At 36.7% G+C, this 144,179-nt stretch overlaps 1 protein-coding gene, 2 long non-coding RNA genes, 1 other non-coding gene and 1 pseudogene across 4 annotated transcripts; 3 read left to right on the forward strand and 2 right to left on the reverse strand.

Annotated features, from left to right (window-relative positions):
- The first annotated feature begins 34,957 nt into the window (after positions 1-34,957).
- Positions 34,958-35,373, forward strand: LOC133804641 (uncharacterized). The gene is made up of 3 exons (XR_009878555.1): positions 34,958-35,047; positions 35,128-35,229; positions 35,316-35,373. It is a non-coding gene; the product is annotated as an uncharacterized LOC133804641 (long non-coding RNA).
- A 1,821-nt stretch (positions 35,374-37,194) lies between these two features.
- Positions 37,195-38,060, forward strand: LOC133805851 (secreted RxLR effector protein 161-like). Its single transcript, XM_062244001.1, has 2 exons — positions 37,195-37,807; positions 38,005-38,060. Exons 1-2 carry the CDS (start codon positions 37,195-37,197, stop codon positions 38,058-38,060), a joined length of 669 nt encoding a protein of 222 aa, XP_062099985.1.
- Positions 38,061-39,710: 1,650 nt separating this feature from the next.
- On the reverse strand, positions 39,711-118,653 carry LOC133805852 (nuclear intron maturase 2, mitochondrial-like; annotated as a pseudogene).
- LOC133807828 (small nucleolar RNA R71) lies at positions 70,359-70,465 on the reverse strand. Its single transcript, XR_009879718.1, has one exon. It is a non-coding gene; the product is annotated as a small nucleolar RNA R71 (small nucleolar RNA).
- On the forward strand, positions 90,953-93,104 carry LOC133804850 (uncharacterized). The gene is made up of 3 exons (XR_009878661.1): positions 90,953-91,021; positions 92,385-92,487; positions 92,730-93,104. It is a non-coding gene; the product is annotated as an uncharacterized LOC133804850 (long non-coding RNA).
- Positions 118,654-144,179: the final 25,526 nt, after the last annotated feature.

The raw sequence follows: 144,179 nt of genomic DNA on the forward strand, positions 1-144,179 counted from the left end.
GTGGTACTTTCTTCATTTAAATCGACTTGCGTCGATTGTACATGAAGAGTGGGAATTTCATCATCAACACGCGTTGATGACGATGGAACATTGGTTGGAGTCAATTCTTTAACCATCTCCTCTAAAAACTACTTTGCTGCGAGGTTTAAAGTTCTCGACATAGTCATTTTCCAGAAAAGTAGCATTTGTAGAAGTAAACACTTTCTTTTCTGAATGACTGTAGAAAAGTCCACCCCGAGTACCTTTAGGATAGCCAACAAACATGCAAACTTCAGTTCGCGGTTCTAGCTTTCCCTCCTTTTTCCTCAGGACGTGAGCGGGACACCCCCAGATTCTATAATGGCGTAAACTAGGTTCACGACCATTCCAGCGTTCTAAAGGTGTTTTGGGGATTGATTTTGACGGCACGACATTGAGAATGTCATTTGCGGTTTCAATTGCATGTCCCCAGAACGAAGTTGGTAGAGTTGAGTAACTAAGCATGCATCTAACCATTTCCAATAATGTTCTGTTTCGGCGTTCTGCTACACCATTTTGTTGCGGAGTACCTGGGGCAGTAAGTTGTGATAAAATCCCAAGTTCAGTTAAATGATCTTGGAACTGCATATCCAAATATTCTCCACCCCTATCAGATCGCAAGATCTTTAACCTTTTACCTAATTGGTTCTGAGCCATTGCTAGGAATTCCTGAAACTTTGAAAATGTTTCTGATTTCCTATGCATTACGTAAAGACATGAGTATCTATAGTAATCATCAATGAAAGTGACGAAATACTCAAAACCACCCCTGGCTTGTATATTCAAAGGTCCACAAACATCTGAATGCACAAGACCAAGTGGTTCTTTGGCCCTATCACCCTTTGCAGAGAATGGACGCTTGGTCAGTTTGCCTTCTAGACAAGATTCACAGACAGGTAATTCACCTAAGGTGAGTTCCCTCAAAGGTCCGTCCTTTGTAAGTCTTTGAATCTTATCATAGCCAATGTGACCTAGTCTCAAGTGCCATAAAAACGTCATATTATTGCTATCGGTATTTTAACGTTTATTGGTCCTAGGTTTAGCTACTTTGAATAAATCATTGTTAAGAGCGAGGGGTTCGTTAGGTCGCAGAATATAAAGCCCGTTTTCCAAACATGCAATACACAATTGTGATCCATTGAAGGAAATAGATATATTAGAACTTGTGAAAGTCATAACAAATTGTTCTAATTGCAACATGGAAACTGAAATTAAATTTCTACTAAAATCCGGAATAAAAAATACATCTTTTAAAATTAAGTATTTATTTCCGAACTTCAGACAAGCTATTCCTCTAGCTTGGACCGCAACGAACGCTCCGTTCCCAACTCTAAGTTTTAAGTCACCTTCGTTCACTTCCTCCCACGATTCAAGAAGCTATAAAGAGTTGTAAACATGGTTGGTAGATCCAGAATCAATAATCCAAATGGATTTATCATTCTCTAAAACACATGTTTCCAAGATAAATGAACTATCATCATTACCTTTGTTTTTAGCTGCTAGAAACTTGGGGCAATCTCGTTTCCAATGCCCCTTCTCTTTGCAGTGAAAACATTTATCTTTACCTTTCTTGTTTTTCATGTTCTTCCCCTTAGGCGTCTGTGCACGTGGTTGTGCACTCGTCTTTGCAGCCTTTGCAGGCTTGGGGTTGTTTATTTGTCCACCTTTCCTCTTGTTTCCAGCTTTCGAAGACGAAGCTTGGTTAGCTTCAGCCTTAGCTAGATGAGCAGCAACATCAGTGGTCTTATTTTCACCTCCTTTACTAGGTCCACCCATGATAGGTTCAATAATCTGAAGCTCGTTCATGAGTTGCGTCAGACCATAGTTGAGTTGATCACGAACGTGCAGACACGGTGCCATCCGAGAATTCACGGTTCCATCACGTTCGTGTGGAGACGGTGTTATCCAAGCATTTACGATGCTATCAAGAACGTGCGGAGACGATGCTCGTTCTAGGGATTCCTCAATCATGACGAACTCGGAGTTGTCACCAATCAACTTTATGTTGATATTTTGCTTCCAATTATGGAAGTTTTCTCTGGTGAGTTTCTCCATCAAAAGTTGAGAAAGGATGGGAGTAGACACTACTTAACTTAAAACTACAAATTATCAATAAAGTAGAAATCAATCACATTTGCTCAATAAAACTTCTAATCACACAAATTTCAAGAAATAGCACAACATATACCAAAAATATGTAAGATATGAGAAAAAAAAATACCAAAAACAATCATATCTCTATTTCTTTAGGTTTTTAACTAATCTATGATATCCTTGTCCCGGTTGGCGAGAGTCAAAAATACCACTAGTTAAATAGAGCTGTAAACTCATTTAATAATGGACACCATTATTAACAACCTACTATTCGATCAAAATAAGAAAACAAAATTTCTTATTTTATGAGCTAGACCCACGGTTTCAATAATCATAGATTTAGTCCTAGTAGTCACCGTAGGGGTGAGTCTAGTAGAATTTGACCTATAATTATCTATCTTTCGAAATCTAACCTTGTCAAAATAACTAATGAACACCTTCCGAGGGGGACGAATCAAAGCGCCTCGAGGCCCCATTAAGCTATTGACTATGTTAAACCAACGGTGGAGATCGAATAAAATTCTTAAAATAAGCTCATTATAAAATTAAAAATAGTATTTTTATTATTTATTTTTAGAAAATTAATGACTATGGTTTTCAAAAAAAAATTAAACAGATTAAAATTTTTAAAACCAAAGTCCTATAATTTCTTATTAATTCTAAAGTGTCACATTGAAACAAATTCAATTAATTTAGAATTAATTTGTTGCTAATCAATATTTAGGTTTAACTAATATAATGAACCTATACAACTAAGTCCAACTCAGGTAAATGGGCCTTAACAATTGGGCTTGTATGGAGGAGGGCTGGGTCCAGTATGTCGTTCCCACTACAAAGGCCCCCTATCTTCCATACAAGGTCCAAAAGACAGGAATTTAAACCTTCGTTTTATTAATTGTTATTAATTGATTAGGCCCACTATAGTCATGCAAAGCAAATGGGCCTTCACAAGTGGAATCACCCACAAGAGAGGAATTTAAACTTTACATTTTCTAATGGGCCCAAATAAAACCTATCATTTTATGAATATTTTATTTGGCAAAATACCATATATCTAACAAACATATGGTCCACTATATGCATCTAAGCCCAATTGCAAAAATACCACATATAGTGCAAACAGACATGTTATAATTGGATGGGCCTAATCATGTTACTATATGAGCAATTCTATGAATTTATGCAAAAATACCACAATTTATTTCATTTGCAAAAATACCACAATTAATTATCTAGAATTTATCAAAAAAAAAATTCAAATTAATTAAATTTTTACAAAAATAAGTCAATTTAAATGAAATTTATCAACAATTAACAATAGTTAATTTAAATTTCATTTATCAACAATCAACTTGGTTTTAGGTTAATTTGAAAAAAAATATATATTAATTTAATTTAAATAGGATTTATCAACAATTAACCAAAGTTAATTTAAATCCCATTAAAAAAAAATATATATTAATTGGCTGAATAAAAAAAAAAAAATTCAAAATTTAACCAATTTTAAATTTTAAAATCAATATCTTAACTATTTTCCAAAATATCTTGTGTTGTTATAACTATTATCAATATTTTAACCATTTAAAAATAATAAAATACAAATAGTTATAACAAGCCTAAAATATCTTAAATAGTTAAACAAATTCAAATATCCATAAAAATATCTAACTAACAATATTAAATTTTAAATAATTTAAATATTAAAAACTATAGAATAAAAATATATTTATATTTTCAAATAAAGATTTAATAAAAATATCAAGAATTTAAATGAAAATATCTTAAATATCTGATATCATAATTCTAATATTTTAATATATTAAAAGATTTAAAATTAAGTTGTTAGTCTAATTTTAAATTTGAATTTGATTCTTTGTAGAAAATATTTAATTATTTAAATCTCAACTAACCAAAATATCTTATTTTAAAAAAAAATTAAATGATAAAACAAAAAAGATATTTTAGTTTTGATAATAAATAATGTATTTCCACAATTTTTAATTTTATTTATTTTTCAAAAAAAAAAAAAATTAAAAAATGATGAATAGTACCCGTGGCACTGTTCACGGGGTACTGTTCATCGATGGTGGCTGGTGTGCGCGCGCGCGGGCGTGCGCGCGGGTGGCGTGCAAAGGCGCGCGGAGGCACGCGGGCGTGCGCGCGCGCATGGGCAGCCAGGCCAAAAATTTTCCAAAAATTTTTTTAAGCAATTTTTCAAACCAAAACCATTTTCTAATTAATTTTTACCATGTTTTACACAAAATAAATCATATATAAAAATTAAGAGCATAGAAAACACAACAAAATAACCTAAAAATTGCTAAAATTCACATAAAATCAATATGTTCATAAAAACATGAAAAACCATCCAATTATTCAAACATATCATATAATCCAATTTTAAACATGTTCATGCATGAAAATAAAGATTACCAAAGGCTCTGAGGCTAGTTGTTGGAAATAACTTTTACAGGATCTTTATTTATTTTCATGTATATCTAATATTAAACAAATTAATACGAGATAGCCTAAAACATGTTTCTAAAATTGAATTCAAAGAGAAACAAAAATAGAATACTTACAGTATACGCATCGGAATTAAGAGTCCTTCCTTCAGTTTCTCTAACTCTTGTATCCTTTCTGTCGCAGAGTATTATCAAGAAACTGAACCGATCTTCTATTTTCTTCACGATCTTCCAATGTATCCTTAGAACCACCTAGACTAGTGTGGGCAATTCTCAACACATGAGATAGATATAGAGAGAAGAAGAGAAAATAAGAAAGTGGCTTAGAAAAGGACTTGTGTTTAGAGAGAATATAAAACTATCAGAAAATCTGACTTATCAAAAACCCTCCTTTTGACTTCTCTATAAGCACTCCTTTTATAGACTCAATTAGGCCATTTAATTTAATTAAAAAATCAATAAAATAACAGCCATTTTGAAGCCCTAGGTCGAAATTATCATGGGCTATAGGCCCGTGAAATTTCCCATTTGATTATAAGCCCATTGGACTTAAAATCAAGGCCTGTGTTATTTTCTATTGATTTAATTAATTAAATAATTATTTAAATCCTTTATCAAATTAATTATTTATAATTTGAACCTTGATTTAAATTTATTTATTAATTTAGATACCAATTTATCTTAATTAATAAATCTGCCATAATTTCTCTTTTCTTCTCAAAATTACACAACTCTGTGAAACTATCCAAAATTGACCTGGTCAACTTTGATAATTCTAATTGATGATTAAATCAATTAATTGAGACTATCTAGATGATTTTATCCAAGGTACAATGGGGACCATGAGCCTATGAAATCAAGCTCCAATAAGTTATCATAAATCTAACAAATAAATTTACTAACTTATTAATTCCTCGTGACTCCACTATAGACTTGGAATTGCACTCTTGAATTCATAGAACGCTCTATAACAAATATAAATACGCTATTAATTATCCATTGTTACAACCATAATTGTCACTCAATCCTCTATAGACGGTCGACAATGATATAGGACTAAAATACCGTTTTACCCCTCATTGTATTTTATCCTTAAAACACTTAGTTCCTTGTAAATGATATTTCAGTAAACTAATTTAATTACTGAAATGAGATCTCTATCATTTAACACCTTGAACCAAACTAAAAGGAAACCATCGTTTCACTTCTTCATCAGAAGCTATAAATGTTCATATCTATGATTAACACTCCCACTCAATTATACTACCGAGTTCCCAAGATGTAAGTATGGGCTAGTCCGTAGGGTAAGCTGGTAACGAACAAGTCAAAGAACTCAAATAATACAATCAGTTTGAATACTAACCACTCAGAATTGAGATTGAATTGACCTATGGTCAACTATATGATATGACTAGAATAGATAATAACGGTATGTTTACTTATCTTATCAACTGTCAATATCGGTCCTGTCCGATGTAACAAATACATCCGATCTTATCTACTTTGCTAATGTTCTGGAAAGAACATAACACTGTAATGTGTAAGTAGATCATATCGTAGATTGGCAAGTCAGTGTAAATCCGGTGCACTGACTAATCTTAGGACTAACTTATTTTTGAACATATAATCATATTTATATTCCACTGTGATTACGTCACTATAAATAAGATTAGCTATATGCTCGGGATTTAATAGAAGTTTATATTAAATAAATAATCATGAAAATAAAACATGTGAGCAAAGTGATTAACCAAGTCAAAAAATGATTTCTATTATTTTATTGATAATAAAATGAGATTACAAAGAATTTGGGTTTTAATTAGGGCATAAAACCCCAACAGGGGTCACCTCGGCCGTTGGAACCACTTGGGTTGCCTCGGCAGCTTGGGTAGCTTAGAGGCGCTCATTGAAAAGGAGCTTGTACTTCTCGGGCTCCCCGATGAAATCTAGGTTCATGTCCTGGTTGTGATACCAGGCCACATAGAAGGCGTCCTCGATGATAGACTCGGTCTCTTGTTTGAGCTTCTCCACCTAGCACATAGCAGACCTATTCATCTCCATGGCTTTGAGGGTCTTCCTCTCGGCTAGCTCAGCCCGACTGGTAGCCTCCTTAGCTTGCTTCTCGAGCTGAGAATTCTCCAAGGCCACTCGGGCGATCTCAACAGTAGCTTTCTTGGCCTCCTTCTGGGCTCGTTGCATGCCATCAACGACCGCCTACTTTTCCCTTTCGGCCTGCTGCAAATCCTCGGAGGTTTTCTGGAGGGTCTCCTCAAACTCCCGGGAGCGTTTTTGCCCAGCCTCAAGGGCAGTGCTAGCTCAAACAAGTTCTTCCTGAGAACCCTTGGTTTTCTCCTTGAGGGAGGCAATCTTGTCTTGGGACCTCCGGAGCTCATATGATTTCTCCATCATAATGTCTCCTAGGCGTTGGCAGGCTAAGGCAGACTGCAAAACAAAAAACATAATAAGACAAATGTGTTAGCTCAATAACATCTGGTTAAGTTGAACCCAAGCACGGGAGTGATTAGCTTACCTGGACAGAAGCGTATCGACACAAGGTCACGAGAGATGCCTCGTTACTATCGCCAAGTTGGGAGAAGCTTCGGGCAGTCAACTCACACATGGTGGAGCTGACCCCCTAAAGGAGTTCGACGGCGAGAGGGGCAACTATGTCTCCTATCTTAGCAGAGAACAAAGTCTCCAGCTCAGTCGGACCGATTGGAGGGACCAGGGGCCTCTCTCGGGGTGGCTAGAGTTGCCAGAGGGCCTTGGCTGTCTTGTGCAAGGCCTTGTTACCTTCTTCCAGCCCGGCTTTGAAGTGTTGAAGCATCCTCTTATACTGCTCCAACAAGTCTCCCTCGTACTTCTCAGAATACACAAGGAGACAGATTTAGGGTGGCATCGCCTTCAGCTCCGAGTCGTGGACCACCCCTTGATCTAGATCTGGTACCCCCTCCAGCCTTACCTCTTGTATCACCTCTGGCCTCGTCAGACCCGGGCGAGGAGGGGATCTCCACCATCGGGGGCAGGTCAATTGTAAGGGGCTCCACGAGGGGAGTGGAAACTCTCTGCCTCTTGGCCAAAGGAGAGGGACCAAGTTGCTCCCAAGGACGTGACGAACCCTCTCCTGCCGAAGAGCTAGAGGGCGCTCCCAACCTTACGGCAGACCGAGCAATGTCCGCCAATCCTATGTGAGTTGCAGGAACAAGGCAAATGGTTAGCATACATACTACACACGGATAATACGATAAAATAAGCTACTTGGAGGCTCACCGTGAGCTGAGCCTTGGTGCAAATAGTGAGGGTGTACTATCCTATTCCTTGCATCGCAGCTAATATTGGTGTCATATTGGCAAAACCAACTCGAGGTCAAGGATGTCACTCGGTCTAAGGGCATGAACCCACGGGAGGTAGGTTGCCTCCTAGGGTGGTGGAGGTAAACATCCACGAGATCTAAGTAGTCTTGGAATTCTTCCTTAGTCTAACACCGATGTGAGATTTGACCACAACGGAGGAGTGCTGGGGAAGCCCAGACATGCCCGAGACTTATCCTATCACCTACTCGGGAAACAGACATCAGGACAAGAGGTGAGTTACATGAGTCCAGGTGGGAAGCTTCCATCCCTACCTGAAGCTCTTCCTCAAGCTTCTGGTCTTCTTGGGCCTCTCGCGCCTCTTCTATGGCCCGAGCGTTCACCAGCCTTTCCTTCGCCAATCGCCTGTGAAGCGCTATTTTGGCCAGCCTTTCTATGTAGTTGATATGGCGAGATGCCAGCTCCCGAGACTTTTTGGATTGGTGGTATTTGGTCAGCTCCAGATTGCTTATTCTTTGTTTGACGCTATGAAGCCCTGACTTAATGAGATTTGACTCTGTTACCAGGACACTAAGGTCCAAGTCTCGGTCAGGGAGAGCCTTCATTGCCTAGAGATGATCCTCGAAGAGATGGACATATGGGGTTCGGCGGAAATGACCTATTCAAAAGGAAATTACTAAGTTTTGAATACATAAAGGCCCTAGTGAGGCAAAGAATAAGTGTGTTCAGAAAGATACTCACCTACTTTGGCGAAGTCAAGAATTAGGGTTGGGTTACTATAGGTCGGGAAGCCGTCTGTTAAGAAGAAGGCATCCTTGTAGTCCCGAGCATGATTCTCATTATGGTGGGGAGCCTTGTAGCTGAATGATGAAGCTGGGTTCTTCACTAGAGAGTAATATCCATCCTGCTTGAATCCATTCTTCCAAGGAGTGGTCTTGAAACTGTAGAAATACAGGATCTCTGCTGGTGAAGGTTCCGACCATTTCTGTTTCCAGAACAGAACATACATCCCCGCGAGCACTCTATAGCCGTTGGGGGAGAGCTGGAAGGGGGCTATCCCCACATAATTCAAGAAGTTAATGAAGTACTGCTTGAGGGGTAGGGTAGCCCCTGCCATTAGGTGGGCCTGGCTCCAGGCACTCAGGCCATAGACGATGTGGTGCGCCCGCTCGGACTCCTGGTAGAGGCGGATGAGGAATTTGCCCCAACTAAGTAGTACCTCATGATCACCTCTAAAGCGTCGGGATGTCAGAGCAGAGTGCAATAATCCTCCACCTCGAATGCCTCACCCTCGTAGTTTTGTGAAGGATGTGGAACGGGGGCTTCGTTTACCTCTTCCACGGTGAGCCCCAAATCTTCGAATGTTGCGGGCCTCACCGCCACCTGAAGGTCGGGACGGACGGCTTGTTCCCTGCTCTACGCTCGGGCCCTTGTCCTTGCGTTGCCTTCGGGAGAATCTCATGTGCGGGCCATTTTTTAGAGTTCCTGGTCGAAGAAATAGAATCCGTGTTCGTGTAGTTGGTGAATTTCCTCAGACATCTGAGACAAAAAACCAAACAGTTAGCATTCTGACCGAAGGAAAAATGGCCAAAACACAAATGACCCTAGGAATACTGCTCGGGGGGAAAATGAGAGTTTTGGAAATACGAGGCATCCCCGGCGCCTAACGATAGGCCAGAGGAGATGAACCTACCAGAATCTGGAAAATTCCCAGATTCTAGTCACAGGCCTAGAAATGTAAAGTTGATAGAAAAGACTCTTGAAGGTCTTTTCGAGGGAGCCTAATGTCAAAATATGCCTAAAACGACTCGTGAAAATGAAAAATAGACTCCAAAATTATACACTACTGCCATTCCTAAACATATATCGAAAAACACCAAACACACACCAAGGAAAGTGGATCGAAGATACTTAGTTGAGATAAAATGAAGGTAGGTGCTGAGGCGAGTCATAACCTTGAGGTACTGCTTGCCGTCTAACCAAAAATAAAAAGATTCACGCTAGTTGTACAGAACTCCAGGATGGGGTTGAAGACGAGAGAAGAGAGTGCACTAGGACGTTTCATGATTTTTTAATAGTTGTGGTAAGAGACTAAAGGTTTTTCTGGGTTTTTATACCCAGTAAAACGTATCAGAGAGGCAGCGCTCCCACAACCGTCGGATGAGTAGATTTACTAAAATAATCTGACGGTCAGGTTTCAAAAGGCGTGGATCGCAATGATTGTTTTCTTTGGGATAAGACACCTCGGGCTCAGAGTAGACGTTTGGGATATCGAGGTGACCCCTAATTAAATGCACAGACTGATGGGCCCAACAATGGGGCATGGACACGTGGTTCTGCTTTTCAGAATGACATCAGCGGAAGTCCAAACGTTTACTATCTAAGGACTCTTCAAAATCTCCCACAGTTTGAAGTCTCCACTGTTTGAGGACAAGTAGAGACTTGGGGGGCAAATGTTGTTCGTATTTTTTCACCACTGACACGTGGTAATCCTCAGTGGCTGACTGCAATGTGTGTGGACATCTTCGGGGCATGTTACTACCCGAGGCCTAAGAAAAGGTCCTCCTAGATTAGGTTTTGTCCAAAGAGGACAGTAGGTGCCTTGGTGAGTTACTCATCGATATTCAGTCTCGGAGATGGAAATTCTCCAGCTCGGACAGTTAAGGCAAGGAGTTTCGTATCTCGATCGCCTCCCAGGCTCGATGTTCTAGTTCTCGAACCTAGGAGGTGGAGCAACGTGTCAATGGGTGCGGGTTCTCAGAGTGAGAGGATTGTCTGACAACTTTTGTGGGCGATTCGTCAACAATGTGGTCGAGTGTACGACTCGACAATTCGCACACTCACTACGCCGTCTGACACAGAAGTACGTACAACATGCCCTAATAGTCCCAGGGGCATGTTCCCCGTAAAGTGGTTACCTTTCTGCAGTGGGCCCCATAAATCTCGCCTGGGCCGTGGTCTCTATTTAATGCAGCCCAATGCATTGAAGTGTCTTAATCCCTCAATCATGGAAAGAATGTGTATTAATTGTTTATGATTAACATTAATGACCCCAACCTCTACAAATAAAGCTGGGGGTCTCATTGCAAAAGGGTCGATTTTTTTTTAGAGAAAATTATTTTGTACTCAGAGCAATCTAAACGTTGCCTGAGAAGACACTATAAAAGCTTGCAATCATAAGCTTACAATCTCTCTAATACTAGAGACTCGTGGACTAGGGTTCTTTTATAACTTAAACCACGTAAAAATCTTTGTGTTCTTACAGTTATTTCTTTAACCTCTCTTATAAAAGTTGATAGCGAAAAATGCAGTCAACGGTAATTATTAATACAAAAAAAATACAAGACATGGAAGGATTGTTTAGGCATGGCTTTTTAAAAATAAAAGACATGTAAATAAAGTCCATGAGCAACATTTAGGCATGGCTTTTTAAATTTGAAGAGCTTAAAGCTGTTTTTAAGATTGTTTAGATAAACTTTTCAAAGTATTTTAGATGCTTAAAAATTCTTTTTAAGAAAGTAAATATTTATCTACCTCTCTAGGAAGTTTTTTCAAAAATAAAGAAACAAAAATTATTTGAGTTTTAATAAATGTATCCTATTTTATTTATTTTCCAATAATAGATTTTCTATTTTATTTTTATTACAATTAATAAAAAATAAATAAATATATTAAAACAATTATTATTTAAAAAGTCCTTTTAAATTATAATACACAAACAATAAATAAATAAATAAAATATTTTACATGTACTTCTCTTTTTCTACTATCTAAAAATAAAAGTAAAAATTATCTTAAACAAATTCTTATAAAATAAATTTTTTTTAGTGTTGTAATAGTTCAGAAAGATTTTTGCCACATACAAAAATTTAGAGTGAAAAAGTAAACACGTGTTTAGGAAGTAAATTTGTGTTTTGTCTTAAAAATATTGGCAATACAATTTAATTTATTGTATTTTATTTAAATACTTAACCAAACAACATTCTTGTATTTACCAAATAGTCCAAATTACCTATTATGTGTGCTTTAGCATGTGCAAAGCTACACACAGTCTACCTAGTTCCATGAGTAAGAGAAAGGCGAGCAAGGTAAACCAAGGGAGGAAGAACGACTTACTTTGTACTAAATAACCAGCCAGTATATCAAATTTCCAACGAAGTGCACATAAATATTTACAAAAGAACATGTTCAATACACTACTACCACAGGCAACTTTGCTCAACATGAGTAGTGCTCGAGCAAACAGCCAGTCATTAAAAGATTTGAAATCTAGCAAAATTAATTCTCTACTAATTCTAGGATATCTCAACAACCAGTAATCAACAACAAAGCTGATTCGTTAACTTTGTATAAGATTGAGAAACTAAAACTAGCATTTAGTTGTAATTGTAAGCTTTATAAGGAAAATATATCACTCTTTATAGGGTGAAGTCAGCTCATTTCTCTTATAAAAAAGGAGGCAGAAACATTGTAAAAAAAGAAAAAGACATGTTAACAAGCCAAAATACTATAAAAATTGTAAATCTTACTGATTAGTGAAAAATTCCAGTGGACATAGGCTCATTGTTTTGGGGTCGAATGCTATAATGTTCTTGAGTTTTTAACCTTTTGATACCTAAAAACAACAAAATTATTCTCCTTAAAATAAACCATTGACAATTTTTAGCATCAACATTTTGGAGTTTTGGTTAGAGCTTTTTTCAAGTTTTCTCGCAATCTTCAATCCGAAACTTTCCACTTGAAAAAAAAAAAACTAAACGTAGGTCTAGACAAGAAATTGGCCCTCAAGCTTGGCAGTACCTAATGTGAATATGGGAAACACATGGACACCTCGCCGACCTATGAAAGAATCTATCCTACTAGAAAACCATGAATTTTAGTGATTCTACATTGATACCACTTTACAGTATCGCGCAGGTGCAATGCACCCTAATAGAGGCACAAGAGAAACTTTTGCGGGTTAGGGCTTAACAGGTCGAGAATGTAGCTGCAATCGAGGAATCCTTGTAGCTGGCCCTTCGAGACCTAACAATGTGTGTGCAGTGTTCAACCCTGAGTGCTTGCATCTACGCGTCCTTGACCTCTTCATGTTGTAGCCTCAAAATGCGAATGGGTGAATGAGAGCATGTTCAACCAGTAAAGGTTTCATGTTGGACTAAAGAGGATTGTTGTTTAGTATTGGACAATTAGATGATAATATAATTGTAGTTGGTGGTGCGAGACATGTTTCTCAAGTTTGTGGACCAAATTATTTGTCCCTATAAATATTGAATAGGCTGTAAAATCAACTGACGATGAATGGGTTCTGAAAGACCACAAGGTATTTGGTAACTTGTTGCTCGGATTCAACAACATCCACTTGGACATTTAAGCGGTGGAACTCTTCAGTGTAATCATTGGAACAATAGCAACATTATAGGTATTAGTAGAAAATGATTTAATCAAAACTAGTAGGTAAAAAAACAGAGTGTAACTGTTGGAAAAACAATCAAAGTGCATGCACAACGAAATAGGCGTGGTGGGCCCATTGTGTACAACAATAAAAAACTTTCATCACTCATATAAATAATTTATATGATCAAGAAAACATCTAGACAGAAACATTAACATACAATATTATTAATCATGCAACATATATAAAAATATATAATATATTTATATATCATATAAGCATATAAACAAATATTCAAGAACATGAGTATTTACCTCTTGAAGTCTATCAAATTTCCTCGAGTCTTTTCGTATATATATTTCGATCTTCCTATCCAATACTTTGAGTACTCAAATCACGATTTTCCGGAGTGTTCTCTACATCTCAAGGTTTGTTGGCACATAGAGAACATGAGTTTGTAATTTAGGAAACACAAGTATTTCTCAACACATAAGAACTTGGATTATGGTTTGAGAAAATGTTAGAATAAAGAAGAAGATGATAATATTTTTGTCTGATAAAAATTCTAGAAACTATTCTATTGCATTGTATCTGATACTCTTTTCTTATTATTATATATCATATATATAGAGATTATTCTATTACCTTATTCTTAATAATAATAATAATAATAATATCTTAACGATGATAGGAATTGATTAAGCTAAATATCTAACTTACCAAATTTGAAAATATCTATTTTCAAATTATTAATTAATTAAATAAATAAAATAAAAACAACACTGATACAATATCAGTGCAGTAGTACACGCATGTCACAGTTCTTGGATTGTGCCATGCGTGAACTGCTATTCCCTTTTCAATGATATTTTTTTTTTCTTTTATTTATTTATGTTGACGCCGTTTTTCGTCAACTTAAAATGTAGAGCACGTAAACAGTAAAAACTATGACAAGAACAATACAATAAAACAATGAGAGTTTTTTACGTGGTTCAGCAGTTAACTCTGCCTATTCCACGAGTCTTTTTTATTAGAACTTAGGAAATTTCTAGAAATTCTTCAGGGAAGAATTCTCCAGAGATTCTCTCAAGATCACAAAATTTCGGTCCTTTACAAATGTACATGACCTCTCTATTTATAGAGGAGATCTCATAATACAATCACACACGTTTCGGGAAGTTATTCTGTTCATTAATAAATTTAATGACTTTAAAGTTTGTAACTCCTATATACAAGGAAATGTCCCCTGAAGACCAGGGGGCGTATAACCGACTAGTTAATATCCCTTTATTGTAGGGAAGTTACAACAATAAATATCTCTTGAATGCATGGACTGCGTCTCCTCAGGTGACCTATTAAGCCGTTCGAGATCAGCGATTAGCATCATGCCAGTCTAGGTCTCTGAGTAAATTACGAGTTGTATTACTTTCCCCAAGACCAACTCGGAGTGGGTAAATATCACCGAGGCCGCCTTATTTCGAGCTCACACCCATGCCAAGCTCGGACCACTTGATCCGAGGCCACCCGACAATGGACATACTCCAATGTTCTGTCTTTCGAGCTTATAAGGACTTCGAGGCTACCTATCTTCGAGGTTGCCACCTGCTTTGAAGATTTGGTGTCTAGATTACAGACATGTATTTTAGCTATCGTGAGCTTACACCTGACGGATCCAGCTTTCGAGGTCACAACCTCAAGTCTCGAAATCTGGGTGTAACAATTTATTTAACTAAAATCAATCTTCCATAAAATATGTTATTTATCTTTTTAAGGAAAATATGACAACCATATTTCAAAATTTAAATTTAAATTTAAAATTTAAAATTCAAATTGATGATCATCATATCATCTTTTAAAATTCAATAAATCAAAAAACTATTTTTGAGTTACCAATTTTATTTTCTCCCACTCAAATTAAATAATTAATTTTAAAAATTAATTAATTAATTTATATATATATGAATTTCAAAAACTACATATTTAAATTAATAAATATATATTTGAAAATTTAATAATTAATTCCAAATTAATTATTAAATCTCAATTATCATATAATTCCATACTTGACCCGAATAATAAAATTATTCTTAAATATCCAAATTACAGTTTTACCCTTGTATCAACTCTTACCTTGATATGGTGTTGATAGAGCCATCTGGGGACCTATGGACCTATAATATCAATCTCCAATAAATATTAAATTATTAATCAAAGCTCTATGATTAAATAATCATATTTATTAATATCATGATTACTTCACTATAAATATGAGATTGAACTCTTGATAATTATAGACATATATTTACTGAGTACTTTATTAAAGAATAAAGTGTCCATTGATATGATCATTACATACAACGTTAATCCTCTATTAATGGTTCATAATTAAAAGGGAATAAAATTACTGTTTTACCCTTTTAGCTATATCTTGTTCCTAGAGTACCATTGACTTTACTAGTGAAGGTTGTGTCACAACAAGTTTGCGACGTGAGCGCTCGTAACATTTTCAGTTCCAAAAGTCAACCTAATAGGGAACCATTATTCAATCTATAAGAAGATATATATTCCATATCTGTTAAACTATGTCCCTAGTCATATATATCATTGAGTCCCCAAAACAATTGTTCTTAGCCTGATCATTCTGACAAACCTTAACACATGAATCAAAGGATCAGATGACATATATAGGAGTTCCTAGCAACCTCAGGATTAATATCATCGTGTATATGATCATCGTTTGATGTGTTTGATTAATACTATGAAACAATATTGAAACAAGTATTAAAAAATCACATCTAGCCCGGTTCTATATATCACTATATATAAAATACATTCACTAAAGTTTCCTACTATTAGGAACGGTTCCTAGTGTGCAATGGATGTTGCGGTAATGGTATACAACAAAAAAATTCATATAAACAACTTTATACGAGGATCTTTTAATATGCAATATGTTAATCAATATATATATAATATGTATATGAAAAATAATACGAAATGATTTACCTCTTGTAGCCTATCAAGAATCCTTGAATCTTTTCTTATGTATTTCAATCTTCCTATCCTTGCTTGTGTACTCACACCTAGATCTTCCAAGACATTCTCTACACCCCAAGATGTGGGTGGGCACATAGAGAACAATGATCAATTTTGTGAATAAAAAATATTCTCAACACATGAGACTTTTGATTATAGGCTAGAGAGAAAAGGTATTTCCTTTGTGAAAAAGATGATAGTTTTTTTTCTTCTCTATTAAAAACTTGCTGTTTCTATTTTCTATCATATAGAATATATAGGCATTATTACCACCACTACCATAATAATAACAACAACAACAATAATAATAATAATAATAATAATAATAATAATAATAATAATAATAGACCAAAATCTAACATTCCATTTTAAAACCCTTTTAAAAATGTTTTACTAATTAATTAAAAATAAAAATAAAAAATCAATATCTAATAACATCAGATGTGCCACACGCATAGGGCAGTCCAAGCCCTATGAGTGTGGTCTATCCCTGAAAAATGATATTTTGATTTTTTTTCATGTATTTTTATTTTAATTAATTAATAATTAGATATCCAAATAACGTATCATCTTTTTAAGGAAAAGATAACAACTTAAATTTCAAAATTCAAAATTCAAAATTTGAATTTCCATTATCATGTCATTATTAATTAAATAAATATAATAATCAAAACCAATTTTGACTATCCTTATTTATTTATTCACACTTAAATAAAACAATTGATTAAAATCAATTTATTCTATTTCTACACCATTTTGAAAATTGCACAAATGCAATAATAAATTGTGCAACTTCAATTATCACATAATTGTACATTTATCCCGAAGAATAAATATTCTCTCAAATAACCCATTCACATTTTAACCCTTGTATCAACTCTTACCTTGATTAGTGTTGATAGAGCCGCCCTGGGGAACTATGGACCAATAATTCCAAGCTCCAATAAATAAAATATTATTAACCAAAACTCTCTGAGTACCCAAAACAATAGTTTTTAGCCTGATCATTCTGACAAACCGTAACACATGAATCAAAAGATCAAATGACATATATAGGAGTTCATAGTAATTTCAGGATTAAGATCAGTTTGTATATGATCATTAGTTGATGTGTTTTATAATACTACGAAACGATATTTAAACAAGTATTATTAAATTACATCTGGTCCAGTTCTACATACTCTCAGCATGCAAAATACCTCCGCTAAAGTATCCTACTACACTAGTAACCCGGATTTAGGTCACATGTATTCATAATACTAGTGGACCGTACTAGCAGTATCTAATCTAAAGATTCCACAACTTTATTTTATTGCGAACTATTTAAGTTCATTATCTCAATCTCGATCCTCTCATACAAATATGAGATTGAGACCACATAGATGAACTTGGGAATTTTATGATATTTACTTAATATTATTAACAATAATATAATACATAAGCTACATATATACAATAATTCAATTCATTTATTTATTTCATTAAAACCATTGTCCACTACAATTACTTTAAGAGGACAATTCCCAACACCTATTACACTAGTGACCTAGATCTAGGTCACTTGTATTCATAATACTAGTGAACCGTACTAGCAGTAATTAATCTAAAGATTCCATAACTTTATTTTACTGCAAACTGTTTTAAGTTTATTATCTTAATCTTGATCCTCTCATACCAATATGAGATTAAGACCACATAGATAAACTTTGAAATTTTCTGATATTTACTTAATATTATCAACACAATATCAAACATAATCTATATATATAATAATTCAATTCAATTATTTATTTCATTTAAAATATTTGTCAACTATAATTGCTTTAAGGGCACTATTCCCAAAAGTTACTTCCTTTCCATTTGGTACCAACTATGGATTGGTGGTTTTCCTTCATGACATTGAGCTTCATTGAGTTGTTCCCACTAGGCAATGACACCACCACAAATTTCACAAGCAACTAGTTTCACTTGTTCCTTGCTCTGGTATATCAATGTATGAAAGAATGTATCCATAGACTTGATTTAGTAAAAGATCTCTTCAATATACATGTTGCCAATAAAAATGGGGGATATGAAACTTAGATTTGTGGGTAGAAGGCAATGATGACTGTGGGCGTATTGTGGTCCATTGAAATCCCATGTCAGCATAGATTTTTCACGTTCACAAAGGCGAGATTGTGACGTATGTTAATAATATAAGTTTTATTATTATGTAAGGGTAGTTTAGTCTTTTAGTCTCTCATTATTTTGGCTATATATTTTGTTGCTCTTGTACTCTTATTTTCATCTCTTTTGACATAATGAAAACCTAGTCTCCCTTTTGATTCTCTCTAAAATCTCATTTGTCTATTTTGCAAAATTATCATGGTATCAGAGCAATGTTCACTACTACAAAAAAGGGTTTTTAGGACACTTTTTTAGGACACTCACATATATGCGAGCCCTAAAAACAACTTCTGGACTTTTTAGGACTCGCATCGCGAGTCCTTAAGTAATATCTTTTAGGACTCGCAACGTCCTAAAAAAGTTTGATTTTGGGTTTTAAAAAAACACCTCCTGGACTTTTTAGGACTCGCGTTGCGAGTCCTAAAAAAGTTTGATTTTGGATTTTAAAAAAACACCTCCTAGACTTTTTAGGACTCGCGTTGCGAGTCCTAAAAAAGTTTGATTTTGGATTTTAAAAAAATACCTCCTGGACTTTTTAGGACTCGCATTGCGAGTCCTAAAACCTTATATGTCTCCTAAAAATTTAAATTTTAAAAAATCACAAATTCCCTCCAATCTTCTGGACTTTTTAGGACTCGCGTTGAGATTCCTTAAAGAATTTCTTTTAGGACTCGCAACGCGAGTCCTAAAAACTAATGCATGTCCCAAAAAAAATTAAATTTAAGTATAATATTAGTGGTAAATTTTAAGGACTCACTTTGGGTGTCCTAAAAACTTTTAAGTAAAAAATGATAAATAAATGAATAAATTAAAATTTTATTTTAATAACTAAATTAAAAAAAAAACAGATTTCTTTTATTTTTATTTTTTAAAAAAAGAAAAGAAAATTTAATTTTATTTATTTGGGTCTGAATATACATTTAAAAAAAAAATTTGATCAATCACTAAGTCCCTAACCCTAAACGTTTCAGCCTCCTCCTCCCAACCTCTTCTCCCCAGCCGACAGCCTCCTCCTTCCAACCCTCTTCTCCATGGCTTGCTCAAGCAGATGAGGCGGTGGGGCTCGCTGGACGGTGGCTCGCGGAGGGGCTCGCTGCAACGCCGTCGACGAGATTGGTTGCAGAGGCGGTGGCTCGGAGGGGCTCGCTCACAGAGGTGGTGGCGCGGAGGGGTCGCTCACAGAGGCGGTGGCTCGGAGGGGCTCGCGGAGGGGTCGCTCACAGAGGCGGTGGCTCGGAGGGGCTCACTCACAGTGGCGGTGGTGCGGAGGGGCTCGCTCACAGAGGCTGTGGCTCGCGGAGGGGCTCACTCACACAGGCGGTGGCTCGGAGGGGCTCGCGGAGGGGCTCGCTCCTAGAGGCGATGGCCGGAGGCTGGTCTTCATTTTCAGGTGGTGGCTGGCTGGTTGTATTTGTTTGGATTTTAGTTGTTGTATATGGATTTTAGGTGGTGGCTGGCTGATATGTTGATTGTATATAATCATTAATATTATTGGTTTTTGCATATATGTTATTCGGATGATGGTATAAAATCATGTAATATTATTGGTAATGTTTGATTTTGTTTTTGTGTATCTTTAATATATTCATTCAACTAATAATAATAATAATTCAAATATTTTTTGTAATTTATTTATTTTAAATATATAAGTATATATTTATTATTTATTCAGCAATAATGAGATTTAAAAAAAAATTTGGGCATTTTACCCAAATTTTTATTTATTAAATAAAATTATATAATTAATTAAAAGGTATTTAAATAAATTTTTTAGGACACACATTGTGAGTCCTAAAAAACTTTTTTTTTGTAGTAGTAAAAAATTTTTAGGACTCGCAACGCGAGTCCTAAAAACTTTACTTAAATGCACTCAGCAAGATCTTTTAGGACTCGCGTTGCGAGTCCTAAAAACCTTAGTTTTTAAGGCTCTCAAATAGAGGACTCGCATCCCGCGAGTCCTAAAAACTTTTTTAGGACTCGCAATGCTAGTCCTAAAAAGTCTTTTTTGTAGTAGTGGTTCTTGAGTACTCTCGATTTGGTTGCACTAGGATTATAATCTCGTTGCGCAAAATTATCATGATATCAGAGCAATATTCTATTTATTTGGATTTTGATTGTTCGTCATGGCTGGCGCAAAAGAAGATTCGCTTCAGTCCATCAATGTGCAATTGAATGGGAAGAATTATTCGTATTGGCATTATGTTATAAAAAAAATTCTGAAAGGGAAACGTATGTGGGGTTATGTTTCTGGAACTTCCACCAAACCGAAGAACGATAAGGATGAGAGCTTTGCAGAACAGTTGGATCTTTGGGATGCCAACAATTCAAAAATCATCACTTGGATCAACAACTCGGTTCAACAATCAATTGGTATCCAATTGGCGAAATATGAGACGACGAAGGAAGTTTGGGAGCACTTGGAAAGGCTGTATACACAGTCTAATTTCGCAAAGCAGTATCAGTTGGAGATTGAAAGTCGGGCCCTTCAACAGAATAGCATGAACGTTCAGGAATTTTATTCTGCTATGTCTAATCTGTGGGATCAGCTTGCTTTGACTGAATCAGCGGAGTTACGAGCATTTGCCCCTTACATTGCTCGGAGAGACGCACAATGTCTGGTTCAGTTTTTGATGGCTCTTCGAGATGAGTTTGAAGGTCTTCGTGGAACAATCCTGCATTGCAGTCCTCTTTCGTCGGTTGATTCGGTGGTTAATGAGTTGTTAGCATAAGAGATTCGCTTGAAGTCTCGTGTTGATAAAAGGGGGGGGGGGCAGAAAAGGGGATTCTTCCTTCTCCGAATCCCCCTGTCTTTGCAGTTCCTCATCGACCAGCCTCCAACAATCAACACATGACTCAAGCCAAGGTTGGCTACGACGAATGCAATTTTTGCAAGCATAAGGGACACTGGAAGGCTCAATGTTTCAAACTGTTGAACAGGGCGCAATCACCGAATCAGTCTCCTCACTGGAAACCTGGCAACCAACCTTATCGACCTCTTCACCCTATGTCTTCGAACATGGCAGCTATTATTCCACCTGCAGATTCTGGAAGCACTCCTAGTACCTCTATTGCTACACTCACAGAGCAGTTTCAGAAGTTCATTGCCTCGCAGCCACATGCCATGTCAGCCTCCTCACACATAGGTTTGCCTTCTAGTAGTACACCAGGTATATCTTCCTCTATATGGGTCCTTGATTCTGGAGCTTCACATCATATGTCACCTAATCCCAATTCCTTCTTGTCCATTAAATCAGCACCCTATGTATCTGTCATGACCGCTGATGGCACTCCCATGCCATTAGCAGGGATTGGCTCGATTTGCTCTCCAAAAATGTCATTCTCTGATGTATATCATATTCCAAATCTTACTTTGAATCTTGTCTCTGTTGGTCAATTATGTGACTCTGGTTTCTCAGTTATTTTCTCTAATTCTTGTTGTTATGTGCAGGATCCTCAATCCAAGAAGCTGATTGGGACAGGCCGTAGGCAGGGGGGCTTTACATTTTAGATGAGTTGAGAGTTCCTAATGTTGCAGCTTCTAGTGTCGATTTGTCTTCATTTCGTTTAAGTTCGTCTTCGTCTAGTTTTTATTTATGGCATTCTCGTCTTGGACATGTATCTGGTTCACGTTTAAAGTACTTAGCTTCCACAGGAGCATTAGAAAAGTTACAAACCCATGATATTTCAGATTGTTGTGGTTGCAAATTGGCAAAAATTTTTGCTTTACCTTTTTATAAGAGTGTTTCTGTTTCTCTTGCACCTTTTGATTTGATTCACTCTGATGTGTGGGGGCCATCACCCGCTCTAACAAAAGGTGGATCACGTTACTATGTCTCTTTTATTGATGATTATACTCGTTTTTGTTGGTTCTATCTTATGAAACATCGTTATGATTTCCTCGCGATTTATCATATATTTCGTGCTTTTGTTAAAACTCAACATAATGCTGTTATCAAATGTTTTCGATGTGATCTTGGTGGTGAATATACCTCCAATCGTTTCTCTGAATTGCTTGCTTTAGATGGTAGCTTACATCAAACCTCTTGTACCGATACACCAGAGCAAAATGGGGTTGTCGAAAGAAAACACAGACACATTGTTGAAACTGCTCATTCTCTCTTATTGTCTGGTTATGTTCCTAGTGAGTTCTGGGGGGAAGCCATCCTGACTGCAGTTCATTCAATCAATAGAATTTCGTCATCTGTCACTTTAGGTCTGTCTCCCTTTGAAAAACTTTATGGTCATGCTCCTGATTATTCTTCATTGAGAGTCTTTGGTTCCACATGTTTTGTTCTCCGTCCTCATGTTGAACGTAGTAAGCTTACTTCTCGTTCCGCTCTTTGTGTATTTCTTGGTTATGGTGAAGGTAAAAAAGGATATCGATTTTATGATCCTGTTAGTCAAAAACTCTATGTTTCTCGTCATGTTGTGTTTCTTGAGCATATACCTTTCTACTCTATTCCATCGGACACCCCCAATCTACACAAATCTGATCTCACTCGTATTGATCCATTTGATTCTTGTACTGTTGATACTCTTAACTCTGCAGATGTCGTTTCTCAGCCTGTCGAAGTCCCTTTTGTCCCTACTACTATCCAAGATGCTTCTGAGATTGTGGATCCTGCTCCTCCTCCTCGCTACCCTCAAAGAATTCGTAAGTCCACACAGTTACCTGATTTTGTCTGCTCCACTTATTCTGATTCTTTCTCTTCTTTTTTGACTTCTATTCACCAACTCTTTGAGCCCTCTTCCTATAAAGAGGCTATTTTTGACCCTCTTTGGCAGCAGACAATGGCTGAAGAACTCTCTGTGTTGTACAAGACAGGTACTTGGGATATTGTTCCTCTTCCTGTGGGGAAGCTTGCTATTGGTTCCCATTGGGTTTACAAGATCAAGACTAAGTTTGATGGGTCAGTAGAGTGGTACAAAGCTCGTTTGGTTGCTAAAGGCTTTGCTCAGGAGTATGGGATGGATTATGAGGAAACTTTCGCTCCAGTTTCCAAACATACCACTATTCGTACTCTCATTGCTATTGCGTCTGCTCGACAGTGGTCCATTTCTCAAATGGACGTTAAAAACGCCTTCTTGAACTGGACTCTTCAAGAAGAAGTTTACATGGTTCCTCCACCAGGTGTTCCTCATAATTCAGGAGAAGTTTGCAGATTGAAGAAGGCTCTTTATGGGCTTAACAAGCTCCCCGAGCCTGGTTTGAAATTTTTTCCATCGTGATTACTTTTCTCGGCTTCCACCCCAGTGCACATGATTCAGCTCTCTTTGTTAGGTGTACTTCTTCTGGCCGCACTTTACTCTCTTTATATGTTGATGATATGATTATCACCAGTGATGATGAATGGGATAACGGAGTTGAAAACGCACTTGACTCATGAATTTGAGATGAAAGATTTGGGTTCCCTATGGTACTTTTTAGGGATAGAAGTAGCTTACTCTTCTCGTGGCTATCTTCTTTCTCAATCTAAGTACATTCACTACAAGAAAAAGCTTCATTAATAGCATTGCATTTGGACATTATTAAAAAAACGCTATTAAAAAGTTACATAATCTATACAGCACACTATTCATTTAATTGGCGGGAGTATTATTTCATTATTGGCGCTTATTGTTGTTCTTTTTTTTTGTCAAAACAACTTAATTGAAAAAGGAAAAGACAAAGAAAAACCCATTTCCCCTCCCTCATTCCCGTCTGTCTCTCTCTTCCCACGTTACCCGTCTCTCCCATTTTCTCCATTTTCACTCCATAGCATAATCCATCTCTCTCAAAGGAACCCAGACGAACTCGCCTCTCCCACCCACTCACTGTGAATCCCTCTCTCAGAGGAACCCAGACGAACCCAGTGCCTCTCCCACCCGCTCACTGTAAATCACTCTCAGACGAACCCAGACGAACCCAGTGCCTCTCCCACCCGCTCACTGTGAATCTCTCTCAGAGGAACCCAGACGAACCCAGCGCCTCTCCCACCCGCATCTCGGTTCTCTCAGTCAGCACAGCCAAGGGTCTCTCTCGGTTCTCTCAGTCGGTGCCTCTCCCGTCCGATCACTCTCTCTCAGTTAATCAAGCAGCTCCGAAGTACACCTCTACCCAGCAAGTAAGTGCATGCATTTTTGTTTCTTCTAATTGTATACATTAAACTCATTTTTAAAAACAATTCTCTGTCTTTCCTCTAACTCCTTGATGTATAACTTGTTTTCTTCAATAATTTGAGCTTGTTTCTCTGTAAGACTCTGCAATCGGTTTCTGACCTGGGCATAGTGCTGATGTTAAGTAATAGAAAACACCAAAAAGAAACTCCAAGGGGCATAGAAAGATGTGAACAGATAGAATTGTTTTTAAAAATGTTGTAGTTTTCTCTTTAGTAATTGAATGGTAAAGGGTATACCTGGATTCTTCCAAAGATCGCCTCAACTTAGTTATCTAAAGCCATAAATTCTTTGTGGTATTTGTAATCCACATAAAAGAAACAAGAAGTCTTAACTATATAAAAGTTAATGTTAATATAGTTAAGGTGGTTAAGTTAGTTAATAGTCTCGGGTTAGATTAGTCTTTTGCTCTCTATTTAAACTGATGGTTAGAACTCTTTGGAGTACAGAGTATGATGAGTTAGTGAGATTGATTCATACTGAATCATAGCTAAGGAGATTAAAGTCTGAACAAGAATCACTTTTCTTGTTCTCAAGTGTTTTGAGAGGCAAAAGTTTTCCCGAGAGTATTTTTTTGTATTTGTTCATGATCATGGTGTTTTGATCATTGAGAGATTGAGCTGATGTAATCAAGAGTTGTATACACATTGTATCAAGATCAATAAAGGGGAGAAACTGGAAGTAGGAACTACCATTTGGCCGAACCAGTATAAAACTGTTTGTGTTTCTTGCTTTATTTTCTTTTCTGTTTTGCTGAGATAATTGCTGTAGCAATACTTTAGCATTCGACTGTTTGATTGGTATTTCTGTGTTCTTGTGCATCAGTTTTAATTATTGCTAACATTTAGCATTAGTTTGTAGTTGTGCTTGCTGTTTAGTTGTGTTAGCAGGAATTACCACATTCTTCATTATCCTCTCCACAGTTGATGCCTAATAAGAAAATTTCAAAATGACAGTAATTAGATAGTTTTAACATTTGTCCGATTCTCAAAGGTCAATCATCTAGTTCCAGTTTCAGGCTAATAATGAAATTGGTGTTGGCCATTCTTAATCAACTAAAGGTAGGTAATCTTAGTACAGACATACCAGGCTTTTATTCGTGGAGAGGATAGAAAATTTACAACCTTATATCACTAACAAGCTCAACTAGGCACCACAACGCACAGGTCAAGTAATTTCTATAAAATTTGAAATGAACCCACAGCTAAAATTCCCAATTACTAGAAGAGCCACACCCTTATACCTCATCAAAATCCTGGAAACTTCTATATATTTTCAACAACCCCACTATCTTAATTACATATATGTCTAGATCTCCAATCCACCTAAAATTTAAAAAGTAAAAATTCACCTATTTTCTACGTCAGAGTATGAGTTTACATACAAATAAGTAAATCATCCTGTCAGAATTTCGAAATCAAGTCCAGATTTTAGACCCAATAAAATAAATTCTGAACCAAAATTCTCTCTGGTATGATTTGGTGAGACAGACTATGGGGAATGGGGAGCCAGATCTATATAAATTTTATTAACTACCCAATTAAGTCAATTGTAGAATACAAACCAAAAATCAGCAAAATCTAATAGATACGAATAAAAACAGTTACGAAATATTGCATCCTCTTCACACTCACTGCTATCTGACTTGGTTCCTGAAAAACTCTCTAGTGATTGCTCAGTGTTCCCACTTCCCATCATAAACCCAAATACAGTGCTTGCTCTTCATACTCTTTTTTTTTCCCCCTGAATTCTCAGGAAAAAAGGAAAGGAAAAACGGAAAGGAAAGAAAGAGAGAAAACTTCACCCCCTAAATTCTCTTCGTTGGTTCTCCGCATTTCATCTCTATCAGGTATCTAATGTTACTCTTTAATTTCCATATCTATGTTTTGATTAATCTAATTTATGTATATCAGCATTTGGGTTTTCAAGAAATTTTAATAATGTACTGAGCTGAGATTCTCGTAGGTGAAAAGAAATTAAGTCAATTTTTGGTGGAGTTGGTTTCTTAGAGGTTTCTCTCGTGATGAAATGATGGGATTATTTATTTGTTCTCAATTATTTTTTATCAAATAGACAATTTCTGGGCTGTTGAAAAATATTTTACTTGTTTTTTGTTCTTTTGATTTTGATTTATACATTTATAAGCCAATACTTTGTATGTAAACTAACTAAAACAATATTGGCATATTATCTACTTTCTTATATGAGTTTGCTCTATTTTTGTCATATACTCTATGATGAGTTCTATTTAATATCCAAATATAAAGGTAAAGTGAGCTATTTCATTCTACTTGGAGTGAATTATATGGTACTAATTAAAGAAAACAAATCAAAACTATGATTGGATTAAGAAAACTTAAAGTTGTACTTCCATCTTAAAGTTATCTACCAACTTTGATACAAGAACACTTGATGGGCACTAAATTGTTTCTCTCTCTCTTTACTCTTTACTAGTCTTCCTAAAAAAAATAGTTGTTGGGTTTATTATATCTGTGTATTTATATGTATTGAAAGAATGTTAGCTACTTGTTGTCTTTGGTTGATTTGTGTTGAATTTCATTGTCTTATCTATAGTATTTACAAGTTATATTAAATATAAGAAAGTGAAACTAATTTTCATTTCCATTAAAGATATTTGGTTTCGTTTGTCTATTAATTGTTTTAATGTTTGCACAATAACTCTCTCCTTTGCTCATTATTGTATTCTCTCAAACTTGTTCCTCATATTTTTTTTAATCCTATTGAAACATATTGTGCATTGTTGCAGGTACTTTTCCTTCGGATAAAGAGAGAAGACATTTCTACCTTAGGTTAAAGAGAGAGAGAGAAGACATTTCTGTAGAGCATCAGGTTTAATCCTTAATGGGCTTATATGCTTATAGAGATTGAATGATCTTATTTGTTTGTTATTCTGTTTAAATCAAACTTGAACTAAATTTATTGTTTGTATTGGTATTATCTCTTGTTCTAAATGTTATACTCATGATCAAATAACAAAGTCAGTAGTTAAAAGGAAACTCTTTCTCAAAACTAGAACAAAATGAATATAGCTCAGAAAACTAAATAGAGAAGAAGAAAAGAAATAATGAAACCAACACAAGAATTATATTGGTTGAAGAACAAAGATCACTGTGATCTTTGTCTCTACTCCAGTTTCGAACTTGATCTCATATTCTTTATTGAACAATTGATAAAGTATGAATCCTATAAGGCAAAGTATCTTTGCCTATATATGTCACACTCCTCACATATAAATAAATTTATAAACAACTAGATATCTTTGTCCTTTTTTCTCTTGATCTGATTTTTTTTTTTTTTTTTTGATTATGAAGAAGACTAGGACTTATATAGCTAGCTTAGATAGCAGCTAACTGAAGAAAATGTTGAACAAAAATTGGGTGAAACTAAACAGGTATTATTTAAAAAATAACTTTAAATTTCAAGTAATATTGAAGGCCTAAGAAAATATATTAAGGTTAATCTCTTTTTTTTTAAAAATATGTAGAGCTACAAAAGAGTACACGGATGCGGCATGGGACTTTGTGAAAATGGTAGAAAGAAATTATGGTTTTCCAAATAAAATTATCTGTCCTTGTAAGAAGTGTTGAAACTTAAATCATCATTGTGTTGATGATGTTTTTGAGCACTTAGTTATAACCGGAATGGATCCAACTTATCGTATTTGGGTTCACCATGGAGAGCAACCCATTGATACTCAAGTTGACAAAGTTTCGAATGATATGGATGCATTTGATTTATACACGACTGCTGCCATGGATGATGTGGACAATAATATAGGTTGTGGAGGTGGTGAAGATGATGAATTTGTTAACGAAGATCTTCAAAAGAAGTTGGAGGATGCGGAAACTCCTTTATATGAAGGGTGTGAGAAATACACAAAACTTTCATCAATTGTAGGTTTATATAGGTTGAAGAATCTGAATGGTTGGACAGACAAAAGTTTTACTAGACTATTAGAACTCCTTTGTGATATGTTTCCCAAAAACAATGTACTTCCTGATTCCATGTACTCAGTTAGGAAATTTTTGAGAAATTTCGATTTGAAATATGAAAAGATTGATGCTTGTATTAATGATTGTTGCTTATTTAGAAAGGAGAAGGCTAAAATGGATGTTTGTCCAAAGTGTAGTGTTTCTAGATGGAAAGTTGATAAACACACAAAGAATGTTAAAGTTGGTGAGGCTGCCAAAGTTTTGAGGTATTTTCCGATAATACCCCGAGTGAAAAGATTGTTTAGATCAAAAGAAATGGCTGAAAACTTAAGGTGGCATTTCACTCATAAAAGTATTGATGGGAAGATGCGACATCCAGTGGATACACCTGCTTGGGATTCCATTAATGAAAGATGGCCAGAGTTTAATCTTGAACCACACAACCTTAGGCTCGGACTAGCTGCTGATGGAATTAACCCCTATAAAAGTCTAAGCTCCACTTATAGTTGTTGGCCAGTGATGCTTGTTATCTATAATTTACCACCTTGGTTGTGCATGAGGGACGAAAATACATTTTTGTCATTATTGATTCCAGGTCGTAAACAACCTGGAAACGATATTGATATTTATTTGGAGCCTCTTATTGAAGACTTAAACAAATTGTGGAATAATGGAGTGCATACTTATGATGCATTCGACAAAAGCTTCTTCAATTTGAAGGCAATGTTGTTGTGGACAATAAACGATTTTCCTGCATATGGAAATCTTGCTGGGTGTACAACCAAAGGCAAGACAGCTTGCCCGATTTGTGGTAATGATACATGTGCAACTAGGCTGAAACATAGTAAAAAATTTTCATACCAAAATACTAGGAGATTTCTCCCGTTTGATCATCCATATCGGTCTAAGAAAGCATGGTTCAATGGAGCTACAGAAGAAAGAGGCCCCCCTAAAGTTTTGAGTGGTAGTGAAATTGTTGAAGAACTAAATCAAATTACCAACGATTTTGGAAAAAATATGAATCCCAAAAAAAGGAGTCGGGATAATAAGGTGGAAGGAATGTGGAAGAAGAAATCTATATTTTTCAATCTACCATATTGGGAGGTTAGTTTAATATATTTTGAAGTTATTTAAAATTGAAAGTTTAAGCTTATAAAATGTAACTTCAATTTGTTGATGATGTGTCTTTAATCTTTGTAGGTTTTGTTAGTTCGTCATAATTTGGATGTTATGCATATAGAAAAAAATGTGTGTGATAGTATTATTAGCACATTGTTGGGCTTGAATGGAAAATCCAAAGATCATCTTAATGCTCGATTGGATTTAAAGGATTTGGGTATCAAGAAGGCCTTGCATCCGGTGGAGAAAGATGGGATTATACGACTTCCAGCAGCATCTTACACACTTTCTAGATCAGAGAAGACAATGTTTTGCCAAAGGTTATTTGATTTAAAGTTACCTGATGGTTATAGCTCAAACATTAGTAACTGTGTAGTAGTTGAGGAACGTAAGTTGATGGGGCTTAAGTCTCATGATTTCCATGTCTTAATGCAACAATTGCTGGTAGTGGCCATTCGAGGATTGATGGAGGATGGTCCAAGAGAGGCAATTATAAGACTTAGCAAATTTTTTAATGGATTATGCCAACATGTGGTTGACGTAAAAGAAATCATAGAATTGGAAGCAGAAGTAGTTGAAACAATTTGTATGTTTGAAAGATATTTTCCTCCTTCATTCTTCGATTCTATGGTACATTTAGTTGTTCACCTTGGACGAGAAGTGTTATTATGTGGTCCTGTTCAATTTCGATGGATGTATCACTTTGAAAGGTAAATATTTTTAGTAACCTTTCAATAGTATAACATGAATTTCCCTTAACTAATGAGGAAGGTTCCTTCTTTATTTGTAGATATATGAAGTTACTTAAAGGGTATGTGATGCAACCTACACATCCCAAAGCATCTATTGCTGAACGTTACCTTGCTAATGAGTCAATGCGCTTTTGTGCATCATTTTTGAAACAATCTAATGACGAAGGTTCCTTCATTGGACGTAACGAATATAATGATAGTGATGTGTTACTTGAAGGTCGTCCACTTCATCGTGGTGTAACTGTTACACTAAATGATAAGGATCTAGCTAGTGCACATCGCTATGTATTATTCAATTTAGCTGTCACAGAGCAATATTTAGAGTGAGTGGATAAACTTATTATCTTCTAATTTCACTGTCGCTTAATTATTGATGGTGATTAATTTTTTTTAAAAAATATAGGATGCATCTACAAGAACTAAAAAAGAATAACAATACTTTAAGAACCAATCACACTCTACTTTGGAGACAACATACTGAGCTTTTTCCCTTGTGGTTAGAAGAAAAGGTATGGGCCAATAATTTTTAACATAGCATCAAATTTGTATTAATCTGAAATTACGATTAAATTATGTGATAAAAATGTTTCCTTCTGTAGTTTTCTACTGCAGAATTTGATGCTATGTTATCAAGATTAGCACATGGTCCTCGTAAAGCAGTCATATCCTATAAGGGATATGTTATTAATGGGCAGCGATTTCATACTAAGGATGCAGAGAGAACGACACAAAATAGTGGTGTTTATATGGAAGCAACAACAATGTGTAGATCTAGTGCTAAAGATGATGCACAATTGGCTGATGTTGTAGGATATTATGGGTTAATTAATCAGATTATACTCTTGGACTATTACAGTTTTCATATCCCTTTATTTAGGTGCAATTGGGCACATGTTGGCAAGGGTGTAAAGAAGGTTGATTGGTATACTCTTGTAAATCTACACCAAGGAGAAAAAGAGTTTATTAGAGAACCATTCATACTTGCTTCACAAGCTAAACATATATTTTACGCAAGGGAGAATGAAAATTCAAATTGGTATATTGTGTTAAAGGCTCCACCAAGAGGACACTACGAATCAGAAATATATGATGACCAACATGATGAGAATTCGATTGCTCAAAGTTAAAAAGTACAACATTTTCTTATTAATCATAAAATGTTTAGTCATTACTTTTTTATGATTTTTTTTATTATTGTACTTATTAAGTTTCTTGAACTGCTTTAAAAATTGTTTCCTTAACTTGAGCATTGTGATTGTCATATTTAAAATACATGTTTTTGTATGATGCAAATTTAGTGCATATTTCAAATTACTTTTAACTAAATCTCTTAATCTCTTAATCTTATACAGGTACAATATGGAGACTAGAAAAAAGAAGCAGGATGGAAGTGTAGTCAATGAAAAGGATGGAGGTTTGGTCAATGAAAAGGAGGTTGGATCACCTTCAACTCAAGTTCACTTGCAACCTGGTGCTTTGAAAGCAATTGTGGCAGAAAAGAGGAGGCAATTAGCAGCTAAGTTTGGAAAGTTGGCAGAGAAGAAGAAATCGAAGCTTCGTTTTGCATCCTCTACTAAAGTTGTAATGGATTCACCACCTGCATCTAAAAGATCTTATGAAGCAGCGTTTGGTATAAATCCAACAAATGAGGATGACAACGAAGATGAAAACATGTCCCCACAACGAGCAACTGCGTTAGGTAGAACCCAAGCAACATCTCCACTCCACAACCTGAACAAAACAAGAAGATCTCTGCGCCATTTTGTTGACAATGATTTTGAAGATGATTTTAACACTCCACAAAAGAATTCAGAAACTATGATGAACGAGTCACCCAAGTCTAGGTTGATTAGGCCATCAACCAAAGGTTCTCCTGCTGCTAATACAAGGTCCTCCCATCGCCAATCTATTGCTCATGAAGAAGATGTGCCTCTCAATAATAATCAGGAAGAATTTCTAGTTAACTCTACAGAGCATGTCACTCAAAACAAAAGAAAAAGAGGCCCAACAAAGCTGAAAGTTATTGCTCTCCAACCTGATGGTCGTATTACTGTAAGGTTTAATGCAAGAGGACAAGCTGTAGGGGAAGGCTCGGTTAGTCTTTCATCATTTATAGGTCCTCTTGTAAGGGAACTTGTACCATACACAATAGCTGATTGGCGAAAGGTTCCAAAATCAATGAAAGATATTTTGTGGTCAACAATCCAGGTTCTAAACTTATATTTATTCATGTGTTAAAAGGTAAATTTTTTAGGTGAATACTCATAAATTAATATTTAATGTGAATGCAGACAAGGTATAAGGTGGACAAAGATTGGGAACAAGACTGGTGTATGAAAGTAATGGGAGACCTGTGGAGATCTTCCAAGTCCAGGCTAGTTACTAAACTGAACGAGCTACCAAATGAACAAGAACGACTAAAATTAAAGCCTGATAATATCAAATCAGAAACTGAATGGAGAGTATTTGTGCGTGAAAAAACCAGTAAACAATTTCAGGTAACCAAAATTTCAATATATGTATTATATAGATTCTGCTTATTACAAATAAATTGGGTACCATACTTATTTCAGTTTGGTTTATTATCAGGAGAAAGATTGAGAAAAAAAAAACACTCATTGCTTACTTAGCTGTTACATCTCTGATATTGATGAATTATAGTTTTAATGCTTTTGGTATGGATAAATAGCTAAAGTTCTTTATTACATCCTATAAATGTAGATCAGTAGATATATCTATATATATGTATGGATGCCTTTCATGTATGAAAGAATTGTAGAAATTTTAGAAATAAATTTATCAATGATGGTTCTATGATTATTCTTGGATTCGATTATTAGAATTTAATAGTTTATTCATTATCACAAGTGTTTATATAATCTAATTTTAAATATGTTTAGCTTTATTGATATTATCATACATATGTGGATATATATATATATATTAATTAGTTTAAAGTTTTATATTGGTATGCAGTTTAGACTAATTTCCTTATGAATATATATCTATAGAGAGAAAGAGAAGAAAAGATCTGTCATATGTCTATAAAAAAATTAAAATTTCTAAGCACATGAATGATACTCTGTTATTAGCAATTAGTTAGTTCTTTTTATATATGCATAAATAGAATAAACAATAAGAAGACATGTCTGGCAGTTAGAAATTGACTTACCACTGTTGGTCTTTTTTTTTTTTTTTATGCTACTCCACTCCATCTTATTGTATATAAGTCATAGGGACGTTGGATTGGGATTACTTCTTAAATTCCTTGAGAGATTCGATCCATTTACATCTTCTCTTACAGAATCACTCATTTCACACATTTAAACTTAATTTAACAAAAACAGAAAAAGATATATCATATGAGGCCTGTTAACAGTTTCATTTAACATATAAATCAATTTGGTAATGCAATACAATCAATCAGTAAAAATAATCATATTCAGGAACTTAATTGTTATATTTTATAATTTAGGAACTAATATACTAAATCAAATAGTTTAAGAGGCTGTTATGCTAATTTTTTTATTTTTGAACTTGTTAGGAATGAATTTGATGTAAAAGTATAACAGACAAAATAATAAAAAAGAGCAAGTCAACCAAGGGTGTAGTTTCTTTTGTCATGGCTTAGTTGATGATCCAGATAAGGGTTCTTTTTTTTAGGCTTTGACAGAGAAAACAAAACCCAGTTCAATATCTGGTTAGGTGAAAATGTTTATCAAGAGATTGGATAAGTAAGATATTTTTTTCTTGGTGTTATGGAGTATATAATATTCTTATTCTAGAACAATGCATTATGCTATATCAGTCAATTAAAACTATTTCAGGTCTGATCAAATTAAGGCAGTAGAAATCCTTAGTAGTTTCTGCATAATCTTAGCAACATTAGATTGTCTTGGCTTGATATGCACATATGAAAGTTAAACTCTATTGGCCTCAAGAGCTGCATTGAGACTACAATTATGGTTAGTTTTTAGAATATCTTTATGCTCTAAATTTGAACTCTTGCAACCACAAACAAATTTCAGATTCCAAATTTACAATTGGCTTAATTGTATTCAAATTATGTGAGCAGTTGCTGCCCTGTTTTCATGAAACTTTTGTACTTTAAATGATTTTTTTTTTTTCCAATTCTCTTCTTGAAAATGTGTTTCTAAATTTATTTGACAAAGCTATTCAAGAGACACTATTATCACCATTCACAGTCCACCAACCATCCCATCCCTGTTCAGGAGGAGTTGTACTGTGTTTACTATTTCATTGCTAGAATACTGGTTCTGTATGTTTCTTTTGCTGCTGGAGTGTTTACTGTTGGAGTGTTTATTACATACTCTTTTCTTTGCTGCCATAGTTACTGTTTTATTGTTGAAAAACTATTATGTGTGCTGTGTTTACTGTTTTATTGCTAGAATACTGGTTTAGTTTTTTTGTTTTACTGCTGGAGTGTTTGGTATTCTGTATGTTCAATTGCTGGTTCATTTCTTATTTATTTTAGGCGATTAGCAATAAGTTTAAAGAGATGAGGAAGAAACAACTCCCACATACATGCAGCAGGAGAGGATATGCTCGAACAATGGATGACATGGTAAAAATTTAATAAATATTTTTGGTAGCTAAACATAAGAAAATATATGTTCTCTTTCTGAAAAATGTACTTGGATACAGAGTAGGGAAAGCTCAAAACCTGTAACAAGAGTTCAAGCTTTCTTAAAGACACACACAAAGAAGAATGGTGAACCTGTGAATGCACAAGCTGCTGAAGTTATTGTAAGTAATTTACCCTTTGTTTGTAGAAACATATGTATTTGTATGCACATAGACTTATTTAACAGTCAACTTGAAATGATTTATAGGAGAAGCTACAAGTTCTTGCAAATGAAAAACCAGATTCATGCACAACACAGAATACTGTACAAAATGCTCTCACTATCATATTTGGTCCTGACAAGAATGGTAGATCATTAGCTAATGGGAGGGGAGTAACTAATACAAAGTTAGCTATTCTAAGAGCAAGAGATGACCATATTTCACAATTGGAATCAAGTCAATCTGAGATGAAGAATAAAATGTCTGAGATGATGAATCTTATTAATACTATTGCAAAAAGTGTAAACATTCAGGTAAATTAAATTAATTGACTTCTGTTTATTTTACTCTATTCATTGAAAATTATAAATGACTAAATTATTCTCAAACTTGTAGGGGTTTACTCAACCAAGTGAAGCGGAGTCACACATGCCTTCTCCTATGGTAACTACAATTTTAATTACTACCTATCATTTCACTTTTAATTTTTTAAGTATCAATATTATCTATAAATAAATATATGTTTTATCATGTAACAGAGTGTTAATAATCTGAAGTTCACTCCTGAAAACAATGCTTGCAATTTACTTGATTGGAATGGAAGTGGAGAAATTGTTGCAGAAGGTCGATGGTCTTCTAGTGATTCTTTATGTGAGGTGCATCATCTTCGTCTTGGGCCTAATGCAATGAGAGTTTGGGTTGATGTTGCTAAGAAACCTACTGCATATTTATGGAGACCAACATCACATATGAGTACAATTGAAGAAGCGGTTGGTTGCACTGTTGCTTGGCCTTCTAATAAAGTTACAATGAGGTAAAATTTCATGCAACTTAAAAATGATTTATAAATAGTACAACAAATCAGCTGTAGTAACTAATTATATCATCAAAATATATAGGAAATGAACATAATGGATGAAATTCAATTGTTTCTTGATAGATATCTTTGGTACGTATCTTTGCATAAAATTAACTAATGAATGAACATGTGTTTTCAACTATTTTGGCTACATTGTTTTCTTAATTTTATATATTTTTCACTCTTACAGGTGCACAACTAATGAATGAAGTGTAATATTTTGGAGGGACGCCCATGATCAACAAATTATGAATCAGTTTGTTTTAAAACTTTTGCTTATGTATTTTGTCTTGCAATATACTCGTACTTTTGGGATATTGATATTTTAGCTTTATGTAGCGAACATATTAAGAATATTTGAATTTATGTTAAGGTATAATTTTTAACGTGTTATATGTTTATCATTTGTTGCAATTATTCATATGTTAAAAGATAGAAAAATATAAAAGTTTTTGTTATGCCATGAAATTGTTCATATGACAATGATTAATGATAACAATAAAGAAACGCTATTAAAAGTAAGGATGATTACAAACAAAAAACGCTATGTCTGATTACTAATTACATTTTCAAAATGCTATTACATATCTTTACATAATGTTTGGAAAATGCTATTAAAGCAAGGGTAATTACAAACATAAAACGCTACGACTGATAACTAATTACATTCTTAAAACGCTATTGTATATCTTTACATAACAATTTAAAAACGCTATTCACAGTAAGTACGACTACAAACATAAAACGCTACGACTTATAATTAATTGCATTTTAAAAACGCTATTGTATATCTTCACATAACGTTTTAAAAACGCTATTAAAAGTAAATAATACTACAAACAAAAAACACTATGGTTGATAACTAATTACATTTTAAAAACGCTATTGTATACCTTTCAACATCATTTCTGCATAACGTTTGAAAAACGCTATTAAAAGTAAGTATTTTCAATTTAACATAATCAATGACTACATACATAAAACGCTATGACTGACATCTAATTATATTTTTAAAATGCTATTATATATCTTTCAACAGCATTTTTACATCACAATTTAAAAACGCTATGAAAAGGTCCAGACTTTTAATAACATGGGATAATATAGCGTTTATAATAACGCTATCGTTTGTTAAAGACAACGTTTTAAAAACGCTATGGAATGCAGTTTTTCTTGTAGTGATTGTTGATATTCTCGATCAGGCGCGTCTCTTTGATGCTCGCACTGTTGATACCCCTCTTGAGCTTAATGCCAGGTATTCTTCATTTGATGGTGTTGCCTTGTCAGATCCCTCTCTATATCGCACTCTGGTTGGTAGCTTAGTGTACCTTACTATCACCAGGCCAGACATCGCTTATGCAGTTCACATTGTCAGTCAGTTTGTTGCATCTCCCACTACCGTTCATTGGGCAACTGTGCTTCGTATTCTTCGATATCTTCGGGGAACTCAATTTCAGAGTCTGCTTTTTCCATCTACGTCAACATTAGAGTTACGTGCCTACTCAGATGCAGATTGGGGTGGTGATTGTACTGATCGCAACTCTACCACTGTTTTTTGTATATTTTTGGGAGATTCTCTTATTTCTTGGAAGAGTAAAAAACTGACTGTTGTCTCTCGATCATCTACAGAAGCAGAATATCGTGCCATGGCCTCCACAACCACTGAAATTGTTTGGTTGCGTTGGTTACTTGCTGATATGGGTGTTATTCTCTCAGATCCCACTCTGATGCATTGTGACAATGTTAGTGCTATTCAGATTACTCGCAACTCCGTTTTTCATGAGTGCACGAAACATATTGAGATAGATTGTCATCTTACTCGTCACCACTATCAGAATGGGACCATCGCTTTACCATTTGTCACTTCCGCTATGCAGATTTCCGATTTGTTTACGAAGGCTCGTACTATTTATCGTTTTCGTTTCTTAGTTAGCAAACTCTCGATGCTTCCCACAAATGCATCGTGAGTTTGAGGGGGGATGTTAATAATATAAGTTTTATTATTATGTAAGGATAGTTTAGTCTTTTAGCCTCTCATTATTTTGGTTATATATTTTGTTGCTCTTGTACTCTTATTTTCATCTCTTTTGACATAATGAAAACCTAGCCTCCCTTTTGATTCTCTCTAAAATCTCATTTGTCTATTTTGCAAAATTATCAACGTAATGGTCGTGGAGGGGAGGAGAGTTATCAGACTTTGAGCTAGGAAGTTCATCTTGTCAAGGAGTTGGATTTTCAACACCACCTATAGTGGTAAAGATTTGTTGCACATCCATGGATAATGTGTTGAACCTCTATTCAAGGGTGGTGATGGATGCCTAAAGGGTTGGACATTGAGAGCAATGTTGCCAGCACGATGATCTCCAATGTCTCTATCAGCCATTGCTTAGGGAACAATGGACATCGATACCACTTTGACATAGGAATTCATTGGATGGATAAGAAAGCTTTGAAAAAGTTACTAGATCAAACACTCTAAAAGGAAATTTAGAGAGCGTCGTTTGCCAAAAAAGATGTATTTCTATTCATTCAAAAAGTTGCTGAATCCCATGTCTCAAAAGGGTTTGAACTTTACAGATAAAAATGAAACAAAATTGTGTACTTTACTAACCATTTGGAGAAAACAAAGCAACAAATTACATAATAAAAGTTATTGCATCAACCACTTTACTCTAAGATTTGGAACTCATAACTTGAATGGTGGGAGGTGATCGTTCCATTGTCAAAATATCTTGGAATAACAAACACTAAAGAGAATCTTTTGGCTCCACTCAACTCAACTCAACTCAACTTTTGTCTGTGTGGGATCTGAATGAAGCACGTTTGTAAACTAAATAATAACTTTTCTTTAGGAGAGAGAAAAAAACTACCTTGCAGATTGATTACCATCGTTGTCCATTGCAAAGAGTGTGGTAAGGGAATCAACTAATAACATACGAAAGCGTAGCGCATGACCTGCTTATAATTAAGCATGCAAAGTTTATATAATATATATCCCTTTACCCAAATAAGGAGGTAATCCATTTAATCATAAAAGGGACTAGAACCTTGATGTACTCCACCAATTACTTTTACATGCACTTAAATACAAATAACATCTTTATAGATACAATACGCAGTTGGACTCCAAACCGACTTCAACAGTCAACAGATTCATTAATACATGGATTAATAGAGTAGATGAAAGAAAGAAAGATTGGATGGTTTCACTGGGTCTTATTTGGAGCTAGAAATGAATAAACAAGATCATTGGTTGTTGGGATTGGAAAAGGATGAAATAGCTAATCTATTGGACTAGGGGATGCTTTTGTAAAAAGATGGGTAAAAACATAAATTTTCTTTTAAGGAAGAAACAGAAGCTCCTTAAATCTTAAGGAGGAGCCGGCTTCAAGCATCATATAGTGCTTTTCCTAAGTGCTTGATTGTAAAATAGCTATAATAATTCCTAAGTATCTACTGTAATTTTACTTGATTTTTTTTTTAAAAAACTAAAATTTCAGTCTATAAGGGAAAAAAAAGTAATACAACAAATAATCCAAACATTTTCATTAGTATTCCTCTTTTTTTCGATTTGTTGCTCATTTTAATTTTCATTAGAATCTAAAAGCAATTGTTGATCTTTTTTTTTGCTAATTGGTATTGCTACTTACCGAGGAAAGGTGATCCAATGCAATAGCATTCCTTTTGCAATTCCAAACAAGTATTGAAATGTAATCTTGCGGCAAAAGAAGACCCAGTTGTTTGATGCAACTACGTTGTTCTTCCAGGATTTTTGGATCATTGTGCCTTATATTATTCAAATAAAGTCTTCTCATGATCAGGTCTCAAGTTACTTTGGAAAATGGTGTAATCAATTTCTGGTGCAATAGACATTCTAGTATACTGAAGCCCATCAATTGACTTAACAAGATCCATTCTCAAAAGATTGTGGTAATGATAATATTGACCTTTCTTCTCCTTCAAAGGAATGCTTAGGTTTTGTGCACCAGTAACGCCCCGATATTCTAGGCTAGATAATGTACTAAATATTCCACTATTTATGTAAATTATCATTTTTGGGCTTTGGGGATTGTAACGTCCCAAAATTCCTAATGAGGCTTAGTACCTCGATTAGCGTGCTAGGAGGGAACGTGGAATAATTATGTGTTAATTAATAAAGTAAATATGTGATTATGTAAATTATATGAGTTATATTATGATATGAATGGTTATGCATGTTTGGGTGTATTAATGTGCTTATAGGGCCTCTTATGCTAGGAATGGACATTTTCGTAATTTTGACCAGTTGAGGGTATAATTGTAATTATATGTACTATATGATTGGGACCACATTATTATGTGTGTATATTTGAGATATTCAGCTCGAGTCGGTCCTTTTGAGCAAAGTAGCGGAAAATTCAAAACGAAAAATAGATACCCGGCTCGGGGTGAGCCTAAGGGTATTTTGGTAATTTGGTGAACTATTGGGAATTTTTGGAGTCCGAGCTATATTTAGGAGGTTTTTTTTCTAAGGGGAAATGAACATAAAGTGTGTAGGCTTGTTAAATCATTATATGGTTTAAAACAAACACCGAAAAAATGGCATGAGAAGCTTAATAAAGCCATAATTTCGGATGGTTTAGACACAATAATGCGAACAAGTGCTTATACTTTAAGACTTGTGATGGTTATGCCATCTTGGTGTGTCTATATATTGATGATATGCTGATTTTGAGTAATGAGATGAAAGGCATAATAGAAACGAAGAAGTTTCTATCTTCCACTTTCAAGATGAAAGACCTTGGAGAGGTTGATACCATCTTAGGTATAAAAGTGAGAAGAAATAGTGGTGGTTATGCCTTGAGTCAAGCCCACTACGTTGAGAAAGTGTTTGACAAGTTTAGTCATCTCAAAATCAAAGAGGAAAATACATCATTTGATTCAAGCACACAGCTTGAAAAGAATAATGGTAGAGCGGTAGCTCAACTTGAGTATGCAGTGCATTAGAGAGTTTAATGTACGCCACTCATTGCACAAGAGCGGATATTGCATATGTAGTTAGTAAACTAAGTAGGTTTACTAGCAATCCAAGTACGAAACACATTGAGAGAGTTCTAGGGTATCTTAAGAGGACCACGCAGCTAGGCCTCAAATATTCAAAGTTCCTGAAGATACTTGAGGGATATTCCGATGCAAGTTGGATATCAAGTGTAGGAGATAATCTCTCCACAAGTGGTTGGGTGTTTATGCTCGGAGGAGGAGCAGTTTCTTGGGGTTCCAAGAAACAAACATGTATTTCACACTCATTCATGGAGGTCGGGTATATAGCTCTAGTGGCAACCGGCAAAGAGGCCGAGTGGCTTAGGGATCTCATGTTGGATATTCCAATTTCCACGAATGAGGTATCGACAATCTTGATACATTGTGATAGTCAAGCCACATTAGATAGAGCCTATAATGGCATATACAGTGGGAAATCTAGACATATAAGTCTAAGACTTGAGTATGTGAGACAATTGATTCAAGATGGAATCATATCAATCTCATATGTTAAGACAAGTGAGAACTTGGCGGATCCATTTACTAAACCTCTTGCGAAGAGGTTAGAAAGTTCCACTTCAAAAGGGATGGGACTGAAACTCCTAGAATAATATATTCATCAATGATGGCAACCCAACTCCTAACTTACATCAAGGGCAAGATTTCAATGGGTAAGAACAAGTTATTGAGTGAACAGTTTCAACACTAACATAGTCATGAGTTCCATCCAAGGTTGGTTAGTGTGGTTGCTACTGAGTGAGGGTTACGCCTAGGGTTTTTAATGAAATTTAGTTGTGTGCAACAAGCATCTCCAAAGGTAGTAAAAATATTATAAGAACTTTGCCTATGTGAACCCAGAGGTGGTGCCGCCTCTCATGCGAGTTGGAGTTTCTCCCCCGAAAAGTTCATGAAATGGATGAGCACATGGCAATATGAGTGTTAAGCGAGAAAAGTGGGAAAATGAATGGTCAAGTGGAGGTGTGTGAGGTGTGACTGGTTTTATCACTAAGGAGTACTTGGTTCAATCTTTAAGACACCAATGACTTCGATAAGACTTTGTAATATTTTCACTAAGATAAAGTTCAAACCGAAAGGCACTTTATTTTATGGGCCAATATTGTATGAGCTAAGAAGAGAAGATTATATTTAATCAAGTGGGGGAATGTTGAGATTGGTTAAATATAATGGTTAAGTTGTTTACACAATCAAGTGCAAAACACTTAACAATTTTTACTTAAGTTGAAGTGAAAAGATGAGATTGTGCAGTAGGCATCTAAAAGTGACTTTTATGGGTCTAAAGTGATACATGGAGGTATCTAAGGATCCCCAAAAATTTTAGTAGCATTTGGAACAATTTTAGGGCCATTTGAAGGGTTAAAATTCAGAGAGGGTGCTGGTGCGTGACCTCCTAAGAGGCGTTGCATTGCCTAAATACGAAGCGGCCCAAAAGCCCCAGCAGACAATACATCGCCTGCTAGTAGGCGACGTATCGCATGATGTGTCCATACAATCACGTAAAATAAGCTCCAAATGACGAGTTAATTATCTCTAATCCTATTGGTTAGACCTAATGACGGTGCCTACACTATAAAATGAGTCTCATAGAGTTTTGGAAGACTTGATCACTCTCTCCAATCTCTCTCTCTCTACCTCTCAAAGATGAAAGTTTTCTCCAAGAAACTCATCAAGCATTGCTTGACCTGCATGAGTTTTAAGGCTTGCTCAATCCCAAATCTCATTCTACTTGGTTGAAGCTTCGAGCAAATAGGGAAGGCTTGGAATAGAGATTTTGGACAACAATATTCTTATTATGTATAAGCCTTAGAAGTTCCTCAAGTTTGAATATTTAAGTTGCTCTAAACAAAAGGTTGTATCTATCTAACCCTAACTTTGTTTTGTGTTACTCTATTGTGTTTTCATTATTAGTATTGATGATTAAATGTTTCTAAAATCATCTTATCATCATTTAATCACCTAGTTTCTTATTTTCAAGATTTGCATTCATACATGAACATGGTTCTTTGATTATCATGATTTGCATTCATACTTTGAATAAGGTTCTTGGTTAGCATATAGGTTTTGTAATATTAAAATTTTCCTATTATGCATTGTTGATTAAGAAAGTGTAAAGCCATAAATTTCCGACAAATCTATCCTTTTCTAGTCGCATATCCAGATTGTCCAACACAAATAACTGCATAGCCGCATTAGAGAAGTAGAATGCCATCCTACTATCTCGGCTAGTCATGTTAGAGAAAATAGACACCCCTCTAGGTGCATCCAATACCCCTTAGTGGGAGGTAGTGGAGCGCGCAATGAAATACCAACAAGTTGCCATGAATGACATTATGGAAGGCTGTCGCGCGTCAATTGACGCGCTCAGAAATGAGTCGATCATGTTATCTTTGAAGCTAAACCTAACCATGCAAGTGATTAGGAACGCACTGACAGTTGGGCCCATAGGTATGGAATATAGCCGAGTTAAAGGCCTGAGCTAAGGCCCTACAATTAAGCTAGGGAAGCAAAGGACTTGGAAAATTTCCTCTTTGACATGAAGCACTGCGTCTGAGCTGTGTGGGTCGATTCTGAAGAAAGAAAGGTCGCAATGGCTACTATGTACTTGTTTGGGGATGCCAAAGTGTGGTGGAGGAAAAAGTACGATGACTTCAAGAATGGTAGATGGACCATCACTACATGGGGAGATTTGAAGCTAGAATTGAAGACAATTTCTACTAGAAAATGTCGCCCACATGGCTTGATGCCAGTTGAGAGCATTTAAAGAAGTCAGGACAATCCGAAAAATATGTGAAGAAGTTCTCAAGATTAATGCTTGATATCAAGGACATGTCCTAAGTGGAGATGCTATTCTATTTCTTAGAAATACTAAATTCGTGGGCAAAACAAGAGCTTCAACAACAGTGAGTGATGGACATGGATACTGCTCAAGCTGCTGTCAAGCAGATGGCAGATAACACACTAGAGAGCACACAGCTGAAGAAAACCGTCTCTCCAACCAACTCAAGCAATGTGGGAGTAAAAAGTCATGGATGTTATGGAAGAGTAAGATTGGGGGAAGGGATAAGAAGATAGGAGGAAAGAAGCCTCTTACATGTTGGTTTTGTCAGGGGCCACATAAAGTGTCAGTATGCCCTCACAAGTCCAAACTAAGTGTCATCCAGGCATCCATTACTCAAGAGGAGCAATGTGATGGGGAGGAAGACAAAGAGTATGTGCATATGGGCGATGTCCAGATTTTGAATGCTCTTAAGAAACATGGCACTGAAGGGAAGAAGGCCCTTGGGAAATGGTTGATGTTTGTGGAAGTCACTTTAAATTGAAAGCTGACCAAGAGTGTGATGATTAACACTGGCGCCACACACAACTTCATCTCAAAACTCAAAGACAAACGTTTGGGACTGAAACTGGAGAAAAATGTAGGCCAGATGAAGGCAGTAAACTCGAAGGCGTTGGCCACAACAAAAGTGGCTAAGGGCATGAAAGTGAAGATCGACACGTGGAAGGGGTAGGCAGACTTAATGGTGCTCCACATGGATGACTTTGATGTGGTCTTGGGGATGGACTTCATGACTGAGAAAGGGGCCATCCCCATTTCTGCTATCGGGAGTCTTCTTATAATGGGGGAGACACCATCGATGGTGCCCTCGAAGGTGATGCAACCACCTGGAGTCAAGCTATTGTCAACTTTGCCATTCAAGAAGAGTGTGAAGAGGCAAGAGCCAACTTATTTCATTGTACCCTCAGTGTTTAAAGAGATGGTGGAGGAGATTGTTCCACCTAAACTCCAAAAGGTCTTGAAGATGTATAGGGGCGTACTACCATATAAACTCCCCAAAGCCTTGCGACTAAGAAGAATGATTGACCACCAGATAAAGCTGGTGCCTGGAGCAGAATCTCCTACGAACTCACCATACATAATGGCACCCCCTAAACTAGAAGAGTTGAGGAAGCAATTAAAGGAGTTGCTGGAAAAAGGCTTTATCAGACCATCGAACAAGTCGTTTGGTGCACCTTTGCTATTCCAGAAGAAGCACGATGAGAGCTTAAGACTGTGCATTGATTATAGAGCTCTCAAAAAAGTGATTGTTGGCAATACCTACCCCATCCCATTGATTGTTGAATTGTTCGACCAGCTAAGTGGAGTGAAGTACTTTATAAAGTTGGACATGAGATAGTGTTATTATTAGGTGAGGATTACAGATGGAGATGGACCGAGGACAACATGCGTTACTCGATATGGATCATTCGAGTTTTGTGTCATGCCGTTTGGGTTGACAAATATGCTAATCACTTTTCTTTTACACTTATGAACCAAGTATTCCATGAATATCTAGACAAGTTCATGGTAGTGTACTTGGGTGATATTGTGGTTTACAGTTCCACGATGGAGTAGCATCAAGAACACTTGACTCAAGTGTTTCACAAGTTTAGAGATAACCAACTATATGTAAAGCGAGAGAAGTGCTCATTTGCATAGGAGAGTATCAAGTTCTTGGGCCACATTGTTGGACGTGGCCGGATTTGCATGGATCTAGAGAAGGTGCGGGCGATTCAAAAATGAAAAGCCCCCACCAATGTGATGGAATTATGCTATTTTATGCATTTATAAAATTACTATAGAAGATTCGTAGAGGGCTATTCAAGGAGAGCGACGCCTTTGACTGAGTTGTTGAAGAAGTGTGTAACTTGGACGTGGACTGATAAGTGTGTCAAAGGGTTTGGAAATTTGAAAGAATCCATGATGTGAGATATTATTCTCGCTTTGCCAGATGTCAACAAGCCCTTTGAAGTATAGATAGATGCATTAGATTATGCTTTGAGAGGGGTTCTTGTACAAGAGGACCACCCCGTGGCATATGAGAGTCGCAAGCTTGTTGAGGCAGAAAGACGATATGCTATGTAACGACCCAAATTTGCTAATAAGGCTTAGGGCCTTGATTAGCGTGCCTGGAGGGCAAAAATGATTTAATATGTTAATATGTGAATATGTGTTAGAGATGCATGTTTAGTTGAATTAAATATGCATGTGGGCTCTGTTTGGATATTAGGGGTATATCTGCGATTTTAGCCCGTTGAGGGTATAAATGTGATTAATATGATATGTATGTGATATATCTGTGTAGCACGGTCCGAGACATTTCTAGAGAGCAGTTAGTTAGAAAGTCACAACGGGGTTGAGAATCCGACTCGGGGCGAGTCGAGGGGTAATTTGGGCATTAGCTATTATATTGCGTTATCGGGGTATGAAAATAAATATTCAGAGATATATTTGAGGTTAGAGTGTATAGGAAAGAATATTGGGGAAAATTAATATTTTGGACCTTGAGGACTTAGCAGGATTTGGTAAATGACTAAATTTCCCTTAGGTCAATTAAGGATAGAGGCTAAGCTTAAGGGGCAGCTTGGTCATTTTGTAAGGGTAAAATTAGACATAGTTAAGTAAAAGGAAACTGCTGGAACCAAAGAAAATAATCAATTTTCAGCTTATTCCTCTCAAGGTTGGTTTATCATCTTGGCTTGTGGTGTATGAGCTTGGGAGATTTCCAGCAGAAATCCAACGCTTGAGGCTTGTTGTGAGAGAGCTTTGAAGGTGGAGGAGCACAGAAGGCTAGGAATTATCAGTTGAGGTAAGGAGTTTAACCTTAAAATTTCTTGAGTTTCAGTTGAATTGTAGTTTAAACCATGAGCTGCATGTGAATTGGGATTATGAGTTAAGTTTGGTTGTGAGCTGAGTTTCATGGCTGTGTGAACTTATAGCAAAGCTTAGATGGTGTGGTAGAGAGGCTTAAGCTTAATTTTTGGGTTTAATTGTTGGGTTGAGGTGATTTTGGATGAGATGGTTCGAAGAAAATGCAGGAAAATATGGAGATTTCTGGGTTTGGAGGCGAGGGCCGTGACCCTAAGAGGGGCATGCCGCGACCCGTGTGCATGCGAGGCCTTGGGAGGCCATGGTGCTCGAGGCGTGCCACGGTGCTTGGCCAAGTGCGCCGCAGCCCGTGCGTGTTTCAGGGAGATGTTAGTCTCTGTTTCGAGGCTAGCCGCGTCTCTTGTGGGGTAGGGCCGCAACTCTTAGTGCCATTTTGTGTTTTTAAGTGTGTTTAGGCTTGGGAACTCAAATGTTAAGGCTTGGGATGGATTTTATCACCTGGATTTATAGAATTCAAGGTCCCGGAGATTAGAGTTATGGCTCAAAATTATTTAATGGATTAGAACTTGATGGATGAATATTGTTAATGCGTTGTGACTAGGGTTTTGGCAAGGCTCAAGTTAGGGGACTGTGCTCGGGATATCGGTGCTCAGAAAGCTCGGGACGCTGGTAAGAAAACCACTGTTCCCATAGAGCTTGTATGCAGGGCTGAGCCCAATATGTTTGAATTGCAGGGCGTAGCCCTTTGATTGAATTTTTTTAATGTTCGGTATATGTTTATTATGCTATGCATGCAATTGTGTAAATGTTCGGCAAGAGCCGGGAACGGCGCAGGCCGAGGTCGGCAGGGGCCGGGAATGGCAAAGGGCCGAGAACGGTGTTGGGCACATTGAGTGCAAGGCCGAGTACGACAAGGGGCCGGGAGTAGCATTGAGCACGTGGAGTGCGAGTTGCCAGGGTGAGACCCTAAAGGATACCTGGGATATCCTCACGGTGTGGACCGCGAACCCAGAGCCTGGTAAAGCGCCAGGGACGACATGGCCGTGTGTGTTTAGCCTATTGACGGCCTGTTATATATGCCATGTGTTTGTTATGCTTACGTTTTCTACTTGTGAGGGTTTTCTTGTTGGGCTTCGGCTCACGGGTGCTCTGTGGTGCAGGTAAAGGCAAGGGAAGGCTCGACCAACCATGAGTACGGAGAGCGTGAAGCGCCGCATACATGTTTGGCTTACCTGGCTGCCACAGCCAGTGGTTTTGAGAGATGATTGTATTAAAACCTATATTTTGTCATCTAGTCGACTTGGTTTGTACTTATATGTTGTAAATATTTCTAAACAGTATTTTGGGATCCCAAGTGTCAAACACCTTATGATTTTCAGTAAATGGAATTATTTTCAAAGTTTATAACTCTGTTTATGGCTTAATTACACTTTTTGACCTAAAATCTTGATTAGCGAGTTGAATGCACATTTTAAACTCACTTAGTAATGACTCTAAGGCAGTAGGGCGTTACATGCTACATAGGAGAAGAAGCTTCTTGTTATTCATTGCTTGCGGGTGTGGAGGCACTACTTATTAGGGTCAAAGTTTGTGGTGAAGACTGACAATGTAGCGGTTAGTCATTTTCTTACCCAGCCAAAGCTTACCCCTAAGCAAGCCTGATGGCAGGAGTTCATGGCAGACTTTGATTTATGATTTGAGCACAAGGCAGGATGTTTGAATCAGGCAATTGGTCCCTAAATTATAAAGTAGAATTGGCGAGTCTAAAAGTGCTAGCGAGTTTGTCAACTAGCGTGGTGAATACTCCCATGAAAGAGCACATTAAGGAGAACCTGGAGAAGGACCCCATTGTCAAGACTATCATGAAGCTTGTAGAAGAAGGGAAGGCTCACCAATTTTGGGTAGAGAACAACCTTTTTATGGGCTAAAGGTGGCCGCTTGTATGTTCCGAATGTAGGAGACTTGTGGAACACATTGCTGAGTGAGTGTCACAACACGTTATGGGCGGGTCATCAAGGGTGGAAGAGGACTCATGCCCTTTTAAAGCAGGGACACTACTGGCCACAGATACAAAGATGATGTAGTAGAGTACATCAAGACCTGTCTCATTTTCGAGCAAGATAAAGTGGAGAGTCACAACACACCAGGGTTGTTGGAATCGTTGTCAATCCCAAGTCGACCATGGGAGAGTGTGTTGCTTGACTTCATAACCAGCTTGTTGAAGACAGGGGATTTGAAGGAAATGTTGGTGGTTGTGGACAGATTCTCAAAGTATGCAACATTCATACCAGTGTCAAAGTATTGTTCGGCAAAGGAGACATCTCAACTTTTCTTTAATTATATAGTAAAGTATTGGGGAATACCCCATAATATAGTCAGTGATCGATATCAGAGATTCACCGAGACCTTCAAGTCTCAATTATTAAACCTCTTCGTGTCATATTTGAACATTCAACACTTTTAATGGCCTTGTGCTTATCTATTTATGAACTTTCTGGGGAGAAACTCCATCTCCCATGAGAGGTGGCACCACCTCTAAGTTCATATAGGTGAAGTTCTTACAACATCTTTTCCACCTTTAGAGATGTTTATTGGACACAATTAAACTTCCTTAAAAGCTTTAAGCTTAACCCTCATGTGATGTAGCAACCAACACTGACCACCTCTAGATAGGACTCAATAATATGTTAGTGTTGAAACTATCCACTTAATAATGACTTGTTCTTACCCATTTAACTCTACACTCAATGTTGACGGGCTTTGAGTTGGATTGCCATCATTGGTGAATCTATATTTCTAGGAGTTTCAGTCCCATCCTTCTAGATGTAGAACTAACCAAATCTCTTGTAAGAGGTTTGGTGAACAAATCCATTAGGTTCTCACTAGTTTTAGCATATGAGATCGATATGATTCCCTCTTAAATCAATTGTCTCACATACTCATTTTTAGACTTATATGTCTTGACTTTACAATATACACTTTATTATACGCCTTAGCTAAAGTGGCTTGATTGTCACAATATATCAAGATTGTTGAAACGTCAGTCGTGATTAATGGTATATCTAACATAAGATCTCTAAGCCATTTGACCTATTTGCTAGTTACTGCTAAAGCTATAAATTCAGCTTCCATGGTAAAGTGAGAAATACAAGTTTGTTTTTTAGAACCCCAAGAAATCGCACCCCCACCAAGTGAAAACACCCAACCTGTGGTGGAGAGATTGTCTCCCACACATGATATTCAACTTGCATTGGAATATCCTTCAAGTATATTTGGAAATGTATAGTAATGAAGGCTAAGTTCCTTGGTTCTTTTAAGATATCAAAGGATCTCTCAATAGTCTTCCAATACTTGATACTTTGATTGCTAGTAAACCTACTAACTTTACTAATCGCATATGCAATATCCGCTCTAGTACAATGAGAGACATACATTAGGCTACCTATTACACTTGCATATTCTAATTGAGCCACCACTTTACCCTCATTCTTTTCAAGCTTTTGGCTTGAATCGGATAATGTATTTGCCTATTTGATTTTGAGATGACTAAACTTGTCAACGACTTTCTCAATATAGTGGGCTTGACTTAAACATATACCCTTCATAATTTCTTCTAACTTTGAAACCTAAAATGGTATCAACCTCTCCAAGATCCTTCATTTGAAAGGTAGAAGAAATGAACTTCATTGTTCTTATGATACCTCTCATGTCATTACTCAAAATTAACATATCATCAACATAGAGACACACTAAGATGACATAGTCATCACAAGTCTTAGAATATAAATACTTGTCCACATTGATGTGTCTAAACCCATATGAAAATAATGGCTTCATCAAACTTCTCATGCCATTATTTTGGTGCTTGTTTTAAGCCATATAATGATTTAACAAGACACACTTTATGTTCATTTCATTTTAAATAAAACCTTCTGGTTGTTCTATATAGACCTCCTCATTGAGATTTCCATTTAGGAATGTCGTTTTGATTCCATTTGATGAACATAAAGGTTATGTATTGATGATAAGGCAGAAAACAATCTAATAGAATTAGTCCTATCTATCGGTGCATGTGTGTCAAAGTAATCTATTCATTCTTTTTTTCTAAACTCTTTGGCTACTAATCTAGCTTTAAATATTTGTATGGTGCCATTAGTGTGATATTTCTTTCGCAATACCTACTTGCACCTAATTGGTTTTAAACCTTGTAATCAACCAATTCCCAAGTGTGGTTTAACATAATTAAATCCATTTCTTCATTTATTGCCTCCTTCCAAAAAGCGGAGTCTCTAAAAGACATAACTTCTTGGTAAGTTTTGGGATCATCCTCAACTTGAAGAGCCACAGGAAACTTTCATGTGAATTCTTCAAGGTTTCCCTCTACTAGGTAGAGGTTTCTACTTGAGAGCATTTCTCATTTGATCCCAATTCTTTAAGCCTTTGGCTTATTCTAGGCAATATGGGTTGCTCTCCAACCCTTGATGGTTTCTCCTATTGAAACCCTTTAAGTAGAATAGGTTCTTGAGGGTTGTTGTCACTATATAACATATTCTCATTGAACTCTAAATCTCTAGATTCAATTATTACATTGGATTCTAAGCCCAATAATCTATAGGCTTTGCTATTTGAGGCATAGCCTATAAATACATACCTTATATCCCTAGGACCTAATTTGATCCTTTTAGGATTCCTGCTATTGCAATAAGCAAGATACCCTCACACTTTAAGATTACCAAAATTAGGTTTCTTTCCTTTCCATATCTCATATGGTGATATTTGATTTTTCTTAAAAGTAATATGGTTTAAAAATGACACGCGGATATCAAGGCTTCACCCTATAATGCAAAACTTAATTTAGCATGTAGTAGCATAGCATTAACCATTTCTTAATAAGTTCTATTCTTTATTTCTGCTATACCATTTTGTTGGGGCGAATAAGGGGTTTTACATTTATGTATTACATCATACTCTTCACAAAATTTATTGCACTCATTTGAAAAATATTTAGCACCCCTATCACTTCTAAAAACTTTTATCTATCTATCTAATTGATTTTCAACTTCGGCCTTCTATACTTTAAATGCATTAAATGCTTCATCTTCACTTTTAAGCAAAAAGACATAACTATATGTAGAACAATCATCTATAAAAGTGATAAGTTATTTTTTTCCACTTCTAGTTAACATTCTATTTAAGTCATTATGTATTAAATCTAGCAAATTAGAATTTCTATCAACACTAGGAAAATGTTAATTTACAATTATAGATTTTATACATAGCTCACATTTATCATACTCAACATTATCACAATCAATCAATCCACATGTAATCTGTAACGCCATGGTTAGCCAAGATCATTACACTATGTATTTTTTTTTTGTGGGGATTACACTATGTATTTTAAATAGTGCTAAACTCGCTAAATGAGTCATTTGGCCATAAACCTGCAACTAAAAGTGATTAACAGTCCAAGGTTAAAAATTTCAGTCAAAAGGAATGGATATTACATTAAAACTTAATTTGTACATGGGATCCCATAATAAATGTTTACAAAGGTTTTTGCAGTTCAAAAAAGGTCATTACAACTCAAAAGTTACAACCCGCCGACCTAAGCGGCAAAAATAGGGTTCAACTCTAGTTCCTTTGAGAAACCTTGGCCGTGGTGGTCAAGCAGCCACATATGTACACTTTTCCACCTAAGTTCTCCAACTCATGGCTGGTTCAAATTTCCTATCCCTTTACCTGCACCACATAGCACCCATGAGCCAAGGCCTAGGAAGAAAGCTCAAACATGCTCATAAGCAGTTAATAACACATTTCCAAATCATAATAAAAATTCCCAACAGTAATAACCCTACTCACGCATGCATACCATTCATATTAATGACTACAATGTCATATGGGACCAGATGCCCTAATTAAATGATTAATAAACCACACTGGGGCCCAACCCTAGGATATGGGGCTAATAAGTCACCTCGGGGCCCATTGCCCTATCCTCTTAATAACCAGCCTTGGAGCTGGCCCAACATACCTGACGCTTTAGTTTTCTATGACCATTGGGTTGGACAAGCGTATAATGCACTCTTGATTAGATCTAATCATATCGATCAGCGTTCAGTGCGCTATTTCCACCCTTGACTCATAAGTTAATGCATTTCAACCAGCGCTTAATGATATTGCTGTCCTTGACTAATAAGTCAATGCTTTTTGACCAGCGCTCTGCGCTGTTGCTGTCCTTGACTGATATGTCAAGCCTTTTCCAATTATACAATGCTAACATGCATTCATCAATAACAAATATCCATAAAGAGAGCATTTGACATACTTAATCAATCATTCAAATGCATAATCATAATCATGCACATTTACAGGGATCCACGCCCAATAAAGACTATATTCAACATTCAGGCCAAGCCCTAATCATGTATATCACGTAATGGGTGCAGTTTTCTTACCTCGGGTCCAAGTGTAATGTAAAATAATAATGACTCTCGAGCACAATCCTGATCCTGAGACCCTAGCGATAACTTAGCCACAACCAAATATAGAATCCCATCAATAACGAGCAAACACAAGCTTCCAGACCAAGTCCTAGCCTTTGGGACATCAAATTATACTAAACCGGGCAGTAGAATCGATCCCGAGCCCTAAGGTTTGAGTTCCCGCACTCAAAACCTCCATTGGACAAAAACTGTCATTTGCGTCGCGGCACACCCAATTAGGGTCATGGCGCCCCACCATTTAGAGTCGTGACTCTCACAACCAGAGAGCCCAGCCCCAAAACACTCAGGACCAGGGCTGTGACGCTACCCAACTTCAAGAAACAAATAGACATTTGAGTTCATGAAGGTCATGGCGCCCAAGAACAGGGCTGCAACGCAACCCTGCGAACTTATCTTTCTCAGTCCAAAATCCTCTAAAAAAATCACCCCAAATACGTACCAAACTCACCATTCAATCACCCAACATCCCTAGAACCTCCCAGGCTACAAAACCCGTGGTTCTGATGGATCAAAAACTCACCGAACCGTGAAATCCAATTCAAAAGTTAAGAAACTTAAGAAAACAAAAACTCAGAAATTCAAAGCTTAAATTACCTCTGATTTTGTCATTATTCGCTAAATCCTCCGGCTATCAACCTTCTAATCTTTCCTAGAATCGTTATGACTCAACCTTGCTTAAGTCGAAGCCCAAAAACTCGAGTTTCCTTTGAAAATACAACGAGCGGTAAAAAGCAGAATGGGAGAGAGAGAGAGAGAGAGAGAGAGAGAGAGAGAGAGTTTGAACATACTTTTCTGTTTCTGTCAGCTTACATCGAACTCAAGTAACCTTAAGTAAGACCCAAGGCTTGGGGTCCCAAAAACGCCCCCGAGGGTAAAATAGTCAAAATCCCCAGCATTCCCTCCTGGTCTTGCTAACTCCAAATATATCATCGAATATTCATTCTCATTACCCAATATTCCGATAATGTACTAAATACCAAAAATACCCCTTGACTCACTTTGAGTAAAGTATTGGTCTCGTTGTGACTTTCCCACTAGCATGCTCCCAGTATCGCCTCGTGCCAAGTAACCCAAATATATCCACATAATAATGTGGTCTCACACATATATCACATATATGCCTAATATACCCATAACAGGCTAAATTATGAAAATTTCCCTTTTGATAATAAACGGGCCCACATGCATATTTAATACACCTAAATTTTCCATAGTTTGCAATCGTGACCCCCTAATCAAGGCCCTAAGCCTTATTAGGTAAATTGGGACGTTACAACTATCCTCTCCTTACAGGAATTTCGTCCTCGAAATTTTACCTGAACAGCTCGGGATACTGATCTTGCATATCTGAATCCAGCTCCCAGGTCGCTTCCTCGACCTTGATGTTCCTCCTTAATACCTTAACCAAAGGTATAGTTTTATTCCTCAAGACCTTGTCCTTCCTGTCTAGTATTTGGACTTGATGTTCCTCATAGGAGAGATCTGCCTCAAGCTCTAAATCCTCGTAACTCAACACACGAGTCACGTCTGACACATATTTCTGAAGGGCCGAAATATGAAATACATTGTGTACGACCGACAGTGACAGAGGTAAGGCCAATCTATAAGACACCTGACCAATTCTCTCCAGGATCTCAAATGGTCCCACAAACCTAGAGCTCAACTTGCCCTTCTTCCCAAATCTCCTCACCCCTTTCCATGGTGAGGCTCTAAGGAAGACATTATCTCCCACTTGGAACTCCACGTTCCAACGTTTGGGATCAACATGTCTTTTCTGCCTGCTTTGAGAAGAGAGCATCCGAGCTCTATCTTCTCAATAGCCTCATTGGTCCTCTGAACTGCCCCAGAACCCAATTATTTCCTTTCTCCTGTCTCATCCCAATGAATGGGAGATTTTCATTTCCTACCATACACCATCTCATTAGGAGCCACCCCAATGGTCGGCGGATAGCTGTTATTGTAGGAAAGCTCTATCAAAGGCAAATACTTACTCCAGGACCCTTCAAAGTCCAGCACACATGCTCGCAATATGTCCTCTAATATCTGAATTGTCCTTTCAGATTGTCCATTTGTCTGAGGATGATAAGTAGTACTAAACTTCAATTGTGTACCCATAGCCTTCTGCAAACTTCCCCAAAATGTGGAAGTAAATGTGGGGTCCCGATCTGATATGATCGACCTCGGAGCCCTATGAAGGCGCACTATCTCTTTCACATAAAGAAATGAATATTGGTCAACTGTATAAGTTGTCCTCACTGGTAATAAGTGAGTTGATTTGGTGTATCGATCCATGATAACCCACACCGAATCATGTTGACCCATGGTCCTGGGTAACCCCACCATGAAATCCATCGTGATGTCCTCCCATTTCCACTCTGGGATGTCCAGAGGCTGTAATAGCCCTACTAGTATTTGATGCTTAGCCTTGACCTGTTGACATATCAAGCACTTAGCCACATATTCTATCACATCCCTCTTCATCCCAGGCCACCAATATAACGATCTCACATCCTGATACATCTTCGTGGTGCCTGGATGCAAAGATTAACGGGTAGTATGAGATAATAGTGTCCATCAGAACACATATCCAACCCTTGTACCTCAGCAAGCCTATATCTGACACTCTAGTTAGGACATTCCATCTGATCTTTGTCAGTTGTGGATCACCCAACTGACCTTCCTTTATCCTTTCTAATAGCATAGACTGTAACGTGACATTGGCCAACTGGCCCACCAAAAACTCTATACCAGCTCTGGTCATATCCTTTGCCAACTCCTTAGATATCTATCTAGCACTGTATATCTGTCCCGGACCCTTCTGGCTTAAGGCATCTGCCACCACGTTGGCCTTCCCTGGGTGATATAGGATTTCACAATCATAATCCTTCACCAACTTCAATCAACACCTCAGTCTCATATTCAGGTCTTTCTGTGTGAAAAAACACTTCAGGCTCTTGTGGTCAGTGTATATCTCACACTTCTCCCCATAAAGGTAATGTCTCCATACCTTTAATGCAAAAACCACTGCTGCTAACTCCAGATCATGAGTGGGGTATCTCTGTTCATACTATTTCAACTGACGTGATGCATAGGCAATAACCTTCCTCGTCTGCATAAGAAAACAACCCAAACCCTGATGTGAGGCATCACCGTATATCAAGAACTTCTCCTAATCTGTCGGAAGACTCAGAATTGGAGCTGTAATCAATTGCTGCTTTAGTTCTTGGAAGTTGTTCTCACACTTATCTGACCACACAAACTTTTGATTCTTGCATGCCAGTTTAGTTAATGAAGTAGCAATCCTTGAGAACTCTTCCACAAAACGCCTGCAAAACCCTGCCAATCCAAGGAAGCTTCTAATCTTTTAGGCATTCCTTGGCCTTGGCCAATCTCTGGCTGCCTCAATCTTAGCTGGGTCCACCTTGATCCCATCTTGACTGAAAATATGACCAAGGAAAGTTACCTGAGGTAACTAGAATTCACATTTCTTGAACTTTGCAAACAATCTATGTTCCCTCAGTCTATGTAGAACCAATCTGAGATGCTGCTCATGTTCTGATTCTGACTAAGAGTAAACCAGAATATCGTCAATGAAGATAATCACAAACTGATATAGATAATCTTTGAACACCCAGTTCATTAAATCCATAAAAGCAGCTGGGGCATTAGTCAACCCAAAGGACATGACTAAAAACTCATAATGCCCATATATGGTGCGAAAAGCAGTCTTTGGTATATCTCCCTCCTTGATCCTCAACTGATGATAACTAGATCGAAGATCTATCTTTGAGAATACCATCTTACCCTGCAACTGATCAAACAGATCATCTATCCTTGGCAGAGGATACTTGTTCTTAATTGTTAACTTGTTCGGTTCTAAGTAATCAATACACATCCTCAAAGAACCATCATTCTTCTTTACAAATAGGACTGGTGCACCCCATGGTGAGAAACTGGGTCTAATGAGACCTAAGTCTAACAGCTTATGCACCTGTATCTTTAGTTATTTTAACTTCGCTGGGGCCATTCTGTAAGGTGCCCTAGACACTAACTTTGTCCCTAGTGCCAGTTCAATAACAAATTCTATCTCTCTGTGTGGTGGCAACCCTGGTAAATCCTTTGGAAACACATCCAGAAATTCACAGGCTAATCTAGTCTCCTCTAGTCCCACTGGCACGACCTGAGTGGTATCTACCACACTGGCTAAGAATCTTATGCAACCACCTTGCAATAGATATCTAGCCCTTAATACAGATATCATAGGTACACGGGGTCCATGCACAGTGCCAACAAATACAAAATGATCCTCACCTTCAGGCTCAAAGGTTACCATTTTTATTCTGTAATCTATGGTTGCCCCATACTTCACTAAACAGTCCATACCCAGAATCACGTCAAAGTCAGTCATAACAAAATATATCAAATCAACAGACAACTCTCTACCCTCCACTGTCACTGGCAATGATCTGATCTATCTCCTGGATACTACTAACTCCCCAGTGGGAAATAAGGTCCTGAACTCCACAACATAATAATCACATGGTCTACACAGTCTATCAATAATTCTACTAGCAACAAAAGAATGTGTAGCACCAGAATCAATCAAAATAGTATAAGGGGTTCCAGCACTAAGAAGCTGAGTTGTGACTACTAAGGGACAAGCCTCAGCTGCTGCCTGTGTCAATGTAAACACTCGAGCTGGGGTCGTTTTGTATGCCTTTCCTGAATCTACTTTTCTTGCCTTTGGGTAGTCTTTCTTTAAGTGTCCCACTATCCCGCATAAAAAAGCAGGACTTTGCCCGACATTCTCCTATATGGCGCTTCTTGCATCTGGCGCACTCTAGAAAAGCCCTCATTGCTGCCCTGGCGACCTATTGTAATACCATGTGGTCTCCTGTCATGGCCTGGAGCTGGAAATGCATCATGAGCCTTCCTTTTATGATCACTAGGGCCCCCGCCCCTACCTGAACTCATAAATGGAGGTCCCGTCCTCCTAATGTCTCTCCTGGCCGCGTTCTCGTGTCAGATTTTGTTCTCTGCACTCTCAGCTGTGAGTGCCTTCTCAACAACCTGTACATAAGTAGTCACTCCTGGCACAGTGGTAATCCGAACATCCCGGGCTATCATAGGCTGCAGCCCCTAGAGAAAACTCTCCCTTTTGGTCCCATCAGTGGGCACTAGTTCCCCCGACAAACTTTGCCAATCTATCAAACATCAATACATATTCAGTCACTGATGTGTTGCCTTGAAGTAATCTGTTGAACTCTTAAGCTTTTGCAGCGCTGATGGCATCATTATAATGCTTTTCATTAAACAGAGTTCTAAACTCTTCCCAATCCAGGGTATTAACATTTATTTTCTTGAATATCACCTCTCACCAGATTCGGACATCCTCCCAAAACATATACGTGGCACAAGCCACCCTCATAAAATCTAGGATGTTCCCAGCCTCTAGCGGCTGCTCAACTGTTGGCACCATCACAGGTGGTGCCTTTGGCACAATGTTCCCTGTAGGAACCTGTTGCTATCTTAGGAGGCAGATTTCTTCTTCCTGCCTCAATACCCTGGATCGCAAATCAGCAAGCACCTGCTGCCAGTTTTCAAGAGCTGGCAGAGGGGTCTGACCCTGATCATTATCCTGACCCCATCGGTCATTCTGGCCCTAATCTTCCTAGCCAACTGATGAATCAATCTACCTTGGAAGCATACTTCCAAGCTTATACCTTGCTGCAATAATCAATTCGGTCAGTTAGGTAGTAATAACTAAATCTTTTGCCGCCTCATGATCCAAGACCAAACATATAATCATTCATATTTAATAGTCATGCTAATAAGCATATCGATTCATGTTCATATCCAAGTTTGGTGCTAATAAGAACTTCCTGATATTCATAACAATCAACAATGCTAATAAGCACTTTCTGACATTCATAACCATATAACAATGTTAAGAAACATTTCCTGGCATACATGTATCTATGACATCGCTAATGAGTGTGTCCTGACCTACATGTCCATATAGCACACTAATGAGCGTTTCATTTGCATTCACAAGCAATATCAGTGCTAAAAAGCACATCCTTTTAAATCATGCAGCAGTCAAAGGCCAGGCCCTATCAATATATCTCATGCTACCTAATAAGGCAGGCATATAAGGAATTTATATCTTATTTAAGTAGTAAACACTTAACCACATAAATAGTTACCGGATCCTAAGTCAAGCTTGTCTTTAGTGGCGAGTGTACATGCCTAGCCTGTCTTCAGGAACCCTTAACCTTGGCACGCTCTGATACCAAGTTGTAATGCCCTGATTAGCCAATGCCGTTACATTATGTATTTTAAATAGTGCTAAACTCGCTAAACGAGTCATTTGGCCATAAACGTGCAACTAAAGGTGATTAACAGTCCAAAGTTAAAAATTTCGGTCAAAAGGAATGGATATTTCATTAAAACTTAATCTGTACATGGGATCCCATAATAAATGTTTACAAAGTTGTTTACAGTTCCAAAAGGTCATTACAACTCAAAAGTTACAACCCACTGACCTAAGCGAAAAAAATAGGGTTTAACCCTAGTTCCTCTGAGAAACCTTGGCCGTAGTGGTCAAGCGGCCGCATATGTACTCATCGCCACTTAAGCTCTCCAACTCATGGCTGGTTCAACTTTCCTATCCCTTTACCTACACCACATAGCACCCGTGAGCCAAGGCCCAGGAAGAAAACTTAAACATGCTCATAAGCAGTTAATAACACAGTTCCAAATCACAATAAAAATTCCCAATAGTAATAACCCTACTCACGCATGCATACCATTCATATTAATGACTACAATGTCATATGGTACCAGATGCCCTAATTAAATGATTAACTAAATCATATCGGGGCCTGTTGCCCAAGTTACATGATTAATAAACCACACTGGGGCCCAGCCCTAGGATATGCGACTAATACGTCACCCCAGGGCCCATTGCCCTATCCTTTGAATAATTACCCTTGGAGTTGGCCCAGCGTACCTGATGCTTTAGTTTTCTATGACCATTGGGTCGGACAAGCGTATAATGCACTCCTAATTAGATTTAATCATATCGACCAGCGCTCAGCGCGCTATTGCCACCCTTGACTCATAAGTCAATGCTTTTCGACTAGCACTCAACGCCATTGTCGTCCTTGACTGATAAGTAAATGCTTTTCGACCAGTGCTTTGCTCTGTTGCCGTCCTTGACTGATATGTCAAGCCTTTTCCAAGTATACAATGCTAACATGCATTCATCAATAACAAATATCCATAAACAGAGCATTCGACATGCTTAATCAATCATTCACATGCATAATCATAATCATGCATATTTACAGGGACCCACGCCCAATCAAGAATATATTCAACATTCGGGCCTAGCCCTAATCATGTATATCACATAATGGGTGCAGTTTTCTTACCTCAGGTCCAAGTGTAATGTAAAATAAGAACGACCCTCGAGCACGATCCTGATCCCGAGCCCCTAGCAATAACCTAGTCACAACCAAATGTAGAATCCCGTCAATAACGAACAAACACAGGCTTCCAAACCAAGTCTTAGCCTTCGGGACATTGAATTCTACTAAATCGGGCAGTAGAATCGATCCCGAGCCCTAAGGTTTGAGTTCCCGCACTCAAAACCTCCATTGGCCAAAAACTGCCATTTGCATCGCGGCACCCCACCATTTAGAGTCACAACTCTCACAACAAAAGAGCCCAGCCCTAAAACACTCGGGACCAGGGTTGCAACGCTATCTAGCTTCAAGAAATCGACAGACGTCTGAGTTCATGAAGGCCGCGGCACCTAAGAATAAGGTCATGGCGCGTCCCTACGAACTCAGCTTTCTCAATCCAAAATCCTCTAAAAAATCACCCGAAATCCGTACCAAACTCACCATTCAATAACCCAACATCCCTAGAACCTCCTAGGCTACAAAACCTGCATTTCTCCGCTAAATCCTCCGGCTATCAACCTTCTAATCTTTCCTAGAATCGTTATGTCTCTATATTTGCTAGAATCTGAGCCCCAAAACTCGAGTTTCCTTTGAAAATACAACGAGCGGTAAAAAGGAGAACGAGAGAGAGAGAGAGAGAGAGAGAGAGAGAGAGAGAGAGAGAGAGAGAGAGAGAGAGAGAGAGAAAGTGTTTGAACGTACTTTTTTTGTTTCTGTCAGGTTACTTCGATCTCAAGTAACCTTAAGTAAAACCCAAGGCTTGGGGTCCCAAAAATGGCCTTGAGGGTAAAATAGTCAAAATCCCTAAAATTCCCTCCTGGTCTCACTAACTCCAAATATATCCTCGAATATTCATTCCCATCACCCAATATTCTGGTAATGTACTAAATACCCAAAATACCCCTTAACTCACTCCAAGTCAAGTATTGGTCCCGTTGTGACTTTCCCACTAGCTTACTCCTTAGGATTGCCTCGTGCCGAGTAACCCAAATATATCCACATAATAATGTGGTCTCACACATATATCACATATATGCCTAATATACCCATAACATGCCAAATTATGAAAATTTCCCTTCTGATAAGAAACGGGCCCACATGCATATTTAACACACCTAACTTTTCCATAGTTTGCCATCCTGACCCCCTAATGAAGGCCTTAAGCCTTATTAGGTAATTTGGGACGTTACATAATCACTCTTTTAATAGTACTAAAACCTACATGTGCTAATCTATTATGCCACAAAGTAATAGAAATTGAATCAACCATATAAGTAGAAGATGTAGATTCTTTATTGTTGTCAATCAAACAATTATAAGTACAAAGTTTAGTCATTGCATCACAAGAATATCCCTTCCCTACAAAGTTCTCTCCCTCGAATAAAATTAGCTTACCAGACTCAAAGACTGCCTTGATGCTTGGTTTGCTCAACAAATTTCCACTTACAAGGTTCATATTCATGCCTGGCACATAGAGAGCAATAGTGAGAAGAAACTTCTTGTCGGATGTGAAAATGAGATCAATTGTGCCCTTACCTTCAACCTTGGATCTCTCTCATTCCCTATTTGAATCTTACGAAACTCCCTTGTCTCTTCAAAAGTTTTGAAAAGAGGCCAATCATATGTCTCATGAATGGTGGCACAAGTGTCATACCACCACCCTTGTATCTTCCCTTTGATGGAATTGACTTCGCTCAATGTTGCAACCAATTCTTCTTCAGTTGTATTAACCTTAGGTCCACTATTGTTATAGTAGGCCTTTCTAAACCTACATTCCTTGGCTAAGTGGCCTTATTTTGCACACACAAAACAAGGTCCCTTAGAACAATTGAATTTTCCATCATTCCTTTTAAGACCTAGAGGGTTTTCTCTTTTGCTTTAGGACTTCTTGTGACTCTTATCCTTGGGGTAAGTAGGCTTGTCTATAGCATTGGCCTTAGAGGTCCCTCCATTAGACTCACCCACACATTTGTCTCTAGAGCAAGACTCATCCTCAATCCTTAAATGTTTGAGAATCTCTTCCAAAGAAATTTCCTCATTTTTATGGAGGATTTTCTTCCTATAGTCTTTCCACGATGGAGGTAGTTTGGCTATGATTGCACCTATAAGGAAAGCTTCTGGCAATGTTATTTTAAGAGTAGATAATTTGTTCACAATAATTTGGAGCCCATGAACTTAGGGGAGAAGGGGTTTTTCATCAAAAAAAAAAAAAATTAATTCCATTTATTGAGTGATAAGGAATTTCTTAGTACATTCATCCTCAGCTTTATACTTATTTTCTAGTGCCTCTCAAATCTTCTTTGCAAAAGTGGTATTAGTGTAGAGATCATACAAGAAATCTAAGAGGGAATTAAGAATATGGAGATGACATATTAGTTCATCTTCTTCTATTTTCTTGTTTTGTTTGACCACCTTTTGAGAATTACCCTCTTTTGGTGGATCTAAGGCCTTCAAGTCTTTATCCAAATTGCATGAGACCTCCAAGGTAGTGAGAAGGAATTTGATCTTATCTTGCCAATGAATGAAACTTGACTCATCAAAGCGATCTAGAAGAACAAAATCTTGTGACATAAACTTGAGAATGGAGATGGAGGAACTTTCTGCCATGGTGGTTAGACTTAGAACTCAAAATCAAGAAAATAGAGAATTAGAATGTTGGGAAAGTGATTAGTTACCACCCTAATTTTACAACTCTAAACAGTAAGTATAATGTAAATATCAAAAGTAATAACACAAAAGAAGATGGGAAATCTAAAAATGAAACCAAAACTTCCTTTCTCAAAGATACCTAAATCCTTTTAACAAAGCTTGGCCCGACAAGAATCATTGTCCTAATTCTCTACTCCAAGCCTTTCCCAAGTTGTTTAAAGCTTCTACGGTATTGCAATGAGAATTAAGATTCAACAAGCCTTGAAAATCACACAAGTCAAGCAATTCTTGGTGATTTTCTTCGAGAAAAATGTGTTATTGAGAGCTAAAGAGAGAGAAATGAGAAGTGTGATCAAGGCCTCTCAACTCTAATTGACCTCTTTTATAGTGTAAGCATCATCATTAACTATAATCAATAGGATTAGAGCTTTTGGGTTATAAATTTGGAGCCAAAATTTTTTTTTTCCACGTCAGGAACATGTGGCATGTCGCTGGTCACAGGCGACATATTGCCTGCTGCTTTTGAGCATTACATGTGTTTTATGCATGGGACAAGCGACATGTCGCCTAGTGACCTACGACATATCACCTAACTTCTAGTCAAGTTGCTCAAACTTGACCTTAGAAAACTCTAATTGCTCCCAAACATTTTAAGAATGCTTAGATACCTCATTGTATCACTTTAGACTCAAAATTGTAATTTTTAAATGCCTACAACTCATACTCAAATTTCACACCTCCATTATGTGAAATCGTTAAGGATTTTACACCACCTCGTGTAAGCCCATTTAGGCTTTATGTTCAACCAATCCTAACACAGAATACTAGAAGAAACCTTGGATAGAGAACCGTTATCACACACAAGAAAAAGAATAATGGGTACCTAGTCAAATTGAAGGGGCTCGTAGACGACGAAAGCAGTTGGGAGAGAGTGGAGGACTTGTAACCATTTTTGCATAAGATTGAAGATCAAGCCACAAGTTCGTTGAGGATGCCGAAGAACTAAGTGTAGGATAGTATGGTGAGCTGCCCCCTGGCACACACACATGGGGCCATTTTGTAATATGAGAATGCCTTGGTGCTTGATCATTACTCAAGTCTTGCACCAAGAAACCTCATAGGTAGGGTAGTGGCACTTTTGTAATTACACATGTATCCAAAATGAAAAGTATATATGATCCTAGGGAGACCATTCTACCTAGTAATTGTAACGCCCTACTAATCCAGGATCATTGCACTATGTGTTTAAAATAGTGCTTAACTCGTTAAGCGAGTCATTTGGACTCAAAAGTGTAATTAGAATCAAACTTAGGTTTAGGTGTTAAAAATTTTTGGTCTAAAAGAATTAAACTCTTCATTTAAAACCTTAAACATTTACATGGGATCCCACAAAAAGGTTTTAAAAAGTATGATTAGATCCAAAGATACAAAATAGTCGGCCTAAGCGACAACGTTGAACTTATAACCTAAGTCCCTCAAAATAACTCAATCGTGGTGGACGAGCTGGCCGAACATGCAAGCGCCGCTCCAAAGCCCTGCAACTCATGGTTGGCTGACTTTCCCATTGCCCTTAACTACATCATAGAGAACCCATGAGCCAAGGCCCAACAATAAAAGTTCCACAAGATATAAAAATTAACATATAAAAATTCATATAAATAACAATTCATAACTCAAAAGGCATAGCCACATATATTCAACAATCATATTAGCGTTCAATATAAACTATAGCAAGTAATTCGCATCACCAGCACCATATGTACAATCAATGTCTAGTAGAGTGCATCTCCCAACACTAAGCTTACGGTAATAATCGCATATTCACTGAGCAAAGTGTATTTCCCGACACTAAGCTTACGGTAATAACTGCATACTTACAATCAAATCAATTACTAATAAGCATAACAAACAAATATGACATAAGGATGCACAACCCTAGCTCATTTCAATTTATACGGTCAAAATCATTTCTTGATATGATAGGGCCAATGCCCATTCTTCGTGCAAATGCCAACTTTTCTTACCTATATTCCAATAATAGCGGCAAAGCCACCCAAGTGTGATCCTGTTCAAGCGTCTTTAGACAAACCTAAACACAATCGATCGAAACCGATTAATACCAAGCTTATCTTATATTCAGACTCCAAAATATTCACAACTAAACTTGGATTAGGTTCAAGAACTATAGAGATTTTCACAATCTTTCCAACCATATAAAGAACGTCCAAATCTGACACTAAGGTCAAAAGTTATGATCTAAACACGAAACCCGAAAACCGTGACCTAAAACAAAGTTGGCGCCTCGGCGCCTAAAAGAGACCCAATTTAAGTTGCGATGTCATATAAGTCATAGAGAAAACCCTAATTTTGAGGAAATGCATCTACGCCATGACGCTCACCCATAGGCGTTGCGACGCCACAGCAAAAATCCCATAAACCTGCGTTTTTCAAAAATCCAAACCGACCCAAAACTCAATTCCAGCAAGAGTTTAGACAAATTTCAACATCAAATCAGTAACATAACCCATATATCACTTCAAGGCACCAAAAAACATATCAAAAACACATTAAAACCACAATTTACAAGTTTGAGTTTCAAACTCAAACTTTTACCTAAAACTCCAAAAATCAACACTTAAATCCATCACTCTAATCCAATTTTGTACCTCAAATGAACTTCTAAACAAATTCTATACTCAATCCACCCATCCCTATTATCTAAACTCATTAATTCAAGCTTTAAATAAAAAAATTAAAGCCATGAAGAACACCAAGAACACTTAAAGCACAAAAGAAGAACATCAAAAGGAACTTAACTTTGAGATGGAATTCGAATTCCTATGCCCCAAATCAATTCCTAACATATGCTAATCTTCACTTGAAAGCTTGAATTCCACAAAATTCCTCAAAAACTCATGGATTTGATCTCTTGGAGTGAACCTTAGTGTACGAACAAGTAATAGAGTATAGGTGAGGGAGAGAGAGATGTCTTGTACATAAGTAGCAATTGAATTCCAGCACTTAGACAATTTTCTATTAACAAGGTCAAATGACCTTGCCAACCAAATTCCCCTAAACCAAACCCAAGGGTATTTTAGTCATTTGCCTAAACTCCCACTAAACCTCAAATTACACCTCTAATTCCCAAAATAAATCCACTATTCTTCCAAACATAATTATTTTCCCCAGTTAATTCCATTTACCAATAAGTCCCTAAGTATTAAAAATTCCCAAAATACCCCTAGGCTTGACTCGAGGCGGTCATTTATCCCTGTTGTGACTTTTTTGCTAAACCGCTCGAACAGATCCATTCATGTTGAAAGTCACAAACATACCCTCAACGAGTCAAAATTACAAAAATGTTCCTTTCTATAAAAGGCGGGTCTTTAAACACATTTAATACACATAGCCATGCATACTCAACAATATAATCATATAAATCAATTAATTGGCATAATTATCCCATGTTCCTTCTCGACACGCTAATCAAAGCACCAATCATATTAGGAGTTTTGGGATGCTAAAACTATCCCTTCCTAATAGAAATTTCATCCTCGAAATTTACCGAAACAACTTGGGATTCCGATCCTGCATGTTCAACTCTAACTCCCAAGTCGCTTCGTCCACCTTACTGTTCCTCCATAACACCTTCACCAAGGTGATAGTCTTATTTCGCAAGACTTTATCCTTCCTGTCAAGGATCTGTACTGGTCACTCCTTATAGGTCAAGTTTTGTTGCAATTCCAGGGTCTCATAACTCAATACATGTGTGGTATCCGACACATACTTCCGAAGCATCGACACATGAAACATGTTATGAACTCTCGATAAAGCTGGAGGCATGACTAATTTGTAAGCTACCTTTCTAATCCTCTCCACGATCTCAAAAGGTCCAAAAAACCTAAGGCTCAACTTACCTTTCTTTCCAAAGAAGTTTACTCCTTTCATTGGTGAAACTCAGAGAAAAACATAGTCTCCGTTTTGGAACTCCACGTTCCTACGCTTGGGATCAGTATAACTTTTCTGTCTCCTGTGCGAGGCGAGCATTTGTGCTCTAATTTTCTCAATGGCCTCACTAGTCCTCTGAATTTTCTCATGACCTAGAGACTTCCTCTCACTCATTTCATCCCAATGGATGGGTGACCTATGATTCTGTCATACAACATCTCATACGGAGCCCTCGAGTCCCAATACACATGTTCAAAGCATGTTCTCCAATATCTAACTTGTCCTCTTCGATTTTCCATTCAGGAAAACCTAAGGGTTGTAATAATCCCGCCATCCTCTGGTGTCCAGCTTTTACCTGCTGACAATAGGTACTTAGCCACGTATCCCACCACATCTTTCTTCATCCCTGGCCACCAATATAAAGATTTCAAATCCTGATACATCTTGGTGGTTCCCGGATGCAATGAATAAGGAATGGTATGAGATTCATCAAGAATCTCTCACTTGATACCAACATCCACCAGAACGTATATCTGATCCTTGTATCTCAGTATACTAGTCTAAGCGATAGTAAAGTCCTTAGCCACTCTAGCTAGGATGTCCTCCCAATGATTCTCTAACTGAGGATCATTCCTTTGAGCCTCTTTTATCCTCTCCTGAAGTGTAGATTGCAGAGAAATGTTGGCCAACTAGCTTGCCACAAGCTCTATTACCACTATGGTCATATCCTATGCCAATTTCACTGATATCTGCTTTAAATTATACAATTGTCCTGAGCCTTTTAGACTCACGGCATCTGCCACCACATTGGCTTTCCCTGGATGGTTGATAACTCTAAGATTTAGAGTTATTTTCATATCCTTAAACTTAATTTTCAAACCAAACAAAAGAGTAATGTGTTTGTATTTCGTGTAATTGTGTATAATTTAGCGTGTCTGTGTAGCTAGGGACCTTGTGTTTGCATTGTCATATTTTTGAGTGATTTATGTAGTTTAGTGTATGTGTTAAACAGGAAAGGAAGCTGAAATAAGTGATCGGGGACTTTGGAATCAAAAAGGAAACAACAAGTTTGGAAAATGCATGTTGCTGCTTCAATGTTGTAGCATCACCGTAGCAATTGGCAGAGCCCAGGAAGGAAACGTGACAAATGCGAGCTGGACTTAATGAGACATAAGTGGCGCTGAGGTGGCAAGAATATTGTACAATTAAGTCAGCTGGGTGGTGTGGCAAAGGACAGGGGGCAAGATTGACTTTGACTTGCTAATTAGGGTAAACCAAGTACCCTAAAGGGGAGGTAGCAGCCGAAATATGGACACACCCATTATCATTCAAGTTTGGCTGCATATTTTTCAGAGAGAAGTACAGAGAAAAAAAAAAAGAAGAAAAAATGTACCAAGCAGAGGAGAAGAAGGCAGATTCTCTAAAGGAGGACTTGAGCTCATCACTCATCTCTCTCTCTAATCTTCACCTCTCCTTTTGTATTAATTTCCTATCTAGTTTTTCTGCTCATACTCTATGGAACTTTTAAGTTCTAGTTATGTTTTTATAATTTCAGTTATGAACTAAGATTTTGAGGATTTGGGTGGTTATGAACCCTTTGTATGAATTAATATTTTGAATGCATGGTGAAGTTGTTTATGTCATAGTTCAATTGAATGTGATGTAATGTTAATTGAATGTTAATTACTGGCCATATTTAGCATTTATTAAGTTAGATCTAACTTGGAAAAGGGAAGTCTAGCTTAACCCATTCAATTGATGCAAGAAACTTCCCTAGTTTTAGGTGATTTTTAGTAGTGGAATAGGACTATTTTGCTGCCTTGCATAACCTAAAGATTTGGTGCTTGATGGATTGTTTATCGTCTGTTTTAATACAGGAATGTATTGAGGGAGGTTATAAACAATAGATATTAAGTTTTGGGAAAAACTCACTGGGTTTTACGAAATCTGTTAACTGTGACATAAATTGCTGACCCATTGCTGAGCCATTGCTGTAGCAACTGGAACGAACCGAGGGGAATTAACCACCTAAATCTATTTTTCTCATATCTGAAATCCACCCAGAATTCTTTCATTTTAATCTCTGATTTTTAGTTGAATTAATTTGCTCATTTACATTTATTTTCATAATTAATTACACAACCTTTCTCTTGATTTGGTTACTGTATTATAAACTGTTTTTGGTTGATTTTACATTAATTTAGTTGAAAAGTCCCTGTGGAGACGAACTTTGATACATTATCACTGTATTACTTGTTGTCAATTGTGTATACTTGCGCATATTTTAATCATTAGAAAATTTACAGCAAGTTTTTGGCGCCGTTGGCGGGGACTTTAAAATTAAATTCTGTTTTATCAACTATTTTACAGTTTATTTTCATTGTTTTTAATCTTGTTGGTTCGGGTTGTGCAATCTCAGGTACCTACAGTGTATGAACCAGCAAGAGGACAGTGAACTTTCTCCTATTGACCCCGAGATCGAACGCACTTTCAGAAAAAGGAGAAAAGATCAAAAGGCTAAAAGCCGAGGCACCATGGCTGAACATGTTGATGATGAGGGGGATGGCCAGCAAGTCACTAATCCCATTGTTTTGGCAGATGACAGAACCAGAGCAATATGGGAATACGCTGCCCCCATGTTTAATGAGATAAATCCAGGCATTGTGAGGCCAGAAATACAAGCAGCTCAATTCGAGCTCAAGCCAGTGATGTTTCAAATGCTCCAAACCGTGGGGCAGTTCAGCGGGATGCCAACGGAGGATCCTCATCTCCACCTTCGTTCATTTTTGGAGGTGAGCGATTCCTTTAAGCTTCAAGGAGTGAGTGAAGAAGCATTGAGGCTGAAGCTATTTCCGTTCTCTTTAAGGGACTGAGCTAGATCATGGCTCAACACCCTTCCTCCCGATTTCGTTACAAATTGGAATGACTTGGCTGAGAAATTTCTAAGAAAATACTTCCCTCCCACCAGAAATGCAAAGTTTAGAAGTGAGATTATGTCGTTTCAGCAGCTGGAAGATGAGTCCACTAGTGATGCGTGGGAAAGATTCAAAGAGCTTTTAAGAAAATGTCCACACCACGGTATCCCACATTGTATACAAATGGAGACATTTTACAATGGTCTCAATGCAGCCTCTCGAATGGTTTTGGACGCTTCAGCCAATGGAGCCATTCTTTCCAAGTCTTACAACGAAGCATTTGAGATTTTGGAAAGGATTGCAAGTAATAACTATCAATGGTCAAACACTAGAGCTCCTACAAGTAGAAAGGTGGCGGGAGTTCTTGAAGTAGATGCATTAACGGCTCTAACAGCTCAAATGGCCTCAATGACTAACATCATGAAGAATATGAGTTTGGGAGGAAATATTCAGCCAGCTGCTGCCATTCAAAGTGCAGAAGTATCGTGTGTGTATTGTGGGGATGGGCATACTTTTGAGAATTGCCCTTCAAATCCAGCCTCGGTTTGCTATGTGGGTAATCAGAATTTCAACCGCAACAACAACCCATATTCTAGCACTTACAATCCAGCGTGGAAGAATCATCCTAATCTGTCATGGGGGGGTCAAGGAGCAAGTTCAAGCACAGCACCAGCACAAGGAAGACAAGCATATCCACCAGGTTTTTCACAGCAGCCAAGACCTTCACAACATGTTCAAAACTCCCAGTCGAACTCTTTGGAGAATCTAATGAGGGAGTATATGGCTAAGAATGATGCAGTAATACAGAGCCAAGCAGCTTCTCTTCGTAATCTTGAGATGCAGCTCGGCCAACTAGCCAATGAAATGAAAACTAGGCTGCAAGGATCTTTGCCTAGTGATACCGAAAATCCAAGGAGAGATGGGAAAGAACACTGTAAAGCTATTCAGCTGCGGAATGGTAAAAATCTGGGAAATTCTGAGGAAATACAGGGTAGTGGAGAGCCCACTTCAATCCAAAGCGAAGGAGAAACAAGTAACAAAACTGCCCAGGAAATTGATGAAACTGGCCCAGTTGCTACAGCAAAGGGTAAGCAAACTGCTCCAGTAAATTCTGGTCCTAAACCGCCCCTTCCATTTTCGCAGCAATTTCGCAAACAACAACAGGATGGTCAGTTCAGAAAGTTTTTGGATGTACTGAAACAGTTGCACATTAATATCCCCTTGGTCGAAGCATTGGAGCAAATGCCGAATTATGTCAAGTTCTTAAAGGATATTTTGACAAAGAAAAGGCGATTGGGGGAGTTTGAGACTGTAGCTCTCACAGAAGGATGTAGCGCGATGTTGAAAAGCAAAATACCTCCTAAGTTAAAAGATCCTGGCAGTTTCACGATTCCGTGTTCTATTGGAGGTAGAGATGTTGGGAGAGCGCTATGTGACTTGGGCGCTAGCATTAACCTTATGCCTATGTCAATCTTCAAAAGTTGAGTATTGGTGAAGCACGACCCACTACCGTTACATTACAGCTTGCTGACAGATCTATGGCTCATCCAGAGGGAAAAATCGAAGATGTTCTAGTCCAAGTTGATAAGTTTATCTTTCCGGCCGACTTCATCATTCTAGACTATGAAGCGGATAGAGAAGTGCCTATAATATTGGGTCGGCCCTTTCTTGCTACAGGGCGTACTCTCATTGATGTACAGAACGGAGAACTTACTATGCGGGTGAATGACCAACAAGTCACTTTTAGTGTATTCAATGCCATGAAGTTTCCTGATGAAGTTGAAGAATGCTCTAGAGTTGATGTTATGGACACTTTAGTGGCTGAAAGAATCAGTAGAAGTGTGGAAAAAGCTGCTATGGGTGCCCAGATTTTTGTAAATGATGAGGATTATAGTAGTGAGGAAGAGCAGATTATTACATGGGTGGATTCTTATCAACCAGTAAAAAAATTCAATAAAGTTTTTGAAGCTCTAAATCTGCCAGAAAAACACTTCCAGCCACCCAAGCCATCTGTTGAAGAACCACCCACTGCCAAGTCATTTAAAGTATGTGTACTTGGGCGACAATGATACTTTGCCTGTGATAATATCTAGCTGTCTGGAGTCTGTTGCTGAAGAGGCATTGCTGAAATTGCTGAAGCAGCATAAAAGGGCGATTGGATGGACAATGGCTGATATTCAAGGGATCAGTCCAGCGCTATGTATGCACAAGATCTTGCTGGAATCTGATTGTACTCACTCTGTGGAGCAGCAAAGGAGGTTGAATCCAGTAATGAAGGATGTGGTTAGAAAAGAAGTCATTAAGTGGCTTGATTATGGGATAATCTATCCAATTTCCGATAGCACTTGGGTTAGTCCTGTCCAATGTGTTCCGAAGAAGGGGGGTGTTACAGTAGTTACTAATGACAGCAACGAACTTATTCCTACTCGCACAGTTACGGGGTGGCGGGTTTGTATGGATTATAGAAAACTTAACAAAGCCACTAGAAAGGACCATTTCCCTTTGCCCTTCATCGACCAAATGTTGGACCGCTTGGCGGGTAAGGAGTTCTTTTGTTTCCTTGACGGGTATTCTGGGTATAATCAGATTTCTATCGCGCCTGAAGACCAAGAGAAGACTACTTTCACCTACCCATACGGCACATTCGCTTTTAGGAGGATGCCCTTCGGGTTGTGTAATGCACCGGCCACATTTCAGTGGTGCATGATGGTGATTTTTTCAGATATGGCTGAGAGTATTTTGGAGATATTCATGGACGATTTCTCTGTCTATGGGGATTCATTTGAAGGTTGCTTGGAGAATTTAGAAAAAGTCTTAAAGAGGTGTGAAGAAACTCATTTAGTGTTGAACTGGGAAAAATGCCATTTCATGGTGCAAGAAGGCATTGTGTTGGGGCATAAAGTGTCTAGCAAGGGGATAGAGGTTGACAAGGCTAAACTGGAAGTTATTGAAAAACTAGCAGCCCCTACCACAGTAAAAGGCATTAGAAGTTTCCTCGGTCATGCTGGCTTTTACAGGCGGTTTATCAAGGATTTTTCTAAGGTGTCCAAACCCTTATGCAGCTTGCTGGAGCAAAATAGGCCTTTTGAGTTTACTGATGAATGTCAAGAGGCATTTTTGAGATTGAAGTCAGCCCTTGTTACAGCACCAGTGATCACAGCACCCGACTGGTCATTACCTTTTGAACTTATGTGTGATGCCAGTGACTTCGCGATTGGAGCTGTTCTTGGGCAGCGGAAGAACAAAATTTTTCATTCTATTTACTATGCAAGCAAAACATTGGTGGATGCCCAGATTAATTACACTACAACTGAAAAAGAGCTGCTGGCCGTGATTTTTGCCTTTGAAAAATTTTGATTATATCTTGTGGGGACTAAGGTCATTGTGTACACGGACCACTCTGCGATCAAGTATTTGATAGCCAAAAAGGATTCTAAACCGAGGCTCATACGTTGGGTTTTGTTGCTGCAAGAGTTCGATTTGGAAATCCGAGACAGAAAAGGGACAGAAAATCAAGTGGCGGACCACTTATCAAGGCTAGAAACTAACACTCACAGCAGCAATTTAGAGGCAGAATTACAAATTCAAGACTCATTTCCTGATGAACATCTGCTGGTTGTGGAGCAAGAACAGGTACCATGGTATGCGGATGTTGTAAACTTTTTAGTTGGGGGTGTACATCCACCTGATTTCACCAAACAGCAGCTTAAAAAGTTCTTACATGACATCAGATTTTATTTCTGGGATGAGTCGTACCTGTACAAACAGTGCCCAGATCATATAATGAGAAGATGTGTACCAGAAATTGAAGTTTCCAGCATCTTGGAACACTGTCATTCAGCTCCATATGGTGGTCATTTTGGTGGACAACGTACTGCTGCCAAAGTGTTTCAATCAGGTTATTATTGGCCCTCTATATTTAAGGATGCCCAAGACTTTTGTTCAAAGTGCATCCCCTCATCACTGATTAGTGCTCTTGGCGTCCCAAATCGTGTAAAAACATTTTATGCAGAAATTTCATTACCACTTTGGCATCATTCGTTGGACTAGCTACTGCCTCCACCCATTTCGATACATAGTCCACAGATTTTAGTGGCTGTGGACTATGTATCGAAATGGGTGGAGGCAGTAGCTAGTCCAACGAATGATGCCAAAGTGGTAATGAAATTTCTGCATAAAAATGTTTTTACACGATTTGGGACGCCAAGAGCACTAATCAGTGATGAGGGGATGCACTTTGTCAACAAAGTCTTGGCTGCCTTATTAGCTAAGTACAGTGTAAAGCATAAAATAGCCACGGCATATCACCCGAAGACCAACGGGCAGGCGGAGATTTCGAACAGAGAAATTAAGGGAATTCTTGAAAAAGTGGTGAATCCCAGCAGGAAGGATTGGTCCCAACAATTAGATGATGCACTCTGGGCTTACCGTACAGCTTTTAAAACTCCTTTAGGCATGTCTCCTTATCGCTTAGTTTATGGGAAGGCGTGTCATCTTCCTGTAGAATTATAGCATAAGGCATTTTGGGCGTTGAAGAAGTTAAATTTGGATCTTGTAGTTGCTGGAGAAGCAAGAAAGCTGCAGCTGAATGAACTGGACGAGATGCGGTTGTTTGCTTATGAAAATGCAAAGCTGTACAAAGAAAAGACGAAGAAATGGCATGACAGCAGGATCAAGGAAAGAGTTTTTGAGAAAAATCAGCAAGTGTTACTGTTTAACTCCAGGCTGAAGCTTTTTCCTGGAAAGCTTAAGTCTCGTTGGTCTGGACCATTTACTGTGATGGAAGTATATCCATTTGGAGCTGTCCTGGTGAAAGATGAAAAATCAGGAAGAGAATTCACAGTTAACGGACAGCAGCTGAAGCATTATTTGGGTGGGGAGGTTGATAGAGAAAAGACCTCCGTCAGTCTGAAGGATGCTTGAAGGAGAAAGGCTATGGGTTGCCATGCATTTCTTGTGGCATATTTGGGCAACCCATGAGTGAAAGAGACAGTTGTAAATAAATAATGGATGTAACTAAGTTTGGGGTGTATTGCCCCTTGAAAAAAAAAATAGAGCATAAAGCAGCAGGTCAGCCAGGAGTTGATAACGCTGGGCATAAGCTGAAAATAGAAGTCTGGGCAGAGGCGTTATTTTTCTGGCATGGTGGATTGCTATATCATTGCTTCAGCATTTAGCAGGGTCGCAGGGAACGAATTGCTGCCCAGTTGCTATAGCAACCAGTCAGCAACACTGGGCATCAACTAAATGAGTCTGGGTCAAAAATAGAAGTATCGGGGTTTCATCGAGGCGGGTTGATCCGAAAAGTGAGCAGTTGGCACGTGCTGAAATAGAAAAAAAATACTTGGGCAATCATTGGGCACGTTTTAACTTTTTCAGACAAAGTAATGGTATTATTCTGTTTATTTGTGGACTCAACAGGCCTGTTGTTTTCAAAACCAAAGGAAAAGGTCCATCTATCTCTATTATTTTATTGGGCTTTCTGAGTAAGTCAACTGGGCCCCCATGTGTAGTCAACCCATCCACCTCACATTAGCCCACCCCATGCACCTGACATCACATCACATTGAGGGTATACTTCATATATATATATAGATATTGTTACTTTTACTTTTCTTTTATATATCTATATATATTCGTATGTCACTTTTCTGATATATTAATTATATTAGTCTTTTACTTTTATCATATATTTATATATATAAGTATCTTAATTTTATTCTATAAATATATATATATATCTATATATGTATATTGAGGTTACCCTCGCCAACCTCAACCTCAGAAATCCCTCAGCCCCCTCGTTGACCGCCGCCCTTGAAACCCCAACCTCAGAAATCGCCCAAGCCACCCAGCTCCACCTCTCACCACTCCGAGCCATCCCGTCCGTCCATCTCATCACACGGCCAAACCCATTGGACCCATCACATCAGCCACCAAGCCATCCCATCGCCTTCTCCATCTCACCTAACCACGACTCCGACCCTACGACCCATCTCGTCACCCTCACGACAACCCACGGCGACCCCAGACTGAGCACCACTTCTCTCCAGCCCAAGAATCTCATCAACAACCCAGCCCGAGCTACTGTCAGACCCAGCCCCCAGTCGAAGCTCTTCTCCTTAGCCCGAGCCCTCACCGTCCGCCTAGACCGCGTCCTGCAATGCCGAGAATTAAACAAGTGGCGAATAAGGTAAGGAAACCTTTCCATGAAGTCAAGAAGTTCTATTGTAAAACGGCAGAGGCAAAATACCACAACACTGTAGCCACCAGGGATTTTTACATGGAGAGGGGGTTGGTAACCGATGCAGCTGGGATTGCGGAGCTACTCGAGTGGGTGAGCACCATGGTTCGCGATCGTCACTGGGAAGATTTTGTTGTGCAACCCGAGCCCGCGGTCATGGAGATTGTGCGAGAGTTCTATGCCAATTTTCTTTCTCATGAATGGCCAACCGAGGTCATCGTACGGCAGGTTGTGGTCCCATTCTCTGCTGCAGCCATCAACAGTCTGTTTGCATTGGAAGCAGTTCAGTGCAATTTTACACCTAGAAAAGGGCAAGTGGCCGATGATGAACTAGAAGAAGTTATGCCCGTAGTAGCCCAGCCCGACTCTGTTTGGGATTTGGATGACCAGGGAAATCTGCGTTTTCGGAGGACTAAGCTGGAGCATGATATGAAATGCTTATACTCATTTGTCCAAACAACTCTCTGCCCCACATCACATGATTCCACCGTGAGTCGCGATTGTGCATACATGCTCTTCTGCCTGCAGAGAGGACTCCCTGTTGATGTTGGGACCGTATTGGCCCAAGAGATCTTTGACTGTGCTCACCGAGGCAAGGGGAAGCTGTTCTTGCCTGCCACAGTCACTGCTCTGTGCCGTGACGCTGGAGTTCCCGTTTGGCCCGAGGAGGGGTTACTGCATCCAAAGGGGCCCGTCAGTTTTGGCCCTTCCCGAGCTCCTAAGGCCACTCGAGCCTCAGCCTCCACCTCTGCTTCCAATTCTACCTCGGCCAGTGATCCCCTACTGGAGCGCTTCACTCAGTTCGAACAGATGCAGCAACAAATGCATCTGAGGCAGAAGGAAATGTGTGGCCGATTGCAATCTTGGTGGTCGTATGAACAGCAGCGTGACGTGATCTTGGAGCGCACGTTGAAGAAATCAACACCCCGAGTGGTTCCCCAATTCCCTCAATTCCCCCAGCAGATACTCCACCCGTGGACAGTTTCATCGGCTCCCAATGCGGATGTTCCTCAAGAGGACTCCGAGTAACAGGGGGTTTCCTTTCCCTACATCTATTTTATAGTTTCTGTACTGTGTTTTGTCTATTTGTTCTGTCTGTTAGTTGTTAGTTATCTAGTGTCCAGTAATTGTTTTTATGGTTCTGTTTTTGTGTGTTGTCAAATGTGTCTTTGAGAGATTTGATGAGTTAATCTGGCTTAGTGTACTGCTCGATGATGAATTTTTTTTTTTTTTCCGCTCACTCCATTTGTGTATGCTGCCTGGATTTTATATGTTGGTTGTGCTTGATGAACTGCTAGGATATCATTGATGCTTCCTCTTAGGCTCTAATCAATAGTGATGTACTTTTGTTATCCCACCTTGTTTTGAGTTTTTCAAATGACTGCTGTTTGTGAAATTTTAAGCATCTAGAATTGGTTAGTGCACCCCTTGAGGTGAAATCCTAGCTAATCTTATCCCTTAGAAATGATCTAGGCCATTTTTGGACGCTTGAGCCTTTCTAGCCTCCTTTATATAACAAGTTCCCTTAGTGACCCCGTCTTTGAGCCTATAAGCCTATTTTTCTTGTTTATCCCGATCCTGCATGCTACATATCCCCTCCTAAACATGAACTTTCCACACACCTCCCAACCTAGTTGCTTTCATTTGTCAAGAGTTAATTCTTCACACTAAGTTTGGGGTGAGTGAGGTGAGTGTAGCTTTGTGGTGAGCTAATCCGAAATTTCAATATCAACCGCACTGGGGACAATGTTGGGATGTAAGTTTGGGGTGGGGGAATTAGCTCACAAGACAAACACATATATACAATCAAACCAATTCTCTTGCTATTCGTTATACAGTTTATTTTACTTGTCTTTAGTATTTCCTTGCGTATAAAGTAAAAAAAAAAAAAAAACAAACAAAAAAATAATAAAAACAAAAAAAATATATATATAGTAGAAAAGTTCAGAAATAATAGCAAGAGAAGTACATTAGAGCAATATGTCTTTGTGAGAATAAAAGAAATGGTGGGGAAGTGAGTTTGAGAGATATGAATCATGATAAGGAGGTTTGGTTCTTGACAAGTGAGGTGGTTAGGTTATGAGCTAGTTAAATGACATCCTTTACCGTACCCTAACCCAAGCCTTACATTACAAGCTTAATAAAGTCCTTTTGATCGAGGGGATAAGATTAGACTACATTAGTGGAGAGGAGTGCACTAATCCAACTTATGGGGGCAATAGTTAATTTTGAGGATCAAGGAGCAGTTGTTAGAGGAATTCAAGGTGTAGGTGGGAAGCATTTGTACATGCTATTGGCTAGGTGACTTTAGGGAGGTATTATTGATATCCTGAGTACTGAAATTGAGAAAAACAGCATATAAAGTCAAGGCATTAACACTGCATCATTTCATTCCATTCCACTTTTCTGAGAGCAACTTGTTCACTAAGCCATATTGAATTATTTAGATCTCTCTCTCATGTTTTGTGTGCGTGTTTATTTATTTCTATTTTATCATTACCCGAGGACGAGAATTAGGCTAAGTTTGGGGTGTTGATAACTCTAAGATTTAGAGTTATTTTCATATTCTTAAACTTAATTTTCAAACCAAACAAAAGAGTAATGTGTTTGTATTTCGTGTAATTGTGTATAATTTAGTGTGTCTGTGTAGCTAGGGACCTTGTGTTTGCATTGTCATATTTTTGAGTGATTTATGTAGTTTAGTGTATGTGTTAAACAGGAAAGGAAGCTGAAATAAGTGATCGGGGACTTTGGAATCAAAAAGGAAACAACAAGTTTGGAAAATGCATGTTGCTGCTTCAATGTTGTAGCATCACCGTAGCAATTGGCAGAGCCCAGGAAGGAAACGTGAAAAATGCGAGCTGGACTTAATGAGACATAAGTGGCGCTGAGGTGGCAAGAATATTGTACAATTAAGTCAGCTGGGTGGTGTGGCAAAGGACAGGGGGCAAGATTGACTTTGACTTGCTAATTAGGGTAAACCAAGTACCCTAAAGGGGAGGTAGCAGCCGAAATATGGACACACCCATTATCATTCAAGTTTGGCTGCATATTTTTCAGAGAGAAGTACAGAGAAAAAAAAAGAGAAGAAAAAAAGTACCAAGCAGAGGAGAAGAAGGCAGATTCTCTAAAGGAGGACTTGAGCTCATCACTCATCTCTCTCTCTAATCTTCACCTCTCCTTTTGTATTAATTTCCTATCTAGTTTTTCTGCTCATACTCTATGGAACTTTTAAGTTCTAGTTATGTTTTTATAATTTCAGTTATGAACTAAGATTTTGAGGATTTGGGTGGTTATGAACCCTTTGTATGAATTAATATTTTGAATGCATGGTGAAGTTGTTTATGTCATAGTTCAATTGAATGTGATGTAATGTTAATTGAATGTTAATTACTGGCCATATTTAGCATTTATTAAGTTAGATCTAACTTGGAAAAGGGAAGTCTAGCTTAACCCATTCAATTGATGCAAGAAACTTCCTTAGTTTTAGGTGATTTTTAGTAGTGGAATAGGACTATTTTGCTGCCTTGCATAACCTAAAGATTTGGTGCTTGATGGATTGTTTATCGTCTGTTTTAATACAGGAATGTATTGAGGGAGGTTATAAACAATAGATAGTAAGTTTTGGGAAAAACTCATTGGGTTTTACGAAATCTGTTAACTGTGACATAAATTGCTGACCCATTGCTGAGCCATTGCTGTAGCAACTGGAACGAACCGAGGGGAATTAACCACCTAAATCTATTTTTCTCATATCTGAAATCCACCCAGAATTCTTTCATTTTAATCTTTGATTTTTAGTTGAATTAATTTGCTCATTTACATTTATTTTCATAATTAATTACACAACCTTTCTCTTGATTTGGTTACTGTATTATAAACTGTTTTTGGTTGATTTTACATTAATTTAGTTGAAAAGTCCCTGTGGAGACGAACTTTGATACATTATCACTGTATTACTTGTTGTCAATTGTGTATACTTGCGCATATTTTAATCATTAGAAAATTTACAACAAGTTTTTGACCCGCCACCCCGTAACTGTAAAGAGAAGAGAAAAAGTACCAAGCAGAGGAGAAGAAGGCAGATTCTCTAAAGGAGGACTTGAGCTCATCACTCATCTCTATCCAATGTCTCTGTCTCATATTCAGATCCTTCTGTGTGAAGAAGTACTTCAAACTCTTATGGCCTGTATATATCTCACACTTCTCCCCATATAGATAATGAAGCTACACCTTCTGTGAGAATACCATAGCTTCCAACTCTAAATCATGAGTAGGGTATCGTTGCTCATATTCCTTTAACTGCTGTGAAGCATAAGCAATCACCTTCCCAGCCTGCATCAACACACACCCTAATCCTTGTCTTGAAGCATCATAGTAAACCACGAACTTCTCCTGATCTGAAGGAAGAGTAAGCATTGGTGCAGTAATCAATCATCGCTTCAACTCCTGAAAGTTGTTCTCACATCTGTCAGACCAAACAAACTTCAAATTCATGCATGTCAATTCAATCAAAGGCGTTGCAACCCTAGAGAACCCTTCAACAAAACGTCGATAGTACCATTCCAACCCTAGGAAACTTCTAATCTCTGATGCACTCCTTATCCTTGGCCAATCTCTCACCGCCTCTATCTTGGTCGGATCTACCATAATCTTGTCCTTACTAATAATATGACCAAGAAACATCACCTGAGGTAACCAAAACTCACACTTCTTGAACTTGGCATATAACTTGTGTTCCCTCAGCCTCTGTAATACCAAATGAAGATGATGCTCGTGTTCTGTCTCTGATTGCGAGTAGATCAGTATGTCCTCAATGAACACGATCACAAACTTGTCCAAATAATTCTTGAACACCCTGTTCCTAGATCCATAAATGTTGTTGGGGCATTGGTTAGTCCAAAAGTTATAACCAAAAACTCATAATGCCCATTCCTTGTGCGAAAGGTTATCTTCAGAATATTTTCCTCCTTGATCCTCAGCTGGTGATAACTAGATCAAAGATCAATAACAAGTCATCAATCATAGGTAGCAGATATTGATTCTTGATAGTTAGCTTGTTCAATTCCATGTAGTCAATACATATCCTCAACGTCTCATCCTTCTTCTTAACAAATAACACTGACGCACCCCACGATGAGAAGTTGGGTCTGATAAACCCAAAGTTAAGTAACTCTTGCAACTAAACCTTGAATTCTTTCAATTTTGCCGGTGTCATTCTTTACGGTGCCTTGGATACCAGTTCTGCCCTTGGTGCTAATTCAATAACAAAATCAATCTCTCGAGGTGGTGGATATCTTGGTAAGTCTTCTAGGAACACATCTAGAAATTCACAAACCAACCTGGTCTCCTTTGGTGCAAACGGTACAGCCTTGGTGGTATCCACCACACTAGATAGTTCTCTAGTCCTCAACGCCAAAATAATAGGAACATGAAGCCTGTTCACAACACCCACAAACAGGAACGAGTCCTCTCCTTCAGGCTCAAAAGTCATCATCCTCCTTTTACAATCTATGGTCACCCTATACTTTGCTATCCAATCCATGCCCAATATCTTCTCAAACTCTTCCATGGCTGACTCGATCAGGTCAACTGATAATTCTCTGCTATCTACCTCTATTGCTAATGATATGACCCATGTCCTAGAAACTACCATTTTCCCAGTAGACAACAAAGTCCAAAACCCCGCAACATACACATCACAGGGTCTACTAAGTCTGTCTATCACCCTACTGGATACAAAAGAATGCGTAGCACTAGAATCAATCAATGTTGTATAAGGAGAACCAATTCTAAATATGACCTGTAACTACCGAGGAACTAGCCTCAGCCTCTGTCTGAGTCAACATAAAGACTCGAACTGGAACCAGACATGCACCCTTCCTTGGTTCCTCTTTCTTCAGCTGTGGGTAGTCTTTCTTGAGATGTCCCACCACTCGACATGGAAAACATGCCTTAACACGACATTCTCTCAGATGATGTCACCCGCACCGAGCACACTTTGGATAACTATTCCAGCTCTTACTTCTGCCTTAACGACCATTCTGAGTACCCCAAAGTCTCTTCTCTGAACTTGGGGTACTAGCTGTATCCATAGTCTTCCTTTTCTATTCACTAGAGCCTCTGCCCCAACTAGACCCAGCAAATGGAGGTACCACCCTCTGAGCATCGCGCCTTGTGGCTCTTTCCCTCCACATCTCTTCTTCTACACCCTCAACAGTTGGGCTTCCTCTACTGCCTGAGCATATGTAGAAATCCCAGGTACTAAAGCGATTCTAACACCCTGGGCTATCTTGAAATTCAGTCCTTGCACAAATCGCTCTTTCCGAGCCACATCAGTCGTCACCAAGTCAAAAGCGAACATGACCAACCAATCGAATTCCATGGCGTACACTATCACTGTCATATTACCTTGAGCCAGATTCACAAATTCATTCATCTTTGCAGTTTGAACTGCATCATTGTAATACTTCTCATTAAACAAATGTCTGAATTTATCCCTTCCCATCGTAGCGACGTTCCGTGTCTGGGATACCTCCTCCCACCAAGTCTAAGCATTATCCTGTAACATATATGTGGCACAGGCCACCCTGTCATTACCTTCCGCCCTCATAGAGTCAAGGATGGAGATGATCATGCTCATCCACTACTCTACCCTAAGTGGATTTGGGCCTCCCTCAAAGGTTGGATGATACTATTTCTGGAATCTCTCATACAACGATTCCCATCTATACTTTACCTCTGGCTATGCTAGAACTGGTGCCACTATCGGTGGCACGAATGGGGTAGTGTTCCCTGACAGAACCTGCTGCCTCAACCATCTGATCTCTTGCCCTTGCCTCTTTAGTCTCGCTTGCATATCTGCACATATCTGCTGCCAATTCTGAAGGATAGGTGGAAGGTTCTGGCCCTGGTAATCATCTTTAGCCTCGATATTAGTGTCATCTAGTCTGATTGATTTCCTTGGATGCATAACTTCTAAGTACATCTCAAATCAATGACTCGACTTGTCAGGCATGATAATAGTATCCAGAAACCATCCCACGGTCAAAACCAAACAAACACGACATTCACATGCAACAATATCGCTAATAATCATATCCATGGCATTCACATAGCAATCAAGAAAGCCCTGCTCTAATAGTATGTATATATCATACTCTCTACTCTAGCATGCAAATAAGACATATAGCTCACTTAAGCAGTTAAACATGTATTCAACACATTAGTTAGCGAACCATGAGTCGAGCATGTCTTTAGCAGTGAGCGTACATGTTGAGTCGATCTTCAGGAACCATAAAGCCATGGAAGCTCTGATACCAAGTTGTAACACCCTACTAATCTAGGACCGTTAGACTATGTGTTTAAAATAGTGCTTGACTCGTTAAGCGAGTCATTTAGACTCAAAAGTGTAATTAGAATTACACTTAGGTTCAGGCGTTAAAAAAATTTGGTCTAAAAGAATTAAACTCTTCATTTAAAACCTTAAACATTTACATGAGATCCCACAAAAGGTTTTAAAATGTATAATTACATCCAAAGATACAAAATAGTCGGCATAAGCGACAAAGTTGAACTTATAACCTAAGTCCCTTAAAATAACTCAACCGTGGTGGCCGAGCTGGCATAACATGCATGCACCGCTCCAAAACCCTCCAACTCATGGCTAGTCGACTTTCTCCTTGCCCTTAATAGCACCACCCGTGAGCCAAGGCTCAGCAAGAAAAGTTCCACAAGACATACATAATAACCACAACATGAACATACAACAATTCATATAAATAACAATTCGCATAACTCATAAGTCATAGCCACATATATTCAATAATCATATTAGCATTCAATATCAACTGTACCAAGTAATTCACATCACCAACACCATATGTACACTCGATGTCTAGTAGAGTGTGTCTCCCGACACTAAGATTATGATAATAACCGCATACTCATTGAGCAAAGTGTGTCTCCCGACACTAAGCTTATGGTAATAACTACATACTTACAATCAAATAAATTACTAACAAGCATAACAAACAAAGTATGAAATAAGGGTGCACAACCCTAGCTCATTTCAATTTATACAGTCATAACTATTTCTAGATACGATACGGCCGATGCCACTCTATGTGGAAATTCTAAATTTTCTTTCTTCTATTATAATAATAACGGCAAAGCAACCCAAATGCGATCCCGTTCGAGCGTCTTTAGCCAAGCCTAAACACAATCGATCGAAACTAATTAATACCAAGCATAGTTTATACTTCCCGAATCCAAAATATTCACAACTAAACTTTTATTATGCTCTATAACTATAGAGGTTTTCATAAGCTTTCCAACCATATAAAGAACATCCAAATCCGACACCGTGGTCAAAAGTTATGATCTAAACACAGAACCTGAAAATCATGATCTAAAACAGGGTTGGTGCCTCGGCGCCTAAAAGAGATCCATTTTGAGTCATGATGTCACAGCAGTCAGATAGAAAACTCTGCTATCGAGGAAATGCATCCGTGTCGTGGCTCTCACCCATAGGCGTTGCAGCGCCACTGCGAAAAACTTAGAAACGCAGAAACCTGCGTTTTCCAAAAATCCAAACCGACTCAAAACTCGATTCCATCCAGATTTTAAACTAATTTCAACATCAAATCATTAACATAACCCATATATCACTTCAAGGAACCAACAAACATATCATAAACACCTTAAAACCACAATTTGCAAGTTTGAGTTTCAAACTCAAACTTTTACCTTAAAGTCTGAAAATCAACACTTAAATCCATGATTCTAATCCAATTTCGTGCCTTAAATAAACTTCTAAATAGATTCTATACTCAATCCACCCATCCATATGTTCTAAACTCTTCAAGCTTTAAATCACAAAATCCCACCAAAACAAAAAAATTCTAAAGCCACGAAGAACACTAAGAACACTTAAAGTACAAAAGAAGAACATCAACAGGAACTTACCTTTGAGATGGAATTCAAATTCCTATGCCCAAAATCAATTTCTAACAGATGCCATTCTTCACTTGAAATGTAATGGCCCAAATTTCCTAATAAGGTTTAGGACCTTGATTAGGAAGCCGGGGGGGGGGGGGGGGGGGGCATAATTGATTTATTATGTTATTAAATGGTTATATGCATGTTTAGGTGTATTAAATATGCATGTGAATCTATTTCTGAGTAATTGGGTGTTTTTCATATTTTGGCCATTTCGGGCATATTTGGCATATATGTGATATGTGTGTGGTGTTTTATTATTATTTGGTTATGCTAGGGTTACTCAGCACAAGACGATCCTAGGAGATAATTTAGTGGGAAAGTCACAACGAGATTTATTCTTGACTCGGTGTGAGTCAAGGGGTATTTAGAGCATTACCGGGTTATTGGGTAATGGAAATGAATGTTTGGTGATAAATTGGGAGTTAGTAAGATCAGGGGGAAATTCTGGAGGTTTTGACTATTTTGTCCCCGGGGGTGTTTTCGGGACCCCGAGTGTTAGGATTTGGTTGAGGCTACTTAAGCTTGAAGTAACCTTTTAAAAGAATAAAAAGAATGTTTTGTACGTTCTCTCTCCCTCTAAGTTTACTTTTCGTCTCCCGATCGTATTTTTGAAGGTAACTTGAGTTCTAGGACTCGGATTCAAGTGAGGATTGAGGCATAATGATCCTAGGGAACATTAAAAGCTTATTAGCCAGAGGATTTAGTTGGGAAACAACTCAATCTGAGGTAATTCAAGTTTTAAGTTCTAAGTTTTTTAATGTTTTTAAGCTTGAATTGGATTTTGTGTTTTGATGAGTTTTTAATTGATTTGAGACTTGGGTTTTAGTTCGTGGGGATGTTTGGGAACTTTGATTTTGGGATTTGGAGATGTTTGGATAGGTTTTTGGAAAGTTTTAAAAGTGGAAAAATGGGGTTTTGAGGCTGGTCCAAGGTTGGGCCGCGGCCTTGTTCTAGGGCGCCGCGGCCCTAGCTTGATGAAGGTGGAGGAGGCTCTGCCAGGGGGGCGGTCTGCGACATGTTCCATGGAGGGTTGCGGCCCTTAAGGGAAAAAAAATGCTAGATTTGTGTTTTTGTGATGGGAACTTAACTCTAGTCAAGTTCACAACGGGTTGAACACTGGTCGTGTTTCATTGACCTAAGAGTCAGAAATGGCATAGCGTCCTGAACGCAGGGTTGATTGAAGATTAGATCTAATCGATATCAACGTTGAATGACTCATATGGGATATTAATGTTGGACCAACCTGAAGGTCGATGAAAATTATAAGCGCTTGGCTAGTCTAGGACTAGTTACTCAGAGCCAGGGCCTAAGGCCTAGGTGACTACTTGTCACATGGCTAGGGAACAGTGTTCCATAGTTATGACTCTAGGGTCATGAGGAAGGTTATGTTGGTGACTAATCATCATGCACCTATCCTGTTTAAGCTAGTGAAATGATCACTTATTTTTAAAGGGAATGGAACCCACCGTAGTGACTTGTACCACTGTCACTCTTTTATTAAAGGCTATTAGCCCGGTATGGTTACCGAAACCACCGGTGTTAAATCATTTATCTTATTAAGATTGACTTGATATTCATCCACTCAGGAGGGCAGGATTTCTTATCCTGGATACCCATCATTACGTGGATTTGTTGCCTGTTTGACTAGGGCTATATCTGCTAGGCGTGTGCCTTATGATTTGATGACATGTTATTACTGTTCATGAGGATATTGAGTTTTCTTGCTGGGCTTCGGCTCATGGGTGCTATGTGGTGTAGGTAAAGGCAAAAGAAAGCTGGACCATCCTTGAGTTGGAGAGCTTGGGTGGCGATGTGTACATATGCGGCTGCTCGACAACCACGACCGAGGTTTGAAGAGGAACTAGGGTTTAACCCTGTTTTGCCGCTTAGATCGGTTAGTTGTAAATATTTTCTTGTAATAGACCTCTAAATTATATTTTTGGGATCCCAATGTATATAATAAACGTTATAATAAAACGTTATATCTTAACCAAAAATTTTAATCCCTAAACCACTAATCATACTTAGTTACACGATTTTGGCCAAATGACTCGATTAGCGAGTTTAACAGTCCCTGGAGTTAGGGCGTTACAACTTGGTATCAGAGCGAGCCAAGGTTTATGGTTCCTGAAGACAAGTTGGGCATGTACACTCGTCACTGAAGATAGCTTCACTCAGGGAATGGTAACTATTTTTGTAGTTATGTGCTTAACTGCTTAAATAGAATGTAAATGCTTTACCTGCACATTGTATTAGGGAGCATGAGATTCTGATAGAGATTGGCTCTTGACTATATGATTATATGCTCCATGAATATATATGGATGTGATTATATGATTACCTGCTCTATGAACATATATAATTGTGATATTTGCATGTCGGAGTTGAAGGCATGGTGTGAATGTTAGAAGAGCAGGGATTATAATTGATGTATGAATGTCGTGGGCATGTTTTTAGCACTGCAAGTGGTTAATGAATGTGGTGTGGTAAGATGTATCTCGTGGGGGAAAGCTCTTGATATGCTTATCATATTTAATGGGTCAAGTTATTGATTGCAGATTCAATTAGCAAGCATATAGTCAAGGCAGATAATGAGGCCCGGTGGTGGTTATACAGAGGCTGGGAGTTACAGCCAGGGTATTAGTTCTTCATCTGCTCCTATGAATTTTCAGCAGATGTTCACAGATTTGCAATCAAGATTGCAAAGGCATGAAGAAGAGATTAGGTGTTTGAAGCAACAACAGAATCTGTTGGGGAGCACCTCTTCCTTTGTTGTGCCAAGAGTGGCACCAGCCTTGGCTCAGCCTAGGGTTGAGAATAGATGGGAATTTCTTTGTGGGAGATTCCAGGAGTATTACCCTCCAGTATTTGAGGGAGGCCTTGATCCATTTAGAGGTGAACAATGGATGGGCATGATCAGTTTCATTCTTGACAGTATGGGGCTGATGGGTCACGATAGGGTGATCTGTGCTACATTTGTACTGCAGGATGATGCCCGGATGTGGTGGGAGGTAGTATCCCAGACACGATACATAGCTGTGATGGACTGGAAAGAATTCAGACAGCTGTTTAATGAGAAGTATTATTGTGATGTAGCCAAGACCACTAAGATGAATGAGTTTCTGAGTCTCGCTCAGGGAAAGGCAGCAGTAACTGAGTATGTTAGTAGATTTGATGGGTTGGCCAAGTTTGCTTTTGACATGGTACACACAGATGTAGCTCGGAAGGAAAGGTTTATTCAGGGGCTGAATCCTAGGATAGTTCAGGGCATTAGGATTGCCCCAATGCATGAAGTTTCTACCTATGCTCAGGTGGTAGGAAAGGCTCTTGCTGTTGAGAGCGCAAGACATCAGATTGGGCAGCAGAGTGCTAGAGAGCACGGAGCTCAGATAGTGGTACCTCCACTTATTGGAGCAAGTAAAAAGGAAAGCCGGAAGACATATCCAATATGCACTCGGTGCAAAAGGCATCATCTAGGAGAATGTTGAGCAGGGGCATGTTTCTCATGTAATATGTTTGGACATCGTAAGAAGGATTGCCCAATGTAGAGGAAGGATGAGGAAAAGGGGATGGACAGCTCGATCCCAGCTCGAGTGTTCATTCCAATGCAGTCGGAATATGAGACTGAGACTAGTTCCTCAGGGGTGACAGGTCAGTTTTCTAGTTTTGAGTTTTGAGTTATGCTGACTGGTTTTGGTGCCATGCTATTTCTTTATTGTTGCATATAGAGAAGCATAGAGTTGTTATGCAGATCACATGATTATGTTATGATGGGAAGGCAATACTGTACCGGTAATTTAAGAGATGAATTGGATTGTGATAAAAAAAAAGAAGAAGAAAGGACTCATTAGTTGATATGATAAAGGTGGTTATGACTGGCTTTGGTATGATCTGGGATATGGATTGGTTAGCCAAGTGTCGGGAAATTTTAAATGGTAAGGAAAGTACAGTAACTCTTGGGCTTGAGAGTGGAAAGCCTTGTGATAGTTGGCACTGTGCATGGTTCTGTATGCTTAGGGTAACTGTATTGAGAGCTAGAGTTTTATTGCAGGGAGGTGCATAGAACTCTTAGCTAGTGTGGTGGATACCATTTAGATTGTGCCAGTGGAGTCAGGACAGACTGGATTAGTCTGTGAGTTCTAGATGTGTTTCCAAGAAGTTTTCCAGAGTTTCTTTTATATGGAGAGATAGTATGGTGATTGGATTGGTGTCAGGAATGGAAACAAATTTTAGGGCACTGCTTTGAATGGCTCAATGGAGTTGTAAAAATTAAAGGTTCAGCTAGTGAGTAAGATGGTATTCTCTAAGGTGGAGATCAGGGAGAAGGATATGTAAAAGACTGTTTTATATCAGATAAGGGCATTGGGAGTGCTGAGTTATGATTTAGGGAAATTGGTTAACATTGAGTTGACTTGGTGAATCAGAAAAACATAGCATTCAAAGGATTATTTGAATGGGATTTGTGATCGTCTTGGACAATGATTTGTGGTATTTTCTCAGCAGAAATTTGCCAAGGTTAGGGAACGCCTTAGGGGCAGGAATGTCCTTGGGTGGTAAGGATATTACAGGTGCCTTGGGAAATAGTTCTGAGTCTTCTTACAGATCAGAACTAGTTAGTGGGTTGTTATGACATCTCAATGACAGAGAAAAGTAATTGCCTAAGCAATATGTTGGTTAAAGCATCTGACCATAACTAGAGTAGAGTTTCTGGGTGGCCAGGTGGCCAGTGTTATGTTTGAGATTATTATCTCAGAGAAGATCAAAAGGAAAACAACTAAGTGAACCACAGATAAGAAAGATTGAGTGGAAAGTCTTAGCTGGATTAGCTAAGATTTGTACACCTTTAGGCATGAATTTATTATTGTATAACACTACAACAATATTGAGTATATATTACATTAAAGAATAGCATATATTTAGAAGTGCTATTATTAAGTGGGGGATTAAAAAACACGGAACTGAATAGTGGGGATTAAAAACACGCGGTCTGTTTTTGGCGCCATATGACTAAAAACTCAGGCGGCAAAATGAATTTCTGCCAAATTCCCTTTCTCTCAGCCTTTCTCTAAGTTACCCTTTCTCTCAGCCTCCATCTCTCACTCACGAAGCCCTCTCCGCCCTCTCGGCCCTCACGAAGACTCACTGCCCTCAACTCATCTCTGCCTCACCGCCCTCACGAAGTCTCTTCGCCCTCAACTCATCTCTGCCTCACCGCCCTCACGAAGTCTCTCCGCCCTCAACTCAGCTCTGCCTCACGAAGACTCGCTCCAGAGTCGAGCTCTTTCTCTGCCTCACGAAGTCACGCTCCAGAGTGGAGCTTCTCTGCCTCACGCCCACGTAACTTTACAGTAAGAGAAGGTACTGATTTCCCATGGATCCTTAGTATCGATAATGATTTGTTCTTCTTCTTGTGTGAAGGAGCCTTTCTTAATCTTAATAAACCCTTCTCTGGTTCTCATCACTGGTGATCTCACAGGTTTCTCTCTCAATCTATCTTCCTTTATTTTTATTGAACTTTTATGTTTTGGCTGATATAGCTTCGTGGGTTATTGAATTATTTGGTAGTCTGATATGGGTTTCTTCTATATTTGTAATATTTGCTTCATGTCTGAGATTAGTATCGTGGACTTTTATAAATATGTAACGCTTAAGGAATTAGATTCTTCTTATGCATGACTGTATCTGGTGAAAATTTCACTTTTTAAAAAGCATAACACAAATTTCTTGTCTTGTTTGGGCAGAGACTAACCTTTCTAAAGAAGTTACCCATTCTTTTTTTAATTAATGGCATTGTTGTGTGTGTTTCTTTTCGGAGAAATTTGTGCTTTTTATATGCTGTCAACTGATATAAGTTTTGATGATATGCATAGTCAGATTTGAGAGTTGAGAGTCGTGTTGTACTTATAAGAGTTTAAGTTATTTTGCTATGTTCTCACTGGTTGATAGAGTACTGTTGCATGCTCCCCCTTATCCGTATAGAAATCATAAGCAGTTTGCTTTATATCAATATACTCAGTATAAATTAGATTATGATTCCCACTAGCCTGCGTTAAGCCATCTACAGACATGATTTGTCAAATCGAACACTGTCTAACTTCTTGTTGTTATCTCCACTAGATGGAAAGAGCAGGGATTTTTTAACAATGAAGCAAAATGAGGTGGTTTGGTCTCAAATAGTTTATCCATCTTAATCTACAGCTCTTCCCACACCTTTGTAATCCTACACTCTAGTACTCATTCTATTCATTTATATTTACAAATTATTGAAATATATATATACATATTTAAAATATTATACATCTCACAATATAAGAAAAGATGATGTAAACTTTAAAATCACTAATTTTTACAGATAGAGCAAAAGAAACAGAACCTGCAAGCTTTGGGACAGAGCTCCAACTGCCATGGCCATGAGTGGTGATATGTGTAAGGAGCTTGTCATCTTCTTCAGGTGACCAAAGGCCTCTCTTGACTTTCTGCTTGTTGCAGCAACGATGGCCCATATCCACAACTATATATTATTTACTTTCCCAAATAGTTAGAAAGCTTATCAATAATGATGATCAATACTAGCTAATCACTTGAACATTTTTCACAAGGAAAAATCATTCCAACTAACCTCTCACAACTCTCTCTCTCTCAATAATTTTTACATTCAATCATCTTATTGATATCCATATATACACCGGGGGGCTCCTTAACCATATTTTCAATCACTTTAACCAACATATTGACTTCAAAAATGTTCTGCGATAGTCAATGGGGGGCTCCTTTTTGTGTCAATTCATATGTAATCTGTAATCATTTCTATTTATTATTGGCTTCTGGACTTGTTACAGGTTTCTGAGAAGAGATGGTACTGGCTTAAAGTTTTTGCTTTAGCTACAATCAGAGATTGGGATGCTCTAGAAAAGTTCTCAAAAGAAAAGAGACCACCCATTGGTAATTTTTCTTACTATTTTAATATTTTTCAAGTCTCTTTTGCATGTAAGCTGTGCCGCTTACTTCTGTCTGTGAGTTCTTCATAGTGGAAGCATAAATAAAATGTAAACAAAGATTAAAAAAAAATTGTGAAAGGAGGGATATCTTTGGGGTTCGCTACTTATTTTCAGGGAGCCCTCTAGGTATAAATACTGTTGTTTCTTGACCATTTCATGAGAAAAGTTCCCTTTGGAATCAAATAGGTTTTAGGCCATTCGTTGAAGCATGCATTGAAGCAGATGAGAAGGGAGAGGCCTTAAAATATATCCCCAAACTTGCTGATCCTCGAGAGAAAGCAGAGGTAAGACCGAAGCCTACACAATATGGATTCCATAAACGTCGCCTCTGCTAACTGGTGTTTAATTACTTCATTCTACTGTTGTATTGTATGAACTAACTTGTGACCATTTTTCTTTTGTAGTGATACCTAGAGAAATTTTTGAAGTCAATGTGTTGGTTAAAGTGATTGAAAATTTCAGGAAATAGTGTATAGCTTTATGTTTTTTCGCATTGTAGGAATGATAAGTATATGTATATATATATAAAAATAAAAGTAGATGAAAAGAGCCACTGTAAAGCAAAAACTCAAAAAATAAATAAATAAAGGACATTATGTACTGGGTTAGTTCTCACAATACAGCCTTTATTACAGTGTTCTAATAGTTTGCATATTTAGTGTTTAAGCACCTCTGAATACTTAATGTTAGTTTTTTCTCTCCTTTATATTGTTTTCAATAAATTCTTTTTTGCTTTGGTCAATATATTGATTGAAATGGTATAAAATCAGAGAAGTTGTTAGGCGGATTATAAGTCTGTTTTCATTTCACATCTTATGACAATTTTTTTTGTCAAATATCTACATTTCATATTATTCTATAACAATTTTAAACACTAATACTTTCAAATTTGAAGCATTAGGACTTTCTCTGAGGTTTTACAAGAACTGAGTTTTCTATATTTAAAGGTATTTTTTTTAAACTAATTCATAAATTTATATAATTTGTTTATTCTATATTTTTATTTATCTCCATCATGTATGCTTATGTGAATGGTAAATAATACTTTTTTTTTAACCTTTTTATTTTACATGCTCTTCCATATGTAATTCATATGCTTATTATTTGTTTGATATAGTCAATTTGTTTACTATGTATAATTTGTTGACTTAGCTACCAACATCCGAAAGATCATAGAATGAGTGATCACAGAGACAGTGGTACAAAGAAAAAAGATGCTTGTTGCATTCAGTGATAGGTGTTGAGTATATGTGAAATCTGTAACTCTATTGGGTTTACAAATTTCATCTACAGAAACCAAAATATGTAAAATAATTATAACATTGAAATTTATAAGATGGTTTAGTTTTCTTTGTTCAAAAAAAAAAAAAAAACAGAATAAGAGCTGAACTAAAGGAGGTTATTATCATAAACTTTCTGCTAAGGAGCATCGATTTATAATTCAGTTTGCTGCAACAGCTTGAAGTTTTAGCTGGTCTGCTAGCTTCTCAGTTTTTCTGTTGTTTTGGCTAGTTTGGTGAGGCTTGTTGTTATTAGCCTCTGTAGTTAGTGTTCTGGTTTGTAGTATTACTGGTGTTTGGTTGTTTTGGAGTGGTTGTAGCTTAGCCTCTTGTTGCTGTTTTACTGATGTATTGATTGTACTGTTGGTTTGATTAATGAAGTTATCCTTTCTTCTTGATCAAAAAAAAAAAAAGGAGGTTATTATATTTTTTAATCAATGATCATTTGAGTATGTAAATAATATCTATGTCTTTGTTCATGTAATTTTTCAGATATTTAATGTCTTTAGCCTAAATTAATTGAGAAAGTATATTAGATGTTCTTTTTATACACTTCAATTTAATTATCATCCATCAAAGTTCTCTGCCATCTGTAAATAAAAGTTTGCAAGGATAATTTTGGACAAATATTTGAAAATTTCTGCTCACTGCCCTTCTTGATGCTTCGTTTCTTATTTGAAATTTATGGAAATCTCATGTCTTTCAGGAAAGTTTAAGCCTGTGATCAAGAAGGCCATGGTGGAGCTTCAAGGTAATATCTTAGAAGTAGACTATTTACTTTGGTATATGGATTAGGTCATTTGCACAAGTTATGTCAATTATTGCTTCCTTAGTTGCGGTGCGAATGATAGGTCTGTCTATTAGGTTTGCTTAGCTCCTCAAATTTCTCAATAAAAATATTATAATTATAATAATAACAATATGTATATACCACCATTTATAAACTTAGAAAAACAATATCTAGACTCTACTAGTAAATATTATATCTAGACTTTATCAATATAGCTAATTAACGAGAATAATATTCTAAATACAGTCTCTACCCTAACTCAGTAAAAAGCATGAAATAAGGAGTTCATATAAGTATAACACCAAAGACACCACCTTAAGTGAGTATAAGTATTGAAAACTTTTTTTTGAAATCTAGACACAACTGTTATTAACAGTTGAGAACCATAAGAAACACAATCCCCACAGCAAGGTGAAAATAAACATGAGCTAAAACAGATAATATGTACATTTTTCCATCTTGCTTTTTCGAGTCCTTATTTACACATTTCAAATTTTCCATATTGATTTCCATCAGAACAATCCAAATGTGTTCTCCCCGCTATAAGTCATGTAAAGAAAGGCTTATATGGGAATAAAATTGGTCTCAAGAGTCAAGACAGTCCATGGTGGTAAAGCAACTGTATATGAACCTATCATTTTTAATATCTATTTCCATTGAACCATTGATAATGAACCAATATCACTCTTCTTCATGTAATTTTGCTTTCATTTTAGTGGCTTCATTGGATTTCAAATTGGAGGGAACTTTATTTGCAGCAGTTTGCAAGAGGTGTGTTTTCTTTTATTTTTGTTAAAATACTTTGCAAATATTAGAGGAGTTTGAATATCTTAGATATTCATCCATAGTGAAGTAGGTTATGAGATTATTATTATTGTGTGCTGCGGTGAGATAAGGAAGAAAACTTGTGTGTTGTTTGAATATTTTGAATTGATAATGATTGATGGTTGATTAATAAATATGGCTGGAATGTTTTCTGATTTTCTGTTAGTTATTTGATGTATATCTAATAAACTTCAAAAGATTAGTATCCCTTTTGTATACACCTATAAAAGATTAGAGGATCAATATTATTACCCTATATTAATTATCTATTTTCTTAAATCTCTATAAACATGAAAGATTTAATGTAATATGCTTCATAAGATGTAATGTAATAACCAATATTCACGAGTTCATGAGTAGGTGACAAGCCAATATGAAACAATGATTATTCAACTCAAATAAAGCTACTACTAAGGAAAACATAGGATTGATTGAGTTCCATACGTCTATATCTCTTAAGGATGACCCCAGCTTGTCAGCCAGAGCAGAAAGATGCTCTTTCGCGTCCTGAAAAATGTAGTCACAATTCAGCATCAAGGTTAGAGATAAGAAAACTATAAAAAAGCAACATGAACAAGATCTAAAAATTAAAATGATCTTCAGCACATTCAAAGGTAGGCCAAGGGTAGCATGAAAGGTAAAATGTTGTGAAGATGTGTTTTTTTTTTATAAGAAACAGAGATGAATTGAAATATATATATATTTATATAATATTAATCATCTTAGCTACATCCTAAGAGCCACATTAAACTACTGCAAACTATAGCAACCCAAAGTGTAAGAATAGTAGAGAATATTCTCAAATTGTTCACTAGTTACTTGAAAAATGTACATTAAACAAATGGCCTCAAGGTACTCCTAACTTCACCTAAAATTTTCCTTGTTGGTGACCTTTTTCTGATGTTTCAAGAATGCCTAAAGAGAAGCCGAAGACACTTTTTCTTATATAGGAAACAAAATTCCACATGACCAAAAAAGGAAAAGAAATCAGTGAGGGAAAACAGATAGTTGAACAATCCATTCATTCAACTAAAAACAATCAAAATCAGGAAAGATGTAGAACATAGTAACCACTGCTATTGGCCAGAAAGATGCTTTTCAATGTAAGACACACGACTATAAATGACCATACCAAACCTCTTCAATATAAACTGGAGGACTATAAATGACTCTGATGTAAACACCCAAATAAGTAGAATAGCAAAATAGAAAGAAAATAAGAATTCATATGGTTCCCAAAAAAAATGACAGAAACAAAAAAGCTCCATTTCAGGGTTAAACGAGACAGTTGAGGGTAGCTATTGGTCTAAATAACATAAACATACCCATGAGACAGTTGAGGGTGGCTATTGGTCTAAATAACATGAACATGTGCCCAAAAGCAGTAGCTCAAACAGTAAGGCATGTAGTTTGCTCCCGCAAGGTTTAAGGTTTGAGTCCCTCATAGGTACCTAAGGTCCTACATAGCAATTGCTATAATTTTATAGTCCTCAAATTTGTAAGGTTAGGTAATGAGCCTAGTTTAGAAAGAAAAAAAAAATACCATAAACATGTTTAGTAAATGCTGAAGAAAGTACCAACCATCACTAATGAATCGTCCTTATTCTTCTTTATTAAACAAAATAAGGCTTGAAAGAATCAATTGCTGGTCACTATGGCTTGATAGAGAAATTATGACGGAATGGAAAATTGGTCGAGCATTTGGGATACAGTCAAAATATAGGGAAGAATATGTGATTTTCATCTTATAAAAGAAAATAATGGTTTGAAGTTGTCATACATGTATCTTATAGAAAAGACACCAAAAATTAAAAGAAAGTCGATAGACATTATGGAAACCCCACAATGAAATCTTATTGGTTTTCCAGTTGCCTAAGCAACTCCAATTGTTTGTTTTCACAAGAAACAAGAATAGCAAAACTACATTGAACAACACAATGAAATTACAATTTAGTCCCTTAGCATCAAACTAACCTTCATCTCTTCCATCTTGAGAACCACTATCAGAACCATAACCCATGTTGTGAAGACCCGCTTTCTGTGACAACCTAAACAAGAACACAAGGCATAAGTAAAGACCCTTCTCACATATATATATATTCTCTTAGTCACTAAGTAGACTAAGTGCTGGCACTAAGAATATTCTCTTAGTCAACATATGTCTTTTATTTATTTATTTTTTGCTGGCAGTGGCTACTAAAACAGTCGTATGTAATGTAAAAATTCTACATTTTTATAGAGTGGAAAAATTAAATATAAAATAATGAGGATAAAAGTGGCAAAAATGGACCAAGAGATGCTTATCCGCTCTTTTACTATTAGTATGACACTTTGAATTTTTATTTCTTTGATGCCAAGAATGACTGTTTATTTCTTTCTTTTTGACTTTTATTATAAGTTTTTTTTTGTGATAATTGATAATATGTTTTTATATATGATTTTTGTAACTGATCAAAATTCGTACTAATTATAGAAACGGTTGATCAGAAACTAGTCAAAGAGTTTGCCAAGTACAAGATATGTCACCTCCATCTACAAAAGGAAAGAGGCCAAAACACATACCTACAGGAAAATTAGTTAAACTCCTCAATGAAAAGAGGAAGAGCTATAGAATAAATTTGGAAATAGAAGGTTGTTGAAGAGAGATATGGAGCAAGTGCACAAAGGATGATGAATTGAAGGATGGAGCAAGTTTCACGCATGGTTTACTTTTGTGTATCTTGTAATGTTTCTATTTTTCATTTTTGAAGTAAAAATTGTTCAAGATTATAAAACTTTATTATGTTATGCTTTCAAACTTAAGTTAGAACTAAGTTCTCATGAAGTAGACACATTCATGGTTTGAATTAGTTATTGTTTAATGTAATACTTATGGTTTATCAATCTATTGAGAATTACATTTTATGATTAATTTTGAATTTTTTTTATCAAAATACAATAATGAAAATCTTTTAATTAAAAAAAAAACCATATAAGTATACTTATCAAAATAAAATTTAAAATTTTATTACTATATGTTATGATTTAAAAACATATTATAAGCGTAAAAAATCGTTATGGTTTATATAATATAACAAACTAAAAATGTTATCAAAATAATCAAATGTAACAGTTGAAAAGTGTTATGAAAAAAGTACAAGATTAAACTTCAAATTTATAACCAAAAACTCTATCTAAATGTTATTATTTGAATATTATAGCACCTAAAAATTTGTTATTGAATAGTTTAAGATAACACCGAACATAACATTCAAAAACTGTTATAGACAAGACTGGACTTTTAATAACAGGGGCTATGTTAGCATTTTCAGAAGTGCTATCAATAGTCCCGGTTAGCAATTTTTAAGTGTTATGAATACTGTTTTTTTTTTTCTTGTAGTGTAAGGATCGGATTTGGAATCCGATGTACACTGGGATTAATTGGGAAATTCTGGATGAATCTCATGCTATTCTTTTATTCTCTTCATTCAGGCATCATGGAAATGTAACAGGATATGAAAGCTTCATAGTGATGGCCTGAGATGGAGAGGGATGTAATGGGATGTGTGGTAAAGTTCTTAGCATGTTAGCAGGTCAGATCAAAGGGTAAGAAATCGGTGAGGCCATTGTAGCCTTTGAGTACTTTATAATGGAAATAAGAAGACATCGCGATGGGTTTCGTGGTGGGATTGCCCAGGTTAGTGGGCCAGTATGAGTTGGCATTGAGTCATTATGGACCAGTGTTTTAAGTGAGTTCACTTTTATCAGTAAGGATGAGTAAATAGTACAATTGATCAGTATTCAAATCTCTTTGTGAGAGGGATAGAGCACATTCATGATACTTAAGGTCTATCTTATTAGATGAAGATTCTATTGCGACTTCCAGGTTTTGGAAGGGTTAAGAAGGCGATGAGTATATGGATGGAATTCAGTAAAGTTTATTACTCTCAAACTAATGGTAAATCAGAGAGAGAGGGTTATCCAATTATTATTTGAAGAACATCTTATAAGATGAATGAGTTAATATATATTTTGATCCTGAGGTGGTTCAGGGGACTATTAAGATTATTAGAAGTTAGAGCTTGGATGCTCACTTCTCAGAGTAAATGGAAAAGTTTTGTTGAATTGAAAAGTAGGAACATAGAGTTCCAGGTAGAAGATTGTATCTTCCTAGAAGTATCACCGTGGAAAGGGATGATGAGTTAAGGGCAAGTTGAGCCCCAGAGTAGGAGAACAATTTGAGTCCTAAATAGGACTGGTTAGGTTGATTTTGGTTCGACCTTATCTTTGGCACTGTCAGGTATATACAGTGTATTTTGTATTTCCATGCTGAGGACATGGGTTGAAAGAAACTCATGAGTTAAGTTATGAGAATCGGGGGATTGAGGCTAAGTTATCATATAAAGAATAGCCAGTCCAAATATGAGACAGAAAGAATAAGGTTCTGAGGAACAAAGTTATACCTTGGGTTAAGGTATGTTACAGAAACAGTGAGGTCGAAGGAATGACCTGGGAAATGGGGATCAGTTGTGTGGAATTGATATTCCGGCAGTTCAGATAAATTTCGAGGACGAAATTTCTGTAAGGACGGGATAGTTGTAATGCCCAAAATTTCCTAATAAGTTTTAGGACCTTGATTAGGAGGCCGGGAGGGCCATAATTAATTTATTATGTTATTAAATGGTTATATGTATGTTTAGGTGTATTAAATATGCAAGTGAATCAATTTCTGAGTAATTGGGTGATTTTCATATTTTGGCCATTTTGGGCATATTTGGCATATATGTGATATGTGTGGTGTTTTATTATTATTTGGTTATGCCAGGGTTACTCAGTACAAGACGATCCTAGGAGATAAGTTAGTGGGAAAGACACAACGAGATTTATTCTTGACTCGGTGTGAGTCAAGGGGTATTTAGAGCATTACCGGGTTATTGGGTAATGGGAATGAATATTTGGTGATAAATTGGGAGTTAGTAAGATCAGGGGGAAATTTTGGAGGTTTTGACTATTTTGTCCTCGGGGGTGTTTTCGGGACCCCGAGTGTTAGGATTTGGTTGAGGCTACTTAAGCTTGAAGTAACCTTTTAAACGAATAAAAAGAATGTTATGTACGTTCTCTCTCCCTCTAAGTTTACTTTTCATCTCCCGATCGAATTTTTGAAGGTAACTTGAGTTCTAGGACTCGGATTCAAGTGAGGATCGAGGCATAACGATCCTAGGGAACATTAGAAGCTTATTAGCCAGAGGATTTAGTTGGGAAACAACTCAATCCGAGGTAATTCAAGTTTTAAGTTCTAAGTTTTTTAATGTTTTTAAGCTTGAATTGGATTTTGTGTTTTGATGAGTTTTTAATTGATTTGAGACTTGGGTTTTATGGGTTTTGGATCATGGGGATGTTTGGGAACTTTGATTTTGAGATTTGGAGATGTTTGGATAGGTTTTTGGAAGGTTTTAGAAGTGGAAAAATAGGGTTTTTAGGCTAGTGCGAGGTTGGGCCGCGGCCTTGTTCTAGGGTGTCGTGGCCCTAGCTTGATGAAGGTGGAGGAGGCTCTGCCAGGGGGGCAGGCCGCGACATGGTCCATGGAGGGCTGCGACCCTTAAGGGAAAAAAAATGCCAGATTTGTGTTTTTGTGATGGGAACTTAACTCTAAGGGCCTGGGATCGATCCTACTACCTTGTTGAGTGGGATTCGATGTCCTGGAGGCTTGGGTTGGGTTTGGAAGTATTTATTTACTCATTTTGATGAGATTTTATATCATGGTTGTGACCAGGTTATCACTAGGGGCTTGGAATTAGGATCGTGCTTGTGGCTCATTTATTGGTAACTTGTGCTTGGACCAAAGGTAAGAAAACTGCACCCTGTGTATATGTGACATGCATGGTTATTCTTGATGCATGTTGGATGTTTAAATGTAATGTACGAGAAACATGTGATTAGACATGCTTTGTATACAAAGTATGATATTGTTCAGAGCATGAGCCTCTGTGTTTATGCATGATCCTAGTTGTGCTAGTAATTATTGAGTAAGCATGTTGAATGTCGTGTATTCGGTTATTTGACATATGATATATGTTTGGTGGCATTGCTTACTTGTGTATGGCACTGACTTATTACTCAGAATCGGCAATGGTGTCAGATCCATCTGTGAAGGTGTGACTTACTAGTCAAGTTCACAACGGGTTGAACACTGGTTGCGTTTCACTGACCTAAGAGTCAGAAACGGCATAGCGTCCTGAACGCAGGGCCGATTGAAGATTAGATCTAATCGATATCAGCGTTGAATAACTCATATGGGATATTAATGTTGGACCGACTTGAAGGTCGATGAAAATTATAAGCGCTTGGCTAGTCTAGGACTAGTTACTCAGAGCCAGGGCCTAAGGCCTAGGTGACTACTTGTCACATGGCTAGGGAACAGTGTTCCATAGTTATGAATCTAGGGTCATGAGGAAGGTTATGTTGGTGACTAATCATCATGCACCTATCTTGTTTAAGCTAGTGAAAGGATCACTTATTTATAAAGGGAATGGAACCCACCTTAGTGACTTATACCACTGTCACTCTTTTATTCAAGGCTATCAGCCCGGTATGGTTACCAGAACCACTGGTGTTAAATCATTTATCTGATTGAGATTGACTTGATAGTCATCCACTCAGGAGGGCAGGATTTCTTATCCTGGATACCCATTATTACGTGGATTTGTTGCCTGTTTAACTAGGGCTATATCTGCTAGACGTGTGCCTTATGATTTAATGACATGTTATTACTGTTCATGAGGATATTGAGTTTTCTTGCTGGGCTTCGGCTCACGGATGCTATGTGGTGCAGGTAAAGGCAAAAGAAATCTGGACCATCCTTGAGTTGGAGAGCTTAGGTGGCGATGTGTACATATGCGGCTGCTCGACTACCACGACCGAGGTTTGAAGAGGAACTAGGGTTTAACCATGTTTTGCTGCTTAGATCGGCTGGTTGTAAATATTTTCTTGTAATAGATCTCTAAATTATATTTTGGGATTCCAATGTATATAATAAACGTTCTAATGAAACGTTATATCTTAAACAAATTTTTAATCCCTAAACCGCTAATCATACTTAGTTACACGATTTTGGCCAAATGACTCGATTAGCGAATTTAACACTATTTACAAGGCACACCGTAACGGTCCGTGGAGTTAGGGCATTACATGAAAGGTTCAACTCCACAAAATTCCTCAAAAAATCATGGATTTGATCTCTTGGAGTGAACCTTAGTGTATGAACAAGTAATAGACTAGAAGCGAGAGAGATAGAGATGTCTTGTACATAAGGAGCAGCTGAATTCCATCACTTAACCAATTCTTTATTAACAAGGTCAAATGACCCAATTCCCCTTGCCAACCAAATGCCCCTAAACCAAACCCAAGGGCATTTTAGTCATTTTCCTAAACTTCCATTAAACCTCAAATTACACATCTAATTCCCAAGTTAAACACACTAGTCTTCCAAACACAATTATTTTCCCCACTTAATTTCATTTACCAATAAGTTCCAAAATATTAAAAATTCCCAAAATATCCCTAGGCTCGACCCGAACCGGGCATTTATCCCTATTGTGACTTTTCCGCTAAACCGCTCGAACAGATCCACTCATGCTGAAAATCACAAATATATCCACATAATAATGTGGTCTCATGCACATAGCACATAAAAATCATAAATATACCCTCAACGGGTCAAAATTACGAAAATGTCCATTTCTAACAAAGGTTGGTCTTTAAACACATTTAATACACATAGTCATCCATACTCAACCATATAATCATATAAATCAATTAATTAACATAATTATCCCAAGTGCCCTCCTGGCATGCTAATTAAAGCACCAATCATATTAAGAGTTTCGAGACACTCGAGGAATGCTCCTTAGGGGGAGGTGACTTGGTAACTTAGGGAAACACCATGGCCACCAGCAGAAAGGTTCTTAAGCTATTACTCCCTTGTTTTATTAAGGCCATTTATTATTAAAATGATGTTTAACCATACTTGTTCGTGCATACTTCCTTATTGTCTATGTGTTGCTTGTTTGCTTCCATCGTTGGGCATTGCATGCTACTTGCCTTTGTTGTATGCCTATGTGTTGTGTGGACGTACCCATGGTATGACTTGCTTTGTTCTTGCTCATATTTTGTTATTGCTTATAACATGTATGAGACGTGTTCATGGCTAACCAATGAGTTTGCTTGCTCGCAAGAGTGAGTTTTATGCTGACTTGCTAGCTTGGAGTGCCAGCAAGAGCACCACATTTTCTCTACTTGGAGAGCCAAGTAGTCGGCCCATGACATTTGGCTTTAGTTTTGGTTTTAAGTAGTTTTCAGACTTTCTTCTAAAGTTTTTATTTAAGTCATGTATTTTCACTATTTTAACTTTGTTTATAAGTGCGTAAAATGTTGTTTTGATATTTAAACATTAGGTACCCAAACTTTGCATGTTTATAAATGGGTAAATACCATGTTGGACACTGTGTTTTGCAAAAGTTACCAATCAGACCCTTTGTTTTGTTAAATGATAATTCAGACCATGTGTTTTACAAAATTAAACAAAATAATACCTTATACCCAATTTCGATCAAAAAAATTTCAAATATAATCTTTGATTCTTAGCTCATCGATCACTTTCCTTGCTTCTCTAAACCCATCGCATCACTAACGACCTGAAAATTGATCTTATAATTGAAATTTTCTTGACCAAAATTAGGTATAAGGTACTCTTTTGTTCCATTTTGCAAAACGCAAGGTCCGGATTGTCATTTAACAAAACACAGGGGACGATCGGTAACTTTTGCAAAACACAGGCTCCAAAATAGTATTTACCCTTTATAGAGAGTAATGTTTTATGTCGAAGTTATATAGAAAGTATTCAATGTTTTTTTTATAAATATATTCTTCTAAAAATGGTAATTTACTTAAATAATGATATATTTAGTAAATTATCTCGCCTAGAATATTGAGGTGTTACAGTACCAATTGTGTGCACCTTAGCTAAGGAAGGAAGTTTGTATTTTGTTGCATAAAGCTTTGCAAGTTGACCCTTAAAGATGTAATAGCAAAAGTTCACCACTTTTTTCCTGTTATCAACATATCTATACCACTTAACCATTGTGGACAAAAACTTGTTCATTTGTTCATTGATGAGAGCTTGGGTAGCATGAAACATTCGAAAACATGGTTGTGGATCTAAATCTGGATCCCTATCGCCCTTCATAAAGTTTAGTTTCCTAAACTGCTTGATGCATTGTTTCAAGCTAGTTATAACAGATGAAAGGGTTCCCACACTCTTTTCACTGATATTCTTACCCCAGTAGTATTATGACATAGAGTTGGATAAATGACCCTCTGACATAAAACATGGTAAAGAAACAATATACCCTTTGTTATGTGTTCTATTGGAAGGCTCTCATTGTCAAGGTTCAATATATATTTGTGATCGCAAAACTCAGTCATTTCCTTTCTCAACATTGCATCATCCACCCTTTGTCTTCTAATACCAACCAATATGTGACCACCATATCGTATACAGTCCATCTAACGAGTCTTATCCGGTCCACTTATGGGAACTAATTCTGGCCTAGATGTGTTTCCCTATTCAACTTCTCCTTCAGGGATATACCATATGACATCACTCTTCGAAGGTCGATAAAAGTATTTAATTCTCCCTTCCATCCATCTATCTATTTTATCCAAGCAAACATTAGCCAAGAGAGGATTGAGGATCACACAATGTGTAACGCCCTGGATAGCAAAGACCGCTACACTGTGTTTACAAAGATGCAGGACTTGCTAATCAAGTCATTTAGATAAAATGTGATACTAAAACCACTAATTAACTAGGGTTAAAAGGATTTGGTCTCAAAAGTATACATTCTATATAACAAAACATTTTATACGTGGGATCCCAAAAAGGAACAGCGTTCGAAAGTCAGTTTACAAAATTGACAAGGTTTAGACAACCATTAGCCATACTAAGGCAAAACAAACATTTCTGGTTTCCCTGTTCCTGTTTCCCCCTCAACCGTGGCGGCTGAGCAGCTGGTCATGTACATTCAGCTTGCAGAGCTCTCCAAGTCAAGGCTGATCGAGTTTTCCCTTGCCTTTACCTGCACCACGTAGCACCCGTGAGCCAAGGCCCAGCAAGAAAACATAATATGTATCATAAACAACAATAACAGATGAATAACCCATTAAGCATGATCAAACACACATATTAACCACATAGCACGTATGCAGAAACAGATGCAACTAAACGTTAATAACAATCAAGTCACATGATAATTAGGGCCGACAACTTAGGCTGCATCTTCTGTTTAAGCCCACTGACTCCAGCCCGCTTAAACCGAGCTCAGTGCATAATAAGCTGTCCTCGGCTACCAGTGGTCGAGCCGCGCCCTGTGCGCTAGAGTAACATTGGGCACTCTTAGGCCGTGGATTACTATTTACATGGCATAATACCATCCTTTCAAAGTACACACATATTAGGGAAGCCTTAGTCCCATTACAAATACACAACCGGGTGTAGTTTCTTACCTTTAATTTCCACGTTCACTGTCTACAAGTGACGTCTCTCGAGCACGATCCGCTTCCCGAGCCCTAGCTTAACACCTAGTCACAACCAAGGTAGTGGATTCCATTAATATTCAAATGAAGGTTTCCGGGTGCAATGCTAGCTTCCGGGACATTGAATTCCACTAAACACGGTGGTGGAATCGATCCCGAGCACCCTAGGTTAGGTTCCCGTGCTTAAAATCCCCAAAAGATCAAAGATGCACCTAAGGGCTACGGCCCCTGAAACCTAGCCACGACCCGCCCCTGAAACAGAGGCTAAGCCTCTCTGAAGACAGACACGCGCCGCAGCGCTCCCCTTCGGCCGAGCCTCCCTGGCTCCTTTGGTTCGTAGGGCCGCAGCGCTCTAGAACAGAGCCACAGCCCAAACCTTCTTGCCCAGAAAATCCACCATTTCTAACATCCTAACCTTATTCAAAACCACCCCAAAGCACCCTAATACCAAAACCCATTAATCACAAGACTTTTAGCATGATCCTAACAACATAATCCAACATAAATCCAGCTTAAAAACTCATTAAAACTCCACTTTGATTTCTGAAACCCAGCAGCTAAAGAACTCAAAACCAGTCATGCAAACTTAGAATTTAAGCTCTAAACTTCGAATTGAAGCTTACCTTCTTTGATGGACCACTTCCTTAACAACTTCTGAGCTAAAACCCAAGCTTCTCAGCTTCAATTCAGCCCTTAAACATCAAAACCATAAATACCTTAATATTCAGCCAAAACTCAGAATTCTAACACCCAAGAACAAAACTCAATTCTTACCTTGGACTTGTTTGAGTGCTCCTTGGCTAGAGCTGAGCTAATTCCTCAAACTTCAGCTCAAATCACAAGATTTCCAGCTGAATTCACCTTAGTTTCTTATAGCTTTCTTGAGAGAGAAGAGAGAAGAGGAGAAGAACTATTAAAGGGTCAGTTTATCTCTTTTGTTCCACTGGTTTCTGTTTTGTTAAGTCTAACCTTGGTTAATTAAATCAATCTCGGGGCTCGGGGTACGGGAAACGTCCCCAAGGGCAAAATGGTAAAATTTCCCAAAATTCCCGCCTAAGCTTCCTAACCTCAATGTTGACCGCATTTTTGGCCAACGACGTGTGAACGTCAAAAACAATAAAACCTTCAAGAGAAAATAAACGACACAGACGATTTTATAGTGGTTCAGCCCCAATGTCATGGTAATAGCCTAATCCACTTAGAGTTGTGATTATAGATCTACACTCAAGATCAGATGAACCTGAGTCAACTGAGTTTCTTCAGTGTAGATTACAAGAATACAAGAATTCTCTCAAATACAAGTACTCTCTCTCTCTAGAAAATTCAAATCAAAAGTTCAAAACTCCAAAAGTCCCCCAAAGTCCCCTTTATGATGCCATAAGCCTTGTATTTATAGGCTCAGGATCGTACAGATGATATCCCCATAATCGGGATATTTTATTATTCTCATTATATTAAAATTACAATAATATTCAAAATATAACAATACACTAAATTTGTGGGATAAATTGAGAGATTTCCGCGTATGCCAAGACCGATTCTTATTGAAGCCATTTCTGGGAATCTTGACGTAGTCCTGCTCCATCCAGTCGATCCATATCACATTCAGTCTGGTCGGCCAAACCTTCACTGGGTAGACACGCACTTAACTAGGCAGACATGCACTTGACTGGGCATATAGGTCATGACTGGGCAGACATGTACTTGACTGGGCAAACATGCACTTGGCTGGGCAGACAGCTCATGACTGGTCGGACATGGTCATGACTGGGCATACATGCACTTAACTGGGCAGACATGCACTTGGCTGGGCAGACATGCACTTGGCTGGGCAGACATGCACTTGACTGGGCAGACATGCACTTGGCTGGGCAGACAGGTCATGACTGGTTGGACATGGTCATGACTGGTCGGACATGGTCATGACTGGTCGAACATGGTCATGACTGGGCAAACAAGGTCATGCCTGGGCAGACAAGGTCATGCTTGGGCAGACAAGGTCATGCCTGGGCAGACAATCATATGACTGGTCGGACAAGGTCATGCCTAGTCGGTCATGACACTTGACTGGCCAGTCAAAACTCTTCATTGGTCTACCGGGTCACTCCTAAGCCAGATCACTTTATCACAACTCTGAGGAGCCAATATATTTATTGATTATTAATGTGTCGTTTACGGACCATGCACTGCCACTTGTCACTTCTATTGCCACGTCATCGATCTCCAATTTTTGGGGATAACATTTGCCCCCCAAGTTTATTATACGATTTTCTCGTATGATAAACTTTTCTTCTAGCAAAATGTTCTTGAGGTCATTCAAAAGCTCCTACCCGGTTAATAACTTTCACGTAAACCCACGACTGAACTTTTCTTTTGATTTCTTCAAATTCTATTTTTTTGATCTTGTGGTAGTATGTGTTTTGGATGAGAAATGGTGTTTGTGCTAGATGGAATTTAGGGCTTTGCTTTTCTTGGCTTAGGGTTTATGGTGAGGTTTGGGTATGAGACATGGAATATGGTCGTTTGGCCATTGTTTTTTTTCCTTTGTAAAAAGTATGGTCCGATCGAACCATACATTAGCCCCTTGGCCCCAAGATGCATCCAACCGGATGCCAGCTTTGCTCGGACTAGGCCCCTCGAATTGGACACACACCTCGGACATCATGGCTCCTCGGATGGAAGTGCGGCTGCAGCTCGAATGGCTCTTCGGACGGAAGTGCAGCAGCTGCTCGGATGGCACCCAAGCACAGCTCCTCGGACTAGCACGGTTACTCGGACACCCCAGCATCCGCTCGGATGCACCTCCCAACTCCTTGGACAGCTCTACGCGTGCAGCTCCTCCAAGTTCGTAGGCACACACACACGCACCTGCTCGGACCAAGGTTTCCGCTCAGACACCACGGTCTCTTGACATCTCTTGGCTTCTCAGACCAAGCATGGCATGCCTTAGCACTTGGCGCGCCTCTTGGACCAAAAAAAAATTTCTTGGCTCCTCGGACCAAGCATGGCAAGCCTTAGGCACTTGGCGCGCCACTTGGACCAAAAAAATTTCTATGTCCAAAACTTTTAATTCACGCTCACCCTAGGGACCTTAAGCACTTTTTAGGCACTTTAGGCACAAAATTTATTTTTTCTCCGTACATACTATATTTTCACTACTTAGATAAATTTTTTCTAAGTAGAAAAATAAAATTTTCTCTTGTTGAATTTTATCTGTATGGTTACTCACCTCCCCATTTTTTATTTTTTGTAGATGAATCGCTTTGATTGTAGGGGAGGTGACAACCACACGAATTCTGATACGTCCATCCCGCAATCGAGCGATACTCCTCCAAGTAGTGCCTCTTCATTGTTAGTCATGCTCAATAATAGAGTTTCCTACTCGACCAGTGATACATGCTCAGCTGACCAGGGAAGTTGTATCCCTCTCGACCGGGAAAACGTTGCACCTGATCAGCTAGACTTTGTACCTTGCCAGTAGTTTACTCTTTTTTGTTGTGAAGACAATTGTTGCTTAGCAGCTTTGATATTTTTCTCGTACAACCGAGCTGTTGGAATTTATAATTTACTTTTCTTTGTTAACTTAAAACATTCTAAGTCTTTTAGACTTAAAAAGTTATAAGTTTTTTGTGAATAGTAAAGTCACTCTGATGTATGCCTTATATTTTCGCATGAGTACTTAGTTTTCTAACTTAGAAATTCTAGACATTTCATAAGTCCATACTAAGTATACTTTCTCACACTCTTATTGCTCTAACATTTTATGGGCATAATGTTTATTGTCACACGAATATCTGCTCCTAACTTGAAATTTTAAAAAATTCCAAGTTACTTAAGCTTTGTCAAACAAGTTAGCTTAATGGCCTTTTTGGACTTCGAAAATTTACAAGTCAGCCTAAAAACAGATATTTTAACTCGTGCTCTTATTGCCTGTGTTAAATTATATACCAGTATACCCCATGTGCCCCCCAGGTGATCGAGGGTTGAAAGATCCTTAGTCACTCGCTACTTGACTAAATCTGTTCGAGCAGTTAATTACTCGTGAAACACATAGAATATATGGAAAATATTCGAGTAGTTGAACACTGCTTGAACGTATCGACCAGTTGAACACTGTCCGATTTTACCGACCAGTTGAACACTGCTCGGATAACTAACACACATGCATATTTGTAGCAAGAATCGACCACGCTGCGCACAGTCTCTTTTATTACTCGTAAATTAAAAGGGACAAAACATGTCTAACAACGAGTCTTAAACAACCAAAATTGTTCAAAAATAAAATGACTGGTTAGCAAATAACCAGCTCATAAACCAAACTTAAATAACAAGTCAAACAACTCGAAATCAAGCTACCACTCTGAAAGTGGTATTTAGAAATAATATATCCTCCGATGCTCGCCACTCCAGTGGTTTCTGATTCTAGCACTCCCGCTCAGCATACTTCTCCTTTGCTTTGTTTCTTTCCTCAACCAAGTGTGAACCTCCACATATAGTGTCTAAGGTAAAGTCTACAGGTCTGGGCTGCAAGGGTGGAGATCTTTGTTACTTGAAACCAGGATTGCTGCTGCCTCCTTCTCCCTGGGGTGTCTCTGCCCGATACTTCCTCAACTTGCCCGACCGGAGAAGAAATTCTTTCTCGTCCTTGAGGTGATTGCATTCATTCGTGTCGTGACCATAATCTCCATGGAAACGACAAAACTTATTCATGTCTCTCTTCCTCATCTCTTTCCTGATGGGTGGAGGTTTCTTGTAGGGAACCTCTTCATGACTAGCAAGATATATTTCCGCTCGGCTAGCCGAGAGAGTGGTGTAGTTAGTGAATTGAGGCTCATACTTGGTTGGATTTTCACTTGAATTCAACTTTGCTTTCTTTTCCTCATGGTGGTCAGACCCATTATTTCCACGTTTCCTTCCACCAAAGTCAATTGATCCGCCCGGATTGTTTATGCCATTCTCCTCCTTCTCTATTGCATCATCCAATTTCATATACTTGTCCGCCCAGTCAAGAAATTGTTGAAGTGTTGAAATTGGATTTCTATGTATACTGTCCCACAAAGGGCTCCGATAAGTTATCCCAGCACTTATGGCAACCATCTTCCCCTCGTCTCCTACAGCAGTTGCTCTATTGGCTTCTCTCATGAATCTCTGTATATAGTTCTTTAGAGACTCATCTTTTCCTTGTTTGATATCTGCCAAGTGGTTTGCATAAACTGGTGGAGTCCGGGCAGTGTTGAATTGTCTACAAAACTCCTTCCTGAATGCTTCCCAAGAGGTAATGGAGTTCGACTTAAACTTCCAATACCATTCCTGGGCAGTATCCGATAATGTAGTCGGGAAAACTCTACACTGATAATCGTCACTTACTCCTAGCAATTCCATCTGGTCCTCAAACTTCCCAATATGTCTGATGGGATCTGCCTTTTCTGTATATACTGGTAGTACCGGTGTTTTATATTTTGCCGGTGGCTGGGCTGCTCTAATCCGGGCACAAAATGGGCTACCACTCCGGTGGTCTATCGCATCTATCTCGGAAGGTCGTTTTGACAAACTTTGCACTACAGTTGTTAGCATGTCAAGTTGGGCTTGGATGGCTGGTGCAACTGATGAGGTTCCAAGGCCTTGTTTGCCTGGTCGGGCATTACCATCTGGCACGCCATCGTCAAGTATTTCTACTTGACTGGCAGGGCGGTCCAAATTTTTCCCTTTGACCGGGACGATCCTCCTCTTGTTGGTGATAACGTCCCTCAGATCCTTCCGGGAAGCATGCTCTCCTGCCCGATCAAACACCGTACTTTTCGATTTTTCAGAGGGCTTACTACGCAGGACTTGCTCTCTCCCACTACATTGCTGGTCGGGGTGCAGTTGAGGCCTTTCGGTACGCCCCGGGCAGTCTTTTCCTCCTTTTTGGTCATTGCCCTCCTTTTCCTTTGACTGATCGGTGTGATGACTATCAGCTTCATCACGACCGTGCCCATCTTTGAATTGTGAAGTCCTCTTCTCTCGAGGATCTTAGTCTGATCCTGCTTGGGTGGAGTCTTTTTACTGCCCGACCGGTGACTCCCTGATCTAGAAGTCTCTGATCGGTGGCTCCTGGAGAAGGTTCTAGAGTGCTCCCTTTGCGTCGAGGTAGTTCTGGATCGGTCCCCATCATCTTCCCGACCAGGGGGGTTACTCCTGCTTCTGCTCGGTCCTCGAGAATCAGCTCTGTCAGTGGTCCTCCGACCAACATTATTATTTCTTGCTCCCTGGGTGGCTGCTTGTGCTGCGGCTTGAGCATTGGCTTGGGCCAATTGGGTAGCTGCTTCTAGAGCAAGTGCTGCTTCACGATGTCTCTGGTTGACCTCCTCCTGTTGTTGTCTGAGCTCTTTGCTTCTGGCCTCCATATCACGTCTTTGCTGCTCTAACGCAGCACTCTGCCTGGCCATCTCTTCAACGAACGCCTCCTGCCTGGCATGGAATTGTGCCATCTCCTCCTGGAAGGCCCCCATGGCCTCCTGGAGTCACGTCCTCGAGCATGACCCTAGGCTCAGTTTCACGATCTTGAAGGCTAGGACCTTCTGATCTGGCAGGCTCTTTAGAGGAGCCTATCTTCTTGGAGGCCGCATTGATGTTCTTAGGCGCCATAATACTTCAGGGACCGTCTGTCTTTCTCTTTAGGCTCTCAATGAAAGCACCAAAATGTTGACTGCGTTTTTGGCAACGACATGTGAACGTCAAAAACGATAAAACCTTCAAGAGAAAATAAACGACACAGACGATTTTATAGTGGTTCAGCCCCAATGTGATGGTAATAGCCTAATCCACTTAGAGTTGTGATTATAGATCTACACTCAAGATCAGATGAACCTAAGTCAACTGAGTTTCTTCAGTGTAGATTACAAGAATACAAGAATTCTCTCAAATACAAGTACTCTCTCTCTCTCTAGAAAATTCAGATCAAAAGTTCAAAATTCCAAAAGTCCCCCAAAGTCCTCTTTATGATGCCATAAGCCTTGTATTTATAGGCTCAGGATCGTACAGATGATATCCCCATAATCGGGATATTTTATTATTCTCATTATATTAAAATTACAATAATATTCAAAATATAACAATACACTAAATTTGTGGGAAAAATTGAGAGATTCCCGCGTATGCCAAGACCGATTCTTGTTGAAGCCGTTTCTGGGAATCTTGACGTAGTCCTGCTCCATCCAGTCGATCCATATCACATTCAGTCTGGTCGGCCAAACCTTCACTGGGTAGACACACACTTAACTGGGTAGGCATGCACTTGACTGGGCAGACAGGTCATGACTGGGCAGACATGCACTTGGCTGGGCAGACAGGTCATGACTGGTCGGACATGGTCATGACTGGTCGGACATGGTCATGACTGGGCAGACATGCACTTAACTGGGCAGACATGCACTTGGCTGGGCAAACAGGTCATGACTGGTCGGACATGGTCATGACTGGTCGGACATGGTCATGACTGGGCAGACAAGGTCATGCCTGGGCAGACAATCATATGACTGGTCGGACAAGGTCATGCCTGGTCGGTCATGACACTTGACTGGCCAGTCAAAACTCTTCCTTGGTCTAACGGGTCACTCCTAAGCCAGATCACTTTATCACAACTCTGAGGAGCCAATATATTTATTGACTATTAATGTGTCATTTATAGACCATGCACTGCCACTTGTCACTTCTATTGCCACGTCATTGTTCTCCAATTTTTGGGGATAACACTCAAATATATCTCCATATATTTATTTCCATAGCCCGATAACCCAAATAATTATCTAGTTCCCGAAATACCCCTTGACTTGCCCCAAGTCAAATATTAAGCCCCGCTATGACTTTCCCGCTATCTAGCTCCCTAGGATTGCCTCAAGTCGCTCGCTGCAATCTACCCACATAATAATGTGGTTCTCACAGATATAACATTTAACCACACTTACATTCATATAATCATTCAAGCATGCTTATCATATAATCATGCATTAAATCAATAAACTCACACATAAACCAATTATGCCCACCCGGCACACTAATCAGGGCCCTTAAGCCATAACAGTAATTTTGGGTCGTTACACAATGGCCCCAAGAAGGAAGTTTCTCCGCAACCTCAAGGGAAAAACCAAAGATTATCTTTAACCCATAAGGGTTTGGTTTTGGTTCATCCTCATCCAATACCTTATTCTTCTGGTACTTTCTCTTGACTTTCTTCTTATTCTTCTCTTCACCATTGTCTGTGGTAGTAATAACATGAGTGACAAATGCTACTTTCACCAAATCAATTACCTTTTTATCACTTACATCCCTCATCAAAGCATTTATCACCAACCTCGCCTTCATCCTATTTGAGATTGTGCTCAAATCACCCTTTACATACCACAAACAACCTGTAAAACTCTATCTAATCACCCTTAACACAATATGGGCAATCCTACTAAGCTTAAAAGCAAACAAAATCTGTGAAAATCAAGCTTCATAAATTGGCTCCAAAATCATATGCTATACATCTTGAACAATCTTATCTTGAAATGCAGTGACTTATGTTGTTGTCCAAAGGGCCTTGTTCTTCCTCTTGGACAAAGAATGGAAATTAGTCTTTTCTTGGGACTCAAGTCTCACTCCCCACCTAAACCTATCATCAAGGATGGTGTTTAGAAGCACCAATAAGTCCTCGAGCACCAGCCTCTAAATCGAGATACGCAACATATAAGAACCCATGTCGTTGGCACAAACCTTCGGGTAAAGCCAAGACCCATAGCTTCAATTGGTAAATATAAGAAGTCAAATTGGTGGCAATTCAGTCAAGTTCCAAAAAGTTCTCAATCCACGTTCAATAACAAAGGGAAACCGCATCTTCCTTCATCTAGGTGGAAGGGTCATCAGAATTAGGTATGTTATGGTGCATCTGAGTGTATGAGAGGAGAGGAATGAGGACAAACCCATGGGTTCTTTGGTGGCTTTTGGAGAAAGAAAAGATTATGATACTTGTGAGAATCTGACGAGTGAAAATTTGAAAGCGATGAAGCATTTAAGATTGGGGGATGGGAGACTCAGGAAAATGAAAACTACACAAAACTTGTAAAGCACAGCTCAAGAAAGGAGGCTGGCAGGTGATTTTGTATTTTTAACAACAGAGGTACACGATTTTACAAGAGAGAGAAAGAGTAATGATTACAGAATATTTACCAAAAAATACATAGAGAATATTCTAACAAATTGTACAAGTTTGTTACATTGGGACCACAATATCGTTAGGCAATATTCTATAAGCTAAGGGAGACACCTAGTCAACACCATGGTAAATATCATTTCCTAACAGCCCCTCTCAAATGTTGTGGTGTTTCTACCACACTAAGTTTGTTACTTAAGAAATGATATATGTCTTGACTGAGGCTTTTTGTAAGACAGTCGGCAATCTGATCATGAGAGGGTATATATCTGATTTCCAAAGCTTTTTGGAGCACTTTATCTCTAACAAAATGAACATCAAGCTATATATGTTTGGTCCTAGCATGGTATACCGGATTTGCAGCAAGTGCACTTGCTCCCATGTTGTCACAATAGGTTATTGGAATGCTTGGCAGAAAGAAATCAAATTCTTGAAGTAAGGCTTGTATCCATGATATCTTTGCAGCTACATGAGCAAGGGCCCTGTATTCGGAATCTGTACTTGATCAGGAAACTACAGCTTGCTTCTTTGATGACCATGAGACCAAGGAATCACCTAGGTAGACACAATAGCCTGCAACACTTCTTCTATAATCTGGGCAACATGCCCAATTAGCATCAGAATAGCCTGTAAGAGTAAGTCGATTCAAGTACTTGAAATGCAGCCCATGGTTCACAGTTCCTTTTAAATACATGAGCACTCTCTTGGCTGCCTTCCAGTGCACTGTAGTTGGTGACTAAAGAAACTGGATTAGTTTGTTAACAACAAACGAAAGGTTTGGCCGGGTGTGTGTGAGATATTGCAATCCACCAATCACACTTCTATATACTGTAGGATTCTCTAGCACTTCTCCATCTAATTTTGATAGAGTTTTTACTGTCATAGGCGTTGGACAAGGCTTCGGATGTAACATACCAGTTCTTGACATCAACTCTTTAACATACTTAGCTTGATTCAAATACAGACCTGTTTCATCCCTCTTGACATCAATACCTAAGAAATAGTGCAGAGGTCCCAAATCCTTCAAGGCAAACACATCATTCAGTTTCTTAATAAATTGTTGAGCTTCTTCACATCATTTCCTACACTATTATATCATCCACATAAATAAGTACCATTATCATCATGGTTGGAGTCTTGTAGAAAAATAGAGAGGAATCTGCCTTGGAGTTTTTAAATTCCCAGCTGATTAGAGTAGCTTTCAGCCTATCAAACTAAGCTCTTGGAGTTTGTTTTAGCCCATAAAGAGACTTGGTGAGTTTACAAACAAATCTGGTCTCTCCTTGTCTTCAAAACCATGAGGTTGACACATGTAAACATCCTCCTCAAGTTTCCCATTTAGGAAGGCATTGTTGATATCTAATTTTCTTATGTCCCAAGACTTTGCCATTGCAATTGTGAGTATGATCTGAACTGTTCCAGCTTTGACCACTGGACTGAAAGTTTCTCCAAAATATATTCCTGGCCATTGGTTGAAACCTTTTGCTACTAAACGTGCCTTGATTCTTTGAAATGTCCCATCTGAATTTCTTTTTATCTTGAAAACCCATTTGTTTCCAACCACATTCATTCCATGTTTTCTTGGTACAAGCTGCCATGTATTATTGTTTTTATGAGCATTCATTTCTTCTAACATAGCAAGCGGCCAACCAGAGTGATTTAAAGCCTCTTCTATTGAGTATGGTTCTTCATTAGGATATTTCCATTTAGCCTCTCCCACATAGACTTTAGGTTTGAATATGCCTGCCTTGGACCTCGTAACCATGGGGTCCGTGGGCACCAAGGTGGTTCCTATGTCATGTTGAAAAATCTTAGCTTGTTCTCTAGATGGTGCAGCAACTTCTTCATGCATTTCAGCCTCTTGCTGAGCAGCTAAGACATCACTAAATATTGATGAAGCTTGTGGAGAACCATGAGTGCTATTGTGTAAGGAACCAGGTGGTGAAGGTGAATCTGCAAGAGAGACTGATGCAGAAGCTTTATCAACTTGAACACCTGATGTTGAATTTGAGGTAAGTGGCGAGGATGGTGAAGAAGTTTGAGTGAAAGATAACGAAGATGGAACTGACACATGGACAGGTTGTTCAAATTTATAGGAGTTGAGGAAACCTGTTTTGAAAGGAAAATCATTCTCATTGAAAATGACATCTCTTGAGATGTACAACCTACCTGTAGAACTAAGGCACTTGTAACATTTGTGCACATCACTATAGCCAAGGTTAACACACTTAGTGGAATGGTATTGGAACTTGTGAGATTGATATGGACGAAGGCATGGGTAACAAGCAACATCGAAAACTTTGAGGAATTTGTAGTCTAATTTCTTAGAAAATAGAATTTCGAAAGGAGTTTTGTTGTGCAGAATTGGTGTAGGAAGTCTATTTATAAGATATACAACAGTCATAAAAGAATCCCGTCAATATTTCAATGGCATGTGAGATTGAGTCAAAAGAGTTAAGCCCATTTCAACAACATGTCTATGTTTTCGCTCTGCTCGACCATTTTGAGCAGAGGCATGTGGACACGAATGATGAAAGGCAAAACCATGTTCAGTGAAATACTTAGTGAACGCTTGGAACTCTCCACCCCAATCCGTTTGGAGTGTTTTGATCTTCCTATCAAACTGATTTTAAACAAGAGTTTTGAATTGAATGAAGGCTGAAATAACTTCAGATTTGGTCTTTAATGGATATATCCATGTAAACCTACTGAAGTCATCAACAAAATGCATATAAAATCTATAGTTTGTGTGTGCTATGACTGGTGTAGGACCCCAAACATCAGTATGGATTAGTTCAAGAGGAAAATTTACTCGACTGTAATTTAACTTAAATGGTAAGGAATGGGACTTCCCAAATTGGCATGCTTCACAAAAACGTTCCTTTTCATTTCTCAGAGATTTTAAATCAACATGACTCAAGACAAGATTTATGACTCATGTTGAAGGGTGGCCTACACGCCTATGCCACACTTCTTTCTTGGAATGAAAACACTGCTCAGCTACATGCTGGCTTTGATTGGAATTATTTGAAACTTCACTAAACAAACACTGAACACTAGAAGACCCATTGGAGGAATGCATTCATTGGTTTGCAGTAGAGTCTCCAAGTTGATAAATCCCCTCTTTAAGTCTCCCTTGAAGAATCACCTTCCCTGTTGCTAGGTCCTTCACAACACAACAAAACGGAAAAAAAACTCAACTGAGACATTGTTGTCTATGGTAAGTTTTGAAATACTCACAAGGTTTTTTGTTATATGAGGGACATGTAAAAGATCTTTCAGTGCCAAACAATTATTTCCAGAGGTTGTTAAAATACCTTTTCCAATATGATTGATATTCAACTTACTTCCATTACCTACGGTTAGATGTTCCGTACCGTGGTATTCATTTTTCTGAGTCATGTTGTTGGAATCTTTTGTGATGTGGTGGCTGGCTCCACTGTCAGCATACCAGGCCTCACTTCCAATCATATCTGGAGTAGCAATGAAGGTTGCTGCACCTTATGCACTTCCTTGTATTTCCTTGCTTTGTTGTCTTGCAACATATGCAAAGGAACCCATATATGACTCATCATACCTGTTGTAGCAGTAGGCAGCAGAGTGTCCAAAATGCCCACAAACTTGACAAGTGGGCTTTGAGTCACCACAATTTCCTCCTCGTCCTCTTGAGCGACTACCTCCTCTGTAGGCCCCTCTATTTCCTCAACTGAAAGGTGCTGAACTATTTCCTCTCCCAGCAGAAGAGTACTGAGATTTAGTAGCAATATTTGCTGCTAGAGATACTGAAGACATCTTGTTTGACCCAGACAAAGCATTTAGGCGCTCCATCTTGCTATCATAGCTAAGGAGTATATCTTGCAGTTCTTGCCAGGTGGTTTTTGGACGAGCCTCAGTGAACACAATGATAGGAAGATAATATGCATCTAAGCCAGATAAAACATTAGCAACTAATTGGTTTTCTGGGTATGGGTCACCTGCAAGAGCCAAGACATCTGCCCATTGACGTTTTTGACGAAGATAGTCTGCCATGGTTAGAGCTCCTTTTCAAAATGTTTGGATCTTGGTTCTGTATTCGTCCATCTTCGACTTCGAGTGTGCTCCAAATAAAGCCTCTAAAGCATGCCACAAAGCTGTAAATGACTCACAGCCCATCACCTCTGCAGCAATGTCTTCGGTCATTGACCCATACAACCATCCAAGGAGTAATTTGTCATTAACAATCCAATGCTCAAACGCTGTATTACCTTGAGCATCACCATGCTGACCATCTGGAGGCTCAAGAAACTCAGTAGGTCGCACTTTCAACCCATTTAAATACCCATCTAGCCGATGACCCCGAACCATTGCTTACACCATGGACTTCCACAGAGAGTAACTAATCTGATTCAACTTGAGAGCAAACGACTGAGTGAGAGTGCTAGTGATAGGGGTCAAAAGGTTATTGGAGGTTATTGCAGAGGGAACAATACTGGAGCTGACATTTTGGGTGGAGGGTGGCTGGTTTGTTGGGCTATTAGTCTGTGCTGTTTGCTCACCAAGTGTTTGGTCATTGGGAGTCTGGTTTCCTACCGTCGACATTTGAGTCTCACCGAACTTGGCTCTGATACCAACTCAGGAAAATGAAAACTACACAAAACTTGTAAAGCACAGCTCAAGAAAGGAGGCTGGCAGATGATTTTGTATTTATAACAACAGGGGTACACGGTTCTACAAGAGAGAGAGAGCAATGATTACATAATATTTACCAAACAATACATAGAGAATATTCTAACAAATTGTACAAGTTTGTTACATTGGGACCACAATACCGTTAGGCAATATTCTAGAAGCTACAGGAGACACCTGGTCAGCACCATGGTAAATATCATTTCCTAACAGGGAGAGCTCACTGCTTGGTGAACTTTCAGAAACCCGTATGCTAAAAAATTGAGAGAGAGAGAGAGAGAGAGAGAGAGCGGGGGAGGGAGAAAGAAAAAGAGTGCTTAACAAAGATGGAAAGGTCTAGCTTTGGTCTATGGTGGATGTAGACGAAAATGGAGGTTCTGAGTCCTGACCCTCGTTGAGTAAACCATGTTGATTGGAGTTTAGACGTTAGAGTATTTGGAACAAGTAGTTACATGGTAGTTTTATATAAACCCCTATTTTTTTTCACCCCACACCCATTTTTAAATTAACCTATCATAATTTTTTAAAATTTATTTCCACACACATTCTAAAAAAGTACAAAATTACTCATTATTAAATAGTTTTATTTTATGCTTTTAACCTTTATAATTTTGTATTTTTTAAAAAATTAAAACATCTTTGGCACTGTTAATTAAAAAAGGGTTAATATATTTTTGGACCCTGCATTTTGTCTCATTACCTGTGTTGGACCCTGTGTTTTGACAAAAAAAAATTTGGGTCTTGTGTTTTGTAAAATAGTTCAAATAGACCCATAAACCTGATTTTGGTCAAAGTTTTCAAAACTAAAATCACAAATAATTCACCAAACTAACAACTCAAAATAAAAATAAAAATCATTTTGCTTGATAGCTATGTTGTTATAGGGGTAAATACCATTTCAGCTCATGTGTTGTGCAAAAGTTACTAATCGGACCCTCTGTTTTACAAAATAGAACAAAATAATATCTTGAGCCCGATTTTGGTCATTTTTTTTAAATATGACCAAAATGCCCCTAGCTTATAATTTTAATTTAATTTTTGTATTAAAAAACAAATAAAAAGTAAGAGAATATATTTTAATAATAAAAATAATTATTAAAAGATATTTAAATTAATTATATCACTAAACTAATTTTAATAAAAAAATAATCAAATCAAAATCAAAACTTTAAACTTTATAACAAAAAAAAATTAAAACAAACTTAATAAACTAAAAAATTATATATTATACCAACAAATTGAAATTTGAATCCAATCTAGATTAAACTGTTCATCTTCTTGAAAAAAATTCCCAATTTTTTTCATGTATTGTTCATCTTCTTTGTGAAAAAAACCCCCAAATTTATGCACAAATATTCTAAGAACGATTGTCCATGTCTGTGCTAGCTGAAAAACAAACCCAGATTTAACAACAACAAAAAAATTAAGAACACAAACTCAGATCTATTGCAAAGTGTGAGCAAAACCTATATTTGAAGCCAAAAGTTTGAACCCATATTGCAAAGCCACAATTAAACCCAGATTTATTTCTTGTGCATTGTGCCTCTGCTAGTTGAGAAGCTTCACCCATTGCCAACCGTAGTTCCAATCGCCTTTGCCAGCTCTAATGAACATTTTCCTCAGCTCACGTGCGCCTCTAGTATCTTCCTCGACTAAGGTGAACCTCAACACGTAGCCGTAGATCTGTAGCTGAAGCTACGCCATCAATTCGAAGAAGAAGAATGGAAGCTCTAGTCACCCAACCCAAAGCAAGAGATTTGCCTATTTCTCAAATCTTGTTGATAGCAAAATCTGCCCATTTCTCAAATCTTGTTGAAGGCAAGAGAACAAAAAAAAAACATAAATCACAATAGATCAAGAACACTTATGGGGTTAAGGTTGAGGACAAAAGGCGTCGAAGTTGGAGCCAAAGGCGGATCATGCACCTGAAGAAGAAAATACAAGGGAAAAAAAGAAGAAGAAAAGAAAATACATTTTTAGATTTGTTTAATTTTTAGGTTTGATTTATTGTTTTAATTTTAGTTAGTTTCAGATTTAATTAAGTTTTACTTTAGATTTTAGTTTAATCAATTAAGTTTAGGAATTTAGTTTTAATTTTTAATACTTAAAATTAATTTAATATAATTTAAAATTCAATATTTCTTTTTAAATTTATATCAATTTTTTAGTAATTTTTAATTTAGTAATATTTTATTTCAAATTATTAAATCAACTAATTTATAAAAGTAAGGGTATTTTGGTCATATTTAAAAAAAGTTTCACCAAAATCAAGCTCAGGGTATTATTTTATTCTATTTTGCAAAACAAAGGGTCCAAATTGTCATTTAACAAAACATAAGGTCTGATCGGTAACTTTTGCACAACACAAGGGCCAAAAAGGTATTTACAAAACACATTGTCCAAATTTTTTTTGTCAAAACACATGATCCAAATAGGTAATGAGACAAAACACAGGATCCAAAACTGTATAAACCCTTAACATATCCTTATTAAATATTAAGAAATAATAAGATATACGTTTTAGTATATTTCAAAAATATTTAATGTATCAACTAATTTATTATTTTTTATAAAAAAGATTATATACTTTAATTTTTTAGAAGCATGAAAATTAAATATTTCAACTTTACAAATATTTTTGAATTCGAATGATATAATTTATTTTTAATTTATAATATTTAATTTATGTCTATATTATTTTATTTTGAGTTAAGAAAATAAAAGGAAAAATTGTGATTAAGATTTTATTATTAAAAAAATTATTATAAAATAAGGGTTTATACTTTTTTGGACCCCATGTTTTATCTCATTACTTGTTTGGAACCTATGTTTTGAAAAATTAAATTTTGGACCTTATGTTTTATAAAAATTGTTCAAATAGACACCTAAACCTGATTTTGATAAATAAAAAATTGAATATAACAACACAATTATTAGGTAGAATAGTTGTGCTTTTGTGTTTGAGTTGTTAGTTTGGTAAATTATTTGTAATTTTAGTTCAAAAAACTTTGATTAAAATAGGATTTAGTGGTCTATTTGAACCATTTTACAAAATACAAGATCTAAAAAGTAATTTGTCAAAACACAAGGTCCAAATAGATAAGGGGATAAAACACATGGTCTAAGAATACAATAAAATATTTAATAATAATTAATTAATTAAAAGAAGTGAGAGAAAAATATTTCTTGTTTGACACAATTTTGGCTTTTTTTTAACGATTATTCTCTATGCGTCTCTATTCTCCTTGGCGTCAAAAATATTTTTTGACAACACAACTAGCCGATTTGACTTAAGAGTGGTACCATTGCGACCTACTCTTCAAGGTGATCATTTTGATATGTGGGAAGCATATATTTTTTCGACGTCGTCGGAGAAGATGACCATAATCAAAGGCAACCTTTTAGTTTCTTTTTATATTTTGTTCACTAAAAAGTAACTAAATTTTTAAACTTCAACAAAATTTAATATACCAAAAAGTGTATTCTTATTTTACATTTAAAAGATACCATATGATATTTTAAACAACTTTAAAACTATTTTAGAAACATTTCAAGTAACTTTTTAAAATTAAATTATTTAGGATATTGTTTGGTAACTTTTAAAATGAACATTATTTTTTGGTAACTCACTAAGTTAGTTGGTTTTTTTAAATTTATGTTATACCCAAAAAATGAGTTATATATCAAAATGTAACCAATTGGTATCTTAAATGATTTTAAAATGAACGAAAATGTAACTATGCAATATACTAAATAATATCATTTTTCTAATAAGCTATTCATGATAACTTGGAATTATATGAGTAATTTTTTATACTATATGATAACTAATTAGTTTCTAAAATAGGTTTGAAGGTAATGTAATAGTATCTTAAATAATAAGACATGCAAATTACATGAGTAACTAAAAAAGTTTATTAAAAGTTTTCATTTTAAAGTTATTGTGTAGTACTAAATTAATTTGTATTAATAAGCTATATGGTAACTTGTTATGTTATATGACAACTCATTAGTTTCTGAAATGATCTTGAAGATTACCAAAATGTCTCTTAAGTAATAAGATACCATAATATAACCTAAAAATAATTAATTGTATATTAAGATGTCTACAAATAATTTTTGGAGGTAACAAAAAATAATATGAAATAATAAGATCTAAAAATAAAGTTTTTATATAAAAAAGTAACCAATCGGTATTGCAAACAACCAAAAGGTAATTTTTTACAACTCGGAAATTGGGAAGTTGGATTTCTTAATTTTTTTCTTTCTAAAGTTGGCATACCATGCAAACGTGGCACAATCTATGTGTAAATAAGTTGTTTTAAGGTTTTGGGGTAAATTTCCCTAAAAAAGAGTGCATTTTAGAGGAAATTACATTTTATATGAGATTTTTAATAGAATGTGCAAAAATATGACTTTAAAAAAAAAAGTTAATCTATGACTTTTTCTAAGAATTTTACTTTTATGGGTTTATTTTCCTATATTTTTTTTATAAAAGTTGGTTTATGCCATAGGTTTACTCTTAATCAAGTTTTATTAATTTGAAAGGGTATGTTTGTAATTTGACTATTTTTTTTTTAGCTTATTTTTTTTATATTGTTTTTATATTACTAATTTTATATTAAATTTTTCTTTGGTTGTTTTGCAATTTTTTTTGTAATATGAATTGTTTTTAAAATTATTTTTTATTTATTATAAATATTTTTTTTCCTTTTTTTAGATTGTGCGTTTCTTTTTTCAAATCTTGGGTAAGGTAATCAGTTATTTGATTGATTTTTGACAATTATGTAAAAAAAATCCTAGAGCTAGGTTAAATAACATATACCAAGGTAACCAGTTATCCTGAGAGAAGTAACTTTCTGCCATAAGAAGGCAAACCAGTTACCATAAGAGGGGTGACGAGTTACTCATATTAAATAAGAAAAGAAACATCAAATTTGAAGAAAAAAGAGGAATAACACTTCATTAAAAAATGAAGAAGAAATAATTATGATTTTAGTAACATAGGTAACCAGTTACCATAAAGAACCCATAAATATACACACACCGGAACGTGAAGGTAACCAGTTACCCCCAGAAATATACACACAAAGAACGTGAAGGTAACCAATTACCCATTCACGTTTTCATATTTTTATTAGTTTTCTTTCCAAATTTTGGTATTCCTATAAGTGTTACAGCAAAAAGAAAATGCTAAAAAAAATGAATTGATTTTTTTTTACATATAGTGGAAAAAACTATAAAAAAATTACAATAATAAAAGATAATAAATAAAAAAAATAGTAAAATAATTATGTAACGTTAAAATATATGTGTGAAAAAAATGAAAAAAAATGGAATGAAAAAAACAAAAGAAATGATGAAAAAAAAATAGATGAATAAATAAAAATGAAAAGAAGAATAAGAAAAATAATGGAAAAATGAAAAGAAAAAAATATGAATGAAAAAATTGGTAGAAAAAATAAAAATAAATAAAAAGAAAAAAAAAAGCTCATATGTGTGAAAAAAGAAAAGAAAAAGAAAAAAAAATGGAAGGAGAAAATAATAAATACAAAAATGAAGAAATAATAGAAGGAAAAAAAGAAAAAAAACTGAAAAAAAACTGAAAAAATATGAAAAAAAAATAAAACATTACAAATGAAAGAAAAAAAATAGATAAATGACTAAAAATAAAAAGAAGAAGAAGAAAAAAAAAAAGAACAAAAAAATGGAAAGAAAAACAGGATGAAGGAAAAAATTAGTAGAAAAAAAAGAAAAAAGGAAAAAAATGAAGAAAAAATAAATAAGAAAAAAAAGAAAGAAAAAATAACTGAAAAAATAATCAAAAAAATAAATGAAAAAATTTTAAATTTAAAAAAATAAAATAAATTTCTTTTAAAATCAAAGAAAACATAACTATAATAAAAAAAAAATGTTGCATTTCCATATTTTAGTTAGCTACTAATTGTATTTCTCATACTTTAATTCTTTTTTTAATAAATTTTTCCATACAAATTAAAAAAAAGTATAATTATCGTATTTTTGTTCTTAAAAAATCCATACATTTTATAACTAAACAAAGTTATTTGGGTCATTCTTCTCTCAGGCCCTCTGTTTGCCACCAACGCGTACTTCAAGTCTAGGTGCACAATTTGGGCCTTAATTTCTCCAAATAAAAAAGGCCAAACACTTAGCCGAAGGTCACCGCAATTCACTTCAAGCTCCACGACTTATTTACACGTTGAGCAACTCAAGCAACTCAAGCAACCTGCCCCGACTGACAAAGCAGCTGACGGTTGAGCAACTCAAGCAAACTCAATTCACTTCAAGCTCCACGACCCAGCAGCTCCTTTCAGCACCAACGCAAATTCTCTCCCACATATCCAGATTTCAAAAACTCTCCGATATTGTACAGTAACAGCTGCTGCATTAATTCCCACTAATAGAACCACTTTGTTTACTGTAATTTAGTATTGGCACTCCTAAAACACTATAAATAGAGAGTTAGCTCAGGCATATGTGAGATTTTCTTGGGGATGAGAATAGAGTGTTAGCCTAGAGAAATTACTGTTATTTTTAATGTGTTATATTATTTTCATACTTTCTCTTTTGATGTATGAAAATAATATGAAACATTTATGCTAATTTTCTCATTGATTAAGGCTAATAAGGAGAAGCTTATGTTGAGTGTTCTATTTGTAAAAATTGATTCAATTAGTTTTTGTCATTTTTTTTTTAAATGAATTCAAGTCTTCTTTATTATTTTATCCCCATTGTACTTCAAAGTATTTTATGTCAAATTTTATATAAATATTATTCATACACTACTAAAAAATTAGTTTCAATAATATCTTATGCATGATATAAAAGAATTGTTATATCAACTAGTTGTGCATAAAGTAGAAGTTCATGTTGTAATATCTCAAATGATAAAAGTTAGCGTTGTAATATCTCACATGATATAATGAGCTATTACGTCGAGCTAAGAATATCGTAATATATCCTATTACAGAATTAATTTTTATAGTTATATTTATTTATTAATTAAAATTGAAGATAAATTTATTAATTCAAGCAAAATTAAATTAATGAATTTTAAAATTAAAATTACAAATATTAATTAAAATTAATTATTACAAATTATCAATCTAGAATATATATTTTCCTTCATTAAATATCAACAAAAGAGTTCAAAGAATAATACTAAACACTATATTGTATTCATATTTTATTCTCCAACTTGTAAGAATATTTTCTCCTAATCCAATCAAAATGTTCCTTCATGTTGATATAGATTATTAGTGAAAAAATCATATACAAAAAAACACAACTAATAAACTCACACTAAAATATAAGTTTTCTCATATTTTAGTGTGAGTTTATTAGTTGTGTCATTTTTTTTGTTGAACTTCATTAATATTTTACAAAACAAGATGATGTGCTTCGTTTCATTCATCCTGACTAATTTGTGAATATAACATTCCCACCTTAATTACCATAATTTTTTATCTAATGTAGACCGGAGTCCATTACTCGATACACCAAAACAAAACTCAATGACTTCTTTTTTAATATAGCTTTCAACAATGCATCTTTTAAGTCGACTTATACTTATGACATATCCTTTAATAATTTTCATGTTTCTCTCAAAGAGATACAACCATCTTAAGTAAACTAGTCAACATAATTTTACATCTGTCACCAAATGAATTGTAAGATGCATCATTATGTTAAAAAAAATTGAAAGAATTGCTCCAACAAACACAACATTATAACGATTTATGATTGTAAGTTATCCAAATTTACTATTTTATCGAACAAATAACTACAAAGTTCTCTTTCTTTATCTTTAGTTTGTATGTATCAAATAGGTGCTAAGAAATTTCTTCCAATGCTAACCTTGGAGCTAATTCCTTTCACAAGCCCATTTTGGCCAAATCTTCTAGAGGTTCAACAAAGTTCCAAAAATGCTATCACATACATTTTTATCTATATGCATAACATCTAGATTATGATGCAAAACTAAGTGTTCCCAATATTCAAGCTCAAAAAAGATAAAGTTTTTCTTCTAACAATTTCTAGGATCATTTGGAATCACATTCACCTTGACCTTAGCTTTTTCAACTACCCTTTCTCTTTTTAGATGTACAAACTACAGACCACCCTAATTTAAACAAACTTTTACATACTTTTTCAAGTACTTGATTCCCATTTAAAGGTTATGGAGCTATTTCAAACTCTTGTGTCCATTGAATGCCATTTTCAAAAAAAAAAAAAAAAACATGATTGCGAGACAAAAACTTCTTGTGTCCCCTATAACATACTTTTCAAGAATGTTTCAAAAATTGAGAGCGTGTTTATTTTTTGTTATATTATTTTATAATATAATATTTTAGATTAAATAAATGCGACAACGAGTGTCACATGTTGTAACATACAAATGAGGGTTACAATTTCAGTAACAAGTTTGTAACTCTCAAATATTGCCCATTATTGTGTAGATTTTTTGTTACACAATTTTGATTTGAATTTCTCAAAACTATAAGAGATATGACTGTTAGAGATGTAATTTTAACTCCCATAATGTGTATGGAAGTTACAAAATCAAGTGAGAATGAAGTTGGAACGTTTTGGAAAAGTTTAAAAAAATTGGTAGCTAAAAACACGTGGTGGTCGCGACCAGTGCTTGTCCCAGGCCACGGTCTAGGGGACAGAAGCTAGTGGTCGCAGCCAGGCTTATCCCTACCCGCTGCCAGAGAGGCTGACAACATTTTCCAAATTTCAGTTTTATCCAATTTGAATGTTTCCAACAACCAAGTAACTCCCAAATCTTTATTTTAATTCCATAAAATATCAAATTAAACATTGGTAACAATCACGGGGGTTGGTGGAATTTGAAATTCAAAGGATGTCTCTAAACTCTATAAATATGAGCCTATTGCTCACTTGTAAGACACAATTTTTCTATCCACTAGAGTACTTGGCTAAAAAATACCTAGAGGCTTGATAATTCCATAAATTTATTTCCAAACTGTGAGAGTTCCCTTAGTGCTTGAGTTAGGGGGAAATAATCTTTTGGACAAAGGTTTCAAACCTTGTTCAAGTTGGTGATCCTCAATACTCTTCACTTTGGTGGTCTGAGTGAGAGTGATCTTTCCTTTTGTTCTTGTTTTTATTTTCTACTATTGCCTTTTCATCTTACTCTTCTTTTTCTATTTACTTGTATTTCTTGTTTAGAGTTGTAATCTTTTATTTCTTTTGCTACAAACACTATTACTTTATTTGTAGTTTTTGTTTAGAGTTGTATTCTTATATTCTCTTCTTCTACTTCTTCTCTTATTCTATTTGTAATTTTCAGTCATAGAGTTGTAACCTTATTTAATCAATCTTTTTTTATTTGTACTATTTCGCTTAGAGTTGTAAGAGTTTTTTTACCATTTACATTGAGGCAATTTACTTTTTTCTAACATTTCTCACAAATGGGACAAACTTTATATATGTTAATACTAGAATTGGATAAATTTCCATGAACACGAAAGTCATTGATTATCCATTATAACAACATTTTAAGGCTAAATTTAGGGTTCATTTGTTTGCACTTAATGAGAGAGGAAATCTGATTTGGTTAGATTTGGACCATTAAGACAATTTGTTTTTTCCTTTTTTCAAACTATTTTTTACTATTAATATATCTGATTCGACCATATATGTATTGGGCTCTTAAAAGTTTTAAGACATATAATTTATATTTTATTTATATTTCCTTTCTTTTTAAATGGCTTTTCATTTTCTTCTCTCTACCACATTAGGTATTTCTTTCTCTGCAACATCAAGTCTTTGCAACATCAAATCAGGCCAGTCTCATTTTTATGTAAAATAGCTTTTGTGATATATATTTATAAAGGTACACATTTGTAACATTTTGTCTTTATGTATATATCTTTATATTTATATATATATATATATATAATATTAGAAAAGTTGTGTTGACTACCATGATTTGATGTCTATATATAATATTAGATTTTAGGTTTTAGTTTAAATTAGATATTACTAGCTTATTTTTTTTATATAAATGATTATTTGTGTGCCTATTTATATTGATTTGAAACATGATTATATTTTAATTGTGGTGTGGATCTTATCTGAGCACAAGATAAGTGATTATAATTTGGTAAATGATTATTTGGATGTTCTGGTGATTAGATGGAACAATCTAGTGAAAATTAAAGAGTAAGTTGGAGAATATGGAAGTAGTAAAATCTTTTTGGAGACTTGTATTCAAGAAGTATCTTTAAATGGAAAACTTGGAAGTAGTTTGAAGCTAGACTCACGCAATAAAGTTAAACAAGTTTTTGATACTACTCATTCTTTTATTGCAATACAAAAAAAAATGAAGAATCATTTTGATTATCTAAAGGATAATATAAGGCTTGGTTGCCAATAACTAAGAAAACAAGGAATGTTATGATCCTGCAACTAATACCATTCTTATGTCAAATGTTGAGTGTGATGAGTACATTAAGGTTATTTCTCTTTATCTAGATCTAGTCATATTATTTTACAATTTTGGATATTTTAGTTTCATATTAAAATGCATTGTATTTTGGTATTGGATATAGGCTCACCAAAAGCCAAAACATTGAAAAGTTCTCCTTTACCCTTTTCAGACCTCTGTAAAGCACTCTTTGATGGTACTACTGCAATATGAGTTTATGGTTGGAATCCTAGTTGTACAACTCCTCGACTTGTTATGTCATCTACATCCCCTTATATTGAGACAGATGTTTCTGTAGAAGAAAGTTCACCTGGTAACCAAAATGATGAAGCTGCTAACATTTCTCCATCTCAATGTTCAAACCCTTTAGGAGGACAAATGATGAGGAAGAAAATAAAGCTATCATCTCAATAAGATATTGATGATAAGATTTCTATTGCATTAGAGTTGTTAATTAAAAAGAATAGTGGTCCTGATGTATGGGAAAATTAGATGGACTTGGATGGGAGGAGCCTTTGTATAGTGCAACTATTGGTATACTTTACGAAGACAATTACTATAGAAAAGCATGGATGAACATGAAAGACAACAACATAATGGAGAATTGGGTTAAGGTCATGGGGAAAAAATTGGTATATTTTTATTTAGTTAATAAGCTATTATTGTGCTCATAGAACTTTTCATTTGTTATATGTTGTCATGAACATATTTTTCCTTTTGTGTATCGAAGTTTATTGATCTATTATAATGATCTGTTGTATTTTCCTTTATATTATCATTCCTAGTAGTATTTTTTTTCTTCTCTAAAATGGATATAATTTTTTCTTTTTGAACAAATTTAACATGGATTTCGATGATCAACTTTTACTCTTAGTAATTTTCTATTGGAATGTACGTCATTTTAAACTCAAACCTAGATTTAAGGATAATACATCGACTTTATCTGGTGGAAGATACACTTTGGAGTTGTTATATGGCTCAGATCAACAATGCATAAAGTTGATGTGGATGTCTCGTGATGCATTTGTTCTTTTGTGCAATCATTTTAGACGGAGAGAATGGATCAAACATGTATCATTTGAAGAAAAGATAGCAATATTTTTAACCATCATAACACATAATGATTGATTTATTGTCATGAAGTGAAGATTTCAACACTCTTCACAAATTGTTCACAAGTATTTTCATGAGGTTCTTGAAGCAATGATGCATTTTGCAAAAGAGATGATAGTACCTACCACAATTGATTTTGATTCCAATATTTCGGCTGAAAAAAAAAATATTAGAAAAATATTCGAGGTATTTTATTTTTATATCATAAATGTATAAATAAAATGCTTGTCATGGATATTTTAACTTATAAATTTATTGCATGGGCAATTGATGCAATTGGTGGAACATTAGTACATGTTGCAAATCCTATTTGATAAACAAACTAATTATAGAGGAAGAGGAAAAGGTAACTGCTACCAAAATGTTCTAGCAATATGTGACTTCAACATGGTCTTCACTTATGTTCATGCAGGATGGGAAGGGGTGGCACATGATTCACGAGTTCTAAGAGAGATATTAGCCAATCCAAATAATTGTTTTCTATTTCCTCCTCCAAGTAAGTGTGGAATGGAATTGATTAGTATGATAACTTTATTCTCTATTTAAAATAACTTAACATTTTTATTTGTATACATTTCAGATAAGTATTACCTATGCGATGCAACATATCCATGCACTCAGAGATTTTTACCTCCTTATCATAATGTTCGATATTTGTTAGGAGATTATCATCGTAGGCGTGCTGTAACGAAAGAGGAAAAGTTTAAGCATGCATACGCTCAACTTCAAAATGTTATCGAACGTTCGTTTAGAGTTTTGAAAGCAAGATTTCCAATATTGGTTAGGATGACCCATATGAGTTTCATGTCCAAAAAGATGTTGTTATTGCCTGTTTTGTAATTAATAATTTTATCAGGAAATAGCGTATCACTGATGAATTGTTCAATTAGTTTGATCAACCTCAAGTAATCTTTGAGGAAGGGCCGGAAGAACAAATATTGGAGGAAACAAATGAACCTAGTTGGAGAGCAGAGGATGCACAAATCATGAACAATTTGAGGAATGAACTTGCTCTAACGCTAATGCAGAGAAGAGGAAACAATTGATACTTGAAAATTCTTAAAATTAATATATTAATCATGTTTTGCATTTGAATATTTTCATACTTTTTTTAAATAAAATATAATTTAATAAAATTGTTAATATTATATAATTAAAAACACTGATAAATACATTCAAATGTGAAAAAAGAACACAAAAAAATCTAAATATTTCAATATTCAGATTCAGATATGATATCTTATTATTCAGATGTGCATCCAGATTCAGAAGTCTGGATCTTAAAAACCAAATGAACCCTTATCTTGCATATATGCATCGGAAACCCTAACTCTTTTATCCCACAAAGTTTTTAAATAATCAATTAGAGTAACAAGGTAGATGTTAATGTCATTACTAGGTTGTTTGGGTCTTGACATTAACAAAGTCAATAAAGTAAATTTTTCCATCATACATAACCATGTAGTGAATTATAGATGACAAGTATAACTTGTCCACACCTATAATTACTACAAAGAGAAATGTGTAGAATAATCACGTCAGGAGAAAAACCTACACGAATATTCCTAGGTTCATTTCTACAAAAGACCATTTCTAATCCATTTTCTTCCAAGTGGGTGAGTTAGCTAGATATCTAAGTTCACCGTCCTCTATTCTCTCATTTTCATGCAATATCAAATTTTTAGCATGCTTGACATTTTGAGAAAATTGAATCAAACAAGGAGTAAGCAAAATATATCACAAAAACAATTTAAAGTTTACTTAAACAAACTAGTACAGATTTAGTTTAAAACTTAAACACATAATTAGTTTAAAAGGATGAACAAAACATCTCAAAGCCAAATAAATCCATATTTATGTCCAAAATCACAAATAAGCCAAAAACAATCAATCTCATATTAAACAAACGAAATAAGTTAGATATTGTGTTATATCTTTTCAAAGTTGTGATCCAAATCATAAATAATCAGTTCATTCTTCAAAACCCAAACTCGTTCATAGTATTTTACTTAAAAATCATACCTAGCCTTGTTCAATGCTATCACCAACCACTCACCTACCCATGCCGTTCTCACTAACTTCGTTGCCTAGCGATCCTTGTTAGTGTTTTCGCTTAACTATCCTCTCCAGCTTAGTCGCCCAACAGTCCTCTCGAGCATGTTGCCCAATTGTTGCCTCAATACCTAGTTTCATCTAGTAGTTGCTAGTATGCTAATATGTCGCCTTGTAACTTCACCATCTTCATGTCACCTCGACATCCAACTCAAATTCTCATCATTGTTGTCCCTACTCTGTCAAGTCCTAAGAAGTAGATATTAGGTGAGTTTCAAATTTATATTTTTTTTAAACCAAATTTTAAATGATTTTTTTTAAATACAATTGTTTTTTGAATTAATTTTTATGAATTAAATTATATTTAATTTATATATACAATTTACATGCTATCATGTAAGCACAAATGTATTTTACTTTTCTAAAGTACTAAAATATGATATAAAGTTATTTTGGTCTTATTCGACTAAATTTAAACGAAGGAAACATTTTTTTTAACAAAGCCTTACATTTTTTTTTTCTATATTGAGTTGTTGAATAATATATAAACTACCATTATCTATGCATAATGATTTTATAAATTTTTATATTTTTATTTGACAAGTATTTTGCTCGGTATATCATTAATTACTTTTTATTTATTATAATTATAGGTATTTGAATTTCTTATTATTTATATTTATAATTTGATGATCTTATTTTTCAGAAAATATAATTTTGACATCCTTAATTTTATCTAAATTCAAGAGTTAACCATTCTTTTATTTCTTTCTTCTCATTTTTTTAAATCCAACAAAAATATTTTATTTTACAAAATCATACAAAATAAACTTAACATTTTATTTTGGTCAAATAATTTTCTCTATGACCAAAATTTCTTCATTTTAAATTAATTAATTGAATAAATAGTATTTTTTTTCTTGAATTATGACCGATTCAAATTGTGCTCGTTGAATTATCCTAGGTGGCTAACATAACATGATGTGGCATTTTGGCTACTGATGTGACATTGCCACATCAAACTACGTGTAGAATACTTAGCAATTTTGTCCCCAAACTTTAACCACTACCAAATCGTGCCTCATTCATTAAAAAATTTAGTTTAAAAATTAAAAATAAATTATTATTTTCTTAATAAAAGTAATTAAAAGCTTTTAAAAAAATCATTTTAAAAGATTAAGAAAATTTAAAAAAAAAATACTAAAACATTAGATCATTTATTTATGTTATGTCTTACTTATTTTTTCTTCTTAGTATGTTCTTGTAGTTCATCAAATACAAACCCATATTATAAAATTTTTTTTCTTTTTGTAATTTTATATGTAAAATTGAACAAATAGGTATTTTCAATAACCATAAATTTATGCGGTGAGAATGAAATATATGACTACAAAGAGTAGTATCTCAAAGATGACAATTACCATTACTATAGGTTATCGCTCGTCGTCGACCCTTAAATTCTAGATTTGCACAACACAAACATCCTCTGATCCGCTATCCTCTCGCGTCCTCTGATCGTCTCTGTCGTGTCCCTCAACCGTCCATCTCGCTGCAAAAACTGGGTTGGTTGGGAAGGATGGTGCAGATCTAGTTAAGAAGAAGAAGAAGAAGAAGACACTACAACAAAAATGAGTTTTAGGGGCGACGCATGTCGCCCCTAATGACCCGAAAAGTCGCCCGTGGAAAAATGTCCCTGAAGGGTACATTATGGGCGACTCGAGGGTCGCCCCTGATATTCAAATATCAGAGGCGACACAGTCGCCCCTAAAACTTGAAATCGCCTCAAAAATTTGAAAATTTTGAATTATTTTTGTCGATATGTCACCCTTGATACTCCATTAGTCGCCCCTAATACTATACTATGTCGCCCCAAATGGTTGCACGTGGAATATTATCAGGGGCGACACTGTCGCCCCTAATACTATTTTATTTATATAAAAAAAAAATTAATTAATTAAATACAATTTTAATTAATTATTTATCGAAATTATTATTTAAAATTTAAATAATTGAAAGCAAATATATTAAAAATAAAAATATTATATTAAATATTCAAATTAGTTTATTAAAATAACAATTGTACATATTCATAATACATTAACATAGCAAATATTCATATTGTTCATAAAATTTAACAATAATTAATAATAAAATAAACCTAGTCTCCTAAATCAGCTGCATCGTCCTCCTCCCTATTGTCTTCTTGTTGCGGTGGCTGTGGTTATGATTGCTGCGGTGGCGGCATCGGCCAAGGATATTGGGGAGGTAATGTGGACGATCCAGCTCCATACATGTAGGGATACGATGGCTGGGAGGACGGTGGAATCGGACACGGATAAGGTGTTGCTCCGTACATATATGGAGGTACCATATGTTGAGACGGCGCTGCCCCGTACATAGAAGGATGAGTTGGAGCTGGAGGTTGAGAAGACGAAGCCCTAGAAATATTGTCACTATCAGGCACAGGCAGCATCTGAACGTTTGGTGGACGAAATGAAGGTACAAAATATTGAGTTAAGAAATTAACTTGATTAGTCAAATTTTGTAGATTATTCTCCAATTTTTCTATATATTCTCTTGAATGATGAGGAGGAACTTGAGACTCGCTGAAGTGAGACTGTTGGGTAGATGATGACCCCGACCTCGACCTCGACCCCGACCCCGACCCCGACCCCTTCAATTTGCGGCCCACTCCTCGCACATTTCCACGCCTTTGGCCTAATACTTTTTGTAACACCTCCACCTGATCAACTGATGACGGACTATCATTATTAGAAGCATCAGTGGATGTTTGCTGAGTTTGTAACTCAAAATCAGCCTTCATTTTTTCCTGTTTTCAAAAAATTTTAGACACTAACATTAAATATAACTCTATTAATATTAAAAAATATAATTCAAACTTACATAATCTTGGCGAGCATCATCGTTCACGAAATCATTTGTTGCTTTCTTCCAATGATAATCCTTCCATGACTCAATGAGGTCCGGGTTCGTCTAAAAAATATAACCCAAATGTTAGAGAACATATAATTTAAAAGAACATAATTTTGATAATATTTTATCTTTTACTTACTTTTTCAAAACGGACGGCTGCCAGCGATTTTGTACCCTGCGTTGTAGAATACTTTTGTTTCTTTCGATTTTCCTTATTCTTTACGGAGCGCGCAATAAATTTTGGACTTGTAAATAACTGACAGATCTGCTTCCACTCCTCCTTGTTAACATCATTGGTTGGGTTGTTTAGAACCTTATCCCAATCCTCCGGTCCATTGTAGTGTTTCTCAAAGTGTTCGTGTCTTAGTGTTTTCCTATTACAGTATCGGTCTTTCATCTCTCGATCGATACCATCTAAACACTTTAAGAAATCCTCGTGGCCCGCTATTTGATAATAGTACTAAATTGAAAATTAAACATATTAATACTATATGTACTATATTAAAGAAATTTTTTAAAAATATATATTTAATACTATTTTTACCTGAATTATGCCAAGGACCTGATCCTTGTATTGTTTAGGCACTAATTCCCATGAACCGTAATGTCCGGGAACTTTCGTTTTAATTTGGGTTCCCACAAGGCGGACAAAAGCAGCGTGCTCGCCCCCAACAACCTTGTACGTTCGTGGGCAAAACGTTACTTCCAGTGGTTTTCCATTTTTACACCACCTCTCCTCTAGATCTTTTCCAATAGCTACGCCACGACCCTTTTTCTTAGTTGGGATTCCTGTATTTTTTTTATTAATAATACATAGAATATTAGTATATACATGATAAACATATGTGAGTAAATAAAATAACAAAAAAATTACCTGAGTCGCATGTAGTCGGGATCCTAGTAGGATCCGGTGGAGGATCACCGCCAGCGTCTCCACCGTGAGCTCTAGCCACATCTGCTGACATCTACTAACACGACAGTAATTTAACCTATCTATTTTAATATTTAATTATTATTTATAATTAATTTATTGAGTATTATTTCAATTGATTAGGTAATTTGAAACATGCTATTTGGAAACGAACTTTTTATTTCTCAATATGTATAATACATTGAACACTAGATACAAAACTAAGTAGAATAGTCACTATCCTCACTAATTACATCAACATCTATCAGGCACACATCATCAGTATTATCATCACTAAGGTCAACAATTAATTCATCCTCATCTTCTGTTTCTTCTACACTGTCTGCCATATCATCTTCATTGTCATTAATAAATCCATCATCCTCTTGAACAACTAAAGAAGGTCGATGGGCCGTGTTGACTTGAGTCGCTCGTACATCAGATTGCTGAACAACCAACTCTCCAAGATCCACAGTCAAAACAAAATTCGATGAGTTGGTTTCATGTACAACATCAACATCAGCAATCATATCTGAAGCATCTGGAAAGTCCCAAACTTGCCGATGATTCACTTCTTGGACAACTTTCCAATCTCGTCCTCTAACGAGATCATCGATGTAGAATACTTGTTTTGCTTGACTAGCTAGTATGAACGGTTCATCTTTATACCATTCACCGCTAACATTGATACTAGTAATATTATTTACAGTGATGGCTTTCTTTTTTTCGGATCTGTATTGAACCATTTACATCGAAATAATACCACCGAATAAGAACCAGTAAAAGACAGCTAGAGTATTTCTTCAAGTTGCCCGTAATAGTTAAAACCTTCTGTTCCAGCAACACACGCTCCACTATTTTGTGTAATTCGATTCTGATCTCGATTGTATGAGACAGATCGAACTCCGTTCACTATACATGCTTGGTAGGAGTAAGCCAATAGATCTGACCCAGATGCTAAAGCTAGTAATTCATCAGCATGCTCTAATGACCCAAGCTGGTGCAACTCATATATCTAATAATAAAGAAATATATTAGAATGAGAATGTAATTTGTAGTATGAAATTTGCTAAGTACAAGTTACCTTCTTATGAAACCATGAACGAAACTCTTTCTTATGTATCAATTTATGATTGGCAGCCATATCTCTTTGTTGCACCTCAGTTAGGTGTTCCCTGTTAATTAATTAACAATGTCAATATTGTTAATTAAAGAGTAGATTGAACAAAGAATAAAATGAATATTAATTATGTACTTACTCTAAATACACTTCAGTTTCTGGAGAATTATCCAATATGAACCACTCAGCTTTATTCCGAGTATTTTCATCGAGGGGCACGGGAATTCCCTTACTAAGAGGACGACATTGAGATTCAAACACTGTGAGGTGTCGATTCACATACGGTGCATCTTCGTTACGATCAGGCTAATTAAATTTTGTTTCCACACCTTTGAAATACATTGAAAAAAATATCAAAGCCTCATCTGCAACATATCCTTCTGCTATAGATCGTTCAGGACGAGCTTTATTCTTGACATAGTTTTTTAATTTTTTCATGTATCTTTCAAAAGGATACATCCACCTCATAAATACAGGTCCTCCCAATATTGCTTCATCAGGCAAGTGCAAAACCAGATGGATCATTATGTCAAAGAATGCTGGAGGGAAAATCAACTCCATCTTGCATAAAATAACAATCAAGTCATCCTTAGCTTTCTCCATATCAGAAACGTTCAGTGTCCTAGAGCACAATTGTTTGAAGAAATTACACAATTCAGTGATGGTAGTGGATATAGATTCTGGTAAAAACTTGCGAACACCTACTGCAAGTAATCGTTGCATTATAACATGACAATCATGGGACTTCAACCCAACAATGTTTGAGTCATTGTCTGTGACTTTTTTCTTTAGATTAGAACAAAAACCATCGGGCAACTTCACTCCTTTCAAAAATTGACAAAAATCTTGCCTGTGTTCAAAAGTTAACACGTATGGAGCATGCGGTTTCATTAACCTTTTTTTGGCATCCTCGTAAATCCACAACGATTTCCTAACCCCCATACTCTTTAAATCATGTCTTGCATTTGTGGTGTCCTTAGATTTATCATTATCTAACAAAGTCCCAAGGATACTGTCGCACACATTCTTCTCAACATGCATCACATCTAGGTTGTGTTTTAACTGATTTGAACTCCAGTAATCAAGTTCATAGAAAATACTTTTTTTCCTCCAATTACTTTCCCCTGCACCTCGCTTGCGCTTCACCCCCGCAAATATGTCATGTTTACCAGACACTTGAAGCGGTAAAGCATTGGCTTGATCTAAAACTTGTTGACAAGTAAACTATTGTGGAAGATTTCTTTTCTCAACTTTGCCATAAAATTCCTTGTCCCTTCTATACTTATGATTACTCCTCAAGAATCGCCTATGACCGACATATGATGTCTTACCAATCACTCGAATGGAAGTGGTGTCTTCATTGCACGTTGGACATGCTTTATACCCTTGCCCGCTCCAACCAGACAAGCTACTATGAGCAGGGAAATCATTAATTGTCCACAGAAGGGCTGCACGCATCTTGAACAATTCATTCCTTGTGCCATTTCTTGTGTCGACCCCGTTAATCCACAATTGTTTTAACTCATCCACCAAGGGTCTTAGAAATACATCCATATCTTTACCCGGTGATTTTGACCCAGGAATAAGCAGAGTTAGCATAAAATACTCTTCCTTCATGCATAGCCAAGGGGGGAGATTGTAGTTCGTCAAAATCACAGGCCACATGCTGTATGATAAGCTCATGTTGCCAAAAGGATTAAACCCATCAGCAGCCAAGCCTAGACGAACATTTCTAGGATCTTTTGCAAAATTAGGATGGGTGGCATCAAAGTCTTTCCATGCAGACCCGTCAACCGGATGACACATCACCCCATCTTCTATTGATCTCCCAGTATGATGCCATAACATGTCATTAGCTGTATGTCTTGAACTGTACATTCGCTTTAATCTGGGAGTCAACGGAAAGTAATGCATCACCTTGTGTGGAACCTTTTTCCCCTTCTTCTTCTCATTGACCCATCGGCTACTCCCACACACATGACATGAATCTTTGCTTGCATGCTCATTATAAAATAATGAACAATCATATTTACACACATGGATTGATTGATATCCCAACCCTAACTTAGTCAGCTTCTTTTTCGCCTCATAGTGTGTTGGGGGAATTTTATTATCTTTCGGAAATGCAAATTTTAGTAACTTCAACAATTCATCGAAAGAGTTATTTGGCCACTTCCCTCTAACTTTCAAATGCATCAACTTCGCCAAAAATTTTAAGGATGATATCCAATCATAACCCGGATACAACTCAGCTTCAATCTCGTCGAACAACTCGTCATAATACTGTCCCATTCGACTGCCAGACACACCATCTGCTTCCTCTGCATTTGTTGGTAAGAGGAAATCATCAACGACGTCAACCATCTCGTCTACATCTTCATTCTCCTCAACTATCTCATTGGCGACACTAGCTTCCACCTCACCGTGGTAAACCCACTTTTGATAACTCTGTTGAAAACCCTTGTCAAAGACATGAGCCTCCACTGTATCTAAAGTTTGTAGTTTAACATTCAGGCACCTCACACACGGGCATAAAATTCTCCCGTCGCAGTCTACGTGTTCTTTTGCCATTCTCAAGAAGGCTTGGAGACCGTTCCAATAAGCATCACAGTTACGCTTCCTTAATGTCGTCCGACTCTTATCGATCGGCATCGACGATACAAGAATAAACAATAATTAAAACTTATTGACTATGTGTGTGTGCCCTAATCCACCTTTTCACTCCACTTCTATAAGGGTAAAGAACCTATCCCATTCAGATTTGTAGTATACATATAATTTAATCTACACTCTTAAAATTGTTTCGTTTATGTAAAAATTTCGGCAGCACCTCCCTATAGTTCTCATAAGTGGGCAGACTAAAATTAAGTTTGCCCACTTACGAGAACAAATAAGGAGACACATATTGAAATCTCTATTAACGAAACAATAAAATGAGTACTAGATCAAATTATAGGTACACAACAAATCCAAACTATCCATGCGGACACATACCGTCCTGGATAATTCGGAGAAGCATATTTAAGAGTTCTTACTGACTCAGCTTCACCGAATGGGTCTAAGGCTTTTCGTGATTGAAAATAATTAATAAAACATTATCACTAAGTGATAATATATAAAACGTCTATCCAATCTTTGGTGATCAAATTTTATCACCAAAGAAAAGCAACAAAAAAAGAAATATTTTTTAACACTAGATGTTTTATGATGTCTTATAAAATCTTATGATATTAAATTATAATTTTGTAATTTATTTTGAAATTATTTATCTAACTTTTAATTTATTTTTAAATTACTAAATTTGTTAGTATTAAATTAAATTATAATTTTTTAATTCATTATCTAAAATTTTAATTTATTTTGAAATTATTTATCTAATTTTTTAATTACTAAATTTGTTAATATTAAATAAAATTATAATTTTTTAATTCATTTATCTAAATTTGTAATTTATTTTGAAATTATTTATCTAACTTTTAACTTATTTTTAAATTACTAAATTTGTTAATATTAAATTAAATTATAATTTTGTAATTTATTTTGAAATTATTTATCAAACTTTTAATTTATTTTTAAATTATATATCTAATTATTTAATTTATTTTTAAATTACTAAATTTGTTAATATTAAATTATAATTTTTCACTTTATTTTAAAATTATTAAATTGTTAATATTAAATTAAATTATTTATCTAATATTTTAATTTATTCTTTAATTTATTTTGTTAATTCTAAGTATTTAATGTCTTATTTATTATATTATTATTTATTTAGTCCTATAACTCTACCAAAATTTTGACAGCATAACATCTCTATTATAACATATCCCAAAAATTTAAAACCCTACAAAAAACACTCAGAAAATTCCCAGAACATTCACAATATACATATTATTAATCAAATTTAAATACTAACACATACTACAATTTTATACACATATATAAATATATCACTAAACACATCTCACTTTGTACACACAATTAATTATATTAATTAAACCAATAACATAATTAAAAAATAAATACCTTGATGTCACAAAATTATATTATACCAGTGACCGAATTTCCAAGAGATACTCCTTCAATTTCTACACAAAATCAACCCAAATAATTAAATTTAAACAAAATTAAATCAACTTAATATATATAAATATATATAAAAGCAACTATATATATATTCTGAGTTGGGTTTCAGCTTACCTGGGCTTCGGCATTTGAGAGATTGGGGAGAGATCGGAGAGCAAACCGAGAGTGAGGGTGAGGTGAGGGTGCGACGACAGAGAGATCGAGAGTACTCTATACATAAATAAGAATATAAATCTCAAAAACACCAATAATGTCTAAAAGAAAAAAAAATCAAAATCCAATTTCTTTTAACAAAAAGTATTCAAAACTTTGAACTAAAGCAAATTATGATCTAACAAAACAGTACAAGCAAAGAATTGAGCATCAAACAGAAAGATATTCCAGAAAATATATTTGACTATAGCCAAAGCCCAAACATACAGAGTTAATCAATCTCCTTATGAAAAAGATATGATTGTGAATCAAAGTAATGAATCACAACTCAAAAACTAAGGACAACTTAAAAAGTTCAAACAGGTATACATTTCTAACTAAAAATCTCAACACACCAACTAATAACACTCTTTAAAATAAACCATAAATCATACTCTAAACAGGATAAGAAATTGATTTAAACACACATATACACAAACTAATAACAAAATGGGCACCTAATTAATCCTAAACATATAAAAGAACCAAAAGAATACCTCAAGATACAAAGTCCATAAATATTGATTGCATAAAAAAAACAACTAATGAGATTTCAGAGATTTCACAGAAAAAACAGAGCTTAAGCTATTCTTTGATTGCTATAAAATAAGCTCAAGATTCGGAACACTTAACAGAAAACACAGAGCAAACAGTAAAAGCATATATTTTTTAATCCTGATATTAAGATTACCACACAAAACAGAACAAGCAAGAGGACAAAACCATCAAGAAAAACTTAAAGCAAACAGAAAAAACTTATACAAGAACCAATTAGCTCATACAAGAACTTATTCAGTTCTCAAAACACTGACTTACCCCATACACTGAAGCACTCTCAGTACAATGGTAAAATACGCCAAAGATCTAGACAAAATCACAGTCTATGCCTCTAGCCGAGACTACACTGCTCACAAAACAATATATATATATATATATAAACATTAAGCTTACAATATTAACAATAAAACAAACAAATAGAGTGATGAGTAGTTGATTAATTTCAACACGACTTTTTTGCCAAATAATAAAATTTATAAATAACTAATATCATCAACTAAATTTTGGGTATTAATAAGTATTGGAAGGGGAGGAATTGGTTTATAGTGTTTGTATAATCAAACTAATAATAATATTATTATATTTTAGCAAGTTAAAAGTCTAGCAACATTAATTTCTACAACATATATATGTAGTGGTTTTATGTATAGAGAAAGAAAGATGGTTGTAGTTGTAGTTGTAGATACTAAAAATATTTAATGCATGCCGAGAAAACAGATTACAAAACAAACAAATCAAATTATAGAAAAAATTATGAATTGTCCATTACTAATAAAAAATATATATAAACGATACATAAAAGATATAAAAAGAAATGATACTAAAATGCAATAAGCTAGATGCCAATTTCATTTTCTAATAGAATAATAATTAAACAAGTACATATAGAT

Source organism: Humulus lupulus, chromosome X (genome assembly GCF_963169125.1).
Source record: "Humulus lupulus chromosome X, drHumLupu1.1, whole genome shotgun sequence".
In the NCBI taxonomy this organism is placed as follows: domain Eukaryota; kingdom Viridiplantae; phylum Streptophyta; class Magnoliopsida; order Rosales; family Cannabaceae; genus Humulus; species Humulus lupulus.

Coding starts and splice junctions, on each gene's coding strand:
- LOC133805851 (XM_062244001.1), top strand. CDS start 37,195: ATGAAAAGGTCCAGACTTTTAATAACATGGGATAATATAGCGTTTATA. Junction 37,808..38,004: donor CACTGAAATTGTTTGGTTGC/GTTGGTTACTTG, acceptor TCCGCTATGCAG/ATTTCCGATTTGTTTACGAA.